The sequence below is a fragment of the Cryptomeria japonica genome, chromosome 11 (assembly GCF_030272615.1).
Source record: "Cryptomeria japonica chromosome 11, Sugi_1.0, whole genome shotgun sequence".
Lineage (NCBI taxonomy): Eukaryota > Viridiplantae > Streptophyta > Pinopsida > Cupressales > Cupressaceae > Cryptomeria > Cryptomeria japonica.
The window spans coordinates 722,653,325-722,797,503 of NC_081415.1; the positions used below are offsets into that span (position 1 = coordinate 722,653,325).

Here is a 144,179-nt window from a genome sequence, read left to right on the forward strand (position 1 = left end):
GATTTTTCAGAAAGGATTTCTTGCATGAATGACATTTAGCAATCCACTTCCATAGACCATTGGTATTTTGAAAGTTTGTGAAAGATGAATTCAAACAATTTTTGGAGTTTAGCTTAGTAAAAATTTACAGTTCCATGTCATGACATTGATGTGCTGTCAATCTCCATGTGAAAGAAGATTGTTTTTGGGTTGTGGGGATCTACTCATATCTATTTGCAAGTATAAAACTACTTATACCTTCATGGGTCATCAACTAATCTCGGTGACATTTTCTATGTAATTTACATTACTTGTCAAACATGAGTATTATAAGAACAATGCTATGGGTAAGGGAGCCATAATTTCAGGTGTTAAGTTTTTAGTTAGACTCGTGTTTTATGTTCAAGGGTGAATCTATTGTTGCAGTTTCATTGTCCAGGCAAGCATATTTGTACTTGTAGATTATCAACATAATTGACGTGGAATCTAAACTTTGTCTTTGCGAACCAACAATTGTGGTAGTATTTTTTCTATACCTATAATTGTGGATATCCCATAATCTGATGATGATGAAATATCATTGACACAAAGCTAAATTCCTTTTCAGACATCTACCTATTCTCTCTCATTCACAACTTTCTGAAAAAATGATCAAAGATCAAATATCTTGTATTTTCTACATTTTAGATCATAAGTTTTTAATTCTTTTCCAATTTTGTACAAGACAATGCACATCCTACAATCATTGCATTCCATGGGATGACATCTCTTTGAGTCATTATGCCAAATAGTTAAAGTGCAAATAGTTACACAATTTGCATACATATCCACTAAGGTAGTTGCATCTATAACGTCTAACAAAAATCCTTCTTGCATTATGCTTTGATAAATTCCACATCGTAATCTAAATTTCATGTGTTGGCACAAACAAGGAGAAAGTAGGCAAAGATTGCAGTAATTGACTTTATGTGTCAATTACATTTTCTTAAAAGATTTTATGAACTTTTCAACAAATCTATTTTGTGCATATTTTGCAATCGTAGCAGGCCATGATACCATGTCTTTGGGGCAATCCTATCAAAAAAATTATACCATGTCTTTGGGGCAATCCTATCAAAAAAATTGATAATGTTGTTTATGAATCTACAATTTCCTTACACGTCTATAAGGGTAATTTTAACAACTACATATCATGAAATATCTCCAGCCTTAATGTTTTGATGGATTTTCAAACCATTTTTGAAAGCTCCTTTTCCGGAACTCTCTCCCTCCATTTACACTTGTATATATATTCCCCTATATCTACTCTCATGGCCATTGCTTTATTAAGAGTTTCTTTAATATGATATATGTAGATTGTGCATATCTTGATCATAATTTTTTTCTAATACATACTTGGGTAATACACTTGTTACTAAAATTTAAATTTAACTTCAACCAAAGAATGCCAATAGATGAAAACTATAACTTCAATGTTAGATTGATAGTTATGGGCAATGTGGAGACCATTTCATTTGCTTTGTTGTCCCCTGTAATGTGTGAGATCCCACATCTGGATGTGAGGCTGAAGAAAAGGAGAAGATGCCCTTTGCAAACAAGATCCCACATCCACCACAAGAAAAAAACTCATAGTTTTAAACTGCCACGACATTAACAATAGTTTTGAATGGATTCTCCATGCAAGTACATCTATAGAGGACAATGAAAAAAAATGGTAGAGAGAAAATAGGTGGAGGTAATTCCATTTGAGGAGCATAAGGCATGGAGTGTTAGGTTGCCCATGGCGTTAGATATAATTCCTTACACACATTCAGAAGGCCATCTTTAGCTTTGCCAATCAATAAGATTTCAATTTCTCTAAGCGAACATCAATTTCGTCAACTTTGTACAATGTAAACAAATTGAGCCACTAGATCCATTCACCATGTTCTACTTTTTAGATTGTAGATATTTTTTTTTTCTTACTATGTTGAAGATAATGCATATCCTAAAATTATTACATACCGTGGGAAAACACCTCTTTGAGGAATTATTTCTAATTTGTTTTTTAAAATTTTTTAGCAAACCCCAATTAACTTTGTGTTGTTCTTTACTTCAAATATTATGCTTTACCGACACAATTTTGGACTTATCAAAGGGTTCCTTGGCATACCTCTTGCACACCAATGTGCGATTGCTAGTATAATTGCTTTCATTCATACTTTCATGGTTCTTACTATTTGAGTTGAAACCAATCCTCAAATAACTTGTGCATGGGAGGGAAGTGTGCATTGATGGGTAACTCTATGACTATCAACTAACTCAAAGATACCCATTTCGAATTTTCCCAAATTGTAGAAAATGTTGAGGGCTTTTGTTATCTCCTTGTCCCCGGTGATGATGAGGATATTACTCATAAACATGGAGGAAATCGTTGAATTCACCTTGTTGCAAGTGGCACCATTAAAAAAAACCTAACTAAAATCTCTTCAATTGCATTCAAAATGTCTTCTTGAAAGAAAACCCTTAACACTAAAATCAAATGCGAATAGAGGATCCATGCTCATTGCGAGGGAGGTCCATGAATGCACGCCAACAAGGGAACAAGTGAACTTGAATGCTCCAAAAATGGGGATTGGGGAGATACATAACAATTAATGTTAGGGAAGGAATGATGTCACTAACCCCACCGCCATATGGGAGTGGTGACAAGAATTAATGTGGAGTGTGGCTTGCGTCACTATCATGGCAACGACTATTCTTCATACAAATGGCACAATTGTACAAACACAAATTTCATAACACAATTTTTTTTCGGTTAATTTTTTGAATTTCTACAGTATTGAGAAGGCAGATTAAGAGGTTTGAACTAGTAGAAGTCCCGTAAAAACTTGTTATGATTTGCAAATTTTGTGTTTTTAATTGGATGTTGTTTTGTATGGAGAATAGTCGTCTCCCACTACCACTACTCCATATGATCTCTAGATTGATGATTATTTCATCTATTTAAACATTGTCACGATTGAAATGGAAGACAACAATTTTATTTCTCTCCTAATAACAGTCAGAAATGGTGTATGAGGGGAAATAGATCCACTATCAAAATTCATTTTCTATGCGCCATTTGAAAAGAGACCCATTTCATTTTCAATAGAATTACAATGACAAAAAGATCTCAGACGATAATATTATTTTATTTTCTTTTTACAATTATTTAAAAATTGTTTTATTTTATTTTATTTTATTTTCTATTTATTTGGAATGTTTTTAATTTTTTTTTTGTTAGTATTTGTCATAGACAATACTATTGCGTTCACTTAACCTTAATTGATTGAATTTTTGCACGAATAAAAAATTATTATTATTTTTGTTTTCAAAATAAAGTTGAGATTTATATTTTTAAATTAAAAATTATTTATCTACAATATGATTGGATGAAAAAAATTTATAAGAGTAAATTTATAGGAATGATAAATTTTATAAGCATTTTTTCAATTTTCTTTATATTTGAAAAAAAGGTCTATTATAAATTAAAAAAATTATTTTTATTGATAATTTTGTAATGAAGCGATTTTTTTGCATATGTAAATTTTAATAATTTATTATTATTATTTTTAAAAATATAAATAATAAAATCGATTAACTATTGTATAGGTATTTAATTCACACCGTTTAGCTAAAATAAAATAAAAATTTAAATAAATTACTAAACTATTTCATTACAGGTATTAAACAACAAATATTTCTATTAAAAAAATAAACCCAAATATGTATTTTTATAATTATAGTTTTGTATATTTTTTGAAATCATTCTATTTTTTATTAATACTTTTTGAAAATCAAAATTTTCTTTTTAATCATTTTAATATATACAAATATAATTTTATACAATTTAATCATAACTTTAAATATTTTTTATTTAGTCATTAAAAATATAGCTATTTTCACTTTCTTGTTTATATTATATAATTATCAATAATTATGATTAAAGTAAGCAGGGATTTTGAAAAGGCCCTGACCCTTGTACAAAAGTAGAGAAGATAATGTCATGTCCCTTTTTCAAAAACAAATTCCAAAAATACTAAGCCCAACCATCCCAAAATAGTAAATAAGGATCATATGATAGTTTGGGAAATATTATTGATTTAATATTTGTTTGTTGTTACAAAATCATATTTCTTACAACAAACAATGTTAAATTAGTACTTCTTATTTTGGGCTTAGATTTTAGAAGCAACTTGTTGGCTTTGGAAAGTTGGCTAATAGTGCATGTTTTCGAAAAGTTTCCTTGGTATCTTTGGGCAATTTGGCAACTAAGGTCTTTGTAATGGATTCTTATGTAAGTTGCCAAAAATGATTATTTCTATTGCATGCAAGTTTCCTCCATTTTGAGAGGTGGTTTTGGGCGCCAAATTTAAGTTTTGAAAGTGGTTTCATATATGCATGGATTTGGCTCCATTTGTGATTTGATTAAGGATCTATGACTGATTGCGTAAAATGCTAACATTACAATGCTTAACAAATTGAAATTATCATGTACATAAATGTTTAATTACAACTAAATTGAAGTGATGAAATAGAAAAATTAGAGAGGAAGAGAAAGGAGACACAAACAACAGGATTTGATTACGGAGTTCGCCACAAGGTGACTACGTCTCCGAGTCTGCCCAACTGGGTGAGATCGATCCAATTTTGCTCCAAAAATGAGTTTACAAAGAGTTACAAAGCTTCATCATGTCTCCTCGGACGATAATGAATTACAAAAGTCCTTCTCCAACAAGTACAACAAGCTTGACTTCAAGCTCCCAATGCACAAAGACGAACAATTCACTATCACAAGCTAACTCTCCAAATTGCTTAGCTCTCCAAAAATTCTCTCTTCAAACTCACCAAATTTCCTCACCATTCACTACTACCTCTAGCTCACAACTTACCCCTCCTTTTATACACAAATTTTACCCAATATGGCTTAAAACCATATGATTTGGAAAATCAACCATATCCCCTATTTACAACATATAAATCTTCTAAAATAAAACTGCCCCTTTAAAAATAATGGCCCTTATAAATCCGAGCTCACAATATAATCTTTATATCCCCATAATACTCGTGCCTTACATTATTAGTTGGGGCTATAAATATGATATGATCGGGTTTTGTTTGTTTGGTTTTAAAATAATATAAATTGGTGGGTGTGTGTGGACTCGGATAAACCTGAGCCCCTATTTCCATGGCTCACACTTAACAAATATTAAACTTGCCATTTTGTATCCTGAGATCCTTGGAGCCAGACTGGTCGAGAGAAAGATGCGAGAAGTGTTTACTATTTTCAGTGAAAATCCACCTGGATCAATCCTCCCCACTGGAGAACTTTTGGACCTCCAAAAGTTGGATCTATTCAGAAATTAAGTGAGGGCATGGCCTCCCCACTTGCCCTGTGTCATTTTTGTATCTTTGTACCTGACTCACAATCAAGATTAAGACTACAAAAATATTGTTGATTATAAACATCATGATATCACTCCCATATGCCTCTACATCAATTGTTGTAGCCACTAACCAATAACCACTGACTAGTATCAAACTGAGCAGCAATGTAGATACAAAAGTGAACAAATCAACAACATAATGGTCTTTCACCACAGGAACATTTTTACCAGAAGGATCCCGATTATTCATGCTTTCATTTTCTATCTCCACAAGTTGTCTTGTCGGCATATCCTGCAACATTTGTTCATTGGTAGCCTTGACCACCTTTGTATCCTGCCTAAAAACACCTGAACTGACAGACATGAGAGTCAAATCCTTACTCGCATTAATCACCCTCTTTAGTTGTCTTGTATTCGCAAAAGATCGACCAGTCTTAAATTTGTGAGAATGCACAATATACTGCAAGCCATCTTTAAACAAATGATAATGATTCTTCTCTCGATAGAAAATAGCCTTTCAATCAAATAGATAAGAGCTTCTGAGCACTATTCCACAAATATTCAATGGAACCACATCGAATTGTACCTCATCCACAAACTTGCTTGTGATCGTGAATTGTAAGGTGCATTGCCTTGTTATTTGGAACTTACCATTCTCACAAATCCAACCTAGTGGATACGGTCTCTTATGCAGTGTTGGTTTCAATCCCAAGTTTTTGACAACACTTTTAGAAATCAAGTTAACTTGAGAACCACTATCTATGAGTGCATCAATTTTCACATTCTTAGCGATAACCCTTACATGAAAAAGTTCATTTCTCTTTGGATCTTTAGGAACACTATCAACTCGAGAAATAGAAGCACAACTATCAGAAGAAACACAAGCAATGGGAGCTTTACCTTTCAAATCCATCGCAGAAATCTTAGATTCATCCTCATAATTTGAACCAAGATCGATGGCAACATTTGTGGTCTTCTCCTTGCCTTTCTTTTTCTGATCCTTTTTCTGAGCCCACGTCGGTCTCAATTCAGGATGTAACTGCCAACAATGTTCTTCGTCATGCCCGTTCCTATCACAATGTGAGTATGTCAAAGTCAATTGAACATCCTTCTTTTTGGTAGTAGTTGTCTTCTTTCCTTTAGATGACTCTGCAACTTTTGACGACTTCTGTACAAAGGTTCCATCACCAAACTTGTTATCAAAAAAACCCTTTCCTCCTGCCTCTAAGTGTGTGGCTTGGACACAAACTTCATCCAAGTTACTAGGACTCAAGACCAAAATGGAATGTCTAAGATATGAGTGCAAACCACCTATGTACTTTAACAAAGTATCCTGTGTATACAAAGGGACATCCAATGCAATAGCCCTCTTCCTGAACTCATCAGTGTACTCTTGGACAGACTGCCCTTTCCCTTGCCTAAAACTTTGCCAGTTCATCATTAATTGTTGCATATGACCCAAGGGGTAAAATTGCTTCCTAAGAGCACCAACAAATTCTGACCAAGTCAAACTAACTCTACCATGTTGTGAGATTTCAGACCGAGTTCTACTCTCCCACCAAGTGAGAGCGATACCTCCCAACCGAAGGGTAGCCAACTGGATTCTAGAGGCATCATCAAGAAGACATTGAACTCTACAATAAACCTCTACTTGTTGAACCCAATCGTCTAACTTCTCAGCATCTAATTCCCCACAATATTTAGGCAATTCAAATTTAACACCCAACTTAATTTTAGGCTTATACACACCCTTTAAAGGATTTGCAAAAGAATGAGAAGAAGAAGGGGAAGAAGGAGGAGAAGGAGATGAAGGAGATGAAGGAGATGAAGGAGGATCTTCACCACCACGTGGTCGTTTATCCTTCTTATCTTCATGATCTTCCTGCTTCGATGAACCTTCTTCACGTGCCTTTCGCTCTTTGTGCTCGTTGAACAAGAAATCCACCTTCGCGCTCAGAGCCATGAAAGCTCTTTGAAATTCCTACTCACTGATCTCCTTGGGTACCTCCATTTTAGACACAGACTTCTTTGGAAATGTCCTTTGTTTCCCGATTTCAGAATTGTAGACTTCAAGCTCACCTTGGCCTTGCAGGAGCTTGGATCTTGTCAGCATTCAAAATCTGCAATACTAGTCAAACTAGCTTTGATACCACTTGATCTAATTAAGGATCTATGACTGATTGCGTAAAATGCTAAAATTACAATGCTTAACAAATTGAAATTATCATGTACATAAATGTTTAATTACAACTAAATTGAAGTGATGAAATAGAAAAATTAGAGAGGAAGAGAAAGGAGACACAAACAACAAGATTTGATTACGGAGTTCGCCACAAGGTGACTACGTCTTCGGGTCTGCCCAACTGGGTGAGACCGATCCAATTTTGCTCCAAAAATGAGTTTACAAAGAGTTACAAAGCTTCATCATGTCTCCTCGGACGATAATGAATTACAAAAGTCCTTCTCCAACAAGTACAACAAGCTTGACTTTAAGCTCCCAATGCATAGAGACGAACAATTCACTATCACAAGCTAACTCTCCAAATTGCTTAGCTCTCCAAAAATTCTCTCTTCAAACTCACCAAATTTCCTCACCATTCACTACTACCTCTAGCTCACAACTTACCCCTCCTTTTATACACAAATTTTACCCAATATGGCTTAAAACCATATGATTTGGAACATCAACCATATCCCCTATTTACAACATATAAATCTTCTAAAATAAACTTGCCCCTTTAAAAATAATGGCCCTTATAAATCCAGGCTCACAATATAATATTTATATCCCCATAATACTCGTGCCTTACAGTATTAGTTGGGGCTATAAATATGATATGATCGGGTTTTGTTTGTTTGGTTTTAAAATAATATAAATTGGTGGGTGTGTGTGGACTCGGATAAACTTGAGCCCCTATTTCCATGGCTCACACTTAACAAATATTAAACTTGCCATTTTGTATCCTTAGATCCTTGGAGCCAGACTGGTCGAGAGAAAGATGCGGGAAGTGTTTACTATTTTCAGTGAAAATCCACCTGGATCAATTTGGAATCATTCATGTTGCAGATTTTATCGGAGCTTATGCTTGTTTCTTCAGTGGCTGATAAAATACTAGAGGAGACTAAAGAATGAGATGTTTGAAGGTTTCCAAGGGATCTAAGGATGGGAGTCAAACAATTACCAAGTGGTCTAAGACGAGAGTCACATATTACCATAGAATAATCTCACTCTGAAATTATCATTGTGCTTAAAAATTCGACAATTTCAACAATTTTAGAGTTTTGGCTTGTAGGCGAGGGTTTGAAGCAGTAGTTTGGGATTTGAGTGCTATATTTGTGATAGATATTTATGTAAGCTTTGTGGATGTGGGTTTATTTATATTTCTTTGTATTCAGTGTTATTTTATCATAATAAACCTTGATGTAGAGTTTGGAGAGTTTCCTTGCAAGTTGGATAAAGTTCAGTGTGTGTTCGGGTTTCATTTTGCTTCCTATTTTGTGAGAAGTTGCAACATATGTAATGTGTTCTTAGCAGCAATTTTATGACAGAAAAACGATGTATTTTCGTGATGTAAATCTGTTATAACAATTATATATCAGTTCCATGAAAGTTTACTAAAGTTCGTGGTGTTTTTTAGAAAAAAAATTTGTATTGATTATAGCCAATAAACTGTGGTACAATATGGATATTACAGATTTATCAGTAGGTCATGACTGTGCAAAATAAGTCAAGAAGACCTTCCTATACATGCTAAGTCAAAAATGTTTCTTTTCACAAAATACATGCCTATCTAATGACTGAGTCATGAACAACGACTGTCTATTTACAAAACTAGAGATGTAGATATAAGGACTATCCATCGAAGGAGGTAAATACAAAAAACATTGTTCATGGTATATGTTTGGACTAAATCCAGGCGATCCATCCTGAAGGTCCTTCCATCCACACTAGTTTGCTATCATCCAACATTCTGGCAGATTGGATCATCTATTCTTGCACTAGATGGCCATTACGTTTGATTTCTTCCATGAGAGCATCTAAGGCGTTGACAAATGGTGTTCTTTCAACATTCGTTCTTCCCCAGGTGTAGTCATGTGAGAACTCGAAGATGAAGACTGTAGTGTGTCTGTTTGATAGAAATCTCTGGAACTTCTCTTTATTTAACCTGAATACCATGGTAACCTACGAGCAAACAAAGTGGAGGGTGAGACTTCGAAAAGATTCAGTAAGAGCCCTTTCTTGCCCTTGAAACTTTTTTAGATTCCTAATTTTCCATAAATACCAAAGGATATCACGAAAAAGCAGATTCCAGAATAGATTAGTGTCTTTCTTAAGGCCTTTAATGTACCCAATAGCAAGATCAAGTATGCAACTATGTAATGGAAGAGTAAAACCAAACATAAGCCAAATTTCCTTATCAATAATACAGTTAAAAAAGATGTGCCTACTGGAATCCTTGACTTTACATATAGAGTACAAATCCTCTTTCATATAATCAGATCTAACAGGCAACTTATCAAGTAGTAGTAGCCATCTGAAGGTTTTCTTCCTAAGAGCCAGCAAAGAGCCCCAGAGTGCCTTAAGAATATTGCTCCATTGAGCATGGGAAAGGTCAGAATACCAAATAGAATTAAGGTGGTTAAGAATATTGTAATTAGAAGAGAGGGTGTTATAAATAGAGATAGGTTTTAAACTCCCAAGCGGGCTACCATCAATCCAAGCAAAGGAGAGAAAACAGTTTTCATTTACATCACAAGTTTTGGGAAGTTGAAGGAGATTAAAGGCATTGTACAAAATGTTATAAGTCCTTTTATTAGATAAAGGAAGCCGATATTTACTGGAGAGATCGTCCCATGGGATGAGATTGTCGTTAGCTAGGATGTCTTTAAGACAACAAATACCTTTGTTGGCCCATTTTTTGGTCGAGCACCCTTGAGTGAGGGCAAGACGCTTACCGTTGTGGGTTAAGTTCCACCAGATTGACCTTTCCCCAAAGACTTGATTATCTCGGCTGATCCAATTATTGCCAATACTAAACCTAATGGCTTCCCATGCTTTCCAGATGGTTTTAAAGATAGCAGAGCCTGCGATAGAGACTGAAGGATCCAGCTAATAGATCACTAACGGGGAGGAATTTCTATGATTTAGCTTTCTTGGGAACCCCCATTCTAACATTATTGCGAATGAGAATTTTCCACAGTTCATTACCTTCAAGTGCATGAAAAATCCATTTGGCAGCCAGGGGAATCCCTTGCATTTTCATATCCTTAAGACCCAGACCTCCAATAGATTTATCCATACAACACTATTCCCACTTGACAGAATGAGTTTTCCTATGGCCTCTACAATCCGACCACAGAAAATCCCGAATGGTTTTATGTATCTCATTGATTTGATAGTTATTAAACATCCATACAGACGCATAGTAGATACTGTAGGAGGATAGGATCTTTTGGCACACTTGCAATCTTCCTGCCAGTGAGAGATAGTGCTTGTTCCATTTGGTAAGTTTGGACTCAATCTTCCCCTTAATCCACACCCACATATCCTTAAGGCAAGGAGAGATAGCAAAGGGGATCCCCAGATATCTGACAATTGTGTTTGGTCCTCCCCATTGATACCCATAGGTAGAGAGCCAATCTAGAGGTCTCTTAGTCCATCCGAGCAAAGTAGATTTGGATTGTGAGATCTTAGCCCCTGAGGCGTCACAGAAAAGAGAGAGCTTGGAGGATAAAGCATTCAAGTTCTCCTTAGATAATTCAAAAAATAGAGCAGTATCATTTGCAAATTGGATGTTAAGCAGCTCTAAATCATCTGGAAGGGAGATTCCTCTAACCTTAGGGGAGAGAGAGTTGTCCCTGAGCAGGTAAAACAGAGCATCCAAGGCTATCACAAAGAGGGCAGGGGCTAGAGGGTATCCCTGTCGAATAGATCTACTGAGCTCGAAGGGCTACGAGATCGGACCATTTATTTCCACCTGGGCATGAGCATCCCTAAGAAGGATCTGAACAAACTGACAAAAGATCTTAGGGAACCCAAAGGCTTGGAGCATAGTGGAGATAAAACCCCATTCAATCCCATCATAGGCCTTTTCAAAGTCCAACAAGAACATGGCCACCTTTTGATCTAAAATTCTAGCCCATTCCATAGCCTCCCAGCTTGTAATAAGATTTTCCAAAATGTATCTCCCCTTAATGATTCCTGTTTGGGTGGAGCAGATAAATTTAGGTAAGATATTTTCAAGCCTTAAAGCAAGCATCTTAGCAAGAATCTTATAAGAGACATTGAGTAGTGTTATAGGGCGGCAATTTTTTATTAGAGCCTTGTCCCCTTCTTTGGGAATAAGCTTAATCAGTCCTCTATTGATGTCAATTCCCAGAGACCTTGTCCTGGTGGCTTCATTATAGACCTCAAGAAGATCATCAACAATCCAAGCGATATTAGCCTTATAGAATTCAATGGTAAGCCCATCCGGCCCTTGGGCTTTGTCATTATGAAGGGAGTTAATGGCTCTAATAATTTCCTCAGTTGAGAAGGGTTTACTAAGATATTTAACTTCATCGGGTGATACAATCTTAGGAATAAGAGTCCCACATTTGTCCCTAGCAATCCTGGATGCCGGAGAGTCCTCAGAGGAGAACAACAGCTTATATAAGTTGAGGAACTCACTCATGATTTCCTCATCAACAGATATTTACTTGTTGTCCATCCAAAGCTTGTCAATCCTTTCCTTACATTGTTTTTGTTTCAGAAGGTTGAGGAAGAACTTAGAGCCTTTATCCCCTTGAGATAGCCAAAGCATCCTAGCTCTGGTTCGGGCTCCTAATGCTCTAACATGTTGACGTTTCCTGAGTTCATCTCTAGCCACAACCACCAGGTGGGTGAGATGAGAGTTGCTCGGATCGTTTTGAATGTCTTGTTTCACATTGTGCAGTCTAGAGGATAGGAAAAGCTCTACTTGCCTGACATCCTTGGCCTTCTTCTTGCCAATGGTGCTAAGAATCTTCTGCCAACTTTTAATCGAGGTATTCTAGTTGTGAATATAAGAACCATTTTTGGAATTCCATTTATTAAATACCCTCACTATATGAATAGCAGCTAAAACATCCTGGTCTTTAAGAAGATTGTTGTTAAGAATGAATTTGCCACCAGTCTTGTTAAGGGGTTTGCTCGAGTTCCTAGTGACAATCTCTGCAAAAATGGGGTGATGGTCAGAGAGGGAGGAGGGTCTAACAGCCACCGAAGAGTCTTGGAGATCTGGGATAAAGGAGAAGAAATCTTTGTTGGTGTAGAATCTATCAAGTCTGGAATAGATCCTGCTACCGGCTTTCTGAAAGTTGCACCAAGTAAACCAAATGCCCTTACGAACATGTTTTAAGCCTTCCAATGGGTCAAAAAGTTTCTTAATGTTTTTCATCCTATCCCAATGAGGCTTTTCCCCTTGTTTCCATTCAATAGCGGCTCCTCTTGATTTGTCTTCCTTATGCTAGACCATATTGAAATCTCCCCCCAGAATCCATGGAATATCGAGAAAAGAGGCAATCCACTACCAGAGATCAGATCTATCCCTATAATCATTGGGGGCGTAGATGGTGCACAGCCCAAAGGAAGAGTCTCCAAGTTGGAAAGTTACCCAAACAACTCTATTGCAAGGGGAGATTCCTGAGCAAAGTATAGAGCTTCACCAATTAGGGTTAACAAGTATGGTAGCTCCTCCTTTGCCTTTCTCATGTTTAGTGTAAAATTTGAGGGAGTCCCTCCAAATAAAGTTTTGATTGACCTCCAATGCAAAGTTAATTGTTTTAACCTCCTGAAGTAGGACAAAGTCCAACTCCTTATGGTTATTAAGCAGTCTTCTCACCACATATTTCCTATCTGGGGATTCTAGCCCCCAGATATTCCAAGATAGGCATTTCATGGAGAACAAGTTTTTATTTATCATTCTTGTCAGCCTTAAAGTTGTTAAAGCACTTAGGGATACTCGCCTTTCGGTTAGATTTTTTATGCATGGGAGAGAGCTTGTTTTTAGAGCCTAACGGTCTCCCTCTTTTCGTTCTGTTGAGTGCTTCAGCTTCAAATGTTTCCTCATTTGGGTTGTCAGCATCCTTCAACTCCTCACCATTAATGGTCGACAAGTTGGATCTCAACTCAGTCTCCACCTCAGACTCATGAATGTCAACCGAGAAGGCATCTTCAGGGGAATCACCCTCAGACATGCATGTCTCAGAAGAGCAAAAGGCTTTAAGATTGTCAATCGTTGGAGCAGCCGAGATAATCTCATAGAGGACATTATCATCATCAATCAAGGATTTTGATTTCAAAGGGGTAGAGGTCAGGGAGGCAATGAGGATAGAATGAGGGGAACAACCCTCATGCCCTGGGGGATCCAAAGTGTCGTTCTGCACTAATGTCGAATTGGATGGGTTATCCCAAGCTTGGGATTGATTAATTGCAGGAACAGATTGAGGATCATAGAGGGCAGAGGGGGTTGCAGCCCTACGATCAATTCCTTCAAAAGTCCTAACAATTGACTTGACATGAGAGTCCGTGTCAGGGCTGGTCATTGCCAGAGCCTCGGGTGGGGGTCTACATCCATCAACCTCTATGCCTGGTTCAGCAGTATGTGCTTTCTGGTGCCCTCTAGCCCTAATTTTTTCCAGAGCAAATTGTTGGGTATTCTTCTTTTTGGATCTCTTATTTTTCCTAGAAACCACCTGCAAGCCAGAGTCTTAGAGTCCATCCATCTAGGAGATGGCAATAGAAACCGCCGAATGGGGGGGGGCTTTGCATTGAAGGAGCCGGAATCGATATTATTTTCAAATTTAGGAGGTTTGACAGGTTGATCCTTTGGGAGACTAGCCACTACACTATTGATGGCCTTACTGAGAGAATCCAATTTATCTCTGACAGACGGTGTTTCTGGAGTCTTGGAGGACGATTTGGGGTAGCAAGGTCATCTTTATTAGTGGCGGCTCCAGGGGGGTTACCATTGAGTTTAGTTCTAGTCGAGAGAATAGGGCAAGATCGTCTGATGTGACCTTCCTGTCTACACAGGAAGCATGAGTTCAGATCACCTAGGGTTTCCAGAATGCAGGTGAAGGATTCATCTTGAAGTTTGATTTCGAGAAATCTAGGGATGTCAATGCCCGAGTTGATAGAAATCAAGACTCTGGCATCCAGGTTGGGGACAAGATTCGTAGAGTGGTCAATTCTAACCACTTTCCCTATCGATTCAAGAACTTGTGGAATGAATTTCCAAAAAATGGGAGGTAAATTTTTAATTAGAAGCCACCGAGGGCAAGAGATAGCCAAAATTTCCTCATTAATCGCATCAAAGGACCATTTGAGGGCCCTGAAGATGGTTTGCCCAATGGCCTAGAACTGTTTATGTAGAACCTCTGCCTGAGATTTATTGTCTTCAAAGAAAATAACAAATAAACCCTTCTGAATCATTCTACAAAAGGAAAAATTGAACCCTAACTTTCTATCCCACACATTTTTCATCCAGTCATCAAGAAATTTCCTAGCCGGACACTTATCCAAATTAGTTACTGCAAAGAAAATGGCTATGTCTTGGAGTCTTTTATTTTCTAGTTCAAGGGCTTCGGTCATAGAATCGTTAGGAGAGATAGAGAAAGTACAAGGACCCAAGGCAGGATCCTTACCTCGTCCTTCGTCTCCGCCATTGAAGCCTGCAGACGAAGCACTTACCAGAGAAAATTTGGCCTCTCGCGAGATCCACACGGCGTCACCAACGATGGCGTCTCGGAATGAGTTGCCAAGAAGATCTTCCTCCACGAATTTTGAAGAGGGCAAATGGGTCACGTCTGACCCATTTAATTCCACCTCCATCGAGCATTAAATGCTCCTGCCTCCACTCGCACCTACAATTACTACAACCGCCGCACACAGAGAGCCTAAGCGAAAAGTTAGTTAAAAGGAAAGAAACACGGGGGTAGAGGTTTACCACCGTGGAGGAGGTCTTTCCACCTCCTCCACACGTAGGAGCGAGAAGCCCGATGCCAGGCACACGATGGGTCCACGTCAAACCCTAGTTGCAGACCCAGCCCTCTATAATGTATTTTTCCTATTAATCAATTGTCGTGTTTTTAAGAATTCATTTCTATCCCAAGTTTGTAAAATTTCTATTGTTTGGAAATTTTAATAAAGGAGTTTCAAAAGGGTTCTTGGATCTAATCATTATTCTCCAAGGTACAATACAGATAAGCATTAAGCACAATAAGACAACATGGAACACATGAAAGACAAAGACAGACTGAAAGTACTACAAAACCTTACAACCAACCATTCCGAAGTCATGGTAGTTTGAAGCCAAAATAAGCCAATGATTTTTGCTTCATCCTAGAACAAGGATCGAACAATTCAATACATCTTTTTTGGGAATGATCACTCGCAACAACTTTAGCCAATCTAGGGATTGTTAAAGAAGGGTCCATAGTTGTATCTTCTATAGGAGCTTTTCCCTTGTTATCATTCTTTTGCATAACTTCAATTGAAGTGGAACATTCCTCAACAACAATAGGCAAAACCAAACTTTTTCTCCAAACAGAGTGATATTTTTTAACACTTAGGCAGTTGGATGTGGCATGGCACACTTTACAATATTGTTGATAAATGATAGAAGAGTCTTCAAAATCCATTTGTTGAACCCAAACAACTAATTTGGAAGATAAAGTGATCCAAGAAGGGAGAACTTTATCATTTTCCACAAGCACACAAAAACGAGCAGATAATAAACGTTTTTTGACTTTCAACAACAAAGTATTATCCAAATGTATTGGCAATAAGCACGAAAACCTCTTTGTCCCAAAACTCCAAAGGCAAACTTGACAAACAAACCCAGATGGGGAACTTGAAGGAGGCATCACTTAAAGGGTTGAAACCCAAAGACTAAGTTTTAAGAGAAAGGGCATTAGATCACATTAACCAAGGACCATCCTGAAGAACCCTAAAGCAATCTCAAAAGAGGAAAAGGAAAACAAGAAAAAAATATTCAACATAGAGAAAACCTCTACCTGGCCCTTAGGTTTCCAAATCTAAAACACCCATCTTCGAACAAAATCAATGTTGGATCGAAAACTGCAAAATCTGCCAACCAATGAGTTTTGAAACTATGCAGTCATCTTAACCAATAGAGAATCAAGGACAAACAATCTCTCTTCCACCATGGCATGAACAGGGGAAGCACTTCCATGTCCAAGAAGACCCTTGAACCTTTCACCGAACTATCAAACACATCAAATGCAGAATCCCCAAGGGCTGAAACAAGAGCAACAACAAGGGATGGGGCCTCCACACAAGGCACAAAGGGACTACTAGGTGTTGGATGTAAAGATGCATCAAACTCATTCTACTAAGAAGTCTTGGGCACACTAACCGCAGTAGTAACCTTAGGACAAGAACCCACAAGAAGGGAATCAACTACAGACCCATCTAAACCAACACCTTGCTCTTTCAAGCATGCCTTCACTAGGATAACAAGGAGAAGCCCGTCTTCCTCCTCACCATCAATCGAGCCACCACCATCACCAAAACAATCATGGCCCCAAATGTCCATGGCATCATCAGGACTAGCTCCTACACCAACCACAATAGTCACAACACCATCTTCAACAATATTGCAAGATGAGAGAGATGAACCAAGGTTTTTGGACTGCAGTGCCCCCAAATTCGCACCAAAAGCCCTAGATGCAACATCATGGGGTGAGGACATAGCAAGGAGCAAAACCCCTTTCTAAGGGCGTGAGAAAAGCCATCTAGCCTAGAGCCAGAAGCCACCGAGGAAGAACGTGCCAAGTAAACGACTCTATGTGCTTCCGCCCACATGTCCAGGAGATAAACCTCTTCCTCATACGAACACCAAAGGGTTGAGCCATCCTTCTTGTCCAAATCATCGCCCCAAACTGTATCCCCTATAGAAACCCTTTCGCCATTCATGTTCCCACTCCTACTCCACTCCATTAATTAGGCTTCGTAGTGTTATATAATTATTAATAGTTATTTTATTAAGATCAATTATCATTAACATTACATAAATATAATTAAAATAATATATAATCTTGAACTAATAATTAATAATTAAATTTAAAAATAATTTTATTATTATATTATAATTATATAGATTTTATAATCAAATTAAGTTTATATTCTTAAAGAAAATGTATGTTTTCACTATACTATTTATATTATATTATAATAATTAATATTATTTTATTGAAGTGAGAGTTTAGTTAATATTATAAAAAATATAATTAAAATAACAATAATTCAACATTATAATAATTAAAAATTACAACAAATATTTTTATTACTATATTATCACACTTGTTTAAGAGAAATTTAATATTATTTATTTAATAATTATTTTATTAAAAAAATAATCTCTGTCATCTCTAAAATATCTCGAATAAATTAAATAACTTGATGTCTATACTAGTTTACTCTTACTTGAATTAGTCTATTTATTTGAACTGGATTTATGCGAAGGGATTTTATTCCTTTCAATATTCTTTTACACTTTATTATAACGCAATTTTGTAGAGTTGAAATTTGGTATACAGAGCATTCAAAAGCAACTTAAGTTCTTTTTTGAAGGATATCCGATGGTAAATATGTTTAGCTGGCCTCTAATTATAATATAGAATATAGTCTTCGTTGTCTCTTTGATGCAACTTTTCCTGAAGTGTTTTGGTATCTTTGATAAGAAATACATTTTTATACTGACGGGTTTGCCTTTGTCAAAATCGCCTACAAAGATATTAGCACACGATTTAGGAAAAATGAATCGAATTTGTTGTAAGGTGAAAATCTCCATTAAAAGTGTGTATATAATAAATTGAACCCAAATTAAAACATGTAGAAGGCAAACTAAAACACGTAGTCACCCTCAAATTTCTATTTTACAGGCAGGGGTGGCTATCAAATTCTAGCCCTGTATGATTGTCTGCTGTATTTAGTAGACTATAATAACAAATAATTTTCTACGTTAACAAAGTTGAAACCATGTATTTGACTGATCTATTCATCTTTTGTTAATAAGTCGGTAAAAGCTCTTGCTTTCATCTTTTCTACTTGTATGAGATAGCAGAGTGATGATGCTGGCGAATCACAAACCTACACAAATTTAGCCTGCTTTTGTATAGAATTCATATAAATATCCAAGACATGTTACAGAAAGATTGCATGTTTAAATTCTCAAATTTTGGTCATGTAGCCTTTGAGCAAATTCTTTCCATTTAAATCCCTGTGATTTGCACCATGTGCCAGAACTTTGTTTCATTCTAACTTCAAATAAATTTACAGCAGCCGAACTTAAATTAATTTACAGCAGTTGAACTTCAAATTAATCATGCACAGGAGTTCTCTCATAATATACAAAAGAAGATAGGATCATTAAAGCACCATAACAAGAAAAGCATACCAGCATTTTGCCCCTTGGGCCTTTGGCACATCTTTACAGTTGCTATACTGATGTTTATTCAGAATCTTTATCTTGTGAATCGTCCTGAGTATCATCATCTTCATTCTTATCATCCTCTTCCTCAGTATCATCTTCTTCACTGTCAGGTGCATTCCCATTGCTGCTTCTTATCCCATGCCTGTGCTTGAAATCAGGATCAACAATATTGATCATCTCAGTCAAGGCTTGATGTTCAAGGCTTTGTCGAGAGCCTAAGCTGGGAACTGGATAATTCTGGCTTCCTGCAGTTGGTGTTATCTCAGGCTGCATGTCTTGATCCCTCATCGAGCTGTTCAGTTGGATATCCTGCCTTGACCTAACATATTCTGAAGCTCCAATTTGGCTAGCATCAAAATCTTGATGAAGAGCTTCATCATTGGTCCTTCCAATTCCTGGCTTTCTCTCGTCACTCCGAAGGGACTCATTATCACAGTGAAATGACCCAGGAGTGCTTACTGCCCAACTACCAGGAACCTCTGATGTCAATAGATCATTTGTTGTTATGGTATTCCTGTCTTCCCTTATCTTGGAATCCATCTCATCCACCTTCTGCCAATTGCCAGGACACGATCTCTGCCCATCTTGATTCACTGTATTTCTGATAGAATGGTATGTTGTGGCAGGGCACTCACTACTCTTAGCCATATTGGGCATCTTTTCTGATTCAGCACCAATCCTAGTATTCAATGTTGTCCTTTGGTTTTCAGCAGCAATTTCTTTTCCTTCCCAACACATTTGAGCATGCTCTTCATCCTCAACTTGCACTTTTTCTCCTCCCAGATCCCCTTCACAATCTTGTATCTCATCATCGTCCAGTATCCTCCCTCTTAATGTCTTCCTTGAACTGGCTGGCTCATTTCCTGTAGCATATGCATGACATTCTGGCCTTTTACCTCCACCTGAGATTTCAAGCAACTGAGTTGCCTCTGCTTCAGTTGCAAGCACCTGTTCAGTGCCAATCTGTTCATCATCTTGATATAGCATGGTATCCATAACCTCTGTGTCATGTCTTGAATTCTTTTGTGTGATCTGAATTGTATCTGCACAGTCTTCTTGTGTGTCACCATTTTCCCAGTCCTCTAGTGTATTTCCAATTGCCCTTTTATTTATATTGCACTTTTCAACACTGCTAGAATCACTTGTGCATTCTGTTTCTCCATCTTTTTTTGGCGTTTCTGCTTCATCAGAAGTTGCTCCATCTCCTATAATTCCATCACTTCCAACATTACCTGCCCTGATTTCTTCTCTTACTCTACTTACCGCTCCACAAAGATTTTCAGTTCTCGTCTCAAATTCATCATCTATATTTGGCAGTTCACAGTTTTCACCATCCTCCAGAGTTCTTAACATTCCATTTAATTGTTCTTGCTGCTTTTGTTGCAAAGCTGCAATTTCTTCAGCTGTGACATGGAATGCTCGCAGTTGAGTCTCTCTGTAAAATGCAACTGAAAAACTATCAGGGCAATTTACAGCACAATATACATTAAAGGAGCATACTGAAAGATAATTCTCATCCCACAAGAAGAATTCATCTAGAATATAGAAAAATCAGTAACATGCCTTTAAGAGGCTTAAGAAGTTGAGAATAAATATATATGCAGTCTTCAAGACTGCTGCAGAAAGAAAATATGGGGCTGTTATACTGACCGAAGAACAATACGCTCTCGGGCACCTTGTAACCGTTGCTTTTCAAGTCCGAGGTCTCGAATAGCAGCAGCTATTTCCAACTCCAGTACAGAAACCTTGGCCCATGCATCTTCTCGTGCTGCCTGCTAACGTTAGAATAAAGGGTACTCTCAGTTAATCTGTATCATGGTACACACTGACTGATTACTTTGTCAAATATATGCCAATCACGTCAATAGATAATTCATAATCTACTTCATGCATCTTTGAAATGGATTCTTGAAGAGGGGTCCTTAGATAATATATTAAAGGAGCCTTAAAGTCTAAAATCATTGACACTATATGAAAACATATTCAAGTTCTAAGAAGTATGGAATTGAGAAGTATACACATAATGGTGAGATTAACATGAAAATTTATTTAGTCCGCACAACTTCTAAGAATGAATATTCTTAACCAGTGCCCAACAAGAGAAAAGCCCATCTCTTGGCATCAAAGAATAATTGCTGACAAAAAGAACTAGTAGTAGTAAATTACTATTCACATGAACATTTTTGTAAAAATTGCTTCAGAAATCCTGTTGCAAGGATAAGCATCCTACCACAGATAAGAGCATTTATCTTTTTTTCTGTTTTCATAAAAGATAATATATTGATATAAAGATAGTATACAAAAGCAGCCAACTTATGTTACAGCAAAATCATTAGATTGGCTGAGAGTCACAAGAAGATGCAAACAGATAACATAGTGATAGCCATATGCTCCAACCCTTGTCAAGGAGATTGGAAGTGTGCTACGAGTCTGACATTTGTCTTAGCTGTCCATTACATTTATCACCCTTAGCACTCATAATATAAATATGTTGAGATACTCTGCAAGCATGCCGCAATTGACTTCATTCTTAGATATCACTAAAAACACCTAGAAATCCTTTAGCTCTAATTCTGATCCAAAACCTGAAAACTAAAAAAGCTCAGCCTCTCAGGCAGAGGGGAGTGCATCAAAAGATTAAGTCTATTCTAAACTTCTAAGCATCCAACTATTAGCCTCAGTACCAACTTTTTATGTGGAAGGAAGATACTCAAAGGAGAGGACACATCTCTCATCTTAACCTCAAACCTATTCATCAACTCAAATTTTATTAATAATAAAATTTCCACTTGCCAATCCCCCACCTTAGAAAAAAAAGCGAACATGAGCTGATGTTTCATTTCCTCCATAGTCAGTGTCAAACATTCAATAAAGGCCATTGTTAGCACAATGAGCAACAGAAACCAACAATTAAAAACATTGAATATAACTGATGGCATTGGAAAATTTTAATTACATATGTATTCACATAACAATTTAATTTCTGATCTCATAGAAAAAGTAGCATCTATATAGGTGTGGTTTCTTCTTTGGGGTATTAAAGCTAGAAGCCTTATAAGGTTCTTCAGTTAAGAGATTTTCTTTTTGAAATGACGTCAATAACCTTATCAATGGCTCAAACCGCAATTAACAGTCCAATCAGATGCCACTTTGGAAAATAACAAACCTTTTGTTTATGGTTTGACTGATGAAGATTGTTTTAAGCATAAGAACTCATTTATTTCAAAGAATGTTCCAAGAGAATAGAATAAGCATAAGAACTCATTTATTTCAAAGAAAGTTCAAAGAGAATAGAACTAATCAGATTGGAATTCCTTCAAAGAACACTGTTCTCACCTTTTCTTTTTCCAGTTCCATTTTGATCCGTTGTAGTTCACGCTCCTTTTCAGCGACTTTCTGTTTAGTTCCATGGAAGAAAACTTAAACATTCATTATTATCTGCCTAATGTCACAAAGGCAATTGCTCAGAGAAAAAGAGGTTGGAAGATTTTATATTTGGTTACAGAACATACTTTTCTTGCAGATGCTGAACTGGACTCCTCTTCACGAAGTTGAACTTCAAGTTCGCGGGCCCTTTTCTCTGATTTCATAAGACTTTCCCTTACATCCTCCTGATGAAAAAAGGATAAAGAGAAATGTTCCAGACTATATAATTCCATATTAAAAAAAATTTAAATAGTAGTAACTCCAGGAATCTTCCACACAATGAACACTAAATGAAATGTTTAAGTTAACAGTAGAAACATACCAACTTGGACCTCAACGCTTCCATTAATACACGATTTTCTTTGTCTGACTCCTGCACAGTGAATAGGACTTCTTATCAGATAATTCATAAAAATTAAAAGAGGCAACTTGTTAATACATAAAATCAATGATAATGGAATCCAATGAATGCCACACTAGCAGATCTAATCCAGAACCAATCTATATTTACAATTCTGGAAAGCTGAAACCCATTTTTTTGTGCAAGAAAACCATAAATATTGAAATACCTGTAGCTTAGTTATAACATCAATCTGCTCCTTGTGTTGTCGTGCAGCAGCCTCTGATTGACGCTTCAGTTCTTCTAGAGATTCCAAACGAATCCTTTCTACAGCAGCCTTCAGGTCTGCTTCAGCCTTTCCTCTTTCATCCCTCCGCTGGCTTCTTTCCTCTTCCAACTGTTGTTCAAGTTCTACAATTGTTGTCTTTTGACTGCACAATTCATATGCATTGATTACTTCATGTGCTACAAGAAGCATGTTTTGATACAAGTGACATAAAATGAATACAATATTTAGTTTATAATCAATCAAAAAATCTACCACAAACAAGAAAAAAGATTTTTTCTGCAAAAGCTCTACAAGGGCACTGATTGCACTCTTAAGTTTTCCCAATGCTACGGTATATTTTGGGTTAGAGCTTTTCCTTGGGAGGACCCTGACCTAGACACTGCAACAGACAAATTCATACCCACTGTTGTCAGTATATTTGGGTCCCTTAAGGTTCAGCAATAGAGTGCTCTGAAATGGTAAATTGATATTATACAAGGAGATTAAAGACTCCTTAAATAGAGATTTACATACAAAGTTTCTAAAACAGAAACTCACTATGAAAAAGAAATTACCTAAACTAATGAACTAACTAAATGACATCATAGAAATATGACAATATTACTTTAATATGCTCCAAATCCAATATGACCAAACAACCAAAAAATACAATTTGCCAAAGATCATGGAGCATGTATCACAGTTTGCCTCAATGCCATCAAACCTATGATACAAGTAAAATCAAATTAGAAATTTTGCTTTTGTTCAGTGATGTACTTGTTTTCGGTTGCACAACGGGGTAGGCATATCCCATACTAAAGAGAAAGAATTCTGATCTATACTCAGACCTATAACATAGGCGAGTTATTAACTAGAGGAAAAAACATTGAATTTACATAAGAGTCCCCAGGTAACAACTTCTAGCTGATGAATCAACTCTGACCTACAGTTCTAATGCAATCTGTTGAACAAACACACCAGAACATAAAACAAGTCAGTTTCTTCTCCATGCGACAGGTCAGCTTTTTCCTACTATGATCTCCAAGGACCTGCCCTCTATCTCTTTGTTGAGAAATGACAGGTTTTCTTAAACCTTCAAATTGCAGTGGGTCTTCCTATCTAAAAATCACAGAATTTCTCTATGAATTTGCACGAAAAGGGTCTGCAAAATCACCGTTTTCCATACAATCTGGGTGTTCATTTTCTGTGAGATTTGTTTTTTTTTTGGACGGGTTTCTTTGTTTCCTTAGATGGGTGGCTTTTCTGGGAGTTCCTACACATGACCTAGGGTTAGTCTGTAGTTTTTTATTATTTTTCAAAAAATCGTGGGTGTTTGAGCTAGGGTTTCTAGGTGCTTCTTTTCTCAATTGATCTAGGGTTTCTACCAAACATTTTGCAAACCTAGGGGTTTGTGCTAGTAGAGTCTATCTAATTTTTGACAGAAAAATCAATTTTGTCGATTTTTTCAAATCGTAGTCCATTGCTGAAGTTGACCTTGTTTTTCGTGCCTTTAGAAAATGGGAGGAATGACATCTTTGATTAGCATTATGTTGGAAGGTAATCAACACTTCGACAGTAAAAATTACAAAACCTAGAAAAAACGCTTGCTCGCCATTTTTGAGTACCAGTGCCTTGACCAGATTGTCCTTGGTACATACACGCGTCCCACTGTTGCAGGCAAAGACCAGGACAAGTTTGTTGAGTGTAACCGTGAAACAGTATGTTACTAAAATTATCTGTCACCTATGAGATGCTTCCAAAAATACCTTCTGGCAAGACACCTACACAAATCTAGCCTCATCTAAAGGATCTGCATGAGAGGTCAAACAAGGGCAAAGCATTCTTCCTTAAAAATATGTTGTTCTTGATTATGATGGACAACAAGATGTCTTTGCAAGATCATCTCATGAAGATCAAAAACATCTGGGATCAGCTGGAGGCCATTGGTCACAAGATTGGAAAAAGAGGATATGGTGGTTATCATGCTAAAAAACTTACCACGATCCTATGAGCACTTCATTGGAACTCTCGACATTGCGTCCACCAATGTTGACGTGAAGTTTGATGAAATGTGCAACAAGCTCTTGCAGCAGGATAGGTGGAAGTAGCAGTAGCAAGACAACCACTATGGAACAAGTATTTACTGCCAAAGACAAAGGCAAAGGCAAGTCCTCTTAGCAAAAAGGACGGCAAATCTGAGGAGAGTCCCAAGAAGAATATCACATGTCAATATTGTGGTAGGCTTGGTCATATGGCAAAACACTGCAAGAAGCGGTTGGCTGATCAAAAATCCAACCAGGGAGGGTCAGCATAAGGCCCATGTTGTAGAGCATACTAAGCAAAAGGAGTTTGCCTTTTAATGCAATAAATGAAATAAGCTTCTTAACAAATTTATAAACAAACAAATAAATAATACATCCACCCATATGGCATACCAATTACTTTCCAAATATTATAGATGGCTGCACTTTTTCTGAGTTAATCTCCAAAATCAGAATTCTCATTCAATGCCCTTCTTGGATGAAATGTTCTTCCTTTTATATATCCCATTCGGAGGGAGTCATACCTCTTCATGGTGACCATCACCTTTGAAAGGACGCCTCCTTTCATTATTAATGTGTTGCCTTTTATATGTTTTGGGTGGCAGATGACTAAGCCAGTCAGCCTACTTAAGATGAAAGGTTGCTACTTCTTAAGTAGTAGTTGACATCCTTAATCTGGTCGGCCCTTCATTGTTGCTATTTGTTATTTTCATTCCTTTATTTTTGGTCAGGCCTGTTTATTCAGCCGCCGAGAAATTAATACTTATTAAGGCTGATTGTGATCTGTGTGGGGCATGACACATAGATCTCATGTAATCAAGAGACACATTTTGCCACTAATTTTTTCATCTTGCAAAGTATATCAGCTTCAATGCCCAACTTTAAGCAAATGATTTTGAATGAAAGGCAGTTAGAGAGTCCTAATTGTAGGAAAGCTAAAGAAAAGAAGGTTCGGAAGACCATTTTTATGATAGATTTGTCAAAGTCATGGAGGATATCATCAATGTAAGTTTTCAAACTCCAATTTCTAATTTTTTTCTAATGTTAAAATTCGCTGATTTTAAAAAAAATTAATATTTAGGTGTCAAAATCACTGGTTAGGGTTCTATGATTGATAAATGAGGATCAAAACCCCATGGTGTATCCATACATGGCCATTGATAAGGCCAAAGAGGTAATTCAGCATTTATATGGGTTAAATAAGACCAAATATGAACCCATACGGTACATAATTGATTGGAGGTGGAACCAACTCCACCAACATATTAATGATTGATGTCTACTATTTGAACCCTAGGTTTTTTTCTTCCCTTCTTTCAAAGCAAATGCAATGGTTATGCTTGGCCTCAACATATGTATTGAGAGATTGGTTGCTGATGAGAACCTTCCAAACTTCATACTTGATGAGTTATAAGAAATTGGATACTTGATGAGTTACAAGAAATTGGAAGGGGGAGATGAGTTATAAGAAATTGGAAGGGGGATTATTTTCTTCAAATTTTTGCATTTGTAGGAGCACCACACTACAACCAACTATAAAACATGTATGTTTAAATTTAATTTTAACTTTTAAGTTTACTAAAATTCTTACAAAGTTATATATATTATCCTTGTAAATTTGTGGTGGGAAGATTAAGGTGCCACAACACCTAATCTTTGAAAGGTTGTGTTGATGTGTGTTTTGTGACACCTTACAACATAGAATAAATTACCGAGTACTCTATCCTTTGTTGAACAATATCAACTCAAATGTTAATCTTCGTGATCAAACGTGGCAACTCCAAGGTTCCGATTGTCAGGTCTTGACATTATTCATGGATAGACTTAGTGTCCTTGATGTGATGTTGCTGGAATCACAAGGGGACTTACGTTTTACTTGAACTTTGTTGGAATGTGGAAACTAATTGACTTGGAAAAAAAGGGCAAAAGGATAACGGGTAGAAAAGACTATCCTTAATGATATTAAGTTTCCACAATCCATAGAATTATTGCAGATGCTTTTGAATTAGATTGTGTAGAGTTTTTTGCATCAATTGAAATATCCCAGACCAATTTTTTTCAATTTTTCAATTACAAAAAGTAATGCAACACACATCCATTAGGGTTAGCACTTAAACCAAAACGATGCGGAATACAACTCTAACCAAGAATGTACACCAGGATCCCGGGTTGGGCAAGGCGTGAGCATATGGTCAAAGGGTCTTAAAGCATTCTGAAAGTAACTCTAACCAAGAATGTGTCCAAAATGGACTAAAATATGGTCAGAGGATCTTAGTGCATACTGAAAGCAACTCTAACCAAGAATGTGCCCAAGATGCTAACATATGGTCAGAGGATCTTTACAATTACAACTGCTGGAAGGAAAACTCGACACCAAGCATGTGCTCTCAAACCCAGGGTGGGAATGGAGCTACCATATGGCGGAGATGCTAAGAACTTAGAAATGGAATTAAAAGTAAATAACAAGCGTGAAATGAAGATGAGAAGAAATGCTGCCAGTACTACTGCTCAACTTACAATATGATAGTGAATGCTTGCCAAAATCATAAGATTAAGACTATACAATGCTGCAACAATATAGAAGACTCTCCCGGGCTTAACAAAAATGAGATGTCCAAGAAATTCTACTAGAGGATCAATCTTAATATTCTGATTTACAACAGACCTGCACTGGAAATGCTTAATCAGCAACACATGGAATCACTAAAATGCTCATTACTCTCTCAATACTAGTCCGAATGACCCAAAACCAAAAACAATGGCTTCCTATGAAGGAGGCGAACAAACCAATACTAAGAAATCAGACATTAACCCAACAGATTATTTAACACGAACCCCAAGGCAATTCCCAACAATGACGCCAGGCAAGAATGGCGATTCTTCTCTACAAATTAAAACACTTCATATTAGAATCTGCAAATTTGCACAAAGGAGTGCCCAGCCAAAACAAGAGGAAATATGCAATACCCAGAATGAATATGTTTTTATTTTGAATTATATGAGTGAAACTACGAATCTGCCCTGCTAACCGCGACTCCCGAAAATGAAATGAAATGCAAATAACTGAACTTCTAGCACACATCAAGCTACAATGCAATCCTCACTACAAACTCTCACAACTACACTAAATCACCACTAGTTGCTATCTTTCAAGCAAGAAGCAATGCCAAGGCTAGGAGGCATTCATTCCTCGAAGCAACCCCAATACCATTATGGCAGAGTAACACTTCAATAGACATCATCCCCTATAAATGAAGGGAAGAGGCCTCCATTTATAAGCTTAACAAGGAATATCTAGAGGCTTCTAGAAAGTGCGCCCTAATTTCACATTTGAATTTTCCTCCAAGAGAGGGCGCCACTTTTAAAAGCTTTAATTAACCTTTATTTTAATTCACTTCTCTTCATAAAGTTGGCACCCCTTTTCATAAGCAAGATTTTAGACCTTAGGAAATATTAAATCCCTTCCATGATGCGTCCACCCTTGAAGACAACCTTTTAAAACAACTTGAAGTGATGAAGCTAGGCCAAGGGGTCAACTTTAAAATATAACATTAAAACATAACATTATTTAAATGAAATGAACTTCTCTCCAAAAACATCCCAAGGCCAAAAGTGACGAAGCCAATTGAACCAACTGAAGAAGAGAACTAACTGTGCCGAAATAATCAGGACCACTGCCAGAAATAAAATTTACTAAAAATAGTAAATTCCAAAAAGTGCTCGGAACGCAAAGCCGGACATACCACTGCGAAGCCCTCTGAAAACCCAGAAAGAATCCGTGATCCAAACTCTAATTCACGAGCAACAACAACCTCCAAAACTGGAAACCCTAATTTTACCCATTGAGTAGCCTACGGGTCTCCGAAATAGGCCATCGGTCAACTGAAACATCACGCCTGAGAAGGGGACATTACAGTCCGCCCTCCCCAAGATTGCTTGTCTTCAAGCAATCGCAAGTTTGGATGCTGCAAAATCTCCTCATTCTCCCAAGTTGCATCCTCCAAGGGCAAATTCTTCCACCTCACCAAGTATTCCTTTATTGTTCTTCTTCTCAAAGAAAGCTCTCTGGAATCAATAATCTCTTCCGGAATCAAAATCAACTGCCCTTCTTCGTCCAAAGGTGGTAATTGTGAAGAAGCAATAACATTATGTCCAAGTGCCTTCTTGAGGTGAGACACGTGGAAGACATTGTGCACTTTACTACTCGAAGGTAGCTCCAACTCATAAGCTACTGCTCCAACCTTTCTGATGACTTGGAATGGCCCATAGAAACGAGGCTTGAGCTTCTCAGCTCCACTCTTCTTGAGAGTAGACTGTCTGTATGGCTGTAGTCGAAGATAAACCATATCTCCAACCTCAAAAGAGCGCTCCACGCGTCGTTGATCAGCGTACATCTTCTGCTGATTCTGAGCAATCTCCAAGTTGTTCTTCAAGGATTTCAGGATGTCTTGACTTTGCTGCAACAAATCCTTGGCTTGAGGGGCTTTGCTATCACCAAACACCAAATCAGCAAAGCTAGGAGCCTCATAACCATAGAGAGCCATGAAGGGAGACATCCTTATTGACATGTGAAAGGAAGAATTGTAACAATACTTGCCTATGTGGAGCCATTTCACCCATGCTCTTTGCTGCCCCGAAACATAGTTTCTCAGATAGCCTTCCAACCACTTGTTCACTATCTCTGTTTGTCCATTGGTTTGGGGGTGATAACTAGTGCTTGGAGTAAGCACCGTACCACTCATCCTGAAGACTTCTTGCCAAAAGGTGCTTAGGAACTTGCTGTCCCTATCACTCACAATGTTTTTTGGCAACCCATGCAATCTAAACACCTCATGAAAAAACAAATCTGCAACTTGAGCTGCTGAAAAAGAACTCGTGATGGCAAAGAAGTGAGCAAACTTTGTCAATCTGTCCACTACAACATAGATACAATCTTTGCCTTGGGCCTTTGGCAATCCAGTGATGAAGTCCATTGATATGCTTTCCTATTTTTGGTTGGGAATGGGAAGAGGTTGCAGCAGACCAGCAGGTAGAGTGTGCTCATTCTTGTTCATCTGACAAGTAGGACATTCCTGGATGTAGCGTTGAACTTCCCCTTTCAGCCCTTTCCAAGCAAATCTTTCCCGAATCTGCCTATATGTCTTGAAGAAACCCTGATAAACAGCAAGTGGAATGTCATGGAATGTCATCAAAATCTTTTTTCTAAGCTTAGAATCAGCCACCACAAAGATTCTACCCTTGTAGTGTATCAGCCCGTCAACCACCTTGTACCTTTCGTCATGAAAAGTACCTTCAATGATGCTGATTGCCAACTGATTTTTGGCATTAATCAGCGAGCAACATGTCCTTCCAATCAGCAGTGAGCTCACACAATGAACTCAGATGAGGTCTCCTAGATAGAGCATCAGCCACAATATTGTTTTTCCCTTTGACATACTCAATGTCAAAATCGTAAGCTTGAAGCTTACTCACCCACTTTTGTTGTCTCTCGTTCAAATCCTTCCGATGCATGAAGTGCTTGAGACTATTGTGATAAGTCTTGACCACAAATTTGCTCCCCACCAAATACTATCTGAACTTAGCTAATACATGCATGATTGCAAGCATTTCCTTGTCATAGATGGAGTAGGTCCTTTCAACACCTCTTAATTTTCTACTCTCAAACACAATGGGATGCTTGTCTTGCATCAAAACAGCCCCAACACCTTCTCCAGATGCATCACACTATAGCTCGAAGGGCTTGGAGAAATCTAGAATTGCCAAAACCGGACAAGAGCTCATGATCTTCTTAAACTTATCAAAAGTAGTTTGAGTCTTTTCTGTCCAACAAAAAGCTCCCTTTTTCGTGAGGTCAGTAAGAGGAGCAGAGTTTTGTGAATAGCCCTTCACAAATCTTCTGTAAAAACCACAAAGACCCAAGAACCCTTTCAAATGAGTCAAGTTCTCTGGGGGTGGCCAATCAATTGTTGCCTTCATCTTTTCGAGATCAACCTTCACTCCATCAGCACTGATTATGTGACCAAGGTAAAGTAGCTCCTTCATTCCAAATTAACATTTGGATTCTTTGGCAAACAGACTTTCTGATTCAAGGATGCTAAGCACTTCCTCTAAGTGCTTGAGGTGTTCTTCCCATGTCCTGTTGTAGATCAGAATGTCATCAAAAAAGATTAACACGAAGTTCCTCAACTGCTTCTGAAAGACTCTGTTCATACAAGACTGGAAGGTAGCAGGAGCATTAGTCAACCCAAATGGCATGACTAAAAACTCGAAGTGACCATAGTGACATCTAAATGCTGTCTTCTCAACATCAGACCCTCTCATCCGAATTTGGTAGTAGCCCGACCTCAGATCAATCTTTGAGAAGAACTTGGCTCCATGTAGCTCATCTATGAGCTCATCTATCCTTGGAATGGGGTATCGATTTTTGATGGTGCTTTGATTCAAAGCACGATAATCCACACACATGCGAATGGTACCATCCTTCTTCTTCACAAGGACGACTGCTGAAGCGAAAGGACTCTTACTTGGACGAATGAAGCCCATCTCCAAGAGTTCCTTAATGTTTTTCTCAATCTCATCCTTTTGCTTCTTAGGGTACCGATATGGAGTTGTGATAACTGGTTTAGCCCCTTCCTTGAGCTCTATGACATGCTCTGAGCCTCATTCGGGAGGTGGCCCAGGAGGTAAATCAGCAAACACTTTACTCTTCTTGGTGAGTAAGGACTGGATATCAGAAGGGTAGTCCCTCTTTGTTTCAACCGGACTAGCTGGGAGAATCATACATTCCGCAGCCCACTCAACTTGGTCATGCCGAATCAACTTTGCCATTCGCTTGAATGACACAATCCGAGGTCCACCGTTAGACATTCCTCTTAACACCACCTTCTTCCCATCGGATTGAAACTTGAGCTCCATGGTTTGCAGATTTAGGGAGATCTCTCCAAGTGAACGCAGCCATTGAATGCCTAGGACATCATCTGTATCTCCAATGCTGACTACATAGAAGTCATCCTTGACTTCGTAGTTGCCTAATTGCATAGACATATTTGGGATCTTCTTGGTGCAAGACTGTGAAACCCATCAGCAACCATAACCTTGAAGCCTTCAAAATCTTCTGTTTGCAGCCCTTTCTTTGCCACCACCACTTCATCAATGAAGTTATGCGTTGCTCCAGTATCAATCAAAGCAACTATTCACTGCCCCTTAATCATCCCTCGAACCTTGAAGGATTCATTTTTTTGAAAGCTCGAAAGTTGAGCCAAGGTACCCCCACTTCCTTTTTCACCTTCAGATTCTTCGGGAACTCTTTCCACTTCGCTGTCATCACAATCTGATTGCTGGTCTGAAGAATTAGAATCGCCTTCTCCAGCTGAATAGTATTCAATTTGATGAATTTTGACTCCCTTTGGGCAAATATGATCTTGGGACCATTTTTCTCTACACCAGAAACATAACCTCTTTCTTCGGAGTTCGTTAAGTGTCTCTGGATCCAGCCTTGTGACATGAGTGTTATGTTGTTTGAACTCCTTATGGTGAGGTCCCTTTCCTTTATCCTTTTTGTGAAATAATGGCTTGGATTGAATTTTTGCCTTAGGAGCAGCCCACTCCATATTTCTTGCTTTTTTCATTGCCTCTTGAAAGGAGGGTGGATCGAAAGCTTTAATCCAACCCTTGAGTGGTTCCATAAGCCCTTCACTGAATAGGATCACCAACCGTCTCTCAGTGATTCCCGTGACCATTACTGAAAGCCTCTGAAATTCAGCTATGTAAGCATCGACTGTGCCATGTTGTCTAAGTTGTGCCAATTCTTTGAAATGCACTTCTAGATCCTTTTTCTCGAATCTCTCTGTGAGCCTATTGGTGAACTCATCATAGGTAGTGATCGACCGATGCCCCAGGGTGACTAGACCATGGTACCACCATTCGTGTGCTACCCCATCTAAATGAAGCGTAGCAAACTTGATTGCCTCCTCTTCTGTCATGGGTCTAAGAGCTAGATAGTTGTCTAACTTTTGTATCCAAGCTCTAGCTGAACTACTGTCACTCCCGTCAAAATGTGGAAGCATAACCTTGTTGATTGCTTGATGCAAATCCCTCTGTACTATTGCTTCCCTATGTTCACGATGTCTCCCATGTCCTTTATTCTTCCTTTTATGGTCCACGAAATCATTGTAAGGCATGTCTAACTTGATTTCATCAAGAAGAGACTCATACTCAACACGATCAAGTCTCAATTGTTCCACAAATGATGCATTCTCTCCCGGATCAGGTTGAGGGTTTACTAGTGCCAAGAAGGTGGGTTTAAAAGGCCTGGAAGAAATGTTTGTTCTATTTGAGGTATGCGGAGCAGCATGTTCATTATGCTGGTTGGAGCCGCTGCGTTCTCCTATGTGCCCTTGATTGTTCTGTGAATTAGAACTCTGACCCATTTTCCCCATCATGAGAGATACCATATCCATTAATGCATCCATCTTCCTCTCGAACCTCCTTCCCGGACTTGGTGTTCTTTCCCTTCCTTTTCCACTTTCATCCCGACTGCTTGTAAACCTCTCAGTACCACCCACTGGCCTCTCACTGTCCCCCATTTCTGTTTCCGGAGAAGACTCCCAATGAGCCCTCAAAACCTCCGATGATGTCTGACCTTCAGGAACCTGATACCACTGAAACTGAAACTGACTTGCAGCCTTCTTATCTTCCCTTGCTAAGTATCTTCTTTCTCTGTCACTCATAGAAGGTTTGTTTCACAGGATGGCAGGATGTGAAGCTCTGATACCACTGAAATATCCCAGACCAATTTTTTCAATTTTTCAATTACAAAAAGTAATGCAACACACATCCATTAGGGTTAGCACTTAAACCAAAACGATGCGAAATACAACTCTAACCAAGAATGTACACCAGGATCCCGGGTTGGGCAAGGCGTGAGCATATGGTCAAAGAGTCTTAAAGCATTATGAAAGTAACTTTAACCAAGAATGTGCCCAAAATGGACTAACATATGGTCAGAGGATCTTAGTGCATACTAAAAGCAACTCTAACCAAGAATGTGCCCAAGATGGACTAACATATGGTCAAAGGATATTTACAATTACAACTGCTGGAAGGAAAACTCGACACCAAGCATGTGCTTTCAAACCCAGGGTGGGAATGGAGCTACCATATGGCGAAGATGCTAAGAACTTAGAAATGGAATTAAATGTAAATAACAAGCGTGAAATGAAGATGAGAAGAAATGCTGCCAGTACTACTATTCAACTTACAATATGATAGTGAATGCTTGCCAAGATCATAAGATTAAGACTATACAATGCTGCAACAATATAGAAGACTCTCCCGGGCTTAACAAAAATGACTAGTCCAAGAAATTCTACTCAAGGATCAATCTTAATATTCTGATTTACGATAGACCTGCACTGGAAATGCTTAGTCAGCAACACATGGAATCACTAAAATGCTCATTACTCTCTCAATACTAGTCTGAATGACCCAAAACCAAAAGCAATGGCTTCCTACGAAGGAGGCGAACAAACCAATACCAAGAAATTAGACATTAACCCAACAAATTATTTAACACAAACCCCAAGGCAATTCCCAGCAGTGACGCCAGGCAAGAATGGCAATTCTTCTCTATAAAATAAAACACTTCGTATTAGAATCTGCAAATTTGCACAAAGGAGCGCCCAACCAAAACAAGAGGAAATATGCAATACCCAAAATGAATATGTTTTTATTTTGAATTATATGAGTGAAACTACGAATCTGCCCTGCTAACCGCGACTCCCGAAAATGAAATGAAATGCAAATAACTGAACTTCCAGCACACATCAAGCTACAATGCAATCCTCACTACAAACTCTCACGACTACACTAAATCACCACTAGTTGCTATCTTTCAAGCAAGAAGCAATGCCAAGGCTAGGAGGCATTCATTCCTCTAAGCAACCCCAATACCATTCCGGCAGAGTAACACTTCGATAGACATCAGCCCCTATAAATGAAGGGAAGAGGCCTCCATTTATAAGCTTAACAGGGAATCTCTAGAGGCTTCTAGAGAGTGCGTCCTAATTTTACATTTGAATTTTCCTCCAAGAGATGGTGCCACTTTTAAAAGCTTTAATTAACCTTTATTTTAATTCACTTCTCTTCATAAAGTTGGTACCCCTTTTCATAAGCAAGATTTTAGACCTTAGGAAATATTAAATCCCTTCCATGATGCGTCCACCCTTGAAGACCACCTTTTAAAACAACTTGAAGTGATGAAGCTAGGCCAAGGGGTCAACTTTAAAATATAACATTAAAACATAACATTATTTAAATGAAATGAACTTATCTCTCCAAAAACATCCCAAGGCCAAAAGTGACGAAGCCAACTGAACAAACTGAAGAAGAGAACCAACTGTGCCGAAATAATCAGGATCACTGCCAGAAATAGAATTTACTAAAAATAGTAAATTCCAAAAAGTGCTCGAAACGCAAAGCCGGACATACCACTGCGAAGCCCTCTGAAAACCCAGAAAGAATCCGCGATCCAAACTCTAATTCACGAGCAACAACAACCTCCAAAACTGGAAACCCTAATTTCACCCATTGAGTAGACTACAGGTCTCTGAAATAGGCCATCGGTCAACTAAAACATCAAAGCCTGAGAAGGGGACATTACATCAATGTTTCGGATCACACTCTTTGATCCATCATCAGGATGATAAAGAGTGTTGAAGGAGAAAAATGATAGATGCAAACTAAAGAACAATCTAAAAAGGAAGGGGAGGGAGGAAAGGAGGGGTGGAGAAAGGTTACACAGAAAACAAGGCAACCAAAGAAAACAAGGACAAGGCCAAAGAGCAAACAAGGGGGCAAAAAAGATGAATAACCAAAACAATTAAAGAGAAATAAAGAGGAATGAGAATTAGAAAGTTAGAAAGGACCAAAAAAGGGGAGAAACAAATAAACATAAACAAAGAAATTAATAATAAGAAATAACAAAGAATTAATAAAGAAGAAATATATATATATAAGAAACAAGGAAAAAATAAAACAAATTAACAGAAACAAAGAAATTAATAACAAATAAATAAAAGAAAAAAGAAAAAAGCAATAAAGAAGATAAATATATATATATATACAAGTATATATGTATATACAAATATATACACACAGATATATATAAAATGTGAGTATGTGTGTATGAGAATATATATGTATATATATGCATATGTATAAATATACATGTATATATATAAAACAAATGTTTGCAAGTTCATATGTGTGTGTGTATGTGTGCGTGTGTGTGTGTGTGTGTGTGTGTGTGAGAGAGAGAGAGAGAGAGAGAGAGAGATAAAAGGCAAACCAATGAAAGAACTGAGAGAGACCAAAAAACAAGAGAAACAAGGAGAAAGGAGAGGCCACAATGACTAGCTCCTACAACTAGGGAAAACCAAGGCACAAGTAAGAAAAGACCAAAGGAGGGGGGGGGTGGGGGGGGAGGGGCTGACAAGAAACTAGGGGACAACCTAAGGAAAACACGAGGCCAAGGAGCCCAAGAAAAAATGACCGATGAGCTAAGAGCTAAGAAGGGTAATGGAGCGACCAAAAGCAAGAAAGCAAGGGAGACCAAGAACTACTCAAACTCCACCCATCATCACGATTGAGGTTTAAGGGGTGGTTATTAATTTCAGTGGCTTTTTAAGTTTTCTCTTGAAGAAGTTATCTTCTTTGAAAACGATTTGGGTGTTTTCCAAACAAATATGGTGTTTGGTTGAGGAGGAATGGTCCGTTAGGGCTGACTTAAGCACCTGCTCATGGTTGATGTTGGCACAATGCTCTTTAATTCTAGTGTTAAAAGAGTGCCTAGTTTCACCTATATAAGGCTTGCCACACGAGCATACAACTTTGTATACTCCAACACCTTGGAAAATGTCCTTGGAGTCTTGCTTATTTAACATGGAGAGGGGCCTGAAAGCACAACGAAGGCCATTTTTAAGATGGATTTTGGAGATCTTCTCTAATATGCCTTCTATATAAGGAAGTCAAGCAAAAGGGCGGTCAGATCTCTACCCTTGCCAAAAATCGAAGATCCTTAAAACCTTGATCTGTAGAGCCCTTCGCATTTGCAATGAGGAAAACATAGAGCAAGAGCTTTCCCATCTCCGCCTAGTATTCAAATTGAATGGGTACTCTAGTAAGCAAATCTCTAAGGCTTTCAACCAAGCTAAGCCTCGATTCTTTCCTGGCACTAGGGATGCCCTTCCATCTGACCCCCATTTTGCTTCACTTCCTTATATAGAATCTCCAAAATCCTTCTTAAAAAAGGCATTCGTTGTGTTTTCAGGCCCCTCTCCACATTAAATAAGCGCATCCCCTTACTCAAAGACTCCAAGGACGTTTTCCAAGATGTTGGATTAGACAAAGTTGTATGCTCGTGCGGCTTGGCCAATATAGGTGAAACCCGATGCTCTTTTAACACTAGAATCAAAGAGCATTGTGCCGAGCGCTTAAGTCAACCCTAACGGACCATTCGTCCTCAACCAAACACCATATTTGTTTGAAAAACACCCAAATCCCATTCAAAGAAGATAACTTCATGAAGAGAAAACTTAAAGAAGCCATTGAAATCAATAACCACCCCTTAAACCTCAATCGTGATGATGGTTGGAGTTTGAGTAGTTCTTGGTTTCCCTCGCTTTCCTCCTTTAGGTCGCTCCATCACCCTTCTTAGCGCTTAGCTCGTTGGTCATTTTTTCTTGGGCTCCTTGGCCTTGTGTTTTGCTTAGGTTGTCCCCTAGTTTATTGCCAACCCCCCCCCCTTGGTCTTTTCTTCCTTGTGCCTTGGTTTTCCCTGGTTGTAGGAGCTAGTCCTTGTGGCCTCTCCTTTCTCCTTGTTTCTCTCGTTTTCTAGTGTCTCTCAGTTCTTTCATTGGTTTGCCTTTTATTTCTTCCTCTCTCTCTCTCTCTCTCTCACACACACACATTATGTGTGTGTGTGTGTGTGTGCATATATACTTGTATGTATTTATGTGTATATATATATTTCTTCTTTTTTTAATTTTTTGTTATTTCTTATTTTTGTTTTATTTTTAATTTATTTCTTTGTTTATGTTTATTTGTTTCTCCTGTTTTGAGCTTTCTAGGTTTCTAATTCTCACTCCTCTTTATTTTTGTTTAATTGTTTTGGTTATTCTTCTTTTTTGTCCCCTTGTTTTCTCTTTGGCCTTGTCCTTGATTTCTTTGGTTGCATTGTTTTCCGTGTAACCTTTCTCCCCCCTCTGTTTTCCTCCCTCCCCTCCCTTTTTAGATTGTTCTTTGGTCTACATCTATCATTTTCTCCTTCAACACTCTTTATCATCCTGATGATGGATCACAGAGTGTGATCCAAAACATTGATGCAAAAAATTCTACACTACTCTAGAAGCATCTGTAATAAAAACTACGCTATTTCTAAGATCAATGATGACGATGAGTGTTACTTAGATAGACAAACTCCCTCAAATCAAGCCCTGCTTAGCCATGATGACAACAACTACACAAGATTGATGCAATCGTCTAAGGAAATGGAAGATTTTCACACTACGAATACATCACCTAAATACCCAATGTTGGTGCAAATTGAACAAATATCCACAATAGAACTTAGTATAATAATAAGGTTCAAGCTAACTTTGCATTGTGACTTACAATCAGCAAACCACAAAAAGTATGAACCGAGGAATTCAACATAATATCTTCATAAGGTCCACCATGATCAATGAACTCTATCTAATTTGAGGATATAACAAGAAACCATGCAATATGTAGAAGAAACACCAGCATCCACCATAAATTCAATGAAAAGTATGTTTATTTACATGCCTTGGCAACAATTTCTGCCTTCTCCTCCTACTCTATCTTTAGCTACTTGCTATCTAATATCTATTGATCAAATATTCTCTATTAACCCTTACAAATGAGGAGAGCAAGCCTTATATAGACTTCTCTTTACAAATGAATAGCCGAGATCAAATCCAAATCAATGGCCATGATTACAAGATAAAACCCAAATTAGGGTTAGTTATAACTAACTTTGCATTACATTTAATACTTGACCAGTGATTTGATTATATATTTTGGACACATGTCCAACATTGAATTCTAACCAATAGGAATCGAGGTTAGGTAAGATAAACAATATTTGATGAAGTGATATGTGTCACTTGCTCCACTCTTGGATGCATCAAGTTCAATGTATCTAGATGTGTTGACTTTGATTGATGAATGAAGGTGTGTTGTCACCACCTCAGCTTGCTCATCTCTTTGATCATCACAAGTGTTTGTGGTTGAGCAATATCTCTTGATACTAAACATTTTTGATTGCTCCATGATGAATGAGATGATGGTGGGAGATATTCCCAGATTGCATCATCTTATTTGACTTGATCACTTTCACCTATCCTTCATCATACTTGGGAATTCCATCCACCCTATGATATGTTTCACCTTTCAACCTTGGAATGTATACCTAGTCTTGGAATTTCCTTGACTGACTGTGATCTTGGATTTCTGGAATTGGATTTCTGGAGGAAATTCAAGATTGTTATAACATTTCCTTCATCATCATTGTGATGTCTTCGAATATCTTAGCTCTTGATCCTGTATGCTCATTGCTGTCTTCTTAATCTTTCATTCCTTGACATCCTTGAAGGTGTTGATCATTCATCCTTGAAACACAATTCTTTCACTTGTGTTTGCCCTTCTTTACCTTGAACGCATTGTTCTTATTCTTCCCTTGCAATGTTGATGAATGTTGGACTGTTCTTCATGTGGAGCAATCCGCTTCCTTGCTTAGCTTGATCTCTCCCATCGTGAAGTCCTCTCTCTTGCATCGTACAATCCTCCTCACCTTGCTAAAGTGTTGTGCAAAGCTTTCCTTCTTTGTTGCAATGTTTCCTTGAAATGCTTGCAGCCTGCTCCTTCACCCTCTTCCATAGTCACCTGCAAAACAAACAAGGATAGCATCAAACACATATGATAGGATAGCATCAAACACATATGATATAGATAGATTTGACCAACCCCTAATCTAATATGCATCCTAAATGATGGTAAAAAGGTAACTTGATCACTGATTTCAACACCTGATTTTGTAATGTTTAAAGGTATGAGGCCTGATTTGAGTTTCTGATTTTTCATGTTTTAGGTCTGATCTGCCAAAGTCGTGGATTTTCTTTGGGTGTGGATTCTTGCTGGTCAAGGACAAATGTTGCTCTCCACCTTCAAGTCCTGGATTTAGCAAGGTTGTGGATTTTACCTGGGTGTGGATTTTGGCAAGTCATGAATTTAGCAAGGTCTTGGATTTTATCTAGGCGTGGATTTTGGCAAGTCATGGATTCACCACTTGCGCTTAAATCTTATCTCCACATGAAGCTGATTTCATCCTAGGTGAGGGTTTCATCCTTGAATTTCCAGGAAAACAACTTTACTCTTTTTCATACATCCCTCATCTTCACTCATTATCTTCTTGAAGTCCATTCTCTATTCACTTAGACTTGATTGATCCTTGTCTCCTCATCCTAACCCTAGAGTGCCCTACTTGCTTGACTATTCTTCTATCTTGAGACCCATACCTCTACTCAACTTAGAAGCTACATTGTGAAGCTTCACTTGATGAATATCTTGGCACTGACCTATCAACCGAGCACTTACAGCTGCAATGACTCCAAATCAATCCAAAGGGAGACCTGTTTGCTACTAGACTGCCTAACTTGATCACATCCTGACAACAAGGCATTGCATCCCCTCACAAGAAAGAGGTTAAAGACACCAAAATTATTGCCAAGCTAGACAACCAAGCTAAAACAACTACGCTATCAAGCAAAAAGTGGGGGTACTCATTTGCAATGGGGTGATGTGTGAAAACATCACAACAAGTTGCCATCCGCATTTTATCCCAACCTTATAGTGCTCCTGGTCGTGAATGCAACTGAAGTGTTTTTGAGGTTATTCACACAAAGAAGTGCAATAGATTGACTCAAAATGCGCTTGAATGATCTTGTCTATCTACAATACAATCTTCAATTGCATGAAAAGAAGATATAAGGGAAAAATACACATCAAACACTTGACCTTGATGACGTTGATTGTTTAGTCCTAAATGTATAGTTGGTGAATGATTAGATAACGCAGCATTCCCTGCAAGTACCAAGTATTCATGGGACAAAACAATCATAACATAAATGACAAATGATAATAAGTAGACCAGAAAGTTATATCTTTATTCCCATGTCCAAAATTGTCCATACATAATCTCCCCCTGCCGAGGTTCCAACCAAACAATATATAGACCCGACGGTTGGCCAAGTTGCCAACCGTCACCAACTCCCAACTACCCGACGGGAACCTCTCGGAAACAGCAAAACATAACCACACATAACACACTTATAATTATTATTCATACTAACATACGTTTTTAACACTAACATTAGCCCCCCCCAAAGAGGTAGTCGTCTTCCAGACGACTCAGACAAGAGAAACTGAATTATATAAAACATAGCTAAGACCGAGAAGAGGGAGGAGGCGTCCCTATAGTGGGCTCAGGAGGAGGTTGTTGTCCGGCCTGAAGTTTAGGTTCTTTTCCGCCAGTAGCTATCGTTCCCGTGCTTTCTTTACCATGTGAGTAGCTTCCCGTAGCTTTTTATCTTTCTGTTCCAACTGTAAGGTGAGCTCTGCCACTTGGGCTGCTAATGCCTCCCAATCACCCGTACCAGTTTTTGCTGGTACCATACCAGTTTTTGCCTCCAAGTCACACGTACTAGTTTTTGTTGGTACCGTACCAGTTTCTGCTGGTACCGTACCGGGTTTTGCTTGTGTCGGACCAGTTCCTGTTGGCACAATACCAGTTCCTACTGGCACCGTACCAGTTCTTGTTGGCACCATACCAATTCCCGTCGTACCCGTATATGTTGGCACCGTACCAATTCTTGTTGGCGCCGTACTAGTTTCTGTCGTACCAATACATGTCAGCACTGTACCAGTACTTGTTGGCACCGTATCAATTTCTGCTGCCGTCATACCAGTTTATGATGTCGTCGTACCAGTTTATGTCGACATCGTACCAATTTTTGTTGTCGTCGTACCAGTTTTTGCCGACGTCGTACCAGTTTTTGTCGACACCGGACCAGTTTCTGCCGACACCATACCGGTTTCTGGCGTCGTCGTACCAGTTTCTATTGTCGCAGTACCAGCTTATGCCGCTGTCGTACCAATTTCTGCCGACACCGTACTAGTTTCTGTCGACACCGTACCAGTTTCTGTTGTCGTCATACCAGTTTTTTGTTGTTGTCGTACCATTTTTTTGTTGTCGTCGTACCAATTTTTGCTGCCACCATACCAGTTTCTATTCCTGCTGCAAGTACGACCAAACTGATCTGTGGCAACGATACCCGTCGCTATGCCGGCGGTTCCCCCTCTCCAATCTTTTGGAACAGCACCCCCACTGGTCATACATCTCCCACTGGATTAGCTACTGCAAGCGCCTCCTGAGGTACCAGGTGTGCCAAGGCTAGTTTCGAGGGTGTAAATTTCACCCTTGTACTCTTCCATTGCTCCCGCAATCCTCCTTGTTGCTCCTCCTCTTCATCTTCTTCCTGCTGCCATGACTTTGTTTCCTCTTCATCCTCTACAACAGTGTCCTAACCAGAGAAACGGGACTCGCCCGGAATCGCCCAGACTCGGCGAGTCCGAGTCTGAGTCAGGCCGGCCAAGTCCCAGGGGCTCGGACTCGGACTCACCGAGTTGGCGAGTTTGGCCCAAACTCGCCAAACTCGGCGAGTCCCGAGCCTTGGACTCGGCCGGCATTGGCATAAGTTAAAACGCAAAAAAAAATTAGTTTGGAAAGTTTTTTTAAATCCGTTTTTTAATGTTAATTGTCTTCTAGCCCTAAAAGTGACTTTCATTTCATTCACTTGCAAAAAAAGGAAGAGTAAAGTGAGTTGGGAAGAAAAACAAGGGTGCATAGAAGAAAAACCAGCAAGGAGGAAGCTCAAGTTTTCTTCAATTTGTCACATTGGAGCTGCATTGTGTTTCGATTTGGTGCATCAAGAGTTGGATAGGAAGAGTTTGCAGCTCATTTCAAGCTTGTTGTAAGAGGTAAGATTGTTTTTTTGAACATTATTTTGTTTCTTGTATATGCAAAAATTCCATTTTCTATTCATTTATTTTCAAAGTTTTACATTTTCTTGTATGCAAGATCTTTTGTATGTTTGTAATTTGTATGTAGCATGTAGTATGTAGTTGTACTATGTAGGGTTGTATGTAGGGTTTGTAAATTTTATTTTTTTTAAATTGTAGGGTTTGTCTCTTTTGTATGTTTGTAATTTGTATGTAGCATGTAGTATGTAGTTGTACTATGTAGGGTTGTATGTAGGGTTTGTTAATTTTATTTTTTTAAAATTGTAGGGTTTGTCAAACCCTACAATTTAAAAAAAATAAAATTTACAAACCCTACTTTAGTTTTTTTGAATGTATGTATTAATTTTATTTTGTATTTGTAATGTTTTATTGCAGCAAACTTCACTTTATTATTTGCCAAAACTTCAAGTTTCACAAAACTATCCTAAAATGTCTACTTCGGCTTCTAGACCCCCAATGAGAAAGGACCCTGCTTGGAAATATCATGAGGATTTTCCAGGGCAAGGAAAGGGGCAAACAAAATGTATGTTTTGCAAAACAATATTCCATGGAGGTATATATAGGCTGAAATACCATATTGCTGGTGTGCGTGGACATGATGCCGAACCATGCCTAAAAGTAGTCTCTGAGGCCGTACGTGATTGTTGTGTAATGGTTGAGGAGATTGAAAGAAAAAAGAAACAAAAGGAAGATCGAGCGGCCATTGGGAGAGAGACAGTTTTAGGAAGAGGGACACAGTTAGGTTGTGTTGGAGGCCCTTCTTCCTTACCTCCATATCGTCCCACTCAGTTTGCTACTGCTGGTGCTTCCGTTTCTGCTTCTGCTTCTAGAAGTGGCAGTGCCACCGCCACTTCTCATGCTCCTACCACTAGTAGTTGCAGTGGGAATGTTACCATTGGACCTAGGATTCGTAAATCTAGGTTGGATTCCTTCTTTGTGCCTCGCACTACTCCTGGGTCCCAATCATCGCTTGAGGGCATGGGTTGGAACAAGGAGGTCCATGATGCTGCTAAAATGGCAATTGGCAAGTTTTGGAGCTACAGCTGTATTCCATTCTTTGTAGCCAGGTGAATGTTTTACTAACTTTTATGTTTGATAACTTGGATTGTTTTAATTTTTATACTTAACTTATCTCATTGAGTTTCTTTGCGACAGGTCTCCTTATTGGCAACAAATGGTTGATGCCATTACCATATGCAGGGAGGGGTTCAAAGCCCCTAGTGAGAGTGATTTGAGGGGACCCATTTTGTCTCAAATGGTGGATGATGTGAAAAAAGATTTAGATGAACAGTGCCACACATGGAGCACTAAAGGTTGCACCATCATGACTGATGGTTGGACGGATAGGAGAAATAGAACTCTCCTTAATTTTCTTGTTTCTTCTGCAGGTGATTGATTAATTTTAGTTTCATATAGTCTTTAATTTTTTATTTTTTATCTAATGGTTTATTGAATGATCATTGACCTAGCTTTATTTTTTCATTTCAGGGGGCACCGTTTTCATCAAGTCCATTGATGCCTCCGCCCATTGCAAGAATGCCACCTACCTATGTGAGCAGATAGAGGAGGTGATTGAAGATGTGGGTGAGGAGAACGTGGTACAGGTGGTGACCGACAATGCAGCAAATTATGTTGTTGCGGGTAAACTTTTGATTACAAACTAATTTTGTTTGCAAATTAATTACTATCTTGTAGTTTGTACCTCCATTAATTACAATTTACAATGCAACAAATTATGTTGCTGTAGGTAGACTATTGATGGAGAGGCACCCATCTATAGTTTGGACTCCATGTGCTGCTCATTGCATTGACCTCATGTTGGAGGATATTGGAAAAATCCCATGGGTCAAGAGATGTGTAGAAAGGGCAAGAAATGTCTGCAAATTTGTATATAATCATTCATGGGTGTTGGCTCTTATGAGACAATACACAGAGCAGAAGGAGTTGCATCGTCCAAGAATCACAAGATTTGCCACAAACTTCCTCACATTGCAGTCCATGCTTAGGTCTAAGTCTGCCTTGAGACGTATGATTGTTGGTGACGAGTGGTCTTCCTCATCCTATGCTACCACCCTTGCAGGGATAGAGATGGCAGACTACATTTTTGATGAGCAAGGCTTTTGGGTCCCTTGTGATGAGATAGTGAAGGTAATTTTTTTATAAATTCTACAATTTAACTTCATGTTTTATAACTTATTATATGTATTCTCTTATTTGCTCATTTTTCTAAATTACACAATATTTTCAATTTTGCAGTTTGTTAAGCCCTTGGTGGTTTTGTTGCGAGTTGCGGATGGAGATAAGCCCGCAATGGGCTATATATATGAGGGCATGGATAGGGCGAAGGAGGCCATCAAATTCGTCTATGGAGCAGATGAGAGCAAGTATGGTCCCATTTGGGAGATCATTGATAGGAGATGGCATCATCAGCTTCATAGGCCCATCCATGCAGCAGCCTATTATCTGAATCCGGCATTCCGTTTTATCCCTTCTTTCAAGGTTGATGCGGAGGTCCTTAATGGGCTATATGCAATCATGGAGAAGATGGGACCTGCTGGTACTTCTCAGATAGACCTTTTTCGAGAGCTACAGATGTTCTCAGATGCACAAGGGGAGACCTTCTCTCGTCCTGTCGCCAAAGACAGTAGGACAACTATGATGCCAGGTAAAATAAATTGTTAGGCTTAATTTTAGTTTTATTCAATACTATATTGTAACTTGTTAAATGAGTTCATGAGTGAGACTGATTTTATTTATTTTTCTCATTTCAAACTCAGATCATTGGTGGAACTTTTTTGGCCAAGAGACACCAAATGTTCAGAAGTTGGCCATTCGTATCTTGAGCCAACCATGCAGCGCATCAGGTTGTGAGCGCAATTGGAGTATGTTTGAGCACATACACTCCAAGAGGCGCAATAGATTATCTGTGGGGAAGATGAATGATCTCGTCTTTGTTCACTACAACCTCTGCCTGAGAATGAGAAAGAATGCAACAGTTGACATGTCTCCTATCATTCTAGATTAGGTTGATCTTGAAGCAGAGTGGGCCAATGAGAATCAGACAGCTCCTGGGACTCCTATAGCTGTATTTAGTGATGATGACATTGATTGGATCGACCAGGTAGATATAGAGGCTGAGGCTGTAGCCATAGCAGAGGAGGAGCAGAGAGCACGAGCAGAGACAGGAAATACTGAGACTCAGAGTGACAGTTGTTCCTGATGTTGGTGAGCATGACACAGTCGTTCCTGATGTTGGTGAGCACGGCATGGTGTCACAGGGAGCGACTATGGCTGCTGAATCATCCAGGACCTACTTTAAACGCCTTCGCAGGGGGCCAGGGCGAGAGGGTGCACAGCCCTCTGAGCCATAGGCTTGTACACTTGTAGTTGTATTTAGTACTTACTATTTACCTTTGGTATTTGTATGAAACATTTGATGATGATCATATGATGACATGGATTTTTTATTCCATGAGTTTTGTAATATTGTATACATTTGACAATATTTATATATCTATGTTTGTTATTTTCTTCAGCTACAATTTGCGTTTATGCTTATATGATTGATGTATACTTGTGTATGTAATCAAATGAGCCGAGTTTAATGATGTTTTTGTGTCTTTAAGGTGTATTCAATAAAGGGTGTCTGAAAAAAGTTTTAAATCTTTAAAAATCTCTAAATTTCTTGAGTTTTTCACTTTCCCGAGTCCCGAGTCCGAGTCTGACGCCGAGTCCCGAGTCCGAGTCCGAGTCGGCCTTGCCAAGTCCGAGCCAAGTCCGAGTCCCGTTTCTTTGGTCCTGACAGGTGGAACCCTTCATCCCCACTTTCCTGTTCTTTTGTTTCTTCCACCTCCTCCGAATCCTCTGTGCTGCTAACCTCTTCAATTTCTATAGATGCGTCTAGTTTCCTCCTCTTCCGTGTGGGCTGCACTGTGTCGCCAAGGATGTCCAGGTGAATGTAGTAGTTCATGGTGGGTTTATTTGGTTCAACCCGTCCGCGAGGTTCAAAGGTTCCCCACATTTCTAGTGGCACTTGCACGCGTATGGCATCCAGGAATAGGCTAATAGCATGATGGCACATGTATAATGTCTTGTATTCCAGCTTGAAAAAAACATGAATTCGTTCTGCCAGAAGTTGTCCTTCCGACCTGGTACTAGTGATCGTCATACCAGTACCTGAACCTGTCGTACTAGCACCTGGCGTACCAATACATGCTAGTACCGTACCAGTTCTTGCTAGAAGCGTACTAGTTCCTACTGGAACCGTACCAATACCTGCTGGTACTGTACTAGTGCTCGTTGTACTAGTACCAATTACCTGTACGGCGACCTCTTTTTTCCCTAATGCGGCCTCCTCTACCATTGTCTGGTTTGCCATACTGGTACGGACCATTGGACCGACTGCTGCCTCTACACCGTACGGATTAACTCGTGCACTTTCGCTCCCTGGTCGTACGGCCTCTTCAACCTGTGCCAACTCTTCACTCAACTTCACATGGATGGCCCAAATCTCTACACAGATACCCTCAAACTTTTCATACAACCGCTCCCTGCGTGTACAAACACCGCGAAGGAGGGGATTGTACGAATCCTGCACGTAAGGTATGTCTGTTTTCTGAGCGTATGGTCTTTCTCCTTTATCCGTTGCTAGTCGTACAAGATCGTATGACTTAGTTTCCTGTGGGTGCAATGTTCTGCCGTACGGTATTCCTCCTCTTGCAAGGTCGTACACCGTACGGGCTATGCCAGTCTCCCTTCTTTGTTGGTCATACGTCATACAGATAACTCAAACACTGCCACTCTCCCTTCTTTGTCGACCATACGATGTACAAATAAACACTCCCTCGACTGGCGTACGTCGTACGAGTGATCTAGTATGGGGTTCCAGTCATCCCCTACGAGTATCACCTGCGGGTCCTCGTCCTTGCCTAGATTGATTTTTTTCACGTCCCTTTCCTCGTACTTGATGGGTTTATCCCGTTCAAACTAGTGGGTTGGCGTGCCGTCCATTCGTGCCATTCCCTCTTGGTATCTACCGCACTCTGGGGAAAAGGATTGTTCTTCCATCCCGCCGCTTGATTCTCCTATCTCACATATTTGAAGCATGTGACACTCTGGGTGGAAGACCTCATAGTCCTCCATTTGCCAATGAAAAAGTCCCACCAGTGAACTGGTTCCATCCTCGGAACATTCATCCAGTTCCAACACTCCTTCCTCATCGGGTTCTTTCCCTCCTCTGTCTCCTGCAAAACCCCACTCCCATCTATTTGAATCTTCTGAGTCGGAGTCCGATGACGCGAGCTCTTCGCTAACGGACTGGTTCCTTAGATCAATTACATACTTATGACTGTCACTCTCGATTGAAAGCGTATTCCTTTTCCAGTTGTGGTTAGCTTTGGCTATGATCAACCACCCCCTTCCTAGAAGAGCGTCGTACGCTTTCCTTTCCAGAGGGATGACTACAAAATCTAGAAGGAAGTGCTGCGTCCCAATTACCACCTTTTGTGCCATGAGGGTGCCAAGGGGTTTGATGTCGTGCTGATCCGCACCGACTAGGTGGCCATAGAGTCGGCTTGCCGAGGTTTCGCCAAGTTTCCTCCAGCACTACTTTGACTCCGGACCCACCATCAACAATGGTGTTTGTCAGCTTTTGTCCCAATATATCCATCTCTACCACTACGGGTTTCCGTCCGACGCCCACCACTAGTAGCATAGGGTTCATGGCATCCGTACCGGATCCCTTCACCGGGTCCATACCAGACTTTGTCATTGTTTGGTGTTCCTGACCGATGGTAGTGTCCCCGGTTACATTTGTCAAAGCCATCCTTAACTATGGCATGGTCTGTAGAAGGTCCGACACCCATACGAGTATTATGGTTTGTAACATCTGCTTGATGATATTCTTCTCTGGTTCCGATCGGACTAGTGTATCAGCAGCCAAGTGCGAGGCCCTCCGCTCTCCAGCCATCGCCCGCTCGATATCCGCCCTTGCCTCCTGGAGTCTTTCTTTTTTTGTGCGAGGGTCCGAGTACATGGCTTTCTTGTTCTGCAACCTTGTGATTGCCAGTACGTCTTCTCTTGATCCCTCCACATCGAGCATGTTCACCCCTTTTTGTTTTGGACAATCTATGTCCTCGTGATTTCCTGGACCGCACCATCTGCACAACAAACTTCCTACATCACCTCCGTTTTGGCATTCTCGGGCAAAGTGACCCCATTCGTTGCACTTCCTGCACTGAATCATGGGTCGCCCCTTCCCGTCGTACTGAATTATGTTCCTCAGTGTGTTATTATTGGATCTGTTGTTACCCCGCCGATTGTTTTTGTACCCTCCAGTTGAGGCGTCAGAGTTTGTTGTTGGCTTTGGCGGTGTCGCCGGCGATGTGGCTTGGTCGGGTTGGGCGTAGAGCACTTGTGTGCTCCATGCTTTCAAGTTGTACGAGCATTCCTTAGTGGAATGTCCCATTACTTGGCAGATGTCACATAAAACTTTACAGGGACAACTTCCTTTAGTGTGTCCTTCAGTCTTGCAGTCAGTACACCATAGTTCTTTTCCTTCCCTACCACTTTCTTTGTCACCTTTTAACTCCTCCATCATCCTCATCATATCCTTCCGGAGTGCTTGCACAGTTTTTGGATCCCCCATCACTGTCTTCGTCCGTGCTGTCACCATCACTGGTCCGTCACGTCCCCCGAGATTTCTTGTTTTCACTTTCAATATCCATGGCGCGGTTGTATGCTTCATCGTACGATGGCAGAGGGACTACTTTCATCGTCCTTCTCAGGGATGGTACCAATCCTTCCACGAACCACCGCTTCTTGAGGCCATCTGCCGACTGGTTCTCCATTTTGTTAAGCAATTCCCTCAGCCTTCTGTTATATGCGCGCACACTTTCGTTTTTTCCTAGTTTGGTGTTGTAAATTTCCGCCACAATCTCGTTGTCATCCCATAGGAGTTTGAATTCTTCCCCGAAGGCCTTCTTCAGATTGTTCCAGGATGTTTTATGCTGAGCATCAAGGTCTGTGTACCAATCAATAGCTATTCCTCGCAGAGTGGCCGAAAATGCCTTCACCCAGTAGTCCCGGTCATCCCAGCAATTTGCTTCCCAAATGGTGACTTGTGTCTTGCAATGCCGTATGGGGTCCTCTGACCCGTCGCCCATGAAATTTGGAAGTTTTTGTTTCTCCAGGTGCGTGCCATCGTTCTTTTCTGTGCAGTTTTATGCAGTGCCTGGAAATGGCTATATGTCGGGAAGGTACTATGTGTCCAAAGGGTACCGTACGCTCCTGGTCTGGTTGGGCCCCTGCCAACCGAGCTTTGGTCACCTTCACTTCTATAGTCCCTCCTTCCCAGGGTTTCCGGATCCGATCTTCCTATTTCAATGGCCTCCAACAAGGACAAGTTTTTAATGTCGGACAACGTTGCTTCGAAAATAGTGGCGATTTCCTCGTGCAAGTCTTGTACCGCCTCCTCTCCTTGTTCGGAAAATTCCGATTGGGTGCTTTGTGAGTCGGTTCTGGAGTCTTCTTCACTTGAGGTCGAGTGTGGGGCCTGGTCGGCGAGATCTTCCTCCGCTACGTCTGGAAGTGGCAAGTTCCTGGCGACCTCGGCCAACTCCTTCCACGTACACGATTTTTGCCTCTCCCGACTACGACTCCGACCCACACTCCGACTTCTGTTGTGTTTCTCCGGACTCCTCAAGTCGACAACCTCTCTTAATCGCCATCTCCTGTCGGCCTGTTCTTTTATGCGGAGAGATCGTCGTACAATTCCCTCGTTTACTCCTTTGGTAGCAGTGGTACGTCTGTCTTTGTTCGGTCGTAGGGGCATCAAGTGCCAAAGGTACGACACTGACTGGCCTCCCTCTCCTCTTCCCCCTTACGACTTTGTTCCTCGTACCGTCAAAGAACTTGTTGCCGCCGAAGTTCCTTTGCCGTTTCCTCCCTTTGGTCTTGGTGTGCAATCAAATTCCTGGCGAGTAACCTTGGAATACTTCTGAGTAGGTCAAAGACGGGGGTGCTGACGATGAGTTCACCACGTACCGTACCTTCCGAGACGGCTCTCTCCTGAGCCTCTCGCCGTACGTACTGCGTGACCAACACGTCCCACAACTCCACCAAGTCTGTCGTCAACTGATCCTCTCGTTCCTCTTCCACGGTACTCTCTTCTTGCGTGTCGCTGTCCACGACAATTAATTGTTGGTTAAATGGTCGACCCATTAATTGTTTCCGCCTGTCGCCATGGTTATCTCCAGGTTCATTCAAGCAACGGCGCCAAAATGTTTAGTCGTAAATGTATAGTTGGTGAATGATAAGATAACACAGTATTCCCTGCAAGTACCAAGTATTCATGGGACAAAACAATCATAACATAAATGACAAATGATAATAAGTAGACCATAAAGTTATATCTTTATTCCCATGTCCACAATTGTCCATACATAATCTCCCCTTGCCGAGGTTCCAACCTAACAATATATAGATCCGACGGTTGGCCAAGTTGCCAACCGTCACCAACTCCCAACTACCCGACGGGAACCTCTCGGCAACAACAAAACATAACCACACATAACACACTTATAATTATTATTCATACTAACATACGTTTTTACCCCTAACATTGATCCATATTTATATAGGAGTATTGAGCTTGACGATGTTGATGTGAATCCATTGTTAATTGATGTGATAAGTTAGTTAATTTGGAGAGGGAGACAACCGAATGAGAAGCAAATGTGGCATTATATGAGGAGGCAAAAGACAAAATTGGTAAGCCCTCAAGGGTGGGTTCCTTGCACATATAGCTTGATCCTATCACTATGGATGAAGAACTTGTTGAGACTCCCTTGAGGATATTGCCGCTATACCATCCATGTCCACAACACCCTCAATGTGACAGCAAATTTTTTGAGCATTATGAAAGTAATTTATGATTTATATTTTTTATTAATATTGAAACTTTAAGTTCATATGTATTCAAAGATTGAACTCGTTTCAACTCTAATTTTGATTTATATATAATGAAAATCAATAATATGTTCTACAAATTTAGTATTGTGTTTTTTAAAGAATATTTTTTAAAATTTATGTATTTTCAAGAATTCCATAAATTTGCCAAGTTATTGCTAAAGTTTCTGCAAGTTCTTGCTGCCTCAAAGTTTTACAACTATGACTAGTAATACCCAGGATCTAAGTATTAATACCAATCATCTAACAAATTAGTTATCAATCCATTCAAACAGTGAAATAGCCAAATATTAGACAAGTCATATAAATTTCAATCTGATCATATTTCTACCCTAAAACATATATCACAAAATTTCTAGGATTACATTCTAAAGCTTTTCTAAAACATGAAAACACTCATTTGATACAAGTACTTATTGTTGGCCTAAGGTTTGTCGTTGCACCAAACGATAGACCTATTAATGCTTGACACAAACACCATAGATCATAGTTACAAGCCTCGGACTCGCCTCGGACTCGGCAAGCTGATTTTTGACTCGGACTCGGACTCGGCCAAGACTCGGCAATTGAAAAACCCAAGAAATTCAAAGATTTTTAACAATTTTAAACTTCTTTCATGCATTTTTTAATAAATAAACTGAGTTACCAGGTTCGGCCCCCTAGACGCCTGGTACTGGTCCAGTCTAGTCCTAGTTCGGGGTTCGGGTCCGATTCACCTGTGGTTCAGACAAGGTTCGTGATTCACAGGCCTGGTTCGAACTAGGGCGAACCCAAGAGGACCCAGGTCAAACCCAGGGGTCTGACAGCCCAAAAATGGATTTTTTTTTGCAAAATTTAATTTTTTTTAAATTCCACCACATAAAAAATTAAAATGACCCTAAAAGTGAGTTTTAAAACATTAACTTGGCTCATTTCACACAAGCAACATGACTACAAGCAAGGGGAAACGAAGATGTGGGATATGGAGCCAAAACACACTGATTTGGATGATTTCATTTCTCAACTTGTTGCATTTGATGACTCAGATAGCGAGCAAACTTCAAGTGCAAGTGCAAGTGCAAGTGGCATTGGCATTGGCATTGATTCATCTAATGTCAATGTCAATGATGAGGAGGAGGAGAATGAAGATGACGAATTAGAGAATCCATTTGATGATCAAACTTTAAATTGTTGAAAGTTGAAACAATGATACTTGAATATTTTATCATTTTGATATTAAACTTGATGTATAAGATGCTGTTATGGTATGATCATGATGCTATGATTACAAATTTATGTTGGTTTTGTTGTTTATATGATGCTATGTGACATGCTAATCTTAATCCATGCTTATAGGCTGCATATATATATATATATATATATATATATAATTTACATGTTTTTGTACTAACGAACCCAAACCCCTTTTCAAAATTTTGCCGTACCGGTTCTTCGAACCTGAACCGGTGCCCGAACTCGAACCGGCAACCTAGTTAATAAACATTAAAGACACAATAATCTCATCAAATAGAAGCACATACACAAGTTTACATTGATCACATAAGTATGAATGCAAATTTTAGGCTTGCGCTGAAGTAAATAAGCTAAACTAAATAACACATTAGAAATATAGATAGTGTCAAATGTCTACAAATTTCATGGAATATGATATCCATGTCATCAAAAGTTCAAAACATATATCAAGTTCAACATAACAGCTAGAGCCTAGAAGTCTAAGGCTCAGAGGAGCCAATATCAGTCAACCCTGCAAATGTCCTACGTGTGCGCCTAAGATAGGTCCTCGAACGTTTTGTAGCCATGATCTCTACCTATGTCTGAGGCTCAAGCTCACACTCAGTGACATCCATATCCTCATCCACATCATCCTCGAGGTCCTCCAATGGGTCTCCTCATGCTCTAGACCTTTTTTTCATTTAAAACTAATATTTTATTTTTTTTAACTTATTATTTTCTGCCTGCGCGGTAGAGTCTGACCCATGGGACTCATTGAGTCTGCCGAGTTTGACAAACTCGACGAGTCTACCAAAACTCGGCCAAACTTGTTCGAGTCCGAGTCCAGAGGCCATGGGCCTCGGCAAGGGCGACTCGCCTCTGGACTCTGCGAGTCTTGCCAAAACTCATAGAGTCTTGTAACACTGCCATAGATAAACAAACCATGGGAGGCAGTTAAGCCATGTCACAAATCCCCAAGGACGGTACTGAACAACCAAGAGGATGAAGGCACCAACCTTCCAACAATCCCCCCCCAACGCGACCAAGGGATCCAAACCCGTCACCCGAGCTCTGATACCACTTGTTGGCCCAAGGTTTGTCGTTGCACCAAAAGATCGACCTATTAATGCCCGATACAAACACCAAAGATAAACAAACCACGGGAAGTGGTTAAGCCATGTCGTGAATCCCTGAGGGTGACGATGAACAACCAAGAGGATGAAGGCACCAACCTTCCAACACTTATTAGAATCATTCAAGCTAATGGTTCAAGTTATGCGAAAGCTTAGCTATAATATTACTACTGAATCAAACAATCATAGCACTACTTTGCAGCTCAGAGAGTTAAAGATCTTTAGTGCCTTCTATAGAAGAGCTCAAGTTTACCTAGCTTAAGATTGGGCTTCAATATCATACCCAATCAATGGGTCATGGTCCAAGCCCTATATCCTCTTTGAAAAAATCTCACCAATCTATTATTAATTTATTACAGAAATCAGAAAAAACAGTACACAATCCTCTGATCCCCCACAGTGGCAAGAAATCTTTTTTGGAGTTTTACTAAGTGACTAATTATATATTGCCTGGTAACAAGTCACAATAAGATAATTTTACACATTCAGGTTATCAAAAATGATAACATACTTGAGATATCCATATAATCATATCGAATATTCATATGAAAATACACATGTCCTGCACAGATAAATTTCATTCTGCAACTTATTCAATTTTCCAGTAACTCTAATATGGGTATAATGTTATCTAAAATACCTTTGAATTATTTCTTCTGCGTCTGTTCGGGACTGAGATGCTGCAGAAAGGCGCTGATTGAGATCCTCTATGCAGCTCTTTCTCTGTGTGGAAAGAGCAGTAATCTCTTCCACATCCTTCTCTTTGGTTGCCAGTTCCTGGCGGAATTCCTTAATTTGTTCCAAAAATGAAGCTGAGACTGACTCCCGAAGATCTTTCAGTTCCTTGAACAATTATAACAAATAACATAAATCAAATTAAATAGGAAAGGAGTGATAGACTAAGGAAAACTATAAACCAAAAACCTTATATAAACTTTCAAGCACTTTCCAGCTTATTTGAGAGAAAGGAAAGAAAATAAGTAAAATCTATGGCTAACACATAATTTCAGTCTGCAAACTTAAATTCAGCTGCTGGATACACCATAATTGCTAAGATAAATTCTAACTGATTATGTTGTCTTATTGCAAAAACAAGTAAAGAATTTTGTCAATCTAATAACCAAGTCAACTAGATTTTCTGCATAAACCAAGCTTGCAATGGGTACTATCAAACTTAGGAGAGAGACTCTTAGACAGCCATAAATAAGAGAATTTCTCTTTGATTTATTTATTATCAATTGGATAAAATAGCTTCATTTGGAACTGTGCCATAGAAAAGTATAACCACTGATTGAAGCAAGGATCAAATATAGGTGATTATGATTCAGGGCCCAAGTGAGAACCTGGTGGACAGCCCAATTAAAGAGCTTCAATTAGATTATGTGTGGAACTAATTTATGTTTATGACAAGAGGTTTCAATAATGCAGAGTGCAAAAGTTCAGAGAGTGAAATTGAAAATATGAATAGGACTGAATAGCAAAGTTGTATTATTCTAATTTTGTACATTATAAATAAGAACAGATGTGATCCCTATATCTCTATGCAAACCCTTGGAATGTCTCATACAACAAAAAATAGCAGTGTAATTATCATACAAAGAGGGAGGACAATGAAGTGTCCGTTTGACCATGATGTTACATGTCCCGCTTCAACAGTCATAACTACTCACAACCATTGAGGATGACTTAGGTCCTCCAGTACCACTAAAGTCAAAGTAGGACTTGCATTCAGAATACAAGAGACAACCAATACAATCTTTTCACATATTTAACAGATGGATGAGGTGTGATGGATGCCTCGCCCATAGGGTGAGAGAGCATCCATGTCTACATAGTTGACCTCAGCTCTACAACAATCCATCAGAAAACTAGAAAATGGAAGGGCATTGCTGTTGTCCGGTTCCCCCACCACTTTATAGGGAGTTTATTTCACTGGGTCAGGCTCGCCCCTCCACCTATAAATATAGTTGGTTATTGAACATAACATGGAATGTGTTTCCGTGTTGTAAGAACACAAAGGCCCATCCCCTATCTATAGATTTGCGATGGAATTCTAGTGGCACAATTCCTCTTAGATGCCCCTCCATGAAGAGAAACGGTCGCAATTGCATGCAATTGTGGCAAAAAGTGTGTTGGTTGAAAATTTTATACACCTGGTAAGATGTGCAAAATTGTGATTTCAGCCACAATGTGAGAGTATAAAACTCTCCTAATTTAGGGAAGGCTCCCCCTTTACTACTAATACTAACTAAATACTTATTCTAAATTGGGAAGGATAGCAACCTTTCCTCTTTTTTCATAAAAGACTATATTCTTTCCTCTTCACGGGAAAGAAACAACAATTTTAAAAGAAATAATAACAGCAACTTAAAACAAAACCAAGAGAGGAAATGAAGTTTCCTGAAAGCACAAAGACTTCCATCACCTCCTCTGGGGTGGGAAAACAGCAACTGAGCGCAAAGTCCCGACTGCAAGTGATATTGCTTGAAAGTGACTTGGAGGAGACTTGATTAGAGACTTGCGTGAGAAGAGTTGAAAACCCGTGTGCATTCATATACGCATAAAGCAAGACAAAATCTCACTTGTAATCGGGTCTCTAAGACCCGATTACAAGTGGATCACAATGAACTTGTAATCGGGTCTGCAAGACCCGACTACAAGTTAGCTACAACTTGAAAGCAAAACGTGTGGGAAAAACACTCGGAAATAACTTGCATGCATCCCCTCAAAACCTGATTGCCAGATGCAGAAGATTTGAGACACGCAAATGGAAGAATAGAACCTTGGAAAGAGGAGACACATCTCTTACTTGCAGTAGGAACTCAAAGGCCCGATTGCAAGTAGATGTTACATACAAAACCGCGAACTTGACTTCGAGCACCACAAACCTGAAATGCATCTTTAAAGACAAAGAAAACTCTTTTTATCACTTACATTAGGGTCTATGATGACCGATTGCAAGTAAATAAAATGAATTCTATGAAATGCGTTCCAACAAAAGGCGAAAACCGACTGAAGAGGAGAAAGGATCAGGAGAACATTGGCACACAAAACGCGAAAACTGAAATGCCAAAACCCTTATATCAAAACAACAAAATAACAAAACAAAAGGACATATCTGAAGAGGAGAAATCTGCCTAACCAAAAATGCGACTAGGAATAAGCAATGAATCTTGGGAATGAACCTCTCAAAGACTCTTATATTCGATTTGGAAAGGAAGACTCCTTCTAGAATGCAATCTCCTCATACATAAATGCAACCTCTTTGCCAAGAAAAACGGACTAAGAAAGAAAAGGGAAAGGCGTAATAACTCTTTGAGCTTCCCAAGCAAGAACTTGTAGTTGGGTCTTGAACCTCCAATTACAAGTTAAATAGAGATTACTTTTACTTGCAAGAAAGACTTGCTATCAGGTTTAAAACATCCAACTTCAAGTTAGACTATCACTAAAATATAAAGTTAAAATGAATCGGTTTTCTAACCTAGGATGACAAGTAAATAAAGTTAATATTTAAAAACAAAGAATCCACTTGCAATCGGGTCTTAGAGACCCAATTACAAGTTAGAGTCTATCTTGTAATTGCAATAACAAGACCCCTCTCTTACTTGCAATCTATGCCTTCAAACCCGAAATGCACTAAAGAAGACAAAACACACAAACAACAAACAACTGAAAAACGAAAAAGAAAGCCAAAACTCTGCACAAATGACTAAGCATGAGAAAAGGCCAAAATTTTACATTGGAATGCATGCATTTAGAGAAGCAATAATATGAATTTTTGAGGAAATATTCGTAAGGGTTAAATTGGCAACTTGCAACTCTATAATCATTTTCCTTGGGAGGGAACTTATGTCATTCCCACCTACATTTTCAAGAGCCAAATACGTGCTCAACATTATTGGTGACTTGTCACAACGAATATGTATGCTTTCTCAAGTACAAGAGTGAGGTTCCCACTAATAACAAGACCTTACAAGTGTTTGTGGAGAAGCAATTTGATCCTTCTATTAGTTAGTTACACACAAATAAAGGGGGATATGTGAACCAAGTATTTCAGGATTTCTATAGTGTGCATGGTATTCAGCGTCAACACACAATTTCTTACACTCAGCAATGTAATAGTATGGCTAAGAGATAGAACACAACCTAAGGCCAATTGTATAATTCAATCCAAGCATATGGCACCCATTTTTTGAGCTAGCGCAATCAATTATGCTAAGTACATTTGGAAATGAACTATATGCCCCACAAGGTAATGCAAAATATGGCTCTTAAGGAGGCTTAGAGCCATGTCAAGCCTAACGTATCTTTTTTCAAAGTATTTGGTAGTGAGGCTTGGGCATTCATTCTAGATGGTCAGCATAAGACTATGCAGAATAGTCAAACTTTGATTTTTATTAGCTATTGTGATGATGTGAAGTTTTTTAAACCTGTCACTCGAGATGTCTTCTTTGAACAAGATGATTAGTTTGATGTACACTTCACACAAATGGATACTCCATTGCCTACTTCTCTCTTACTTCCTACTCCATTTCTTGAGGGCTCTTTGCTTCTTAAAGAAGAGGAAGATGATAGTTTTGATCCACCACCTCTTGGTACACAATTTTTGCTCCTTTGGGCCAACACTACTCTTAAGGAGGTTGGACCTTTGGGTTATAATCCTACAAATTCTAGCCAAAATCTTTCACAAATAGCAAGTGTCAATCTTTTCATTCATGCTCTTTCAAATGATCCTCAAATCTTTTTAGATGCCACAAGTATTCATGAGTCAGACAATGGAATGGCAAAGGAGTATTCATACATGGGATCTTGTGACTCTTCCCAAGGGAAGAAAGTTTGATTCCATGTAAGTGGATCTACAAAACCAAATATGCAGCAAATGGGTCCATTGACAAGTACAAAACATGTCTTGTGGCTAAGTAGTTCTCATGGGTTGAGGACATTGATTATTTTGAAAAATTTCCTCATGTTGCCAAAATAGATTCTATTCATCTTGCACTTTCTCTTGTTGCATCACACGAATGATTAATTTATCAAATGAATGTAAAGAGTTCCTTCTTGCATGGTAACCTTCATGACAGTATCTATATGGAGCAACCTCCATCCATGCTTTGTGTAGGATTCTTCACTTGTTTGCAAGCTTCGCAATTCAATTTGATCTCACACAATCCTCTGAGGCTTCATATGAGAAGATGGATAGATTCTTGCTTGCTTCTTGTTTCTTGCACTACCATTCTAATCCAACTTTTTACACTCAAAGGCATGGAGAGGATCATTTGATACATGTTTTGTATGTGGATAACTTGATTCTCACAGATATGATTCAAGGTGTTTGATGTGCATTGATATGGTGGTTGGATATAATTGATCTCAAGCTTCTGCATTTCTTTCTTTGTCTTCGAGTTCTTCAATATGCCAAGGGGATTTATAATTTTTCAAAAGCATGCTCTTGATTTGCTATAACGATTTAGCATTGCTGATTGCAAGCCTATCCCCACTCCATTTCATTAATGTCACACCATCTACCAATTGCACTACACCCATAGTTGATGCCGCATTGTATCAACAGTTGGTTGGCAATCTTTTATACTTGACAGTTGACACATAGTCATCCTAATATTTCCCTTGTGTTCGTCTTATTGCTTTATTAGAATGGTACGATACAACTACAAATATTATAATCACAATCATAGTTCACAGACTCTAACACAGAGAGTACTTGGCAAGCCCAAAAAATTTGACTCGGCAAAAACTCAGCAAATACTCAACAAAAACTCAACAACTTAGAAAGAACTAAAAGTTAAAATTTCTTAACAAAATACATTTTTTGCAAAATTCAATTACAAAATGTATTAAATTAAAAAATAATATCTCAAAAGAGAAATTGCATGGATTTATAGCCTAAAAAACATGTGAAAGATGCATTTTAACCAGCGTTTTACCCATGTTGGTGTTTTTACCCATGTTTTTCGTATGTCTATAAAAACTCGCGAGTTAAACTTGTAAGAACTCACGGAGCAAAAAAAACAGAGAGTGCTCGGCAACTCGAAGCGTACTCACAAAGTTTGCAAAGCATGCTCAATATTATCTTGTGCTTATATTAATATTGTTCAATAATACATAATACATATTGAAAGGGCTTGCATCTCTTATATTGTAGGAGAGCTCCTATAACCACTTCTTTACATAGATATTCAAGAGAAATAATTTCAAACAAACCATACCAAATACTCATAAGTACTAACAAACTAACAAATGACTTTTGTATGCATCCTAAAAGATAACAAACTGAGCTGCAGGAAAATGAATGATGTAATAATCCTCACACACACCCCTTCATTACATCGTTCTCCAAATGGGGATAGGTGGACTAACAACACTTGATCAACACATTTAGTAGTCCATCAAACAACACAAGGTAAGAGTAGGGACATAAACATCTAATTGTGACAAGTAATAGTGGAACTCGCCTCACTATGCTTCGTTAGTAGGACTAACCATATTGGACATTTATCCAAGGATAAGGACAAACACTTCCATCCAAAGTCATACAACAAATTGGGATAGGAACAAACATTTCCATCCAATCACCAATTATGGGCAAGGGCACATACTTTTGTTCACAATAATTATCGTAAAGGACAAACACATCAAACATAATCACTCAACATATGTAATTGGGGACAAACACGTCCAATCAGAAACAACCAACAATTGTGATTAGGAACAAACACATCCAACCACTACATAAAATTTATGAGGACTAAGTCCACATTGTCGCGTATGCAACCATTGCTATAGATCACAAACAATATAAGACAATTTAACTTTGCCACCTAAGAACCAATCTTTGCGCTACTCATTTTGGAACAAATAGTTTCACCACTAATACAATTTTGCAATCTCATCATTAATGACTAACAAGATCGTTAGAGTCGCCGATGGACACAATCCTCCGAGATCACTTGCAAAGCCAAAAGATGCATTCCACAAGAGAGCAGCAAGAGCAAAATATTGCTTGATTATAGGCACAATGGATTACATTGATGTTGGACTTCAAAATGGACATATGATGCCTTGCTTATATAGGCAAGATTGACTAATCATTTTGGAACAATATAATTTTGCCACTAATACAATTTTGCAACCTCATCATTAATGACTAACAAGAGTGTTAGAGTCGCCAATGGACTCAATCCTCCAAGATCACTTGCAAAACCAAAAGACGCATTCCACAAGAGAGCAGCAATAGAAAAATATTGCCTGATTATAGGCACAATGGATTACATTGATGTTGGACTTCAAAATGGACATATGATGCCTTGCTTATATAGGCAAGGTTGAGAGATAGGCAAGATTGTAATAGGTGTCTTAATCCTATATAATGAGACAACTAAAATGACATGTTAAATGACCTATGACAAAAGAAGTAAATGAGATAAGATCCCATGACAACTAAGACTTCTAGATTGATTCCTAGGTCCCTAAGTAAATTGAACATGTGAGAAAGGGGCCTCAACGCATGAACATGTGTGAAAAGGGCCTCACTAATGTCCAGTTAAATAATGTACCTTATTCACACTACAAAGGGTTAAATCAAAAAAGGAAAAACACTTGTTCACATCAACAAAAAAGACATCGTTTGTCCTCCAATGCCTTCATCCTCCAATAGGTTTGCTACTTAGTAAATATGGATTTCAGCCTTAATTTTAGAATGCCACCCCCTTAAGATGGATGTTGTCTACAAGTGAAGTGTATCCAATTACAATTTGAGCTTTTTTTTCTTTTTTTATGAGACTTCTATATTTTAACAAACATGATTTTGATGACACAACAATTAATGACTCGTGCATTGAAGAAGGAAAAATAGACCCTATTCTAAACAAAATGATACAACTTGACTTTGACTTTCTTTGAAAACATATAATATTTTTATTGGACCTTAGACTATGAGATAAAATATTTATACAAGAACTATTAAGACATTTTTTAGACACTAAATTGGCGATAGCTAGACAATAACAACCTACCACTATTAAAACTTAACTTCAATCTAAAAGCATTAGACACTCAATATACAAACATAAACTTCACAGCTAATTTAAATGACTTGATTCAATGCTATTCAACTTTAATTTCTAATATAGCTATAAGTTATAATTAGAAATTATATCAACTAAAACACAAATTGACACGTGTTGAAGATGGACAAGCACGGTTTTGATGGCATGCAACAATTCTGTAAGCGTGGAGGTGATGGTTGGAGACAGCACTAGCAGTAGAAGCTAATAGGGATGCTTTCATTTTGAGTCCCGCTTGATAGGTGTGTCCATAAAAGAATGAGATAGTATCTCACAGAAAACGGTTACTATAGTGTATAGAAGACATGGATGTCCTTACAAGCCAGTTGCACTATTTCACCATATGCAACAAAAAAGTCTCCAACCCAATCAATTTATATTTACTAGTGTACTCCTAGTTTGTACACCATGATTTAAAGGCTTATCATCAATAGGTACTACTTTGCAGCTGGAGGTGTTGAGAAAACTCAAACTCTTATTCAAGTTAATTAAACAAAATGACACTTCTATTGCAACACAGCTTGGCAAGTAGGATCCTCAACCCTAAGCTTATCTGTTCTTGAAATCATGAGGATTCATGGTCTTTTCCTCTATCTGTTATTCGAGTGCCAGCAGTAGCAAACAAGAAACAAGAAGTTGTGGCTTGGCCTTCCCCTATCTGTGTTATGTGTCAAGTGCCTAAGGGCCTGATAAAATATGAAATGTGAAACAAATGTTGATTTTCCTTTGCCTTTGGCAATAGGAGGCATCAATTTAGTCGTATGGTGACATTAGGATATCCTACCCGCTAAAGAGTTCTCCTGCAATAGGGACATATCTCAAACAAGTCTGCATGTCTCCAATAAAGTAACCATTTCTGACAAAAGTATACTACCCCTAGGTATATTTCTTTCTGTGTTACTTGTGCTATAAAGAATATTAGAATAGATGACACATTGGTTTACCAACATCAAAGGAAAGGGAGATTTAACATAGATAGCATCTTGCAGCTTTTCCGCAATCTTTGGTATTCGTTGTTCAATTAAAATTTCTGATTATTACATGAAAGACTAATTTGAGGGCAGACAAATAAATCAGTTAAAAGGTGACCAATCAGGTTGCCTGTCTGAACAAAACTAACACATACCACTAATAAGACAGGCATGTTCATAATCATTTATGATGGGTGCTATTTACCTCTGTTCAATGATCTTTCAAGAACAGAAACAATATCAGAAAGAGATGACCTCATGTCAGGCTTCTTAAAACACATTGTCAAAGTTTGAGAACTATCTTACATCTATTTCATGCACGGGATTGTTCTTCAAAACTTGTTAAGCACAAAAAGGAAAACTGCTGATTGATAATATTAACTCTGTCCAGTAATTGGCAACTGGCAATGAAGTTCTATCTTACATTTATTTCATTCATGGGATATTATTCTTCAAACTTGTTAAGCAAGAAAATGAGAAATGCTGCTTGACAATATTAACTGTGTCAAGTAATTGGTAACCGGTACTGGAGTTCTATCCAGGTATTGCTTAACACAGTTTAAGTCGGCATTATTTACAAAATATAGAATTAAATATCAACAAATAAAATGTTCCAAATGACAGTAGTTTAGAAACCTCTTATCAGTACTATATATAAGTAAAATATGTAAACTATTTTTGCTTTCACATTATTCAACCATATGAAAAAGGATAAAGACGAATTCTTCCATGATAGCTTCTAGACACAAGAACTATGTTACTGAGAATTGGCAGAAACCAGGCCAATTCAGGGTATGAAACATCCAAGAATTGGATGCTAAAATGATGCAACTGTGGGTTCAGGTAGGGTTTGCATTTTCCCCATTGGAATCATTTCAACTCAATAACTGAAACACCCTGAAGATTTGATCATTGACATGCGGTTTTCACAACAATTCCAGATTAGACAAAGTGTTTTTGTGGCAATCACAACAAAAGGCAAAAATTTGACGCATTTCATTTGCTTAAAACCCTAAACACTGGTCAATTTTTTTATGAGTTATGGCATTACAAATTCAAACCTTTACAAACTCCTCCTACATGTCATGTAATTAGTCATGGATCTGCCTGCCTTTTTGTAATTAATAGGGGAACCACCAAAAAAACTCTTTCACAACAGGAAATTCAAGACAATAATCATTCTCACTATTGTGACCCACTTAAGGCATGAAATTATCTTGTTTGGCATCTTTTAAGAATTTTAGAAAATACCTGCTATCACGTGATAAGTATTGCATTATGAGTCAAATTAGGCTTCCGCCCAGTTAGACAGACCAACACAAGACCAAAGAACAACATTCCATCTCATTGTAAGACAATCTTTGGAAATGGGTGTAATGTCCCCTCTTTTAATAGGATTTCATTATAAATAATAATAATAAAATTAAAATACAAAAGAATAAAAAATTAAAAATAAGATTAAAATTAAAATTTAATTAAGTTTAATAAATGGTCAAAAGGCATGAAATGAAAAGTTGCGACTCCCTCAAACATGAGATATAAAAGGGAGAAGAGAACCTCATTTGAAAGGAGGATGGGGGAGGAAGAAGAAAGAAGGGAGCATGTGAAGCAAGGCAGGATTAATGGAAGTAGAAAGGAATGGGCAGAAATGGAGTGTTGTAACTTTTTCAAAGGGTGATAATTATTAAAGGTTGTGACCCTTGCAAAGGGCAGATATGATGAAGAGGTATGACTCTCCCTCACACAGGAAGATATAAAGGGGAGAAGATTTCATTTGAAGAATACATCCAAGGGAGATCAACTTGGGGAATAGAACATAAGCATTGTAATGAATAATCAGAAGTGCAGATCTAATTTGAATAATAAGACACCAATGAGGAGACAAGACCCGTTTGAATGGATATCTCTTTCCAAAGATATGTGTATCCTCACTGAGATATGAAGGTATAAAAAGAGTAAGCAATTAATGAAAGAAAAACACACAAGCACAATCACACCAAAGAAGACATTCAGCAGATCGAAAAAGAAATAATTCTGATAAAGGAAATGGAGGAATTTTAGATCGAACCTCTAGTCATCCAACAGCAAATACATCAAAGGAATTAATCTTCAGACCAGGCATAAAAAAGCAGTCTGATATTATTTTCAGATCTGCCCTTCTCAGTGCTCTATACTCTCACAACCACTTGTGGTATATATATACATGTTGCTTATGCATAATAGATAATGATTAAGTGTATGATTATATAATAGAATATAAGATATGCTTGAATATCTGAAATCCCTCTTGTGGGATAAGGCCTGAGGAGTAAGATGTAGGTGGCGAACGGGCTCGTAAGGAGGCCGTCCTAGTAGGACCATTGCGGCCTACAACCAAGAGGGCACTTACAAAGTCAAGTAATCCCCTTACAACCTCCCCCCAATCCTACAAGAGGGCATGTATCTTCAAGAAGATAAGACATAAATGGGGAAAGCAGGTACAAGCTGCCAAGCAAGCAAGAGGGTTGTGGTAGACATCCCTTCGTGCTTGGTGTAGAAATGGCTTCAGGCAGACCCTTCATGTCTCTTCCTCCAAACTTTAATGTGCTTAGTAGTATTATTAGTAATCTATGATTATGATTGATTTGACTAATCCTAACGATTAAGCATATATATGTGTATATTTGCATATGTTGTCATGTTGTGATTGCAAATTTCTAATCCAAGATCGCATTATTTAAAGAGATATTTACTTGGAAAGAAGTAACCCTAACCCTAATTTGTTGCATTTGTGATCCTAGGGCAAATTCTATGGCGAATTAGGAAGGGGACATTACAATGGGACATGCAATGAAAATGTTAAATTTACAAGTTCAAAACATAACTTCACAAAGGTTAGGGCATTATGATATTCTTTTAATTTATTTACATCATAAAATGTTAATAATGATGGTGATGTTAATATTGAACAAGACACATTATTAATTGTATTGTTTTTACATTGAACAATTAAAATTTATCATGACATTTGAGTTTGACGAATTGATATGGAATTAGTGTAGTGTAATTTAAAATTTGTAACATTTATAATAGCTTTGTTTAGCATATATATGATATGTGATATTTTGAACTCTATTCCTGTTTTTTGGCTGTAAATATGTATATATTTATGACTTTTAAATGTTTTTGCTATTGACATACTCAGCCCCCAAAAATATTGGTTTACCTACATGCCTGTGCCTGATTTTGATTCAGTCAGTACAAGAACAAGGACTTCACAAAAAAATTCTTTCAAAGAACTTGATTTGAAAAAGTAATGATTATTTGCTTAGTATTCTTTAGTTGTTCTTCCTAGGCTACAATCTAAAGTAAAACATAATATTTTGGATTTTAAGAAATGCCAAGATATTTGACTAAAATTCAAGAATGTGAACCTATGTTCCACCAAGTACATTTAAAGGAACGAAGTAGGCATTGGAACGCAAAAAGGATGCCTAAAAACGTACCCAAGATTGTATGGATGATCTTTGAATGGGAAATAGAAAGAGCCAGAGGCATAAGAGAGAGAGGGGGGGACAGATCGACATGGAACGTGATTATGTAATTAGTTCCAAAAAATCCAAATCCATTGTATTTATTTTGTTGTTGAAACAAGTTTCAATAAACTGATAAATCCAAACACAGCATTCTTAATCTCTCTTACAGTAGAAATGAATATAAAAAGGACAAGAAATACTTGTTCCTTTTGTCTTATGGTGCAACTGTGAATGTCTCCAAATAGTATAATAACTTGAACAGTTGTTAACAACTCATAAAACAGATCAAGACATGTAACTAACAATATCATGTTGAGCAGCAGCAGCCCGTGCTTCATTGCGATGCTTCTCAATACTAAGAACATGTGCTTCCAACTGCTGCCGTAATTCCTGCACATCAATTACAAAAAGTAAATTTTAAATATTATGACAATAAAGGGCACTGGATTCAAAATCTGATGACATTACTAATGCAAGATTACACTTGGGCAATCAAGTTCGAGAGACAAACAAGAAAAAGGAATATCACCTCATTTGATCTCTGCAATCTTCTGACGTCATCTAGTGAAACAGGACCCTCAGGACCCCCAATGCCAAGGCCCTTTATTCTCTTTCCATCACCAACAATATCTTCTCCAAATATATCTGCATATAAAGAATCAAAAATTCACTACAGACTAACTCATTGTTGGTAAAACTCAAACCAGCATCATGGTTGGCACGCAATTAAAACCATAGTTGAAAAACTCCGCGAGTACTTGCAGGACTTGCAAGTACTCGCGGGTCATTTGCTCAGCCTAGTCACTCGCAGAAAGACTCGCAGACATAAAAACCCAACGTATTTAAATGTAAAATTAATACTATAAGACATGAATTTTTAATACTATGATGTTAAATTAATACTATTATGACTTAAATAGTTTTCTATTAATATATGTTTATTCTAATATAATTAAAAAATTAAATTTATATAAATGTGTGTTTTTGAAGAATATTTAAAAAAATATACTTTCAAATGTTCGATAAAGTTGCCAAGTTTTTGCAAGTCCCGAGTTTTTTAAATATTTTGTGCTTGCTGAGTCATTGCCGAGCCCGAGTTTTTCAACTATGATTAAAACCATTGACTTCTATGATAGGTATAGGCTATGACTTAATTTAATTATTCGGGTACCATCTTGTGAATGTCGTCATCTCCTATTATCCCTCAGGCTTCTATCAAAATGCCACACAACTCGACAGACCTATCAAAGAGTATCTACTTGTTTGAAAACTTGTTCTATGGTTATCCAGTTTTAAAATAAATTCTCCTTCAATCAATTTTTTTGTACCTCTTTAAAAATCATGGCTCTTGCTTTACTAATTCATTTTATTTCAACTTCATATTTTCTCTTCCAATATTGGTTTTTCATTATTTAATATTTCCCTTGTATAATTATGACTGTGCAGGCATAATTTTCTCCATTGAACTATTAACTATATATTTAAAACTCTCTGAAGTTGCAATCCATAAAAGTAGAAAATTACCAGACATTTACAAACAACTACTGACACCCACTTCAGGTACACAAAAGTCTCCACTATTCTGCATGAGTTGAATGTCATTAATATAAAAGGCAATAAATGTCTGCAATTCTACATTTCATATAAGAAGAATGCATGTAGCAACCAAAAAATCAAAATATCAATTTACTTTTTGGAACTTTTGGGAACCTAATCACAAATCAACTACCGCATTCATCTTTTTTTTTTTTTTGAAAAAGGTAAAATATTATATATTGATATGAGAGGAAAGGATTACATCAAAAGAATGCCTTGTAAATAAACATGGGCTCTCAATACCAGATCAAAGGACAAATACAAATTATGATTTTCCAGGAGGTGTTTAAAAGTTAAAACAGAACATGTAGGAGCCTTTCTTTGAAATTTAAAAATTTTGAACCTTGTTGCCATGAAACCTACACAGAAATTTCCTTTACCCAATTTCAGGTGTTAGCTTCTTTGGATTTTACAATGTCGCTCCTCTCTCGTCTTCTTTCAGCTAAGTTAGACTTTCAATCATCATCCTCTATGTTAGACAGACCCCTTGTTCCTAGTCATTGCCCTATTAATGTTTTCGTTCTATCGGATCCTTTTTGTCTTGTCCATATTTTTTAGTATTTTACCCTTTCTTTTTTACTCTCCTCCTAACTTACTTTGTTTTGCCTCCAAGTGTTTGTTCCTCTGGTGATTATCAGATTATTCACACCTATCTAGAAACAACCATTTCTATATAAATAATAATTTAATAGTTATCAGATTATTAACTGTTGAAATGGTATATGCTTTATAAAAAATATAATAAGCATAAGGTTTATAACCTTATATTAGAACAATATATATATGTTATAAGGGTATGACCCCTCATAACATTATGTTCTATTTCTCCTCTAAGCATGTCTCCGTTGGACATCTATAAAGTTGGATTAGGTCAATGCCATTGATAAATGGAAGTCTATGCCCACTTGGGTTGCCTCAGTTGTCACTCAAACAAGAATTTACACGTCTACAAAGCAAGGATCAAGACAATTTTGCCAATGCTAAAGCTAGGGATGGGGATGGTTGTCAATGCTTAAATTTCGTCTACTCAAATCAGGGGCCACTGTACTTACTAAGTATACACTCTCCTTAACCATTTTCAAAAAACATACTATGCACATTTCTAGCCTGAATCTTTTTATATATTTTTATTAATATATACTGTCATCCCCGAAAATGGCCCATGGACTGTCATTCCCATCCCAGAAAAGTCATTGAACATAGTGTTAAACATATGAGAAAAGCTACTGAACAATAGAATGCTCTAGAAGATATCCACACCATCCTCCTCTTTGAAAATACTAGATAACAGACTGCTGATATGATTCAAAGATGTGTTGATATGCCTCTTGTATCAAAGAGGGCCACCAATGCAAGATTTTCCCCTAAGGTTTAGCATCCCATAAAAATTGCTTTTATTAATGCACTCACAGTTCCAAAGTAATTTGGACTAGTATCATAGCCTATTGATAGTATAACGGCCGTAACAAACTGTGACCAGCGAAGTTCAAAGTTCATTGGCTCGGACCCTATAAGATCAGGGAGGTCGGGAAGAATGGAGCAGTAAAGCTATCTGCCTTGGACGACAACCCAATCAGAGACCCGGTGAATGGTTTGAAACTGAAAGTTTATTGAGAACGAAACAAACCTGTGATAGCGATCAACATGTTGTGATATGCCACAAGAGGAGATTGGACCATCGGGCAGAGTAGGGAAGTGGAAGAAGACCCGAAGGTGAAAGCAGAGCCCTATCGTCAGGATGAAGATTGGGCCAAACCGCTCACATTCATGGAAGAACGACTTGTGTCGAAGTGGGTGGAAGGTGTTGCGGTTCCAAGGATCCATAAACCCCTGGCAAATGCGTACTTTGGGGACTCGGCTATGTGGGTATGGATTTCAGGTCATTGGAGGAAGAGGGCTCCATATGAAGGCCTTTGAGAGGGGTATGTAGCATATGATATCGATGAAGAAGCCAATAATGCAAATGAGGAAGGGGAACCTGCAAACCTGGAGGAAGAAATTGACCTAGAGGAATACAAGGCAACACTAGGTCCCTGTTTGAAGATGGTGTTGAAAACCAAAGACTTGTTCATCATAGCCTCCCATGCAAAAGAACTGGAGGCTGGACCAAATTCACTGTACCGGGTGATACCTAACCCCGCAGGACCCCCGGAGGTGAACGGGGAAAGGGTAACGTGGTACCAACAATACAAAGGCCAGTACGTCGACGGGCGGTACAAGGGAGTGGGACCCGCTCCTTTGGTGGATAAGATATGGGATTTGGAGTACGTGGGGACGTGTTGTGCAGAAGAATGCTACAGGAGGTTGCCGCACATATGTATGTGGCTGCATGATTCAGAGATTAAGTTAAGGTCTCAAGACGATCCTTCAGGAGTGAAAAGGAACACAGAGGACGAGGATGCCAACAAAGGACCAAATAAAAGATGGAAGGAAATCAGAATGAATGACAAGGGAAAAGCGAAGAAAAAATCAAGTATCCATATGTCGAAGAGGAAGCCAAGGGAGCAAAATTGTTGTGTACAAGTGTTAGAAGAGGAGATGAGCTATTCTGAAGTTCAAAAAGGGAGAGCAGAATGACAAAAACGGGCCCTTGGATACCATAGTAAGTTGAAGGTACAAGAAATTGAATTCAAAAAACATTGTCGAGGGAAGATTTTTAAAAATTATCCAAGGGGATATTAAAAATTGAAAAAGAAAAGCATATGGAAAAATAAAAGGGACAGGGTTAGCAAATATTAGAAAATTAAAAGATAAGGCAAAAATGATGGAAGTAAATAAAGGAAAGATACATTTAATAAAAAGGAGATTATTTATAAAAAATTAATAAAGTACTTATGCCTAACCCTAACCATGGAAAGTGCAAATGATTATAAAAATCCCCAAAGAGCCCATTTTTACACATTACACAGGAGGAATCGAATTTGTAGAAGCAGAATTTGCAAAGGAAGAAAATCGAGTGAAGGTAGAAGTCGAAGTACAAGATCGTATGGATCTATACATTGTAAAGCAACCTGAGCAAAGATTGTACAATCAGCAGACTCATTAGTATGAACCAATTTGGAGCTCGTACGGATAGGGTAGGAGAAGTGGTACCCAAAGTGCATCAATTTAATCCGTACGGTGTACGACCAGCAAACCAGGGAGTCTGTACACCGCACACGTACGAACTCGTGGGGGTCGTACCGTACGAAAAAATATGTCAGACACGACATGGAGCAAAGCGATCTGTATGATAGCGTACGGATACTAGCAAGAGAACAAGAAAGACCGTACGGCCAACAGAAGGGGGCGTGTACCTCGTATGGTCAACAGTCGTACAATCAATTCAGTGTTGGCATTCGTACACACAGGGAGCAGTTGCAGAAAAGAATCAAAGGAATCTATGCATGAATTAGAGCCATCCGTACGAAGCTGTGGGCAGATTTCGTACAAGTTGAAGAAGTCATACGGTCTGGAAATATCACGTGCAGGCATTACAGCAGGCTTGGCAGGGAATTTGGTACGATGGTCCGTACTTGCTGGGAGGATCCTAGGCGCGCAACAAATTCGAACAGTTATAATAACGGCCAGGGAACAAAAAGTGACAAAGGGAAAAATCAGCGTGGAGGGCGAGGCAACCATAGCACCACCATGACAGCTATGGAGCCTAGCAGCAGCAGCAAGAAGGTGAAGATCAGGCCAAAAATACAGGACCCGAAAGGAATCACTGCAGAAAGTGTGGCTTTTGCCAGTGTGACCGGCAGTGAATGTCGTACTTGGTGGGACGAAAACCCTTCAGACCATGTGATAAAAGATTGTCTCTGGAAAGCACAGGTGGACCACGCAATCTAGATGCTAACGTTTAATATTAAGGATTTTAAACCTGTGCTTCGTACTATGGTGTCCGGATACAACCACCACGACAGAGCCTCCATTATTCAGTTCCAGGGCTGCACAATAAGGATTTCTTTCAAAGTTGAGGACTTCAAAAGGGTATTTAGTATACCCAATTAGGGAGCATCTGCAGCGAAACCAGCAAAGAAGCTCAGTAGGGAGAAAAAGAAATGGTTGCTGGAGTTGGTGTGCAAAGATGATTTGACGGAAGAATAGTGGAAGAGTGTTTGGTCTGCAAATAATAGTAGAGGACTAAAGCATGCTTTCATTGCACTCGGGGAGTGGAGGATGTTGATGGATTTGGTGAAAAGCAAACTCATAGGGGCCACCCGAGCATCTGACATAGCCATCTGGATGATAGGAATGATGAACGACATCAAATGTGGTAAGGTCTATAATTGGGCGCAACTCTCATCAGAGAGGGTTCATGATTTCCTCAACCTAGAGCATAAAACATTCTATATGTGCCACCATGCCATTAGTTTGTTTCTGCATGCAGTACATACACAGGTACCCTCAGAGATGTGGGGTACTTTTGAGCCATGCGGTAGGGTGGAACCCAACAAACCTTCCATGTACTATTATGTTCACCTAGACACCCTTGGAGATGCCATGCAACCAGCGAAGAGGAGGAAGTTGGATGTAGTAGTAGAGGTGGAAGAAGATAGCGGCATGGAAGACTCGGATGAGGAAGCAGAGGAAACAAAGGAAACAGAGGAACAAGAGAGCGGGGATGAGGGATTCTACATGGCACCGCACAATGCCGGAGGAGGGGAAGAAGAAGAAGTTGAGTCACAGCAACAAGAAGGGGAGGAAGGAGAGCAGTCGGAGCATGGAGGGTTGCGAGTACGGTGGAGAAGCACTCGGGTGAAATTTACACCCCCCAAATTGCCTCCTTCCGCGCACCTGGCACCCAAGGAAGCACTCACAGTGGCTAGCCCCGTAGGCGACGTGAGACCAGTAGGAGTGTTGTTTAGGAAAGTTGACGAAGGGGCGCCTCCAGCACAAAGGCGAGTGTCGCTGCCACATGTAAGCTTGGTCGTACTAGAACCACAAGTCGTACCAACAGCAGACCGTAATTGTCGACCAGCAGACCGTACGAGTGGAGACTTAGGCGGCACAGTAGTGGTGGATCGTACGGTGGCAGGGATGGATGTGCAAAATGCCAAGGAAGCTGACACCGTGCGGAATGATGAGAGCCAGGAGGTAGCCGTACGAAAGGTAGTCGTACTAGAGGTAGGTACTAGTACATGTACTAGTACGGAGGAGGTGATCGTAGCAGTTGAGGGCAGTACGACACCCCCCGGAGGGAATGAGTCTGTGGACGTACTGATGGCAGACACGGAAGGAGGGGATGGCCAGGAGGAGTTGGCGGTGTTGGGTGCACTAGTTGACGATGATATAGATGCATCCTTGGACGGGTGGCTCGGGCAATTTGCACTTGCACCTCACCTTCCCACTTCACTTCACCACACGACATTGCAGTTGGCCAAGGTGAGACACAACACAGGGCTGCTCCTATCATAGATCAGGTTCAGGATGAGATGATGTCCGCAGAGGAGCAGGACATGGAGACTGGGGGAAGTAGATATGACCAGAAAATCATTGATGTAGAGGATAGCGGGTCCGGAGGACCACTTGCAGGTCTACACATCACACCGCCAGACCCTAGAAATCCAACAAGCTCCCTCCAGCGGTTCCTTGGGGAGTTACAGGGGATATTAAACATAGCCCGAGGTATGGCACAATTGGCTAGACAAGTGGATGTCGGCAACTCAGCTAACGCTGAGAAGCTCTTGCACTTCATGGCTTCAGGGTGTGAGGAGGAGTTTGCACGCCACTTCTAGCAGCGAGGGTGGCCCGATAGTGGTATGCCAGAGATGGCACAGGAATGGAAGCACATGCGGCTGGTGGAGGGAGTTGGCACGTTGGGAGCCACCTTGCACAATATGGAGGGGTTGTTCTGAGATGTCTACTTGCATATGAGACGAAGTAAGATGAAGCAACAAGAACAACAGCTGTATGTCGAGAGATTGGAGAAGGAGGTGGAATAGCGTGTGCAGTTCGCCACGGTGGAGAAGAACTTGAGGGTTGAGTTGGAGGAGAAGGTGGCCACTTATGATGCCCATTGCAGTAGGCAGGAGGCAGAGTCGAAGGCACTTGCAGCGAAGGTGGCTGACTTGACTCTGCAAGTGAAGCAAAAGGACAAGAAATTATTGGAGGTTGCACACATGGTCAAGAAGGCACGCAAGCAACTACTGACTGCTGAGAAGAATCTCCGGCTCCACACGGGACAGTATTGACGTGTCTAAAATCGCATTGCTACGACTCCATCCGGCCAACACAGAATAGAATGTACTCGCTGAGTGTCCTATCCTCTCTTGAGATAAGGAAATCCCTAATGCTGGTTTTGTTGATCAAAGGGGACGACCTCAAGGTTTTGATTGTCAGGTCTTGACTGCGGGATTGCTCAGTGGTTTGATGTGTTTTGCTGGGAACACAAAGGGGATTTACGATGATATGGATAATTGCTGGATGAGTCCCTAAAATTTTGACAGTCTCGTTATCAGTTGGTTTCAGTTGGATGATACTATTTCAACAGGAATGCGGATTCTTCTTGGTAAAAAAGGGAAAAAGAGGGATAGGGAAAGAGAGGTACAAAAAGTCTAAATTATTCAACTAAGATAGCATATCAAGAAAACAGACAGACACCTCCAAATAACTAAATTAAACATTACCAGCCATTTAAGCACAATATGTGTATGAATCTAGTGCGATCTTCAAGGGAAAAATGGGTTTTCATGCTATTAAACACAACATCAGAACTTTAACATTCATTCAATAAGTATTCAATAACCGAACTAAGCATGTGAAAGGTTCAGATTAACCATGCAGAAGGACAGACAATTAGTCATTCCTTAATGGTATGAACAGCGAGGATTCTATCAAATGTTTATCTAGAAAATACTATATAAATGAAAGAAACATAACTGAAAATTTCAAAAATGAAAGAGACCATGCACTCACAAGGAAACTTGAAACAGTCTGAACTTTGCACTAAATCCTATAAATTTCGCCAAAGCTTCAGCAACAATCCATGAACTTCTTACAAAATGAGGGAAAACCAGTCCCCTTAGATAGGCTTCAAAAATGGATGAATGGCCAAGATCTAATCTAAACAAGTGGCCCAGATTCATCCTTACAAAAGGGTACCCATACCCATAAATGGAGGGTAAATATCAGCAACTACCCCAAAGGGAGCAATAATTACCAAAAACGTAATTTAAACTTATCCAAAATAAATCAAAAAGGTGCACACACACAAAGTTTACATTTACAATAGACATGGAAGTCAAATATGACCCTTTGGCCAAAAAGTGCACTTTTCAAAATTCAAAAGAAAAAAGCACTTTAGGAAAGCACTTTCTCTTTTCCAGCTCTAGATTCCTCGATGATGAACTCGACTTCGTCGTGCAGATACTCTCCCCAAATATCCCGATCAGCTGCACATTCTACCCGAACGTAGTCCTGAAATCTTAGGCATAACTTGAACAATTCGGTCATCAGTGGCATTGGTGGGTTGAACATTTTGGTGGGACTACGTTCTACCCGAACGTAGTCCTGAAATCTTAGGCATAACTTGAACAATTCAGTCATCAGTGGCATTGGTGGGTTGAACATTTTGTAATGGATACCTTGTAGGAGGCTATCCAAATTCTCCAACTCCTCTCTCCAGTATGACTTGTGATCTTCAAAACATGATATGTCTGCTTGAAGCTCAAAAGCAAAATCTAGATCCTCTATGGAGTATGCGACCTTGGGATTGAGCCGGTCCTCCCACTGCGGTTGCACCTCACTATCCTCCATACCATTTTTCCAACCAGGAACCATGGATTTGAGGATCCTCTCACCAAGATCCTTCACATTTGATAAAGTGTCATCGCACTTATCATGCATTTTATTGATATTATCCCTCATGTCGTCCTTCATGCTGATATTATCCTCTATGGAGTATGCGACCTTGGGATTGAGCCGGTCCTCCCACTGCGGTTGCACCTCACTATCGTCCATACCATTTTTCCAACCAGGAAACATGGATTTGAGGATCCTCTCACCAAGATCCTTCACATTTGATAAAGTGTCATCGCACTTATCATGCATTTTATTGATATTATCCCTCATGTCGTCCTTCATGCTGAGGGTCCAATACCAATCTTTGAAGGTACTGACACTATAAGAATTTAGGATAGTATCAGCAGCAAGGATCTAAGAACAAGTCCAAAATAGAGCCCTAATGAGGGGCAATGTCTTAGCCATCGCCTCATGAGTGTTATAGCATTCTTTCTTCAGCTTACACATTTTGATAATAATGGCTTCCCTACGGAGGACCATTTCGCACAGATCCTTGAAGATTTGCTCTCCTCTTTCTTTAATGCCCTGCATCCATTCCTTGATGGCCCTTGCAGTATCCCGTACTCCTTCAAATTTTGTCGTGGTTCTCTGTGCCAATGCTGTCGGGGGAATGTGGGATTCGGAAGCATTGTGCAATAGTCTCAGGAGTTGATCAATGTACCCCTCGACCTGCTCAGCACGAGCTTGATACATGTTCTTTTCAGTTGTTGTTTCTTCAAGTTGCCTGAGTATGTTCTGTACTAAATCCTTGAATTCCTCCTTTTCCTGTTCCTTAGTGGCTCGTTCGATGGGGACCGTCGTGATGCTATAATCAGCCAGTGTAATCTGATCTGTTGGCTTGTCTACAAGCGGGGTGGCAATGTGAAGAGTACGGTTCCTTTGCTCATCTTTGGTTATTCTGGAATATGCCTTGGGCTTTTTCTTCCCCTTGGCCTTAGCATGGTCTATGCGTGAGAAGATGTCCTCCAAATCGATGGGTGGCTTGGTGGCGGCCTTGTGCTGAGCTCGGGCAATTAACCATTCTTGAGGTACAGTTTGGGCTGATGCTATGGTTAAATTGGCACCCTGTTCTTTGATGTTTTCAGCCGGCTTATTGCATATTTGCAGCTGTTCTGTTACAGAAGGAGTAGAGGAAGTGTCAAGTTCCTTGCTCGCAGCCGAATTCTCTCCCACTTTACTGAACAATTTTTTGGTACCTTCGTGTGATGGTTGTTCTTCAGTCTTTTCAGGCTCACGGGTCTCATCTGTCCTTTGCTCTCCTTCAACAATGGAGTCATCCTTGGTAGTATTATGGAGCAGCAATTCATGGCGGCTCTATTGGGTGGGTTCATGCAATTCAATCCCCTAGGTGGATGGAATCTTTCCTTCCTCAATTTGGTTATCCGGTTCGACTGATTCAATGGCTCTTAGCTCGGCATCCAGCATGTTGGGTGCAGGTGGATCATCAACTCCAAATGCGTCAATATCACTCTGGGAAGGCGACGCAGGTATATGATCCAGTTCAATTACATCATCGAACGAACTAAGGTCTTTTGATGATGAAGTGACCTCTGGTCTCCTAATGGGGATCTTTTCCCTTCTTGTTCTTTTGGATGTCCGAGTTCCTCTGCTGGTCTTAGCCTTCTTCCTTTTCTCAAGCTTTTCAATCTCTTCCTTAGGTGCACTGGAAGTTCCCTCATCTTCGGAGGACTGAGAATCAAGGTTACCCATCAAGTGGTAGGTGAATTGGACTCCCTCGTGTATTAGTCGCTCAATCTGCTGGTGCAACCATTGGTCAGTATATCTTCCTGGGGCTACCATAACCACCTCAAAATCAATGATCGGGTCTTGTGACCAATCAATGCCTGGCAAAAGATGTCTTACTGCCTCAAATTCCCGGACTTGCAAGCAATTTCCTGAATCTGTGAGTTGATCTGGGACCCGGCGACTCAGCCTCGAATATTCGCGCCTTCAAACCTCATAATCATCAGAGCAGTTCTTCCAATAATCTTCAACTGATTCTTTTGCTCTGTATCGCCTGCCATAGGCCCTCTTTGCCAGATTGTTGTGACCAAAGCATTTCCTTGGAAAATGCTCTTGTAGGCCATAGGAGGCTAGTTCTACAAAGGATTCCTCTGCCTGGGATGGGTTCTTTAGATGGACATCCTGGTTGCCTATAATCATAGGGAAAGCGAATCCAGATTGCTTCCTGTCCCTGAGTAAGCCGCATGTCGGATGTGACTGTCTTGCGACTTCCAGGAGAACTATCTTGTCGGTTGGGTACCACGGAAGTCGGAAAGGAGTACCCTTAAAGCCAGCTATCCGGATATAGGAGAACCTTGGGAACTAGATGAACCAGGCACCATACCTCTGAACTAGAATAGTAGCTTGCTCTGAGAGCCATATGTGTAGTCCTCCCTGCATCAGCCTGACCAGGCGCATTGTGAAGGCGTCATTGACGCGCTCATATTGACCAACTGCATAGGTCGGGCTGTTCTTTTCTCTTTGAGCTATGTCTTGATAGTGTAGCTGTGGGTAACAATCATACACCTTCACCTGATCAGGCCCATTCCCGATTTCACCCTTCATGATCAAACCTGGCAGTGGTTGGTTCCTGGCGAACATGTAGACCAAATAGGAGGTCATAGTGAAGTACTTCTTCCTCTCAAGTTCGATCGGCTGAGTGTGGATGTTGTCGCTTATGATCTAGGCCCAGTCAAACTTGGATTTCCCAGTGAAGACCTGTTCTGTGAAGTAAAACATCCATTCTTCAAAGTAATTGGATTGGGGAAGTCCCATAATCCTGTTGAGCAATGTGACCATGTCCCCATGCTCGTTGTGAAAGTCGCTTCTAGGGGTCTTTTTCCCAATCCTGACTCTTGGAGGTCTTCTCTCCTTATACCACTCCTCATTTATCAATGTTCTGCATTTGGCAGGGTTTATATCATACGCTGCTTGCGCTTCATCCATAGTTGTTGCTATAGGGTTGTTCGAGAAGGGGATGTCAAATGCATCGCCAATGGCCTCAAGAGTGAAGTTAGCGAGGACCATGTTCTCGAGGAGCACCAATCCAGAGCTTGGTTGGTAATGTCGGGCAGCCTCCACTACTAGCTCATAGTTTTGCACTGCCGGGGGAAATCCTGCTGCCTGGGCAATGCCACATTCCATCATTTGCCTAGGCCTTCCATAGGCATTAGGGTAGAAGACTCGGTTTCTGAAATCTTGAATATCAATATGGCCCAAGTCAGTATCACCGACATTCTCCCAGACACTCTGAACTTTTGACTCCCTCAGTCCCCCTCTCTGATACTGATACTTCATCCTTTTGACTCTGCGAGGGATATCTGACTTGGATGCTCGTGATGTCTCGATTGTAGCAAGTGTCTTTGATGATTCTACCGCCGATTTAGGCATTTATCCTGCACAGCCGGACACGGATCACAAGGCAATTTATAAAGGAAGTAAAGTGGGTTAGATAAAGGATATGCCAGCATACAAGGATCAATTCAAAAACCGAATTTAAAGAACAGCATGACACCTTAGCTAAAAGCTTGATTGATTTAGACATGAATATTTATGAAGCTTTTTCGATTGCGAATTTATACTCAGGCATTTTAGGATCGAATTTCAAAATGGACGATGCTTTAAAATTTTCCTAAGTCTGAAAATGCGTTTTCTAGCTGATTCTTAGGAGCAGACTCTGATTTAATTGCCCCTAACGTCTTATAAACGGAAAAAGATGCGGTTTTAGGTTTAATCAGTTTAATTCATTTTGCACATTCATCTATCCGATTTTGCATATATTTTGAATGATTTCGAGAGAGGCGAAGCACACTTACCTGGCGAAAATGAATGGCGTGAATTCGCACAACTTGCCTTGCAAGAATGAATTCCAAACTTTGAATGGGAGAGTCTGCAATTTGAATTTTAACGGTTAACTTCCTATTCAAAAATTTCGCGCCTTGGGTTTGAAAAGAACCTGCAGTTTTACACTCAGACTTAGCAATTTTATTACCTTGGTGATTTTGGCGATTTACTTCAGCGTGATTTTGGATAATGGAGGGAGGTTAATGGCGATTTAGCACTTACAAAGAAATGAAACCCCGCGATCCCGTTTTCAGCTTTGGCATTTTGCTCTTTATAATAAATCGCGTTGTTTGCCCATACTTCGGGACTTTAGATGCTTTTGCAAACCTTTATAGCTTTCGCGATTTCCTTAGGGATGTCGAACTTCGGCGAATGAGGGAGAGTCTGCAAATTTTACCTTCAAAGCTACTTCGCGATTCTCTCACAGGTTGCGAACTTCGGCGTCTTTGGCATTTTGAAAATCCATTATACCATTCCACAATTTACGCCTTAGTCGCAGACTTCGGCAATTAGAGGCTCCTTGAAAAGTTTAAAACTCTGCGATTTACCCGTCATGCGAATTTTGGGGTTTTTGTGGAGTTTGCGAGCTTTTAAAACTTTTAACTTTTGCCCTTTATGTTTACCCTATAATGCGATTTCGGCATTTGGGTGGGGTTTGAAAACTTCGGCGTTTTTGATGCACTTTTCAACCTTTTAAATCTTTTGCGACTTACCTTGATAATGCAAAGTTCGGCGATTTGGGGTGGATTGTCAACTTCGGCATTTGGGTGAGTTTGAAAACTTCAGCACTTTCACTTACTTTGCGAACTTCGGCGATTTAGGTGTGTTCGCAAACTTCGGCACTTTTAGTCTTTTTGCCAATTTCAGCGATTTGGTGGCTTTTGCCAACCTTTAGACCTTTTCGCGTTTTTACTTAAAAGTGCGAACTTCGGCACTTATGGGGCTTTTGCCAACTTTAACTTTCCATGCATTTTTCCTTGTATGGCGAATTTCGGACCTCTAAAGGAGTTTGTAAAGTGCGGCACTTTAAGTATGTTTTCAAACTTTGGCACTTTTAGTCTTTTTGCCAATTTTGGCGATTTGGTGGCTTTTGCCAACTTCGGCACTTTTAGTGCACTTTTAAACTTCTAACTTTCACAATTGCCCTCCAAATCGCGATTTTTGGGGATGTGGAGCCTTTTGAAAATCCTTTTAACGTTTCGCATTTTGGCTCAAAAGTGCGAACTTCGAGCGTTTTGGGGCTTTTTGCCAGCTTTACACTTAGTGGCGTTTTGCAAACTCTTCTCTACCTTTTATGCTCACCTTCCAAAATGCGAATTTTGGCACTCTGGAGCGGTTTTTTGCCAACTTCGGCACTTTGAGGCACTTTGCAAGGTTTTTGCTCCTTTACCTTCCAGCTAGCGAAAATCGCCATTCTCATCAATCCTGCAAACTCTCAAAACATCATGCAATTCTTCCTTTGTGCGAATTTCAGGATTCGGAGTAGGTTTTGAAGATTTACACTTTTGCATCCTCTTATCTCTCCTATATCCACTTACGAAAAATCGGCGTCTTTGGGTCCTCATGCGACCTTTAAATGCTTTATCCCTTTTACCTGGCAGACTTCGCCAGTTTCTATCATCCTATGCCCATCTTAGGCGATTTTACAAGCTTAGACGATCTCTTGGAATTCATGCCCGAAGGGTCAACTCACCATACGGATTCACAAGCTCCTCCGTTCAACACAATCATCTCATGGATTGATTACGGGCTCGCTCAAAAGGACGCGAGACACTCTATGCGGAACTCAATAGGGCGAAGACGAAAAGGCCCAAAAAAAGGAAAGGGGACCTTGTCGGCGACAGGGAGCGTGTGCAACGCACAACAGACGACAGCCTTCTTCTTCGTCCACGACAGAGACACCTCCTCCCCTCATAAGTCTTAGTGTCTTTTATTTAGTAGTTCCAGCTCCTGTTTGTTCTAGTCGTCGAGAAGACGACTACTTTTGGGGGGGCCTGATGTTAGGGGCTAATAACACTTGTTAGTTTATAGTTGTTTGGGGTGTTTATGTTTTGTTATGAATGGGTTCCCATGGGGTAGTTGGTAGTTGATAGGTTGTGACGGTTGGCAGCCTGGCCAACCGTCGGGTCTATATAGTGTATGGATGGAACCTTGGCAAGCTAGCATTGTACTGGCATATTTGGAATGAAATAAAGATACCATAATTTTGCCATATCTATGTTTCCTGTAATTGTTATTTATGCTTTAATATACATGAATGATCCTGTTACATATGTTGTTGGTACATGTTGAATACTTTTGTTTACCAACCTCACTGTAGGAACTAAACAAATATGATACCCTGTTTTTTGTGTTTGAAATAAAGTTAAATTTGAAAGAACAAAAAATACATATTTCTCTATTACAAGCCTTCATTTATTCTTTCACTCTCAACATTCTTTCAAACACAAAAAAGAGGGTAGTCACTACTTGCCTGGCAACAACACACCCTTTGGTTTCCTATTTCTACACACCCAAAATCAAAACTTCTATAGAATCTCTTATACAAAATTTCACCAGTCACTATGTTTTTAACTCAATATCCCCCTTCCTCCACAATTTACAACTACAATATTGGGTTCTTTTGTTTTGCCCCAAAATCCGGTCCTATTGCGGTTCAAGTTCTGGTAAGGTCTAGGTTCGCACTTGGGTTCATCCCAGGTGCGGCCAAAGCGCTCGGGTCGCACCCAAGTGCGAACCTAGATTGTACCGGAACTTGAATCGCATCAGGACCGGATTTTGGAGCAAAACAGAAGAACCCAATATTGTAGTTGTAAATTGTGGAGGAAGGGCTCGAGCCGCACCTGAACCCAAGTGCGAACCCGAACATACCTAGGCATTTCCATGGTTGTCACACTTTGTCCCAAAACTCTATCATGGAAATAGAATTGCGAATTGCTTATTTTCTCCTTTCTATCTTTCAACTTGGTTGCCGCCTCTGTCGCTTGCAAAACAAAGATGAGAATTGTGACGGCCACTACAAATGCCCCAAATTGTGGATGAATCCCATTATCTCCCAAATGCAATGGGGAAGAAAGATCGGGTACCCTTTTAACAAGTATTGGGCCCTACTCCCTTTACTAGAAATGTGGAAGCAGCAAATGCATTGAATGAAGGCACACCGCCTTATGGGTGGGTTCCTATTTCAAGTACACACTCATTACCTAGTTTCAAACGGTCAATGTAATTTTTTTTCTCCCTTTTTGTTTCTCTTTTTCAAACACAGTTTTGTTGGTGTGTTTTTATGCATGCGCAACTCAAAATAAAATACCTAGAGATATGCTATTCTCTCTTGATCAAAATCGCTAAACAGATTGATTGTGTGATCACAAAGACGACTCCAAGGTTCCAGATTCAATGAGGATAGTCTCAGTCGGTTCGTTGTGATATGTCGGTAATCTCAAGGGGGACTTACGTAATTGTTCAAGGAGTGAATCAATCAAAGGATTCTGCTAGCTGCTAACACTTGTAACTTTCTCTTTTTTGGAATGATTTTCAATTAGCTCTTTTCAATCCTACTTCGATCCAGACTTGAAAAAAACGAGAAAAGGATGAGGATTTAGGAAGCTACTTCTAATCTTAATCTAATCCTATGAATTCCAAAGACGGAATTGCACAAGTGGAATTAAAAACCAATCCTTGCTTCGCCAAATTCAACAGCTACACAAGAACGCGTTGTGAGCTATTCACACATCGCCCCATTGCAAATGGGGACCGCCACTTTTTGGTTTCTAGGGTTAGCTCTTTTAGTTTTGTTGTTAGTCGTTTTAGTGTCTTAGCCTTTGCATTGAAGGGATTGAGTTTCTCAAAGGTCATCAAGCCAGGTGGATCTCCTCAAGGTGGAGTGCAGGAGGTCAAGTCAGTTGAGTGATTAGGGGTTATTTAGATCATTCCTAGGATTTTTGTATACTATCCGATCACGATTCAAGTTGCTAAATCAAACCTTGGTTGAATGCATAGTGTCCTCCAAAGTCGCGTCCCTTACATCAGGGTCAGAGCGAACTCGCCTTAGAAGGTCATCAAGCTAGGTGGATCTCCTCAAGGTGGAGTGCAGGAGGTCAGGTCAGTTGAGTGATTAGGGGTTATTTAGATCATTCCTAGGATTTTTGTATACTATCCGATCACGATTCAAGTTGCTAAATCAAACCTTGGTTGAATGCATAGTGTCCTCCTACGTCCCGTCCCTTACATCAAGGTCAGAGCGAACTCACCTTAGAAGTCTAAAATGTCATCCTGATCCTGAAATGTCCTGAAATTTGACTAAGTCTGGAAATTTGAAGGACCTCCAAAAACTAGATTTTGCATTATAACTCCTGGAGGTCCGAAACCACTCTCAAACATCCTGACAATATATATGGAATATAACTTAAAGTATGAGAAAGAGAAAATATTTTCTCTTTCTTATACTTAAATATTATATTCCATATATGAATCCTGGCGGAGAGACTAACTTGTCAAACAACTTCATGTTGAAGGAGAGGTGAGAGAACTTCATGTTGAAGGAGAGGTGAGCGAACTTCATGTTGAAGGAGAGGTGAGAGAACTTCATGTTGAAGGAGAGGTGAGAGAACTTCATGTTGAAGGAGAGGTGAGCGAACTTCATGTTGAAGAAGAGGTGAGCGAGCTTCACCTTGGAGATGAGATGAGTGAACTTCATGTTGAAGGAGAGGTGAGCGAACTTCATGTTGAAGGAGAGATGAGCGAACTTCACCTTGGAGATGAGATGAGCGAATTTCACCTTGGAGATGAGATGAGCGAACTTCATGTTGGAGAAGAGATGAGCGAACTTCATGTTGGAGATGAGATGAGCGAACTTCATGTTAAAGTAGAGATGAGTGAACTTCATGTTGGAGATGATAGGAGCGAACTTCATGTTTCACCACTTTAGAGCAAAGTTTCTTCTTCATGAGTTTGCATTTTGAAGTAAAATTGACAACTTCATGCTTGAGCACTTTGGAGCGGAATTCATGATCTAGCAAAATGAAGCGATCTTGAGAGTGAAGTTGGATATAAATAGGTGAAAAAAATCAACTTCGGTACTTAAAGGAGATGAGTGAAGTTTTTTTTTTTTACTTTGTGCATTGAAGAAAGTGAGCGAAATTCCCAACTTCATGAATTGAAGGAGGTGAGCAAAGTAGATAACTTCATGCATTGGGGAAAGAGAGCGAATTTCATGCTTTCACCGAGAGCGAATTTCATAAGCATGAGCGAAATTGAATAAAAGAAGGATAATCACCTAGAGAGGACTCAATGCCAAATGAACTTCATGATCTCACCAAGAGGAGCGAAGTAGAGTGATTTTACAACTTCAACTTCAAGCAACTAGGAGTGAAATTCATACTTCATGTATCAAAAGAAGATGAGCGAAGTTTCTTACTTCATGAATTGGTGTTTTGAGGCGAAGTTGATAGCTTCATGAGTTTGAGTTTATGAGCGAAGTTGATAACTTCAGCAGCTGCAAGCTTCAAGCGAAATTCTTTACTTCATGTTTGACCAAACAGGAGCGAAATCCTCCACTTCATGAATTGCTAAGGAGAAGCGAAATTGTTACTTCATCCTAGAAGGTTTTAAAACGAAATCATTGCTTCATGAGTTGCGCTTCTCAAGCGAACTTCACAAGTTGATGGATAAGAGTGAGATTCAACATCTTCATGACTTGAGCCTTTGGAGCGAAGTTATACTTCATACATTGGGAAATAGGAGCAAAGTCAGCAACTTCATGAGTTGAGAGATAGAAGCGAAGTTTGAACATCATGAATTACCTCCTTGACGCGAAATGTGCAACTTCATGTTTAAGGGATTAAGAGCGAACTTCATGTCTAGAGGGAATGGAGCGGATTTCACACAAGAACAATGAACTTCACGAGTTTGAGATCATGAGCGAATTTCATAATTTGGAGAGGAAGAACAAATTTGATGAGCAAGATAAGAGAAACAAACTTCAAGTGCACCCCCTTTTGAGCAGATTTTGCAACTTCATGTGCTGCTGGTTTGAAGAGATTTTACTCCTTCATGAGTTGTAGGATGAGAGCGAACTTCATAAGTTCAAGGTTTGGGGCGAATTTTCTACAATGGTAAACTTCATGACTTAGAAGATTGGAGTGAATTTCATGAATAAGCAAGGTGATTGAAACAAGTCGCAAGTACTCCATCTAAAGCAATCTTCATCTTCAAGCCTACACAAACAAATCTTGACTTCATGAACTTCACAAGTTCAACATGCAAGAGTAAACTTCATGATCTAACCTACATGAGCAAACTTCACAATTTAAAGGGTATGAGCAAAGTTCAAGAAAATGAAGAAGATCAAGGCGAGGGAAACTTAATGAACATCAAGGATGGAATACACTTCAAGAACTCCTCTTCGCGAACAAAAAAAAAGCAACTTCAAGTGTCCCTTCATGAGGGCAAATTCTCTTTATATGCTCTTTTTAAGCTTACATATTAAGTGTATTTGATACTTGCTTGTTTGTTTTGCAGGAAATGAAGAACGAAATAAGGGGACCAAACAAGAAGCATTCACTTGCGCGAAGACATGATCTACAACATCAACAACATAAAAGAAGTCACAAGAGAAGGAATTCTAAAGGAGACATGCAAAGATGACATCAAAAGTTCATTCTAAGACATTCAAGAGCAGATAGTTTCAGAAGAGTTAATCAAAGTTAAAAGATCATCGTCATTATCGCTGAAGCTAGATAATGTTGAGTATCAAGAGATATTCCTTCATGATGAATCAAATCAAGTCTACAAAGGGCTAGTTGGAGGTCGTGTCCCAATCATCATCCCAGACACTATCTCTACCAATCAAGGAACGTCTATCTCAGCATGTCTTGATTTAGTGAACCAAGCTCACCCAGTGATGGCGCAAACTCCGAGGCACCTAACCCCTAATATCTATTGGACAACACTTTCTGAATGTAATTTTCTCATTGGCTAAGGAGAGTTTGTTGTAACAAACCCTAATTAGGGTTTTCATTGTAAAATCCTGGCCATTCGTTGTAAATGAGCTCTCTATAAAAGCTCAGGCTCTTCATTTGTAAAGGCTAATAGTTAATAGCTAATAGTTAGGAGAGTATAGAATAACAATTAGAGTTAGAGTAGATTAAGAGAAGGAAGAATTGTTGGTATGACTTGTAAATGAGATACTCTTTTCATTCAAATTATGGTGAAATTTGTTATTTCAACAAGCCTCATGGTTCTACTTCTCAATTTATTTTCATGTTGATTAGATTGAATGGAAGAAGTTGTTGAATGTATTCATATGGAATCCCCTTAGTCCATACCACTAGCCTCTTACTGATCATGAGCGTGCCTTGTGTGGTCAACTGGAATGATATGAGCTTAACCTCGAGTCATCCTACATTCATTGCTTATGCATTAACTTAAATGGTGATCAATGTTTGATGGTATTGATCCGAACATCCTTGAAATGTCCTTAGAAGATTGCATTGAGCTTGTGTCAAATTGTTTAGTTTGATGGTGAGACCTTGCTTAGTAGGATTCCACCTTGTCATTCATCTATCTTCTTACATTCTAGGGCCTAGCGTAGATTTCTCAAACCCTATCTCTTTTGCTCTTTTTTTATCTTCCAATTGAGTAGATAGGACCTACGTTCCAACAAATCAAGCATTCAGACATTCGAATGTAAGTCCCCTTGTGATTCCAGCATAATCACGTCAAATCAATGAGCTTATCCACACGTAGTGACCCTACATTCATGAACCTTGGAGTCGTCTCAAATGATCCTTAAGCTAATCTTCAGCATCTGAGAGATTTTGTTCAAGAGAGGATAAGATACTTTGGTATTTTATTCTGTGTTCGCATGGGCGTAAAAAACACATCAACAGAACGGTGCAATCTTCTAAGGAAATCAAAAGATTTTCATATCACTCATATCTACCAACATCTTGAACAATGAATAAAGCGATAGAAAATAAGCTTTTGTTTCTGGTTCAAGCTAACTTTGCACGATAACTGAAAATCATCCAATTATCAAAAGTATGAACACATTATTCCACATAGAGCAATTCTATCAAATCCTTCATTCAATCTAACAACTTGAAATGAAATCTATTCTATGGAGAGCCAAGAAACCATGCTAACTTGCAGAAGTAGACAAGATTCACCAATAATTGAACAATGAACATGTCTTAGCACTTAAGAAGTATCACTACAACAATTTCTCAGAAATCTCTCTCTTTACAAATGAGAGGAGGGGGGTTTATATAGGCACCCCATTACAGAGCAACGACCTGGATTGATTTAAGATCAATGGCCAAGATTAACAGATAAAACCCTAATTAGGGTTATTTGCGAAAAAACTCTTTTTGGCCAATGAGAAAATTACAACACTTTGGATAACCAATGAGAAAATAGGAGCCACTTGTTGGGTTTGGTTCATTGCACCTGGACATGTCTGATTTGGAATCCTTGGATTGGTCGATTGATGACTGGGATGCCACCTCAACTTGCCTTGTAGATTTGATTACTCATCATGAAGAAGTGTCGATGCCTTAAGTAGTATCTTTTGGATGATCGAGTTGTTCCAATTGCATCATCTTGGATAATCCAGTTTCTAACTTTGATTAATTCTTCTGAAACTATCCCCCTTTCTTGATTCTAGAATTCCTTGCCTTGGACTTGGATTCTTGGGTGGAGTTCTTTTGATTTTGGATTTCCAAAAGAAATCCAAGGTCGATGTAGGACCTTTCATCCTTGTATGACTTCATCTTTTCGAATGTCTTGATGAAGTGCAGGTCCTTCTCTGTTGCATTCATTCTTGGATTCCATCCTTGAAGTGTGAATGTTGTCCTTCCATGCGTTGTTGAATCATCTTTCCAACTAGTTCCTTGTTTCATCAGCACCTTTCTGAAAATCCCTCCTTGTGCTGACATCTACTATCTGCAATATAGAGAAATTCACAAGTTAGGAGTGATAAATTTGATGTCAACTTGAGATGTTTCAAACAATAACTCTGATTTTTCCAATTAAACTTTAAAAATCAGACTCAAAATCAAACTAGTATGGTCTGAGAAATAAAAATCAGAGTTGGATTGTCTGAGAATCGATGAAATTCAAGTTTGATTTTGAACTTAAAGTTGGAAGTCTGACCTAGGAATATGTTGTGACCATTTTACACATCGCCCCATTAAAATGGGGACCCCCTCTTTTTGCTCGTTTGTGCTCGCCTTTCTCTCTGCTTTTTAGGGTTTTGGTTTAGTATGTCAGTCGTCTGGACTAGAGTCAAGCCTTAGGGTTCCCGTTTTAATGTTTTCAGGCCAGAATCCAGTCAATCTTGAGAGCTTTTTGAGCTTCCTCCCGTAGGATGCAATTTTGAATAAGGTGAATTCGTCAGGTGGTCAAGTGAGTTGGTCTAGGTTCAGTCGGAATTTTGATGCAGAGTCCAATTTTTGCCTAAGTGTTGATGATGAGTTATGGAATCTTGTATGATTGAATGATTTTGACCAAATTTTAGAATTTTGATGATTGATCCCGGGTATTGAAAATGACCTAACTTTGCCTTGTGAAGTGATTAAACCCTTGAAATCGTGATATTTTGGCCTATGGAAGACAAATCGCTCCTGTCCCTCACTGAAGGACCGGAGCTTGTTTCTCAAAATTTTATTGTCCTTGCAGGATCAAGATGATTTTCGGATTGGAAGAGATAAAGGGAGGCATGTTCTTTCCGTTGAATATAATTTGAAGAATTTCGCGAACATGGAAATGTGCCAGGAGCAAAAATCGCTCCTGTCCCTCACTGAAGGACCGGAGCTTAAAATCCAACATTGCCTTGTCCTTGCAAGATTTCAACAATTTCGCGATTTGAGGAGAACCAAGGAAGTACATCCTGTCAGTTGAATATAACTTGGAAATGTCATCATAAGGAAAATTAGACTTAGAAGCAAAATCGCTCCTGTCCCTCAGCCAGGGACCAGGGCGAAATTTGATGATAGCTCCCGTCCCTCTCCCAAGGACCAGAGCGAAATTCCTTATAGGGCAAAATTTGGGCAAAGATCAAGTGAAGATTAGGTTTGAGGAAAACAAAGAAGGTGTAACGGACCCATTGAAGACAAATTGAAGATTGCAAGACACCGAAGCGAGGCCCATATTTGCCTAGGCGCTCCTGTCCCTCAGTCAGGGACCAGAGCGATTTCTTCCTTAGATCAAATTCGCAACAAGATAAAACAAATGCCATGCCAAGGATAAGTGAAAGGGGGCACAACGAGTCCGTTGAAGATAAATTTGGAAGTTAGAAAAGCACGATTGAGCCTACAAGTGTAAGTTCGCTCCTGTCCCTCAGCCAGGGACCAGGGCGAAATATTGGTTATATTGCCTTCCTTACAAATATAAAGTCACTCCAAGTCAAAGTACAAGGTGGCAATGACGTTTGAGGTGTCTCCACGAAGAATGAAGTATCAAAGACTGCAAAGGTGATGGAAATGCCCAAGTTCGCTCCTGTCCCTCTCCAAGGGACCAGAGCGAAATGTTCAAATGTGTCCAAATTTAGGTTGCCACTCACATTTCAAGTGTTCGAAAGGGAGTAAAGAACATCATTTTGCGCCTCAAAGACAATTGCAAGTCAATATGATGAAGGATTTGCACTATATGCCCAAGTTCGCTCCTGTCCCTCAGTCAAGGACCAAGGCGAAATCTCTAGGTGTGCTTAAGTTTTGAATGTCAATCTCATTTCAAATGTTCAAGAAGGATCAAAGGACATTGTTTTACATTGTGAAGGCAATTAAGAGTTGATAGGAACAAGGATGAGCCCAAGACATCGAAAATCGCTCCTGTCCTTCAGGCAAGGACCAGGGCGATATTCACTACACTAGCCAGTTCTTTCAAAAATCGCGTCAAGGCAAGGACGTACAAGGTTGTACAAGGGCAAAAGTGTTCTTGAGAAGGTGATATGGGAGAAATCAAACGTCAAAAAGTGATCAACTTGAGCAAGGAGACAATATCGCCCCTGTCCTTCAGTCAAGGACCAGGGCGATATTAATTAAATCAATCATTCGTCCCACAAGATCATGTCAAGCAAGGGTACACAAGGTCGAATATGTCATTTGAAAGGTCATGAACGAGAAGTTAAGGTTAAGAGATGACGAGTTTTGGCTAGAACACAAGGATCGCTCCTGTCCCTCACCAAGGGACCAGGGCGAAAATCATTCAAACATCAAATGTGCCTTGTAAAAGACAAGTAAATTATGCGTGCTATGAAGGGATAACGTTGTTACTTGCCTCGTGATGAAGACTGGTGATCGAAGAAACAAGGATCAAGGAGAAACACGAAGTTCGCTCCTGTCCCTCACCAAGGGACCAGGGCAATATTGACCTTAAAAGGCATTTATCCACAAAGTTGAGTCGATCAAGCTCGAGGTACCCAACGAAGATGCCAGTTTCCACGTGGAGAAGGTTGTTTTGAACGTAAAAGGCGAGAGAATCAAGGCTAAAATGCTAATTCGCTCCTGTCCCTCTCCCAGGGACCAGAGCGATATGGTTTGTATTTTTCATCTCCCAAATTTTGGCGCTAATGACATTTTTCAAATTATATTAAATGCTAAGATCGATGAAAATTGAAATATTTAATTAAAATTGGCATTTAAAATTGTGCATGAACATTTATTAATTATTTGTTGCCTTTAAAAAATCCAATTAATTAAAAACGGAGGCATTAAATGAATTAATTATTATTTTAAATAAAAATTGGGGCGCTTGGGTTTTATTTGCTTTATTTTATAAAGTCGGCCCTTGATTTTATTTAAAATTTGTTTTTAATTACCTTATTTTACCAAGTCGGCCTAGAGGTGAATGAGAGGGTGAGCGCCTATAAAGGGGAGGTGAATTATTTCATTTTCAAGTCATCATTTGAACATTCCTTTGCATGCGATTTGGAGAGTACTAGGAGAAGTGCGAATTTCATAAAGGAGGTGCGAAACATCATCAAAGGGGAGTGCGAACTTAGTTTCAAGTGAAGCGAGCTTGCCATCAAGACATCGAAGACCCCAAAGGTGGCGAAGTTGCTAAGGAGGACGTTCGTTTGAAGGGAATCACGTTCAAATCTTCCAAACTCCGATTTTTGCCTAGGCGAATTTCTTAATTTCGCATTTTAGAGTTAGCTCTCAAGTAAGGTATGGCGATGTGATCCCTTGCCTTAATTTTGAATTTTGATCGTCATAGCCTTAAATTTTGAATTTTGAAATTTTGAATTTCAGTAGCTCGATCATATTTAGGAAATGATAACTCAAAGACTTATCATGAAGTTTCCTAAATTTAATCTCTAATCTATGTTTTACATTGCAAAATCTATTACTTATTATGAAATGTTGTGTAGGTGTTACGATGGCGACCCCGAAGGCGGGAGCATCCACCAGTCGTCCAGCTCTTATGAAAGAAGATCAAAAGAACGAAGAACTGGAGACCAAGATCGTGTCTAAGTGGAGCAACATTGGAGATACCAACTTGGGCAACTTCAGTACGAAGAAGTTTCGAGAGGTCCCTTATATTGGCAAGCCATCACCTGTCGCCAGGAGGATAATTGAAAGTGGCATCATTAAGGCGGTCGGCTTCCCTCCAGCAGTCCAGTGCCATGAGTTGATGATCGAGTGTGCTCGCCATTATGATCCTCAGTCCAGAACGATCGTGTCCAAGGAAGGAGATACTTTTGCTTATCTTTTAGAGGAGGCTATAAGTGAAGCTTTTCACTTACCAGAACATAAAGATATGATTTATAAAAGCTTAGAAGGAGCCAAGTCCATGTACGAAGATGATCCAGATGCTTGCCTAAGCATCATCAACAAGAATTGGTTACTTTAGAGTCGTCCTCGCCTGAGCAAGATCCCGAACACACCACATAGGATCGATTTCCAGGAGGAGTACAGAGATTTGATAACAATGCTCAACCGAGTCACAGGAGCCCCTCAAGCCTTCTATTTCGAGAAGTGGATGTTCTACTTCATCCAAGTGATAGTTCAGGGAAAAGGAACAATTCATTGGGCTAGAATGATTAGCCATTGCTTGGACGTACAGTTAAGGAGACTGAAGGCTACCAAGTCTTTCCACATGAGTTCATACGTCATATATGCCTTAATCAGGAGCTTTGAATATGCAGGACTACCTCACAGAGGAGTGATTGGAAGAGGACCCGGTGAGGTCAGAGTTTGTGATTCCTATGTCCACTTGCATCATCCACCAGGAAGTAACTACAAGTTAGTTAATGATACCTTCACGATGAACATCACCAGGACGTTGCAAGGCGGGATTCACAATAGGCTATCACAGGATGCACAAGAGCTAGTAAAGAGGTACGGTGCTTGGTTTATCCAATTTCCGAAATTTACTTATATTAGAGTTCATGGATGTCCTTCACCTCCATACATGTTGCCGAGATATCCGACAGACAGAATAGTGTTACTTGAAGTAACTAGACAGTTGGCAGCTTATGCGAAGGCATTCAGACACAGACATGGAAATGGAGTTCCTGTACCTATCATATTAGGAAATTCAGTTGAGGTATGTCCTAATGCTCTAGCCATGGATGACGCAGAGAAGGAGTTAGCTTTGTATTCATTTTCATTCTTTGCTTTGAGAGAGAGCTTTGATCCACATGGATATATAGAAGAGACAGTCGGTAGGAAATATAAGCATGAGTTTCAAATAGAAGATTTTATGATGAATCTCTTAGATGATCTTGAAGTGAAAAGGAAAATGCATTCCAGATTACCTTTGGACTTCATCAAGAAATGCAAAATTTACAGAGTGGCCGACCAAGCTCAGGAAAGTGGCAGACATCTTCAATCATCTTATGATCGAGAAAGCAAATCAGTGAAGCTAGATTGGAATGAACCCGAGGTTGTGGATCTAGATGCCTTGATGGCTCCAGTCTTGTCTTGTACTCGCAAATGGGTTGATGTGCAGCATCAAAAGTTGAGAGAACAGGGCATAGCTATGACTTTCACTTTGGAGGAGAGACTAGTTGAAGGTGGGGCAAGTGTAAGCGAAGGTAATCCTAATCCCAGAAATACAAGTGAAGGCAACCTTCAAAGCGCAAGTGAAGGCAATCTCCATCCTAGAGGCTTGAAGAGGAAAGAAAGACCTGAGAAAAGGGAATCCTCCAAGAAGAAGCAAGAGGCCAACCGAGATCGTTCATCCGGCACATCTTCTCAACAGGAGAAGAGGACATTTGAGATAGAGGAATCCATGGAATCAATGGTGCAGAATGATAAAGAAGGACAGGCATCTCAAAGGTCACCAGGAGGATCTCTCCAAGATAATGAGTTGCATGAAGATAGGGAAAATAACGAAGTGACATCTCCTCCCAGAAAAGAAGAATTGCTTAAGGAGATTCAGGTTAAAGAAACAAGATCTGCCATCCCGGATTGGTTAAAGGAAAGATTAACGAAGGTAATTGTGGTCGAGGATGAGGACAATGTGATTGATTTGGAGAGTCTCGTTGGACATTCCCAGGAAGTGACAGAGAAGAGGAAGGCTACTAAGATGTCCAAGATGATTAGAGATGAGACTGGATCCAGAATATTGCAGATAGCTACACCGGCCGTGGACAAGTATGAAGGTGAGATCCTTGCAGAAGAATATGATGTAGAGACATTTGAGCTTGGTCCACTCACAGCCGAGCAGACACTAGATGATGCCACCGATTCATTTGAGGCATTGAAAGATAAGCTTAGGGAAGAAATGGAGAAAAATAGAAAGCTTGAGAGAGAGGTTGGTGCATGGAGAACATACTTCAGCCATCTCAATCAACCTTTGGGACGTCAGGATCCAGCAAGATCACCCGTACAGGCACTTCCCCTTCAATCAATTGGTGAGGCAAAGAGAGTCAGGAGTTTAGTCCACCTTATGAGCTCATGGATTGACAAATCTCATACGGTCGCCATGGAATTTGCAACAAGGATGATGCAGACCATTCACCGAGCTATTCAGGTTCTTGAGGTCATCCACAACTTGATGATAACTGTAGCTGCTTTTGCTCATACTAAAGATGTTATCATTCCTGTCTTGCAAGTAATCAGACAAACATCAAGGAAGGTCCTGGCACAGGAAAAGATAATGGATGGAGGACCTCATAGTTTGCTTCAGTGGTCAACTTTACTCCAGATGAAGGAAGTTCTCTTCGAGGACATCAGTACTAGGTGCAATCATGTTGAGGAGGTTATCCACCCGATCCAGGACAGAGTATTTGAGGTACTGCGTACCATTCTTGGCAGGAAGATCGAAGTTGAGACAGATGTGGATTTGCAGGAATTGGAGGATAAAGTCAAAATCATCTTTTGCAAGGATGCTAATGTTATCACAGATGAGCAACGGGACCGGATGTTTGCTACCATGCTCTTGATTGAGAAGACTAAGGAACTTGAACTTGGTTGGGACGCTGCTCTTCTCTAGGCATTTGATCAGGTCATCCACTTGGAAGAGAGAATGAAGAATCTTCCCGAGATTCCAATTGCTTAGATCGAAGGAATCGTGTCTAGATTCATTGCATATGCTAAAAAGGAGCATTGGAAAGGGAATAAGATTCTAGATGAGAGGTTATTATAGATGACATGGCACCTTAATTGTCATTGGTTTATGTCTCCTAGATTTTCGTGCCAAATTTAATAATTGGCTATGCATTTAATGTTGTGCAATAAAAGGGGAACTTTTGTAATAAAACCCTAATTAGGGTTAGGTGTCATAATCTTGGCCATTGATCTTCTTTCGATCTGGACCGTTCATTGTAATTGAGGATGCTATATATACCCTCATTTCTTTTCATTTTAGAGCTAGAAAACTAGAACTAAGAAAATCAGAGAGAAGTAAGAAAACTAGAACTAAGAAAAATCAGAGAGAGTTAGAAATTATTGATGTATTAGAGAATTAGAGAGTTTAGAAGTAATTTACTTTTGTAGCAAGATTGAGCTTTGAGAAAGGAATTCAAACAATTGTTGTACATGATGGCTTTGAAATCAATGAAATATTGAAGTTATGGTGTTTTGTTGCAATTATCTTGGTTATCTTCATGGTTGTTCATTTTTCTTGAATCATTCTCAATCAAAGTAGTGTGTTAATTCGAAGGACAAAGTGTTGGACTTGATCTTTGGTAGGATTCGCTTTCCAAACCACTAGCTTCTTGCTGATTGTAGGAACGCCTTGCGTGGTCGACTGGAGATACTTGAATCGCTTAAACCTTCAATCGTTGTTGTATCTTGGATATGTACCTTCGTGGTAGTGTCCTTGATCTTTGATGTATTGAAAAATCATTTATTACCTTAGAAGATCACATCAATTTCAATTGAGTTGTTAATTTATGGCAATATTGAAGTTGGTAGAATCTCACCAAGCCTTGTCCACACTAAGTCATTCTTAGGGTTAGATTAGATTAGACCTCTCGCAAACCCTACTCTTTTGGCATTTTTTGAAAGTTTGTTTAGTTTAGGAAAAATCTTCGGCGACGTAAGGCCCCTTGATGACACAGCAATCACAACGACCACTGGTGCTTATCCACACGTAGAGACCCTACTTACAAGAACATTGGAGTCATCCTAACTGATCCTTCTTGCGATATCTTCAGCAGTTAGCGACTTTATTCAAGAGAGGATAAGATGCCTTTGGGTATTTTATTCTGTGTATGATTGTGTACAAAATACACGTCAACAGAATACTTCTGCAAATTAAAATCAGACTCAGAATATTATGAAAATTTTGAACCTCTGTCTGTTTTGAATGAAATCAGACCCTAAGCTCATTCTTTAAACACAAAATTAAACTCAGAAATTTTCCAGAATTCGAAATCAGACTTAAAAAAACTTTAAACACCATGGAATTAGGACCTCGTGGAGTGAAAATCAGATTGGAAAGGATTCTGAAAATCAGAATCAGACCTTATGCAAACCCTGGATATCAACTTTTTCAAAATTATCCTCTGGATTCAAAATTTATTTCATACTTGGTGCATTCTGGATGAATTCTTTTGACTTGACACTTTTCCTGAACCTGAAACAATCCAAGACCTCAAAAAAGAAAAAAAAGAACTTTCCAAAAAAAAAACTTTCTATTTTTAGAAAAAAAGTAGGTTTCCGGATTGGCCCCAAAATGCTAAAAACAAAACTTTCTAAATTTAGATAAAAGCAAAAAAACAAATTTCCTAAAAAATAGGAAGTTGTCAAAATTGACCCCGGGAAATTGTGATTTTACTCCTTCGGCCTAACTAAGACCATCCGTAGCATTAAAACATTCTTTCAACCGTTCCTTCACTTTTTGACTCTGATGACTCCTCCAAATTTCATAAAACTTGACTCAATTGCAGATGTGAAAGATTGAAGACAAAACCCTAAACTAAAAGCAAAACAAAAAAAGAGGGGGTCTCCTTCGGCCTATCTGAGACCACCATCCATAGCATTAAAACATTCTTTTGACCGCTCCTTCACTTTTTGACTCTGATGACTCCTCCAAATTTCATAAAACTTGACTCAATTGCAGATGTGAGAGATTGAAGACAAAACCCTAAACTAAAAGCAAAACAAAAAAGAGCGGGTTTTGTGTGATTACATCACAAGTTCATGTTCCCATCATAAAATTGTGGCTCTCTAGTTAATTTTAAAAGTTTCAATTCAAAATCACATTTTGTATTTTAAAATGTTAATTTTACTACTAGACATTTTGTGAATTTTGAACTTATATTATTATTTATTTAAAATTATAACAAGTTATTGTAATAGAATTATAAAAAGAATGTATCTCTCTCTTTCACTCTCAAATACATAATTTGAAATACTTTACTACTAGATAATTTGTTGCATATTTTATAATTTTGATGTTTGAACATACATACATACATACATATATATATGGACATACTCATACCCGTACCCAAAGAAAAAAAAATTGTTGTACCCGCAAATCCACACCCATACCCGTACCCAAAGAAAAAAAAATAGATTTACAATTTTATTTTCATTGACAATGTACCTTGCACTTGAAACTCTCCAAATTTCAATTTCCAATCAAATTTTCCAATTTACACCTCATTTGCAACTCTTTGTTCACTTAAATAATATATCCATTGTCCTCCATGTTAAAATATCCGATGTTATTAAACAATAGAGTGAGAGCTCTATATAAAGAATTTACAAGAGAAGATGTTTCTAAAAGAAACAATCCTAAACAAAAGCTGAAAAATAGAAACTAACTAAAGAGGACTAAGATGACTAAAATGACCATTAAAGAAACATTACAATATTCTAATACTCCGAAACCTGCATTGTGTTGAGCGGAGGCAGAGTTTAAAATTTTAAAAAACTAATTTCGCAAGTGTTTCAAGTTTGATTCCATTTTCGAGACATTCCGTACCCTAACTCAATAGGTAAGTATGCCAATTTGGCAACTTAAATTTAGGGAAATAACAAATTTTAGCTTTGGAATTTGACACATCACAAAAAAATCATATGCATACAACAAATAGCAACAGGTGTAAAGAATGGCTTCATTGAAATTGTTTGTATTGTTCCCAGCAGACTTGTACTTTTGTATCAGCCCTTGAACTGTCTTTCAATAACCTGATGTATTCGGCAGGCGTACACAACATTGTACACCTCTTCTTTATTGATATACAATAATCTTTCCTTTTTTCAAAATAATCAAAAAATAATATCATACTCTTATTGTGCCTACTAGGTGTGTAATTAAAACCTCCAAAAGAATTCATCAACAATATAAACCAGTGTTACCCGGAAACGCATTTCCAACCTAAAGGCACACGTTCCGAAAACGGAAACCGTTTCGGGGACTTGGGGAGGGCCGGAAACGTTTCCAAGCCGTCTCCAATCCCCAAAAAATTTTGGAAACCGTCCCAAAAACTTGTAAACGGTCAACCTTTTTTCAGGGACCGTTGACCATCCCCGGGACGACACCTAAGTTGTCCCCTGACCGTCTTGGGGATGGATGGCCATTTCCGGCGGTAGGGACAATTAAAAAAAAAATTATAAAAATTATTAACGAAAGCAATTAAATTTTTTTTTAATGAAAATCACTAATAGAAAGTGATTAATTTTTTTTATTTTTAATAATTATTACTATCAAAAGAAATTGAGCAATTACATTTTTTTTATTTTTACTTAGCTATCGATACCATATTATCGATATCGATATAATATTATATCAATATCATATGATATCGATAAAAGTCATACTTAGTTGTAAAGAAAATAAAAAAATCTTGGCAGAACTAGTGAAGACGTGAAGTGTGAAAGGCGAAAGGGTTTTTAAATTTTCGTTTTGATTTTGGTCTAAGCAAGGAAAAAGAGGGAAAAAGAAGAATATGAAGTGTCTGATTCAATGATTTTAGAATTAGAATCTAGATTCTAATTTATAAATGTTATTATGTTGCTATGATGAATGTTTGCTGTGTTACAATGTTATATAAATTTCAGATTTCCATGTATATATATATATATAGCCTTACCCTGCAGTCCCCTGTTCCAGGGAAAAAAAAATTTCCTGGAAACCCATTTCCCTGTCCCCCCGTCCTAGAAACTCAGGGTAACATAGATATAAACAGAATAACTCTGTAAATTTTTCATAAAATGTACCTTTGTCTTAAATATTTGAGCATGGTAGATTATATTTAATCAGTATTTATGCCATTAAAATAGCATTTAACTTCAGTGTATGAGTTTTTAGCTATTCTAATGGTGTGTAAAAGCGAAAAAGGGAAAAGAATTAGTTTGACAAAAATTATGCATGTGAACGATGACCTTTCATAAGGTTAAATAAAATTCTATGAAAAACTTAATGATATCACCATGGTAATTGTTCTACAAATCCAATTATGCCATTCATGCTTAAAATATAACTCTTTGACAATATTTCTGAGAATAAGAAGTAAAGAAATAAACCTGCAACAGAAGCTTTCCTTTTTGCTGGTGTATTGAGCTTTGAATTTTGGAGATGAGATGATAATTCTTGCCTGATTTCTCGGAACACAAAAGCAAAGGCATTTTCTGAAAAGAAAAAAAGAAAAAAATATAAGCCTCTTATTATTTTAACCATTGACCAAGACATACCCAACAAAGATCAAGAACTTTTGAGCCCTAGAAGAAACCAAGATATCAAAGGAAGAAGAAAATAGCCATTTGTGCCCCTGCTACACATATAGGTCAAATCATTTAATATAACTACCCATTGAGTACAATACACCACACAAAAGTAAACAACAAAACTGAGTATATTTTAAAACAAGTGCAGCTGTCCATAGAACAAGTGAAAAAGAGGATGAAAGTTCTCTGTAAGATATTCTTTCAGCATAAACAAATCAATCCATATTAGAGACTTTGACATGCAAGCATTTTTCTATAGGGGGTTGTGACCTCGCAATAAGAAGAAGCAATTGTCACAATGCTCACCCTATTTCCAAAATCCAGATCGTGTGTTATTCATGTTAATCCGTCCCCATGTTAATGTGTATAAGAGGATATGGCCGAGAAGTTGGCTTTCTACAAAACTATCATCCAAGGGCATCAAGAAGAGATGGATGAGTTCTTAATTGAGGTAGAATAATATAATTGGTCAAAGACTGTCAAATGTAATCAGAGAGCAGCCAATCATAGATAACTAAAAAACCAACTTATCAACATATAAAATGCAGCCCATATTGTCTATTTTACAGAAAAGCTATAGAAAAAAACAAAATGATCAGCGATCATCTACAAATATCAATGCATGCAGACTGGAACTGACCAACTAGCAACAAATTTAATGGTTTTAAATGATAAAAATAATTTGTAGGATAAACACTCTAAAATGAATCAAGTATATCCCTGCGGTTATTCAAATTGAGTATGGCAAAACTAGAAAATAATCAAAATATTGGTTTCAGAAAAGAAGATTTGTTTAGCTGGAAAAAATCATACAGATCAACAAACGTGGATGCCATTGTCGTACAATTCTAGCCTCTAAATACAATCACACCTCAAAGCGAAAAAAAAAAACATTAAAGCATCACTGCACTATTTACATAATACTACAAGAAACAAATCTAGATTCTATAAATGTTTACCAAGTTCGAAAACCAATGCCATAATGTAAGGATAGTAAAAATAAAAATAAAATAGAAGCATAAACATAAACTAAATCCAATATTTCTTGGACATAGAGACCCAAAAACTGAGGAACGTGTTCTGGCAACATCTGAGAAAGCTTCCAAATTCCAGGGATGACACAGCAGACACAGTCCTAACAGCATTTCACAAGTATTATTCTTTAATTAGAAAAAATGTTTTTTCAAACTTCTGATATATAATGCATTCATGATAAACAAGCTTAAATAAATTAAGAAATCAAAATGCATTATCTCACTTATCATTTATGATGAATAAAGCTATTGAATCTAAATTTGATTAGTTTCTAGATCAAATTTCAAACTTATTCAAAACGGGCATTTCTCACATGCAATAAATCAGAAATGTTTCAGCTCCATATTTATGGATATATTTTCTCTACAACTCTGATTTCAACTTTATAACAAAAACAGCTTATGCCAATGAAAAGAGCAGTGACAATACTATTTAGTCCTGAATATGCCATTCATGTAAGAGTTTATGCATAAGCTATCCATACAAGTCAAAACATACAGTTAAAAGATGGATTACTTAGCATAGTCTGTACTTCACTTTAAACTAAAAGGACAAATGCGACAATCATTTCAAGATTTAAAATATTTCATAATTAAATAAACCATGAAAATAAGCTTTAGATCAATCTTACCATGTTCTGGTGGATTAACCAAAGATATAATATCTCCATGTTGAATTTGTGCTTCAGGAGAATCCTTTTTCAGTTTTTCCCAGTTAAGATAAGTTCCATTTGAGCTACACATTCACTCAGACATTTAGAGATCAAATAGAACAGATATTGATTGAATGGTTGGCAGTTCAAGAACTAGATGCATTTATACCTGGAATCTTTTAGAAAGACAGAATAGCACATGCCATCTGATTGGTCAGTATTTTCAAGAACCACCTTTTTCCTGTAAACTTTACAGTGCCTGCCACTGACATTTTGGGATTCAAACTGGCAGCTTGCCTCCTTCACTGTGCGGCCAAGAAAATGTTCATTGCCATGCAAAAAAATATGCATACCCTGAAGTCCAAAAACCTCATTCAGCAGAAGATGTTCATTACTACTTAAAAGAAAACATGCAATAAAATAGAAGCATCAACCCATTAGAGGCTATAACAAGATCTTAAGAACTTTTCAATACTGATGATACTTCTGTCAATAAATAAAAACATGTCCTTTCCATAACCCATGTATCAAGAGCCCCAAAGTCCAAACACAACAGTTGTACAAATCTCCACCATCTCCAGCAAGACCTGAGTCAAAGCTTGCTAGTGACATTTGTGCTATAGCCCAGCCTTAATGGATGTAGGTCCATATCATAAAACCAAAAACTATCTAACAAATATCAAAATCAATGAAGCAGAAATTGCCAAAAAAGTGATGATAAATTGACACTTGGAGGATATGCTGATCTGGGTCGGCTCGGTTCACCAATTTTTTATGAACTTGGATGCATTTTTTGAGACATGATAAATTCATGATTTAATCATGAACTTGACATGCCCAAAACTTATAATTTGTGCTTTTTTCTGATTTCTTTTGCATTTCGACCTTCATTTTTACCCACGATTATTTTTTTTCAGAGCAGTTTCGGGGGTAGAATGAGAGGTTGACAAAGCAAGATCATATTGGATTGAACCCAATCAATTAGGATATTCAATGGCTTTGTAATTTGCATCTGCTGATCTAGGTAAGGCCCTCTATGTGGTTTATTTTGCCAATTTATCCTTTAACCTTTCTGACATTGGAGACAAATTCAATACAACGTCTTTAATTATAAAACATATATAGCTACAAAAGAATAGTAAGAATGTTAAAAAATTAAAAGTAATTACTTCTGAAACTTTGATTGCAAGAAGTTGGAGGTAAATCGAACCTTCCTCGTGGAGGTACCATCATGTCTGAGCGTCTCTGTCATTGTCTCAGAGAGTTCTAAGATTGTAATTCTATGAGCTAATGAAGCTACCAAACTCACACACAATAACCTCAAAATTTGGATCTAGGACGGTTCTTCAGAATGTAGCCTTGTATATCTCAGCAACTTCTACATCTTTATATAGTGCCACTCTCTACAATGTCCCAAACTAGACATTTTAAGCACTCGACAACTTCTCAATATAAAGGCATAAAATCTAGCACTCTGTGATCACCGAGCTAATGGAAAGGGTAGAGTGAGAGTATACAGTGTCTAGAATATTAAATTATTTTAGCATGCTTGCAACAAACTGCACAACCAAAGATGCAAGCAATTACAAATTTTGAAACTAAAGATATATCCAAATGGAACTTAATCTTCAACACAAAACATAATCTAGAAACAAACCAAACAACTAAAACTGGGAAAACTTGCGAACTTTTAGCACTACTCTGATCTCAGGGTGAAATCGCCATCAAAGATTGGAGAGTTTTCATCCTCAGTCAAGAAGATAAACAAACATCCAATCTCACGGAAAGGGATTTTAATTTCATCAAATGGATAATTTCTTCTATGCCCAGCCTCACCTTTTATAAACCTCTTTTTAGTTTAAAAATTATTCCCCACATTATTCTATAAGTGACTAAAAAATGTCTTTTCTAAACTTACATTACATTGGCCACCTTTTCTAGAAGCACCTTTTAATGTTGGACCCTCTTTAATAATAAAACATAAGTTATCTCTTTAATATTTTATAAATATAATATAAAGTTACTAGCACAACTTAAGTTATATTATTATATTATTTCCCTAACCTTACCCCTTTAGCCTACAAGAAATAAAATAATATGCTAGTGGACTGTAATGTCCCCTACTAGGTTTGGGCTTGTTTTAACCATAATTGAGCTAGATCAATATACTTATGACTTAAACTAAGTTGATTAGGAGACAAATCTATCTTAACATGAATCGAATAGGTGATATTCCATAGTTCAATCAATCAATTTGCTACTAAGTAAATTGTTCATCTACCACAATAGATAATTAACTCTATCATACTAGATGAATAATTTTATCATTCATAATTCCAAATGTCAACCTTTGTTACTACTTCAGTTTTAAGGAAGAGGAGGATGTGTATGTTACCAAAGCGCTTAGAGACCAAAATACCATAGGTTCCCTCAAAGTTTATAGATCCAAGCCCTTACCTTTCTATACCCTCAAGGTTTATGGGTTGCTGATCCCCACCCTCTGTTGGGAATCAACTGGAATATGAATTGAACTTAACTTCAATTAGTGCTCGTCCATTGGTATGCATTGCCTTGATGGTATTGATGTTCATGGTAGTAATTTGAACATCTGTAACTTTACCTTAGAAAATTGCACTAGCTTTGTGGAGTTGTTCATTGATGTAAAAGCAAAGTCTAGTAGAGTCTCACCAAGTCATTCACTACATCCTACATTCCTAAGGATTAGATTAGACTCTCTAAACCCTTTCCTTTTGATCTTTCTTTGTTAGATGAGTTAGTCCCGAGTTTCAACAATGTCCAAGTATTCAAGCATTCATGTACAACGTAAGTCCTTTGTGATTCTAGCAATATCACATCAACCATTGAGCTTATCCACGAGTCAAGACCTGACATTTCGAAACCTTGGAGTCTTCCAATTGATCACATAGTTTAGCATTCGGGAAGATTTTGTTCAAGAGAGGATAAGATACCTTGGTATTTTATTCTGTGTTTGATGTGCATGAAAAACACATCAACATGTTCCTAACCCTAGTAGGATTTTAGGACAAAAAACTAGGGCATTTAAAAAGGGACATTACAGTAGTACAGTACTATGCATTGTTTTTGGCAAGACGGTAATCTCAATGAATGAACAAAATCCATAATTCATAGGGTATACTCATTTTGTTTCATTTGTCTCTATGATCTTTATTTGGCATGAAATTAAAAAAAGGGCAATTTTTTTCGGCTTGCAGAAAACCTTTGCACGAAAAAAACACCAGATAAAATGCCTACGATTTTTTATAACAAAATCATGTGAAAAACGATTAAAAAAAATACCACGATCAGAACTAGGTCAAAAACAACCATGAATTTTATTCTATAAAAAATTCCGCCAAAAAAAAAAACCATAATTTTTGTTTTAAAAAAACCAATCAAAAAATTTACAGAAATTTCCTCAAAATTTCATGGTAAACAGACCACAAATTTTTTTATTAAAAAATTTGCCAAAAAAAGAACCTATGCTCTGATAAGTGATAACATGAAATGATAATTGATTGTTCTATAAACAAAGAAGAGGAATACTCCTTATATGAGCAATTACATAAGATTTTTCCATAATGGAAACAATCGAGAACAGAAGACATGATAGAAAGATTCTAAATACTAACTGACTGACTTAGAAAATAAGAAGTTACTAAAAACTAACTACACGACTTAAATGACCATTATAAGCTAATACAATATTACTTTAATATAATTCTTAGGGTACACTCGTTTTGTTTCATTTCTGTCTCTATGATCTTTATTTGGCATATAATTAAAAAAACGGCAATTTTTTCTCTATTTGTCTGTATTTTTTTATTTGACAATTGTTTCCCAATAGATTGAAGAACTCTCATATAATTTTATTTGCCAAGTTATTCCAAAGAAATATTTTTGCTACTGGGGCATATACCAATAATAGTATATCTTTCCAAATAAACAATCTCCTTCCTAGGTAACAAGTTTAGGATATCCATTTGCAATAAACCATGGTGTCCTAGAAATGATATTTTTGGTTACCGCCCAATGGCAAAAATGATCAGAAATTTACATTACCGAAGCAAGTTTGTATCCTCGTGTTAACAAATTTACAGGCAAGATTAGAATTAGTAGCCTCAGATGCAAAAGAGATTTAAGTGTAATAGCCACGGGATACACTCTGAGATGTGGTAAAGATGGAGAATTACGACAATGATGACCTGCATACAAATTCCCCCAAAACCGCTGGTCACGCTCTTGTAAGTGCATTAATACTTCCTATTTGGACATTGCCCAACATTGGTGTTCCAATAGCTCATTTTTCTGCAACCCTCGATTTACCAATTTGAAACAAAAAAAGGAACGCTCTCTGAAAGAGGGACACTCCACAAGGATCGTAGAGAATAATAAGGACAATACGAGCTTGGTTGACTACCAATCACCCATCCAAACAAGCCAGCACATAACTTCATCAGACACTTGCAACGTTGCGAAATTTATTATGGCTCAAGTTCACGCATATAGCTATATTTACTAATCTTTAAAATGCATCCCAAGCTTGCACCACACCCAGTAATAGGCTTCCCTTAATCCCATCCAAAATAAAATTATACAAGAAAATTGATAGCCTTAATTTTGCACTGGGTGCTTAAAGAATTGGGGATTTCACATACCTGGGAGCGTTTGCGCGCTTTTTCGGAGATTGCGGTGAGAACTCCCCAGACGCCTGCCCTAGAAATCTGCGCCTGCTGCGCTGCAATCTTATGAGCAACTGTTCGTATCTCCTCCTTGGTGGATGAACTGGCGGGGGCCGAGCTCGAACTCTTGCCCACGTCCTCCCCATTGTCTATCATTGTTTATTTTACAAATCAATACTTGCTCTGACAATTTTAATGTTACATGAATATTAGAACGAATTAGGGAAAAGCCAACAGAGATCGAGTGAAGTAATTGCATGGCCGCTTGGGAAGGGCAGCTTTCTTTTCTCAGGCCTCCGAATTTTGGGCCGCATTTGTTTATTTATTCCCGGGGAAAGATCAGACCTCAGAAATCAATCCGTTGGGGTTTTTTCATCGAAGGTTTAAGGTCAACCATGATTTAAGTTAAATTATTTAAATTATTTTTTTAAGTTATTTTCAATAAAATATTAAAGGTAAATTATTTTACTTTAAAAAATTAAATGCTGACATAACAGTTTTGCTCTTTGGAGAGTAAAGAATAACAGTTCTGCTCTTTGGAAAGAAGAGAATATGAGAATCAAAATTATTGATATATTACTTAAATAGATGAAGACAACTTTAAAAATATGTATTTAGTTGTGAGTGTTTGTAGTGCATTTGGTTAGTATGAAGAGTTCTTGGTGGGCTAGGAATTTGAAAATTTTGATTTGACTATAAAAACCATATAATACTATGTCATTTGTTTATTTTGCATGTGAATTGTATATTTGATACAATTATGTTTTTTAAATGTTTCAAAATGATGCGTTCAAATAGACAATAATATTCATAAGAAGAAGATAGGTGATAGGAATACTAAGGAAATATGTAATTCAATGCGTCATGAGAGATCTAAAGCAAAAAATTATAATTGTGGTAAGAGAAATCACTCTCAATTTGCACATGTATGAACATAAGGGGGAACAAAAGAGGGAAATCACACTCAATTGTTTTAAAAAAAGTTACACAATCAAATCCAGAAGAAAACATGTGAACATGTAATATCCAAGAGCAAAAGAGGGAATTGTATCTCATTTAGTAATATCCCAAACTTTTTAGATACAAAAGCTTTGTCATTGATAATATGCGACAAAAATTTGAATTAATAAATTTAGATATAATTTAAATTCACAAATCAATAGAATGCCATCATCTATGTGAATATAATTAACAAGTATCTCACAACCCGAATTTTATAAACTTAATTATTACTAAATAATTTGGGCATGGATAATTACTTAGAATAAAACTTGAAATGATATCTTGGATTAATTCAAATGTTTAACTGGAATGCATTATAAGTTTTGTGTTTTAAATTAAACTATGATGGGGATGCTTAAATTATCATGTATTTTTCTTTTTTCTTTTTTGAAATGCAAAATGAATGATAAATATTTTGTATCAAATTAAAAATTGCAAATAATGTTATGATGCAATCGCATTAATAATGACCCATTTTTTTTTAATGAGGATTGACCTATTGATGTTTCTTTTGAGTTATGAGTTCTACAGGGTGCCAAAGATGAACATGTGTTCAGACAGGGGTTATCTTGGGGGCACACACCTAGATTGATTTCAATGCATGATTATAATGATTTGTCTCACTCTATTAGACTAAATAATATTTTGATTATGCATGTATAGCAGAATATATTAATCTATGTTACTACTTTGGAAATGAAAGGGAAGAAAACAAAGAAATTGTGAAGTGTCCTTCCTTCCACTCTTTTGCTAAGTTAATTTAAATTAAAATCCATTAATGAAAAATAAGGAAATGAACATGCATGTGTTATGGTACGCTTTTATGACTCGTCTTCATATAGGAGACGTATGGGAGAATTCTAAGGACATGTTCCCATGCGGTATTTTTAGGAATTATTTGTGGAGCAGTTGGCCCCATGAATATTTATCTTTGCTGCTTATTTTTAAACAAAACATTTTAACTTCATATTAATAGTATTAATACTAATTTGTGCACTTAAAATTTGAAAAACAAAATGGAAATAAAATCTAAAAAAAAGAGGGAGAGCAAATTGTGGAGCCATGTGACACTTTTGTTAATAAGCAGTGAGTGCTTATTTCCAGCCCCCTTTTCTTCCATGGCTTATTTTTAATTCTTACACAAAAACTGCTCCATCAAATTAGGGAAAGATTCTAAATTATCCCTTTTTTCACAATTTTAAAGTTGCATGGGAACACTTAACTGTTTAAATTTAAGCAGAAAATAGAATTAACCAGCACCATAGAAACATAAGGTAATTGTATCATATGCAAAATTCATAACTTAGTGGAGACAAAAAATTTGCAATGACTAATATGCAGTGGGAGTTGAAATCAACGAGATAATTATGAGTTTAATAAGAAAAAACAGCCACCTACTGTCAGTATGCGCACCATTTAGGGAAACGAAACTGGCACATAGTAAAAAATGGAACATGTGTTGAATTTGGAAGGAAAAATATAGGAGGGACTTGATGTCCGTGGGAGAGGAGGAGACAAAAGTTGTTCTTTGTGAAAATCAATCTGCAAAAAGGGAGAACTGCTCAAGAAGGAGACAACGTTAGCCATTGGGCCACAGGTCTCAGCGAACATCCAGGTTTCGCCCACATCCTTGTATGATTGATATATTTGAGGTGTTATTCTGTAGAAATTGAGGTTGTTAGTGTTAGAAGTTTTGTTCAAAAGACATATTGAAGAATCTTTATCATAGGTTTCCATTCAATTTCGCTACATTTGTAAGAAAACCATTCCATTGATAGAATGCGTTTTCAGTATGTCTTCCTTCACTCCATGCCACACTAATAGATTGTTAAGGCGCCATTCCTGATTTTATTTTCTTACAACGTCTTGAGAGTGTTTGGTTTTACAGAGAATGATGTTGTACCGGCCTTATCCAAATCACACTCTGTCATACCAGGCGCATGTCATTGAGTCTCCTTACAGTAACAAAATATAAAAAAAAATACTCATTATACATATCAAGATTATCCAACCCGAGCTTGTACAGTCGCAGGAGTGGTGGATGGTGAATATTTTATACACGGTTGCTATGCCAGGCTATGATCAAGCAAGAAACAACCTTTGAGTCTTTATCTGGGTATGACCTGTAACATATTTCTAAGATATTTCAAAATTCGGACTTGAAAATCATTCTTTTTATATTGTGTTTAAACTTGTAGTTGTTGTTTTAATATAGACTTAAATTTTGAGAATGTTACAGGCTGCTTAACAAGTAGTCGATTATTAGTGAGTTCTTGAGAGACCACTAGACGAGAAATTGGTTTGATCATGCCAAACTTACTTTGATCATTCATTCATATTTGTATTTGTATTTGTATTTGTATTTATATTTGTATTTGTATTTGTATTTATATTTATATTTATCAGTCATCTAGTATCTTCCTTTGCCTACTATGCGTAGCTATAGATTCTTACTTAATCATGCTAAAGTATGCAACTAACCTTGGTTTCACTAGGAACATTTTGTCTAAACACCTCGAGCTACTACTACAAACCATAGGAGACTATCACGGGGTTCAAGTTCACATTCTTATTTACCAAAACATTTGTTTGACATATTTCTTGTGAAACTCACATGGTCTTAATTAATTACAAGTGCTAGACTGAATCGATTCTCTGCATGCTTAATTTGTGATAAAAGACATTATATCCTTGGTCTGTACCTTGTTCTTAGAATGCAAAAATTTGTATATGCTTCCTCTAGATTTTGGGGAAAACTAAAACAAATCCCTAGATTGATTTAGGATTGACAGTCAAACCTGCACAACACATAATATTGTGTGTGTCGAGTTTGCAAAAAATCATAATGTCTATTTACAATCACTAGGATTAGATTTATTTGATTCTTTTTCTTTTGTTTAGGTAACAGTAGCTCAAATTATAGTAACAACCAAAATCCAATAATTTACTTCAAAAATAATCAAGTTATAAAAATAACATGGTGGATGTATAGAAAGTTGTCATTACCTTTCTATATATTAAGTATTTTATGACAATATAAAAACATGGTTATTATTCTTGTAATGTGAATTTCATTGCTTACATAGTATATAGTTGAGTGAGCTAAGTAGATGGAAATAAGAAAGACATTGTATTACTTATTGAGTCCCCTACAAGAAGTAAAGTTAAGAATAATTATTGAAACAATATGTGATAAATGATAATTAAAGGAAGGAAACATATATGAAATAGTTCTTTTTTGGAGGTATGAAATTTTAATTTAGTAGAAGAATAGTATCAAAGTTTGTCTTGATTGATATTTGTCTTACATAAACAAATGTTTGAGTGTAAAAGTCATATATGTTGAATTTTAGTCAAATAGTAAGTGCTTGAAAATTTTGTGAAAATTTCAAAAGCAACCACAAGATCTTAGGGAAGATGACTTTTCTTTTAATGAACACTATAAAAAGTAGTTATTTATTAATTAAGTGATTACTAGGAGGGGTGGTTTTCTGTTCTTAGTGTGGAATTAAGTATGTTATGGACAAGTGTTGAATATGGGAAACGGGGAAGGGTAAATCTTGACAATTGATTTCCTTGCTGGTAGTCGGCATAAAAATTTAACTAAAGTACTATTGAAATCAATATGATACTAGTTGATTTGCATTTATTACTCCCTGTTATATCATGAAAATTAGGTATGCATGAATATGTGATATGTTAGTTTTAATATTTTCATGTTGCACTAAGGTTTCATCTCGCCTGATGGTTCTAGTTTGTTGGGAGCCTCATGCAAGTGTTGAGAGCTCTTTGTAATCTAAGAGCATCGGGGAAGCATTTGTTTCTTGGCTAGGTGGAAAAGCACCTAGACCATATGTTTGTCTCACAGGAGCAGATGGAGAGGAGTCTACGATGACTGGAGACCAAATTTTATAGTATCATTATATTTGTAATTCATGTATTATCGACCTAATGGTCATCTCATATGTGATGTAATATTAACCTTAAGGGTCACTTGTACGTGAAATCAACCAGAATGGTCTCACAATTGTAAAAAAACTTGGATAGAGAAATTATCATATCTTTAACTCTAATGTATTATCTTGGAATTATTAAATTTTATATTTATTTATGAAAACTATGAAGAATTTCTGTAAATATTATTTATGAAAATTTGAGTCTTTACAGAGTAATAAATATTTCACATGTAAGAATGAATCACTAAAAGATAGTTTAGTTAGGGTTAATATTCATATAATAATTATATATTAATAACAATAACATATATAATCCATGTTAATGGGCATAGGAAGGTTGATCTTCCTCATAATCATGGGAGCATGTGGTTTGGAGGGAGCCAAAGGAAGGATGGGTAAAATTTAATTGTGATGGTGCATCGAGAGGTAACTCTAGAAGGCCCTTTTATTGCAGAATTTTGAGTGACCCTTTTAGGCCTAAAACATGGACTAGAAGTCAAGGTAACCCGACTGCACTGGGAAGGTGACACTTTAATAACACTATATGTGATCCAATAGAATTCGATTCCTAACTGGAAATTGGGGAGATGGATTATACCATTTCATGAGATAATAAGGAAATTCAATGAATTTAAAATCACACACATTTATCATGAGGGCAACCGGGTGACAAATGAGTTACCAAAGAGGGCAATTGGATGAGTCGTGAATGTCATGTCAACTTCTAGAAGTAGGGAAGCTTATATTTCTATTTGGTTGAGTTAGTGGTGATCAAACAGAGTAGTAATAATGATCCATTGCTACTCTGATGTGTGATATATGGGAGTATACCCTGAGGGACTATTTGGATGATGTGCAGTACCCCCACAATAAATTTGTTTGGTAAATCTATCCTCTGATCAATCGGGTTAAATCATGATGCAATTGGATCGATAAAGAGATGGTGATGTGTTGGTCATTAAATTGGCCAACACATAGGCATTGATAATCTTAATTAGTTGGAATTCATGTGGCATTGCTTAATAAACATCGTGAGAGTTATTATCGCAAAAAAATTATGTGGGTGATGGGATGGGTGGCACAGTGCAAGATTATGAGATAGTGTCTCTCGAAAAATGATCCTAAAGAAGATGTGATAGTTTGGAGTTGGCTATTTAGGAAGATTACAAATGGGTTTGAGTCATTTGTCTCTAATTTTTTTAGAGGATTCGGGCAACTTAAAATGGACATGCCATTAAGGTTGATTTGTCGGATAGACAAATGTCTATCTTTAGCGAAATCTTTAAGAAGTAATTATTAAAGTGTTCCTTAATCTCACCTCTTAATCTCTTCCCTCCATCTTTACCTACCCTCAAATTTTATTAATTTTCTTGCATCTATGTGATCTCAATCATTCATCTTTTAATATCTTAATCTAAACCTTCCATTCTTAGGATGACCTTGATAAAAGAGGCTTCATCCCTTCATTCCAAAATAACATCTACAAGCAATCACACCATGGCCATAAAAGGAAAAGCTATTACAAATCAACTCACAAATGTACCTATGATCGATGATCACACATTGACTTGTGACTTTCTAGATGAATCTATCCTAGTCATCACAACTTCAAGATTGTGGCAGCTATAATTTGATGGATCATTTGCACAACATGGAGCAGAAGACAAAATTCTTTTTTTCACATGCCACAAGGGGATTGCATTCCAAAATCTTATAGGTTGACATTTCCTTGCACAAACAATTATAGCAGAATATGAGGCACTTACTATAGTAATGAGAATTATATTTCAATGGAGAATTCAGGAGCTTCAAGTTTTTGGTGATTCCCAATTGGTCATCTGACAAACAAAATGATTATTAGACAAAAGATGGCAAGTTTTTGCCTTATAATCATATGGTTGATGACTTCAAGAAATATTTTACAGAGATTGAATAGATTCCAAGAGATAACAACAAAGTTGCCCATGTTACGGCCATCATTGCTTCTCTTGTAGATATGCCACAAAATGTGACCCACTGTGTGTTCTTGGTATCGTATATTGGTCCTTGTATATGACATCCCTTCATTTGAGCTTGTATGTATTGTTGGTCCTAAATCCCCTTGGTATGAGAACATCTACACCTACCTTCAGAACAATATCCTTCCCCCCAACCTTTCTAATAGTCAACGTCATACCTTTATCTGTCAAACTTCACATTACATAATCATTGTTGACACCCTTTACTATAGAGGTCTCAATGGTGCTCTCCTAAGATGTCTAGAGCGTGACGAAGTCCAAACTACATTGTGTGAGGTATGTGAAGGTATATGTGGGGCTCACTTTAGTGGTCCAACCCTAGCTATTAAGAATTTGATGAGGATTGGCTACTATTGGCCCACCATGGGTATGAGATTGCACCTAGAAGAGCCTCAAACTCCTATCCTTAGCCTTCTTGGAAACCTTCAAACTCTCGTTATTTAGTCTCCTTCTCCAAAATTTTGACAACCTCTGAAGAACAACAAAACAATGAGGAAAATATTAAGTCAGTAACTGAGAAATTTTACCAAAACCCTCTTTATAATGTTCATACTCAAAAATCATGACCAAGAGGGAAGATTATTTTCATTTCCAAGAATGTAACTTCCCCTCCGCTTGTCTTCCACCTGCTAACTTTCCTGGTGATAACTTGCCACTTGCCCATGTTGTCAAAAATTGCCAATTCCCACTTAACATTCTAAAATGTACTTTCCAACTTCTCACTCCATAATTTGCCTTAAAAGACTTTGAATTTCATTTATTAATTCAACACTAAATCTGGTTTGATGATTTAACTATAAAGGACAATGTTTCTTGATTTATTTGCAAATTCTGATTTACTATTTTTGGATAGCCAAACTTACTATAAATAGTAAGTACTATTTTAAGAAAGGGGACATGGCATTTTTTTTGCAAAATAAAATATAAAAGACCATTAAAGAGCTAAAAAGACACAATAAATGAATCAAAAGGTTCAAAATTTGCAAAGACTAGAGAATAAAACAACAGGAAAAATGCAAAAGAGAAAAAGCATTGAGAACTAGGGTGAAAGTGCTAAAGGATAAAGTAAAAAATGCTAAACAAAAAAGTGAAAGTGACATTCTAGAAAAATGTGCTAAAACATAGTTAGAAGCATTATTTTGGAACCTAGGCCTAAACCCACAAAAACTTAATAAAAAATTCTTAGTAATAAGGACACGGGGCCCACTCGACGTGGGAAAATAAAAATAAGAAAATGAAATAAGGTAATAAACAAATAAAAATAATTTTTTATCTCAAAACACCTTTCTCCTCATCTCCACTCGATCTACTCTTTGAAATGCTTGTTTGAATGTTATTAAATGGATTGTGTCCATTGCTCTTCAAACTAGCATGATCTTGGTACTATTAGAGGATTTTGAAAGAAAAATGTTAGCATGAACTTACTAGAAATGTGTTATTGCTAATGAATGGTGAAGCCCTCTATTTATAGACTCTTGGTATGAGGAATGGAGGGCTAAGATGCAACTCAAATATCAAGAGACTATAAATGCTTGAGCTCTCAAGCAAGGAGGACTGGACAAGTTTCAAGAGGAGGTTTATTGGAAAGGGTGGCTAATGATGGGAATTGGACAAAGGGGAGATCTTAGTAGGATTTTCAAAAGAGGTGAGATTTATCTTTTTACTTACTCCAAGAGAGGTGGGGAATATAGAATTGGGCTTGATTAGAAAGAGGAAGATTGTCCCATGCTTAGTCAATCGTTAAATTATCATTTATCTCAAGTGGATTTATGAGGAATAAGGTGGAGAATAATTGGATGATTGTGCATGCTCTCAAATGTGAAGAGAGAGGGCACATGTTACACAATATCAAGTTTGAGGATTGAAAGAAAATTAAACTAGAAAAAAAAAAAGAAAAGGATTTAAGGGGATTAGTTAATTAATTAATCTATTAACAATGGGTTAATTAATTAATTTTGATTAGAAGAATTATTGATGGGAGGTTATGTTTAAGTTAATTAAATTGATCAACCTTAGAAGAAATAAGGTAAATGTTATTAATCATATAAAATTTAATTATGAAGATGAAGAATAATCAATTAAATAATAAAATATTTGATTAACTATGAGGATACAAAAATAAAGTGAAGTATGGAGAACAATTAATTAAATATTTATTTTATTAATTAATGGAAAGTTGATTTTGGGGTGTCTATAAACATCATTGCATAAGATGACGACAAATGTGACAGATCATATCAACTAATTAGTGTTGTAAGGCTTTTCATCGCCATTCAATAGGACAAAAAGAATTTTGCCTATTAGAAACGTATTTCAAAATTATTGATGAGATGATAAATTAACCTATCTTTCAAGGTTGGTCATCGACACCAACGATAGAGAAGGCTTACAAAGTAACCAATGGTTTGGTTGAGTGAGTAGTCTAGGTACATAATGGATTCACAAAGTTCAAGGATTCTCATATGAAGGGTTATTCAAGTTGGATGTAGATACTCTCTATCCAACATGTTCGAAATCCCTTCTAAGATTGAGTGAAATTAAATTAAGACTATCTATATATTCTATAAGGTAATTACTTCACATTTTAGTATATTTTTATTTGAAGTTTTGATATAAGGTGAACTTGTGTCTAATGGATGTATTGGGCTCTTCTCTTTTTAGCCAAAAACTTTCTATCAGTTGATAAGGACTATAGTGAGAAATCACTATAAATTTCTTTAAGAATTTGTCTTAGTCCTATCAGTGGTAAGGTTTTTTACACTTTTTTGGCACAAGTAGAATGTTTGTTTCGTCGAAGTGGCAATTTATGTACATCGTTGAACTCATTGATGAAAAGACTCATGAAGAATTTTTGTAATACAATGCTTTTGGGTTTCTATAAAATGTTCGTTATGATGTAACAATTATTGGGTTTCATATAGGGGAGATTATTTTTTAACTTTGGTGATCTCCATTAGTCCATTTTATCCAATAGTAGGGCCCTCTCCAAAGTTTTTGGTTGTAGTCTGTAGTCACGAGCAACACTAACCAATGTGGCATTTTGATTTATTTGTAGGAGATAAGGAAAATTAAAGGAAGAAGGTGCTAGGATTTCCCACCAACCATCTAATAGAGTGTGATCAATGGCCCAAGATCTCTCAGAGGTGGTTACTTACCCACAAACAAGCCAAAGTGGATTTTTTTACTTTGCACAACAATTTGAAGCACTCCTAGGAGTACAAACCAAAAAAAGTTAAATGTGGTGGGTGATTGAGATTAGTTTCTAATGACCAAATCTCTCCTAAGACATTTGAGGCCTACCCACTCTTCTTTAATATTTAAGACAATTTGGGAGGGAATTAGAAATTATAAATATCAATTTTTTGACAACACATTGAAGGACTCAATTACTTATCAAACATAATTAGTACATGTGACCCTTCTCACGATTTTAATACATTCGACCATATCTTTAATTTTTTGAAGAAGTTCAAGCAATTGTATTTGCACAACAAGGAACAATTTAAGGAATTTATAAACTTCAACCTCTAATACTCTTTGATTTATGGGAGGAAATTCTGACACACAAACAAAAAATTTAATTTTGACATCCCTCCTTGCTTCCCCTTCTTTATTTCCCTCTCTTCCCTATGTATAAACATAAGCTACTTTCTAAAGGGTTGGGATGGAATTCAACTCATTCATGCTTGGATTAAGCCTTATTTATAATAATCTCTCTCTCTCTCTCTCTCTCTCTCTCTCTCTCTCTCTCTCTCTCTCTCTCTCTCTCTCTCTCTCTCTCTCTCTCTCTCTCTCTCTCTCTCTCTCTCTCTCTCTCTCTCTCTCTCTCTCTCTCTCTCTCTCTCTCTCTCTCTCTCTCTCTCTCTCTCTCTCTCTCTTCTATTTGTGAAGTCTAGAATCTAGATTTTGTCTGATGTTTCTAGGTCTTTCAAGCCTTTTCTTATATGCAAATTATATCTTTTCATGAACATCAATATGAGAAGTTGTGACTACTCTATTTTAGTTTGACTCTTGTGCTATGTGAATGAATGTGTGGTATGTGCAGCTAAAAATATGTTTATCTTGGTCATCTATTGGCTATTGATTCACGTGTCTAATTTTACATTCTAATGATAGATAGAGTGAGCTTCATTTTTCTTAGTGTGTCACCCGTTTACATTAGGGTACTCCTATGCATTATTCCCTTCTCCTTTTCCCTTTGCAAATGAATTATTAAGAGCTCAGTGTGTATCATATAAGGAGTCAACAATTTTAACCTTTGAGATTATTTTATAGGTCAAGACTTGTATCTATAAGATTTCTCATTATTGCACTATATACACAACTTAAGGTGCATCTAGCTTTTGTATAAAGTGGTTGTAATATATAAGTTCCAACAATAACCATCATACTTAGACAGAAAAAAGAAGCTATATACTTTTTACATACGAGAAAAGAATCCTAAATATAAAATTATGTATATATAGTAAGCCAACATTACGAACCCAAAAGTGTAAAAATGAATGAAATTAATATTTCCCTCAAGAATGTCTTGTGTCCCTAAATGAACAAGAAACCTTAATTTAATAGACCAAACAAGCCTCAAAAATTCATGTCATCCAAGTGTTTCAACAAAGAAAGAGCCCAATAGTTTTTTCTGAAAATGTAAATCCCAAAAGAATTATATATAGATCACATGATTTGTAATGCATAAATATTTATCAAGTATATTGACTTAAAGCTTTCAAAAAACATATTAAATATCAAATTAGAGGAAATTAGTTTACATGTATAAAGGTTGGATAATGGAAAATATGGTCAAAGTTCACATAACAATAGCTAAGTTATGAGATCTTTCCTCTAGTGGAGCTTAAATGTTACTACCCAACTCTTGTAGGCTAGTAAAGTAGGTCTTCTAGTTTGTGAGAGTTGCAACGAGTCATGCCTAGAAGTCCACCATCTAGTTCTTAAAGGTTTTGACACCCATGCTAGCAATATTTGTCAAAATTTGATTGAGATAATTTAGGGAATGTTGTAACTCCATACAATATTCTAACAAAATTTATTTTCTACACAACTTCTTACCTCTAGGGCTACATTTAAAGCTACAACATGGGCCTATTGAACTTGAACCATTGCCATATTCATGATAATATAAGAATAGTTTTTGACATTTTCTCATTCATTCTTAAGATATGACAATAGAGTAGAAAAACAAAGTGTTAAGTGTAATATTTTATTGCACGTTGAATCAATGACCTTGGAACTCGATACCTAGACATACACTTATAAATGCCATGTATGCATAATGTTTCTAAAATCTTACATGTATGTCTTATATATGTAAAGTAGCATTTTAGTTGGAATATCGTTAAAAACCATTTAATTTTTTTATTGTGTGATTTATGATTGGAATAGGTGTTTTCCTTTGGTTTTTTCAAAACATAAACTTAAAAAACATTCAAAGAAAAAATACTCAAACCAATTGAAAAGTCAAAATCTCTCATTTAAAAAAGAAATATTAAATATTTACCATATCTATCAATTTTTATATCGACACAATGTAAAATTCCCTCTTTTTTTTTTGAAATTTTTCCACAATTACATTCAACACAACACTTGTTATGGTTAGGAAATGAAAACCAAATGCTACTGAAAGGTAACCCTTCCACTTTCTGATCACCAAGAGCCCAATGTGGGAAGGTGAGAGCATACGGTGACAAGGGGTTCGTTAGCTTTCTAATCCGCTGGAAATTACAATGCAATTACAAAAGTGGGCGGCAAGCCAACCCCTTCCACTTTTTAGCAGGATGAAGAACACAAACTTGGCGGTAAATCAGCCAAGGCAACAAAGCATAATAGAACCAAATCACTCTACCGCTTATGCAACGGGAGGACTTTTAAATGAAACTATCACTCAATCGCATATCTCAGCGGGAGGACAATATCACTCAACCACTTGCTCAGTGGGAGGACAAAACTGAATTACAAACATACAGGCGGCTAAGCCATCCTCTTCCACTTGTTCAACGGGAAATACAACATAGAATGAATTGGTCAGTACTACTGAAGCAATTCTTACAATGATAGAAATGTGAAAGGAGATAGAGTGAAGTACATATCTTATGAATTCACTAACACATTCTAACCAATAATACTACTTGTTGTTCTGAAATCAAATACAAGGAAAACGCAAAACCAACCATCCTAAAACCCACTAAATTGCTTGTAACTCACTCAAAACCCCATAGAATCATGCCAAATCAAAATCAAATGAAGCATATGGCATAAGCAAACAAAAAAATACCTCGAAACTGCAAATGAAGAGCACCAACAGTAAGGCATGCATCCCAATGCAATTCTGGAAATGGCGTTTTTGCTGAAAAGTTTGATGTGCAACTAAAAATTAGAGAGTTCTCCAAATGCCATGCCAATATAGGATACTTATCGTCTCTCCGGTACACTTCCAACGAGCCCTCACCCAAAATGATGCATTCAACACACAGGTAGCTACAAGCAAAATACACTTTCAGCCGACACACACCAGCAATACCAAAAAAACCAGCAGCATACACAAATCTTTACCAACACACCCAAAAATCACCAAGAAGCTCACAACTACGCACCACAGCTAGGAGTGATGTCTCACACTCGAAACCGAAAGGAAGGATCTAGGAGGTATTCACCCTCGAAGAATGTTTGGAGTCATTCCGACAGCATAACGATATATTTTCTCTAGATACCAAATGAGGAGCCCAACCTCTGTTTATATAGCTTTTCCAATCTGAAATTCAAATGAAACTGCCTCCCAATTTCACCTCATTCCAATTGCATTTCATTTCATGGTGGACCCAAAGTGGCGCCCACTTTCCCAAGTCAAAATCACGCCAAGGAGAGGGGCCACGATTTTTGACATTATAATTTCTTTAAAATATAAAGAATGAAGTCTCCCTTTAATTCTCCAAATAAATCGCCCAGACATGACTTAGGAAAAATATTATATTTTGCACAATTTCTCATAACATCAATAAGTGATAAAATAATTAAATAATAACCTTAGGATAAGGAATAATATTTAATTAAATTACTTATAGTTCCAGTATTGATTATTAACGGAATCCAGATGAGGCTGAACAATGAGGATCATTAAATTGTGTTGGGATAGGACCAAATCCAGGACTGCCAAAAATAGAGTACCCCAAACTGCTACTTACTAAAAATAGTAAGTCATGAAATAATGCTCCAAAAATCATTATCTTCGCAACCAGAGAAAAAGCTTGGCGAGCTTAGCAACTTACTAAAAATAGTAAGTTCACATTCCACCCCTGACAAGTATGGTTGGAACTCCAAGGAACATGGGAACCCTTAATTCATTTTTCCACATAGCCTACGAGTCTCCGGAATAGGCCAATGGACCACTGAATGCAACATCACAAGGAAGGGGACATTACACACAATTTACAAAACAAGGAAATACCAAAACATGATCATATCAAGTATTCCTATTCATGTTAACATAATCAAATAAGGATTAACATTAGGTTTGAATCATGTCTTGGATGATTTTGATGAAATGAATACCCTGAATCAAAAATTATACTCTTTGTCAAATAACTAAATGATTATAAAATCCACCGATAGAAAAAGCCATATTCCACTTCTATCAATATCACTTGTCAACATGTGGAATCTAAACCAGAAATATTTTATACTTGAAATTTTCAAGATACATAGGAAGTGAGGTTTCCTGTTTTTACCATAAGCGTACAACGCATCTGTGCTTAAAGCATCCTACAAACATAGGAGGGTGCATTATAATAGTAAATATTCTACTCCTTACTCGCAGACCTCAGAACTTTGGCTATAAAACCTTCAATCCCAGCTAAATATTCAGGTCCTTTAATTCAATTACTGAATGGTCAGATCCTTTGGATGAGTCACTGGACCAGACACCTTTGCTTTTAGTCTCTCTCTTTTCACATTGTACAATATTCATCACCATTGTGAATCTGAAACCCATCTGCCCTGTTATGATCTTTAATCCTATACCTTTGCTTTTGTTGAATTCAGCTTGGCAGGCACACCATCTGTCACCATTCAAATCTCCAATCAACAGAAACTCTCATATTTTATAATTTCAAAATGTGGGAGGAGAATTTTTTGATTCCAATGCATGTGATGAACGAATATAATGGTGGCCCACACAGGCCTATCAAACTTTATTCTCCCGCAAGGCATTTGAAAGTCCCACTTTAACCCATCTTTCTTTGTGTTATAATGGAATACCAGTCATACAATGGCTCCTGTAATGCAAAATCTTGCATTTGCCTTTGTTACAATTGTATGACACTAATCCAGAATTAGTGCCCAAAATCTTATTAGCCCATTCATTACTTAACCAAAGCTGAGTCTCAGATCTGTTTTATACATTTAAAAAACCAGATAAACCATAGATTGTCCTGTTTTAGACAGTTTAAGATGGCTTTGTGAATAGTTTTTGGTAATAGTTGTGTGAGTTTATTTTTTAGAAGTTTTGGATCAAACTACATGATTCGTCATCAGGAAGAGAGAGCAAGACAAGAAAACAAAATAGTCTAAGGTGGTTTTATGAATAGTTTCTGATAAACTATATGATCTATCATCAGAAAGAAGAGAACGAGACAAAAAAACAGAATAGTCTAAAGTGGTTTTGAGAATAGTTTTTGATAATAGCTTACTCCACATTTTAGATCAAATTACATGATCCGTCATCATAAAAAAGAGAGCTGAGAGAAGAGAACAGAATAATCTAAGGTGGTGTTAATTAAGAGAGCTGAGAGAAGAGAACAGAATAATCTAAGGTGGTGTTAATTGTTGGTACTGTGGGCATGTCAATGTCAAATCCAACTGATTCAGGAGGTCCTTCTCCCAGCCAACCTTTGATGCTGCTGGCATTCACATTTTTCTTTATATTTTCCCCTTGGTATTTCTCGGGCCATGGTGAGAATGATGTAGAAGCTGAAGGATTCTCTTTTGGAAGTCCTGCTGTTTGGCTGCCTATTGTACTGGTGTTATTAATACTAGCCATCTATATATCATGGTGTGTGGAACAGAGCTCCAGCTCCAGAGTTACAGTGCCAGAAATAGCAGATGGGTCATCAATTCATAGAATTGGAGGGTCTCCATGGGGCATAGGGGCTCTGCTTCTTATGCTTATGTTTATCCGCTGGTGGCAGTCCATGATGCAGGAGTGAACGGAGCAGAGTTTGCTTCTATTGCAGCAGATCAAGAAGTGCTTTTATCAATGCTCATTTCTTGGAGTGCAGCAGAATATTTGCAGAAGAGCCAATGGGTATGGAAATTCTTCCCTTGCGTATATATTCAACATGAACAGGGAATAAATCATGCAGTTACAGAGAAAGGTGTGGGAAGTTATATATAGCTTTGTTTTGTTTGAAAGAAATTTTTGAGACATGGCAGAATTTGGTGCAGTAAATCAAAGAATGCTAAATTCTCTCGGCTTGAATAGCTTCACATTGGAATGCAATGATGTGAGAGCGCAGTCCATCTTTACCAGAAAGATCAATTTAAAAAAGAGAAAAGAAAAATCATCTGATCTTAATAAGAAGTTACTGCACTCTTGCTTACAAAGATGAATGTCTGTCTGACTTTGTTATTGTTTAGCAGAGGACATTTCAATGTGCTTTGTAATAGTTAATAGTACTATTATAATTTAAAACTTTTAAAAGGTTGTGGTTCAAGATTACTTTAAAAATTCTATTCTAACATCATAAATATTAAAAAAATATATATCATAATTTTTTAATCCAAAATATATAGTCTATCTTTTAATGATGCTGTGTGGATAAAAAAATCTTATGTGGATGAAAAAATTGTTAATTTTGTTTCACAAGAAAACACTAAAAGTTTAAAGATTAAAAAGGAGGGGCTCTCATTTCAGGAAATACTCCAATTTATTCTATAGAGCCTCCTCATAAGTATATAGTTTATGATGTTCAATGAATATTCATAAATATTGATATTCGTTGTTTGCAAGAAATCAATTTTCTTTATTTTCTAATTTATATCTTTTAGTGCATTATTTGGCTGGATAAACTTTTTTTAACTAATGATCACAAATCAAGACATAGAGGAGTTGTTACATTTATTTCTTCCAAGTATTAGCTACATTTCATCCGTCGTGGATGAGACTTGTTAAAAAATGACACTATGGATTCTCTTCAATCCAAAAGACCACTCTTTTGGCATAGTTAATACTTAGGCCTCAAATAATGTTTTGGAGCATCCCCAAATTTAACAATGGGTTGTTGATTCATTCCTAAATTTTAATATACTTGAGGTGCATCTAATAAGTTGTCTCATCTTACCATGCACTAGACAACTAGTGAAAGAGAAGGGTGTTTCTATGTGCATAATAAATTGGGCACTTTTCACTAGATTATTGACCATAAAAAAAAGATATTATGTGGATAAAAATTAACCTTTATCACTAGAAAGGAAAAAATATTTTCAAAAATTTATCCAAAATCTACAATCTATCTTTTAATGATGTTGTGGATAAAAATTCGTATGTTGGTGGGTAAAATTGTCAATGTGTCCAACAAGAAACAACTCAAAATTTAAGGGCTAAAAAGTAGAGGCTCCTCCTATTTCAAGGAGAAGACTACAATTTATTTCATAAAGGTTCTTCATGAGTATATATTTATGATGTTCAAGGAATATTCATAAACATTAACATTCTTTTCTTGCAAGAAATCATTGTTTTTGCATTTTTATTTCTACCTTCTAGTGTATTATTTGGCTAGATAAGTTTTTTTAACTAGTGATCACGAGTCAAGGTATGGAGGATTTGTTACATTTATTTCTCCAAATTGTTAGCTATGTTTCATCTCTCATTAATGACTCTTCCAAAATGGCATTATGGATTCTCTTTAATCCAAAGATCACTCTTTTGGCATAGTTAATATTTAGGCCTCAAATAGTTTTGTGCACCATTCCAAATTTGGGTACTCGCTTGTTGATTCATTACTAAATTTTTAGATACTTGAGGTGGCATCTAATAAGGTGGATCATCTTTCCATGCATTGGACAACTAGTGAAAGAGAGAAGTGGTTCTACATGCATAATATATTGGATCTTTATCACTCCAATATTGGCCATCAAAAAGAGGTCTTGAGTCAGTTCACTTGGACCAACCCTTGTAGTGGATCAAATAATGTCCTTAAGAGAATCTTGTTAAATCAACATTTTTTTCCTTTGCCTATTCTTTTTCTCTATTCTAGTGGAGCCTCCACAAAATATTGTTCTTTCCATACCTTCTTCATTTTAGATATTAGATTGGGTGTGTTGTACACCTTGCGAGATTTGTAATATTTTAATGTGTTATAATTTTGGCCCCTCATCAAATGAGGTGCCATCTTTGGAGGAACCTATGATATTCTTGTACGACCTAAAATTCCACTTGAAAGTTTTGTTAGGGAAATGGTGTCTCAACCTTACATATACACAAGGATACTATTTTTTAGTGAATTTTCATTTGAGCATAGATTGGACCAAAATTCTCCCCAAATATTTGAATTGGCTAAATAAGCACGCCAGTAAGTTTTTGTGACGACATCATCTCTACTTTTGAAGATATAAAAATTTCAGTTTTTGATAGTGTTGTACGAAAGAATAAAAAATAACATTGAAGGCCTTAGAGGCTCCAAATGAGCCCAAAATTGGTTGTAAAAAATTTACTACATTTTGGTTTGATAGAGCACTTCAAAAACTTTTTGAAACTTCAAATAGTTCATCAATCAGACACCCAATTCAAAAGTTATGGCCTCTCGAAGTTGGGTCTACCAAAATAGGAAATGTAAAAAGCATGTTGGACACATGAATGAGTTGTAAAAGGGAGGTTGTGTGTAAGAGTCTTTTAGCTATTGAGTTACCTCTGGGTTTTTGGTTGGTGATACTCTTATGAGAATCTTGCTCTACAAGTATATTGTAATTTATTATTGATTTATGAATAATATATTGGGCAACTTTTGGAGGGTGGGGTTTTTCTCTTGAAAGGGTTTTCCCCACGTAAATCACTGTGTTATGGTATGAATGCCATTGTGTTATTTATGTTTACTTTCTATTTAACTATTGTAAAGATCTGAAAAGTTTTTGCATTACCCTCCTCTCAAGATTAGTGTAGGAAGTTGTTCTATGACCTTAACTTCCTTACAAGTGGTATCAGGGTCTGATCACTTTTGGTTTCGGTTGTGGGTTGTTGAGTTTTTTGAACTAATCCATATTCAAGTGGGAGATTGTGCAAAAGATACTTTTTGATCTTATTGTAGGAATTTTTAGATGGCAAGTTTCTTAGGGAGAATTGAGGTGGAGAAATATTATAGAAGTAATTTTGAGACATGTGGAAGCTGAAGATGGAGGATCTGCCAATAGATTGAGATTTGTGGGATTTTGTTGATGTGAATGTCTCAAGACCTATAGATCCTACTTTTACTGTAGGATTTTATTTTTCTTTATATAAGGGGTATTATTTTTTTTTACACATTATTTAAGCTTGCTTAGGTTATTAGGAGTGGTTAATATGAGGACATGCGGCGAAATACTTCAGCTATATGTGTAACTCTCTCCCTCACTTGGGTAGTTGAGTTACACACCCTCTTTGGCTTGTTGTGCCACCTCACATAGCCACTATTTTGTCATTTCCTAAGTGGGTTATGGGGTAGCTAGGTTTCTCACCTTCTTTTGGCTTTATGTGCCAACTTTTACAACTCCTTTCATGTCTCCATGTAAGGAGGTTATGCTACATGTTTTGGCATTTCACTAAGTAGGTAAAACATCTTAGTTTTTTTGTGGGAGTACGAGTTAATGCACCCCTTGGATGTATATGCTACTTTTTTTCTACATAATTATCACTCTACTCTCACCTTCACTAGTTCAGAGATACCTCAATGAGAGTATTGAGAGTCTTCTCAAAATTCTCTTTCGTTGTCTCTATTTTTCTCTCATTTTATATTTCTCTTCAACTAGTTACTTTGATCTTCGAATAACTATTGTTTGGAGTTGCATACGATAAATGACTATCATCGGATCTTGGTTTGGTTTTTTCTTTTTGCAGAATCTAACATGGCATCAGAGTTGTGTTGTTTGGTATAGCTCACTGTTTTTCTAATTTTTAGAGAGATTTCAAACTATTAGATAGCTAATACTTTCCTTCAAAACCAAGTATTCTCTTCTCCTGTATTCTCATCTGACTTGGAGAATCAAAACAATTTAAATAAAATTACGCTTCTAGTTAATTTGGTTTAAATATACATGTGTTCTTGTGAGATTTAGATAATTGTAGTTTTTTGGTAATATTAGAGGCTTTTTCAGCATTTCCAGATGTTCAAAAGGCTTGAGAAAGTCGAAAGTAACTATTATTTCACCAAAATCAGAGTTTGGAGGACATAGTAAAAATCAGAGTGAAAAATTCAAATTTTCACTAGAGCTATTTTCATTTTAGCTTCAAAAATCCAACTTCTACTCATTTGTAGGAAAATCGATTTCTAGGTTTGGTTCCCAACATCAAAAAACCATGTGTATTGCATAACTTTCACCTTAGGAGTCGGATTTTTGCAAACAAGTACTTGATGGAAAGATGGAAATGAACACTTTCCATTCAAGTGGTTTTCATTATTTTTTTTTCATTTTTCATTAGATATTGCAAGTTGATTCAGTTGCATCTTTTTCTCTTCAACGAGTCATATATATCGCCTCAAAACTTCATTTTTCAAAAATGAATAGGCGTTGGAAAGTTATTGAAGACTATTACATAGCTATAAGGCTACTTTTTTTGAATCTTCCATCAAATTTATTTTGGCCATTAAAGGCTTATAAAGCATTGTAATTTGATAAAAGGCCTTGTAAATGAACTAATTATAAAGTGTCAATCTTGTAATATTTTAAGGAGTGGGGGGAGGGGGAGGTGTGTTTTTGAGACTAGTGGAAAGAGGGTGTCTTGTGCGTCTTCCTTCTTGCACTTTTCCTCATTCTTTGCAATCTTCTTTTCTAAGTTATCATAGACGCATCTACAATTCTTATTTTAACATGATATAAGATTTTGAATGGAAATCTAAGATGATAATATATCTAAAAGGACATGGATATCATTGTGTTACAATAGAACAAGAAATTGAACCCAATGATGATGCAAACAAGATAAAATTATTTAACAAATGTGATGAATCCTTGGGTACTCTGCGCATGTTAGTCTCCTTTAACCTTCTTTTTCACATTGAATCTGCCATTGCACCAAATGAAGTGTGGATCACTTTGGAAAACCTCTTTGGTGAGTAGGATGATTTAAGGGTCATTAATTGGAGAATGAACTCATAGGATTGAGTCCACTAGATTTTGACACTATACAAGACTTCTTCACAAAACTCAAATCTGTAAGATTGCAGTTGGAATAGTATGTAACTAAGAAGGATGGTAAGTAATAGATCTTGAGCATTCTTTCTAAGTTTGGTCCTAATTGTTCAGTGTTTGTTTCTACATTCTATGCTACAAAATGTGCCCTAGGTTCTACATTCAAAATTCCTTCCCTAAATCATTTGACTATAGAACTCAGTAGGGAGCAAGACAAGTTGCTTCAAATGGGTACAATCAAACCCTCTAAGTCACATGCCTCGGCTGTAAATCAAGGCACAAAAGAACATAAAGTGTCTAGTAAGAAAGATAAGAAACAAAAGAACCAAGGAGAGAAGAAGAATGAACAGAAGTTTGCTACTTCAAAAGAAGATAACCAAATCTTTTTATTAAAAGGTGAACAACCTAAGAAGGAGAAGGTCAAGCGTTCTTACTGTAAGAGGCCTAGTCGTAATGAACATGTGTTTAAAGAAACAAATTGACCACCTTTCACATCGTTTGGATAAGAATAATATCAAGGTGCTTGATTCAATGAGACACAATTCATTAGAAGGATCTTCTAAGGATATAGATAAGAGTAAGGGAAAAGGAAAGGGTAAGGCCCTAGTTGTTGTTACTTCATAGCCAAATTCTTGGATAATTGACTCAGGTGCTTTGCACCACATTTCTTCTTCAGAAGGTGATTTTACCTCTTTAGAGCTATGTTCTATGCCTACCATACTAATGGGTGATGAAACTCTTGTTGAAGTGCATGGGAGAGGGTCTATTAGTGTGGATTAATGAACATTTGAGGGTATCCTTTGTCTTACATCTTTATCAACTAATCTCTTATCCGTTTATCAAATCACTCACACTGGTTCTAGCAAGTGAGTTGAGTTCACACCAAATACAATGGTAATCACTAAAATGCATAATGGGTCTATTGTTGCCATGGGAAAAGAAGATCATCAATCCAAATTATATCAATTTTCTCATTTTATTCTCGACCCTCCTTTGATAGTCATACTCACTCATGTAACTGAGGTGAGTTGTTTATGACATCAACAGTTTGGCCACTTGAACTATTGTTACTTGCAACAAGTTATTCAATAGGACATGGTTTCAAGGTTGCCTTCTATTTGATTTTTTGATGGAGTTTACCAAGTATAAATTCTTGGCTAGCATTATAAGGAGAAGTATGATAAATAAAAACATGGAGAGATACACAACTATTGGAGTTAGTGCATGGTGACTTGGTAGGACCATTTCCACAACCATCCTTCAGCAAGCCTAGATATATATTAAAATTTATTGATGATTTTTCAAGATACACATGGGTTTACTTTCTCAAACAAAAGTCACAGATCTTTGAGAATTTTCTGGATTTCAAAGCTTTTGCAAAGAAATGATTTGGGAATTTCATCAAGATTATGTGTACATATAATGGGGGTCAATATGTTAACAATAAATTTTAATTGTTTTGTGCATCAAAAGGTATCAACATGCAACACATAGTTCCATATAGGCCTCAACATAATGGTGTCGTAGAATGCAAGAATAGGTCATTGAAGTAGATGACCAATTGTATGATTCACTCTAAGTCTTTGGCACCTTAGTATTGGGCAGAGGCCATTAACTATGTGTGTTACATCCATAATCGAGTTCCTCACAAAGATATAAAGGATGCATCTTATTTTCAAGCTTGGACTGATTGAAAACCCACAGTTAAGCACTTCAGATTGTTTGGATCTCTTGCATGGGCCCATATTCCAATAGAGAAACACAAGGCTATTTATTTGTAAAGCAGGCCTTGCATATTTGTTGGGTGTCCAAATGATGTCAAAGGGTATAGTCTTTTTTCATCCCACCACTCATGCATTGTTTATCGAGATGAGTATTTATTTTGAGGAGAGTTCTTTGAGTCCTTCTCATACCACTTCTCCATCCACCATAAAATTGGAGACATTATATCATGATGATAGTTCTTCAAAGGATCACGATCCTCATAATCTTGTTGAGGAGTCTTCTTCCTCAACTTCATATGGTGATAGTGATGATAAGGATTCACATTCCTCTCCTAGTCATAATTTAGAGATTGATTATTCTCACCCATACTCTCCAACCTCGTTAACCCTTTAGGCTCAACAAACATTTTATTCAATAGGTAATTTGCTTGGTCATCCATCAGATACTGGAAGAACAAGGTCACAATTTCAGCAGGTTCCACATATCTTCATTGTTTCAACTTTTGATCCACAATCTTTTTGAGAAGCTTCAAGTATTCTTGAGTGGGATATAAATTATGGGATTTAATCACACATGGAATGCAAGATGATATAATAAACATTCTGCAATAGATATCATCAACATAGATTGCCATAGTCCTTTTGGAATGATATTCCAGTGATAGTTGTGCTATAAATCACATGCGTATTAAACTTTGACTCCATAGTGAGCTCGTTTGAACCCAATAGAATTCCTCTAACATTATTGACAAAACATTGCATTCTTCTATATACTTAGCACAATTGTGGATACTACACACCAATCTGGGTACCCTAACATCAATGACAAAACTAACCAATACCTTTCACATTATTGAAAACCTTTGTCCAACAATATATCCTCTCTCTTCTCATACCTTTATTGTATCCATTATATCCTCTTTAGTACCAGTTGTCGTGTGTGTGAAGTAGGGTACCTACAGCTGCAACACAAACACTCAATAGATCATTACAAGCATGGTTACCAAATTGAAATTAAACAAAAGATAAACCATGACAAAGCGACCTATCACCTCCTAAGAGATGCGAGTGTGGATTTGCTCTAAGATTTGGATAAGCAATCCCAATGACTTGACTACACCTAGACGAAGGATTTAAAAATGATGATGATATGCAATCTAGATGAGATTAATTATGCTAGATTGATCCAAGAGTCTAATTAATCTAATGATATGCATGATTAAGCTATGATGATGATGATGCAATTAAGCTAGAATAGAGATTGATTAAGCTACATGATTCAACAATTATGCTAGAAAATGATCAAATTAAGCTAGATCTAAGATGCAATTGCCTTTAATAACAATGCTTAAATGATATGCTAAAATGGATATGCCTATAGTAACAATGCATGAAATGTTTATGAGATGGGATCCTTTGTGCTCCAAAATGGGGGATATTTATAGGATTTCCAAGGCCAGGGGTAAGGTGGCAGGAATCAACGGTCAAGATTGAGTCTGAAGATATCGAGGGTGAAATTGGAGGAGGTTGGAGAAGAGGTTGGAGGGAGGGACACTTGTCATCTCTGTAGTGACAAGTGTCAAGGAGCCTTGCTCATAAGAGGGTAAGTGTCCAAGGGAGGAGACAAGTGGCATAAGTGCCATGTGTCTCAAGGGGAGGATATCCAACCCATAAGAGGTTAGGATGTGCAATATAGGATAGGGTTAGTTAAACCTAGGATTAGGTGGAATGGGTTAGGTTAGGGGGTGGTTAGGTTAGGTGGTTAGAAGTTAGGAGGCATGCGGGAAAATTGACTTTAAAAATTCAAATAATAGGAAAAGGCTAATTAACTTTCAACAAACTCGTAAATTGATTTGTTTTAATTAATTAGGGGATTAGAAGAAATGAACTTAATGGGGGGGGATTAATCAATTTAGATTAATTAATCAAAGGGGACTATTGAAATGAACCTATTTAATAAATCCTTAGATCTATTAATATAAGTAGATGAATGGGAGAATTTAATCAAATTGCTAATGAATTCAATTAAATTGGGAAGGGGGATTAATTAAATAATTACTTATTTAATTAATTATCTTCAGACCATTTTGAGGTGTATACATTGGTTGATGCATCTTTCAACATATCTACAGCTACAAGATGAGACATCACTTGTACACAGTTCTCCTAGCCTATATGCTATGTTCGAATTCTCGTATTTCATGGCCTTAATACAGTGAGATGCGGCATGAGTTCCAGAATTCCGTCAACTAAGAGGGAAGAAAATTTAGGAGCTGCTATCATGGAGGCGAATTTTACAGTCACAACCAAAAAACAACAAAAAGGCTTCAAAGGGGCCGTTAGCAGAGATAGAATGTCAGGGCTTCTCCATTTCAAGGAGGAGGAAATGATTAGCACTATTTTGAAGGTGGTTGGTCCATATTTTATGGAGAATGTGTCTCAATGGAAGGTCAATTTAGACATCATCTCAATGGTGATAGCTTGGGGTTTAGAAATTAGAGAAGATATTGACACGGTGAAGTGGGCAACAACGTCAATTTTTTATGAAGCAATACTGGAAGGACTCGATTCCATTTTGGAATGGGCTGTGCCAAGGGTCGGGTTCGATTATTTAGAAGGATTTGCTGATGCTAAGGATGCAGATGAATTCGGACTGGTCTCCTTTGTTCGGTGGATAGAGAAAGTAGACAAAGATGCATATGCGCTAGAAAGGGTAGGAGCATGGGAAAATCTTAAGAGACTGATTCAGCAGCACGAGATGGAAGTGAACGACCTGGTTAAAGCATGGCCGAAGGAATACCCCAAAGGTAGGCGTAGATGGATGAGGAAGCGTCAGATATTCCAAGCCAATTGACAACAGCAGTAAGAACCCTTCGAGTTTCCGTTTAGAGGTGGTGCAGACGCAAATGTGGGGTTGGGGCTATTTTTTGTTAGTAATGTCAAGCCCTTTTTTTGGAAATTCAAATAGGTTTTTTATGTTTTTAGTTGTCTATGTAAGCCCAATATGGGTCTGAATAGTATAGATAAGGTTAAACAATAATAAGTTTATAGATCATTCTGTGGGATTTGAGGGAGCTAGAATGGTGGGTGAGCTTTGTTTTTTGTTGGTGGTTTGGACACTAATGCCTGGAGTATGAGGCAATTGTAGTTTTGAAAGCTCTATGACCAGGCTAACTAGATGTATGAAAGCCCGAATTTTGAAGATGTAAAAACCATATTTTATAATGAAATAAAAATATTATTACCGATCAAAAAAAAAAAATCTTAATCTTACAATTTGTTTGATTTTTAAATAAGGCTTTAAATTATTGAAATTTGGTGAAATCTTCATATTTATGTCTCATAAAGTATAATTAGTTGTATCTTGAAACATCATCAATGAAAGAGCCAAAATATCTAGAATTTCTAATTTATTCAATATCCATAGGACCAAAAATATCTAAGTGAATAATTTCCAATTTATTCTTAGATTTATTACTACTTGAAGGAACACATTTTGAGTTTTGCTTTCCAAACACACAATATTCACATAAGTTAAAACTCTTATCAAAATAAAAAAAAACTATCTAGCAAAATTTTATTCAAATTGATTTTTGAACCAGTCTCACTAATTTGGCTCAATCTATGGTGCCACAACATATAGGCATTTTTGGATTCAATTATATTTGCAAAGTTAACAATAATAGTGGCTTCAAGCCTAAACAAAGCCCCCTTCCCTGTCCCTCTTGCTATCACCACCTTTTCTCTTTCTAATTTGTAATCATGCTTGTCAAATGTTACATACAATTTCAAATCATTTAACTTAGAAATCGAAATCAAATTCCTTACTAAACTTAGAATATGTAAAGCATCAGAGAGGGTTTTTAACCTCCCATCATTGAAACACAACTAAATATTACCCCTTCCCACAATAAGATATGAAGAATTATATCTAAGGTAGAATTCTCCTCTATCATATTTTTTGTATGTTGAGAACCACTCCTTGTGAGGAGTCATATAATATGAGCATCTTGAATCAATTAATCAATGTTCATTAGACATAGTATGAATAGAAGAAACCAAAGCTTCATCACATAAATTGGAGGATTTATTTATGGAGGAGTCATTTTCTTTCTTCGTATTTCTACATTCCTTCTTCACATGTCCTCTTTTTCCATAATTCCAACATTTTGCTATCTTCTTTTGACCAAGAGTTTTATATATGCCCTTAGAATTATCCTTAGGCCAATTTTTATCTCTTTTTGACCCTCTCTCCTTAGGCCTTCCCCTGACATTCAGAGCATCACTTGAACTATCCATAACCTTTCTCCTCATTTCCTATGCCAACAAAGTTACAAAAAGGACACCCATCTTTGGATCTTCAAGGTTAGCAATGATAGCTAGAATGAAATTTTACCATGACTCAGATAAAAAGAACAAAGAACTATAATGCATTTATCCTCTTCTTCAATTGTTTCATCTAGAGAGGCTAATTAACTTAAAAAAAAATTAAATGAATTTAAATGCTTGACTATTGTTTCACTTTCCTTCATCTTAATATAAAACAAATTTCATTTCAAGTTGCATTTATTTACCAAATTTTTTTCTTGGTAGATCTCACCTATCCAATTCCATAAAGCACATACATTATTTTTCTTTGACACATTCAAGAGGACATAATCTAAAAGATACAATCTAATTGTACCTCGTGCCTTTTTGTCCATCTTCTCTCAATCTTCATCACCTGTTTTTGGGGTTTTTTTTCTTCTTTATATTCATTACAGCCCCCCATTGACCTCTTTTTTCAAGGAGATCCTCCATTTTAAGCTTCCACAATTCAAATCCTATCCCATTAATCTTTTTATGTATAGATAAGAATAAATTGTAGCCATGGTAGCAACACAAATATATAAAAAATAGATCAACTAAAACTCCCAATATGCTTAAAAACTTCATTCTATCACCCAAGACATAGAACTATTGAGGCTCTAATACCAATTTTTAGTTAAAAAAAGGTGAATAACAATTTTGGAAGCTAAAATCAATTGTTAATCAGATCTAATTATGTTTAACAAGTGGAGATTTTAATTCAATAATAACAATTAAATCATAGAAATGAAAAATAAACACAAAATAGTGTTTAACATGGAGAAACCCTTTCAAGAAAAACCTCCACAAATGAAGAGATTAATATATTGTATTACTACCAAAATGTGATTTAGTCCTCATTCTTCAATATAATAGCATAACCCTTGCAAAGAAAACTTGATACAACTCCACTTCCAAGGACTTGTAAAATAGAAAAATAATGCAAGCACTTGATAAACCTCATAGGATAACCATAAAAAACTTAGCATAACAATCAATTCCTTGATGTTCTAGGCATTTAAAGAGGACTTGTTGTTGCAGTGACCAATATTGATAGGAAAAGGAATGCCTTTTTTCTTCTTATCCTTCCATCTCTTGTTAATCTAACCAATTGTTCCACATAATTCAATGAAATCAAGATTGTCACCCACATATCTTGGTGATATAAAAGACTATCCATTGAAGCTGCTAATTCAAATATACATGAACCTAAAAAACTGGCTAAAATACCTTCCATATCATTGGGTAAGAATTGCTACCTTTAGAGATATCTTGAGTTTAGTATTCCCTTGTAGCTCTCTCATTGTTAACATGGTAAAAACATTATTTACTCTTGCGAAAATTCTTATGACTCTGTTCCAACTAAAACTGTGGGTAAAAATAATAAATTTTAGTTGTATTATAAAAAAATACTACAATTGTTGGCCTTGGTCAAGTTTTCATGTTTGTGATGGTGTACAAGAGGTAACCAACATTTTCATTTATCCATTTCTGTTATATTATTGCATATTTAGCCATTGTGAACTAAGCAATATGATCCTTGATGGAAGCCATTTATAGCAACTATGCATTAAATTAATGGTCAGTGAATGTAGGCACAACCCTGGATCCATTATGTAGAGTTTAATCTGAGGTTGGGAATAGCACACATCTATTGGGAGTTTGTCAACAGTCTAAGGAAGGCTTCTATAGTCCAAAGTGTATGTGTAGATATCACTTTGGGAAGGAGCAAAGGTTCCTTTATCAAAGTTCGATCTAATGTTAAATAACATTGATGGGATAGAAATTGGAGTTGCGTGGACATTAAGCACAATTTTTATAAGGGCTAGGTAATGGAGAATGGACTACAAGACAATAAATAAGTGAAAATAAACTTAAATTAACCTTTTAAATTTTTTAACCAATTTACTATATTCCATATATATTAAATGTGATTGATATGCACAAGCCCTAAATAATTGGATTTTCTTTGGCTTAAAAATTTTCTCTACACATTGCTCAGCCAATCTAACTTTAACCTTGTTATTTTTTTTTGGGTCGGTACTCGCTTTCGACTGGAGCTATGAACTAGTGGGGTCACAATGGGACCCTATCCCTATGATAATATTTGATATTACTGAGGCATTAATACTTCCTAGATCTGTCTCTTGTTGATATCTACAATCCTTTCCTTATCTCTTTGTGAAATCCCTTATTACTCTAATCTTCCCCTCTCTCTAAGGTCAATCAAGGTGTCTCCTTATCATTCCTTAATTCCTTACCCCTCCATGGCTACTTATCTCTCCATTTATCATATCATCATGACCCCTTATCTCTCTATTTTGAACCCCTTGTCACTCCATCTCCATCCATCACACCGTATCTCTCCATGTCCCCATTCACTCCTTATCACTTTGTGCCACACCCTATCCCTCCACCCACTTTTGACATCTCTTCGACACCCTACTCCTTTGCATCATTTCTTGCCACCTTAGTGTCGTTGTCTGTCTTCGTCTTTGCCAGATTTTTCTTTTTGTTTCATTTGTACTACCTCCATCTAGCCTCTGACTTCTTGTGTCCTTGAATCTTGCCCATGTTCTGTGTACCACCCAAGCCACCACCTTTCACACGTTGCCTTTGCAAGTTGACCAAACAGAGAGGGTTCAAAACAACATATCAACATGCTGAGTTTCAAACATAAGACCTTCCTTAAAGCAAGGCTCATAATTTCTATTGCATTTTGGGGTCATCCTTGTTGGAGTATCGTAAACACTTAGAGGGGGGGTGAATCAATGTTTAAGGCTAAATTTCCTTTTTAAAACAAAACTGGTATAACAACTGAAAAATGCAATAGGTGTGAAATAGGCATGCAATAGAGACCTTTAAAGAAATTCACAAAACAACATTAACACCATGATTTTCCTGAGTGGAAAACCCTCCCGCAGAATAAAAACCTCTCGTAAAATGCCTCACTAGCTTATAATCAAAGTTTTGTTACAAAAGTTTCAATGCCTCACTGGTAGAGATAAACTCAAGTCTCACTGACATTCACAAAAAAACAATTACTCTGTCTAACTGACATAACCTTTATCAATATATCAATTTGAGAAACCAATACAAAGGGATACTTTGTTCCACTGAAGCACACCTCAGTTTTGCATAAACATGCTCAATATCTCATGAGCTTCACTTATCAGAAGCACACCAAATATAAAACATATTCATAGTGAAACTAATTATCTACAGTATATCGTTTTTGTATATATGAATCATTATAGTTACAATGAATGTTGCACACAAAATGTTTCAAATGAAGCTTGCAATTGTCAATATAATGACAAGAAGATAATGTCTCATGTAGCTTCTCTTGGTCATATAAAATTGTCAATAAAGAGAACCTCACGAGTTTTGCAATAAAGAACACCTACCATAGAAAACCAAAAACCCTTTTCTATTTTTCCCTTATTTTCATCGAACCCTTTGTAGAGAAACACAAAATCCCTTTTAAAGACATTTCAAATTTGCTTTTGTGAAAAATAAATGTGAAATCACTAACCAATTTCTCTCTATAAATGAACTAGAAAACCACTACACTGTAACTGCTAAGGAATGTGCAAAGATTCGAACAAAATGATTACCAAAAACAACTTTCTTAACCGAAGAAACCACCTCTCCTTTTTTTATTGCTAACAACAATATGTAATTGATTTTTAATTCGACAAATTGGAACAAAGTTACCGAATTCAGAAGTCTCCCCAAATTGTCATGTTTCACAAGTTGTCCATAGTGCACAGTCAACTCGAGCATCTCATGGCGGTTGTGCCCTAGCCCGCTAGTAGCCAAGGTTTTATTTGGAACCCAAGAAGAAAACTTTCAAATGCCTATGAGAAGATATTAGGGCAAACAAAAACTTTTAATATGCCATCAATAACAAAAGAATGTGAATTTACAGAGATGCTGCCAAGTTTCCCAAAGATGTTGTCATCACAAAACTTGTAAGTGCTCTTTTATATGATAGTGTATTTTCCACAAAGTAAATTTTGTCCAAACATCGACCAAGGAAAGAGTGTGTCGATCACAATGATGCCAACAAATTTTCAAACAAAAATAAGACCTTAGACATCATACCGACCAAAATAATCACCAATGTTTAAACAAGTCTCCTCATTACATTGTACCAAGTTGTGTATAAAAATGTTATGAGTTTTCAAACTCATACATGATATTAAAAATATGACCACCTTTAAAATGATATCACATGTGTCATGTTCATAGAGGAAAAACTTGAGCTTTGCCACTTAGAAGGTTATTGACAAAATTTCTTGAAGTGGATACAAAACATCTTCAAGGTCTCATCATTTTGCCATCAATATACCTCACATGCATTAGATTATTAATGACTTATTTTCTTGCATTAACAAACCATCAATATCTTATTATTAACCAATGGCAAGGTATAAATCTCTTGTTAAATACAAAAACATGATACATCAATAACTAATACAAAATAAGATACATAAGGATCAAACAACAAGACTCCATGAAACCTATCAATGGCAGTTTCATCTGTTAATGCTCACTGTCTTAAATCAAACATTATTTCTTATCATGAAATCAATGCCAATCTCAATGTCAAAGGGGTCAACAATCCCCAATTTAACCTTGTTATTATAAACATATGTGTCTAGTCAAAAGATAAGTAACCCCCAAACTTGGTTGTGAATCTTGTGATAGATAAAGACCATACATGGATAACATTTTAACGATTGTTATATATTAGGTGATAATTATATTTAGATAGGATGGAGTCCAAGTTTAAAATCCAATGCCCCCATCTTGAAATCATTACCTGCATGCCAATAATAACTACTTACAAATCCTCTTAGAACTGCCATTAGTCATAATTCATGCATGGGTGCCTAGGGACCAAGATAGCAATATTTTGTCATAGATGATATTATAAAATCTTATTACAATTGTCATATATGCCATAAATCCTCTTACAACATATTAACTGTGTTACCAAAACTTAAATTGGTTGATTCTCGAGGTGGATGCCAAGAGTGGCAAACTTATCCCATTCACTATTACCACGATGCTTGATTAATAAAAGTAACTCAGTAACTTCCTATTAGAAAATAGATAATTATTGAGGCCAATATATATTTTTACTATAAGAATAAAAAAATAATTATCACTGTCGACGAATCCCTCCATTTGTTATGAGTGACTTACAAACAATATTAGGAGTAATTAATTACATGGATTCACAAGGTTGATGGTGTGTAAATCCCAACACAAAGGTTGTAGGTGGGAGGTTAAAGGGTCTTAGAGGATTCCACTACATACATAACCTAACCTCTAATGTTAAATTATCTACATTTAGGAGTTGGTCAATAATCTAGAGAGAACACCCTATGTTAGGGTTAGGTGATAAACTTACAAGGCACTAAGAGTGGGGGGGGGTGTGAATCAATGCAAGCAAAAACCACAACACAAATCTGATCACCACTTTAAATAACTTAAAGCTTATCAAATATAAAAGAAAGATCACCACATAATCTAACACCCAATATATCAAGCTCCACATAACACAAAGATTTATACATGGAAACCCAAAAGCGAAAAACCACGGCGGGAGTTAATACCCATAAGATTCACTATCTGTAGAATAGAAATATTTGACCAGTTAAGGTCTTACAAATATGCTCGGTTAGGAGTAGGCCCTGTTAGAAGTCACCTGGTTAAGAGATTTACCTCAGCCCTATTAAAAGCTTTGCCTAGTTAGGAGAAACCTCGCAAGAGGATTTAGACTCAAGTTAATGAGCTACCCTATTAGGGGATTTACAGTTTCAAGCCTGTTAGGACCTACCTGATTAGGGGATTTGACTGTTGCAACTGTTAGGAAAACAACAATAAAATGATTTGCATGTAGCACCTCTGTGCTTGATAAGATTCGCTTCAGTTTCAACAACACATCAATACAGAGCTTCTCATATTACCTTACAATCAAACTCTCAATATTCGCTTTCGATCTCATACTTTATCTCATAACTCATCACACTTTTTATAGACATCAACTTAGTCGACTAACAACCTTGGAACCATTTCCTAGGTTCAATGAATCTAGTCAATCTTGCACTACATGCTTTACTTATGTCAGCCACTGACATAACAACTTAAAAAAAAAAACATAATCATTACCGAATTACCGATTTAAGTCATTCTGCTTCCACCAGTTAACTGTTCTTCATGATTGATTTCTCTGTGGATCATAACTCGCTCATCCTGTTGAATCTGCCACTACAGTGTGAAACACATCTACAAGTACCTGTCTCCAACATTCCTACAAAACCACATCACCTAACTCTTCATTGATCGCTCATACCGGTTGCTTGAATACAACTTTGTTCCTGTTTATCGGTTGAAGTCCTATTGCCGGTGTACTGGTAAACTATCTCCTCTACCGGTTATGCTTTACCGGTTGGCCTAAAATACTTGGATGCCTATCAAAACATAGTTGCCATCAATGGCAATATAACACAAGTCATCAATCAACCTATTACATCAAAACATCATCATCAAGCGAACAATCTCCCCCTTTGGCATTTATGGCAATAGTTAGCAAATTTTTTATCTAAGTGTGCAATACAAAAATTGACTCAACTCATGACACATAATCTCCCTTAGCAATTGCATGCTATTACAAAATTTACAAACATATATTCTACTATTCCCCATTACAATTCAAAATTTTGACTTCACTACTACTCCCCCTTTAGCATCAATGGCAAAGGTAAGAAAATATATGAAAGATAAATGCAATATACATCAAAATTTTCATTACCACATATAGATATAGAAGTTCAATTTTTTTAACAATGCCATCTTAGAAAATGCATCTCCAAAATGAGACTTTAACTGCTTCAAATCATTGTGCCAAGTTTCCAAAAGAGTGTCGGTTATCTCAACATGTGTTCTTATCTGGCAAGACAGCTCCTCCATGGAATCAATTGTACTCATGTTAGGTGTAGCTAGAATAGCTTCAACTTCCTTGTAATCTCTCTGCAAAATTTCAACCTTAGAGATCAAAAGTGTTTGTAGCTCTTATAGTGACTTAGTCCTTTTGACCCATTTATCCTCATAAGCTTTTAGCTTATGTTGAAGTTTGTAGCGTCCTAAAATTGTGACACTTGCAATTTCGACTGCATTTGGGTCTTCACGATGGCGATGCAACACGGAACCTGAATGGAGACCCCGAAACTTGTTCATAACATCAAAAACTGCATTTCTCAGCACCCTGGCCTGATCCTCCTTGCACCCTGCTGTCCCTGGAGGTGGGACCATGGCGCCCAACGCCCTGGTCCCTGGCCCTATTTTTGGGCCCAGTCTCTTTTGGGTCTCGGGTCTTTATGTTTGCAAATTGGAAAATAACATTTCCTGGTCAGCCTAAGGTCGGGAAAATCAGTCTATCAGCCCTAATTGACAAGTATATAAACTACATTTCCTCTCCCATTTTGGTAAGATGAAAAAAAAGGCGGAAACGATATTCAAACATTCAAGCATTCAAGCATTCCTTCAAGCAATTGATCATTCTAAGTCTCCATTCAAGGCTAAGTGTTGCATTCAAGACAAGGATTCAACCATTGAAGAGGAGATCACATACAACATACAACATACTACATACATTACACCTTCGCATGTAAGAATACAAACATTCTTACAACAAGGTATCAGTACTTGTTTACATTACAAACATTTACATTTACAGCATTCTCATTTCTTGGTTAATTCCAAAACCAGGGTTTGACCTAAAGGCAAACCCCTCATCCCTAACCCCCCAATCGTCCTCTCTTTTATGTGTGTAGGTTGCAGGTACGCGGCTGTAATTGAAGATCTGGAATCCTTGTGCAGAGACGAACAGATCCACCTTCGTTTCGCGGATTTTTCGGAGGACCGTGTGCACGCCGGGCGCCATCGTCCCGTCAACTTTTGCTCAAATTTGCAGAACAACACCGTCTCGACATTTTACTGCTAATTCCAGGTCCGCAGCTTCATACCATATCCCTATCTCTGTTTATAAGCGAATATTTCCCACTTTACATGCATTCCTAGTTCAATCTTTCTATCTACATTTCTTTACAAAAGAGGGTATCCTTGATGTCTTAACCCTTGAAACTCATCTAGAATCCAATCTTGCATTGCGTGGGATTGGATCTTGTGGGTTTCAACCCCTCTTTTGAATGTAAAGTCTCTCCTAAGTGAAAACCATCAACCCTAGTGACTCTCCCTTCTCTCTCCTTGGAGTTGGGGAGGGGAGACCGACTAGGGTTCGATTTTTCCGCTTTACAAAGTTTAACAATCGATCTTCCATAAGTTATAGCATAATCATTTAGGGGGATAAATGATTCACTTAGAACTTCAAGTTCCTTTACAGCTTCCTGATTCCTTTTCATTAGATCATCACAAAATAATGAAAACTTGCAATGGTGGATAGGATTTTACCTCTGATTTCAATTGCATCTTTAATATGATCTTTATTAACCATCAGAGAAACTTTGTCTTTATCAATATCATTCATCAACCGCTCTACTCTCTTCTTCTTGTATTCCTTTTCCACATTCAAAAATGATGCATCTTCAAAACTTTTCATTTCTTCTCCGGCATTAGCAACCAATTGACCTAACTTATCAATCGGTGTAGACAATCTATTTGTGTCTATCTCCGGTAACAAACTAGACAAAATATCAATTGCTTATTGTATAGTTTGAGCTTCCTTTTGTTGTTATTTCATTCTTTTCTTCTTAGCTCTAGATTTCATGGCAGTTGCAATCTCCATTAGTTCTGTAGAACTTAATGCATCCATATTGATGGGTCCTTGAATACTTAATGCATCATCATCCTCATAATCATCAATTTTCTTCTTAGAAGTAAATGATAGGGGTGTCACTTTAGCTTTTATTTTCAATTATTCCTCTTCTTTCTTCTCTTCTATCTTCTCCTCTTCCATTACCTGTGGTGTCTGAGTATCATCAGTTTCAGTGATCACTGGTGGCTCTTTCTCAGTCTGCTTTTCTTCTCCTCTCTTCGATTCCTATTCCTATTGTTCAGTCATTTGAACACCTTCATCCTGTATATCCTCAGTGTGATCTTTCTTTTCCTCCTCAGTACTAGTATCATAATCTAGAATTATAACTATTTCAGTTTGTATATTAACTGGTTTGTCATCTTCTGGTTGATTTTCCATAACAAACTCATCAGGTTTAAAATCATTGATATCAATATTGTCTGGAATATCTTTTGCCTCAAACTTCTTTGGTTTCTCTTCCTCTTCATCGGGTATCAAACCTAGTAATTTCTTCAATATCTGGTTAGTTTCCATATGAATTGATTGGGTCTCACCAATTAACAATTTTGTCAACCTTTTCTTAGATCTAAAAGATGGTTTAGCCTTTTCAAGAATTTCATCTATCTCCTCCTTTGTGGCTTCAGGTTGCAAGTTTTTAAGAATAAATTCAGTAAGTTCTCTATCTTGTTTTATGGTTGCCTGCCATCTAGCATCAAGCTTATCATACAAAGAATTTGAAATCTTCCCTTGCAACTCAATTAGGGCTTTACTATATTTATTCATCATAAAAACAATTGCATCCTCTACCTGCCTTTGTTCATCCTCACTAAACTTATCATAAAGTTTGTCCAAACTCTTAAGAACATCATAATTCATAATACTATTTAACAACTTTTCAAAAGATGTAAGTTTGGTTACCAGTTTCTTGACTAATTTGACAGTGGATGCTCCTACAACCTTTGACTTTTTTCCACTAGCTCTCAGAACTTTCTTCTCACCTTCTGATTCAATTTTTTCTTCATCATTAGTTGTCAGTCTCTTTGCTTGCTCATTTTTCCTCTTCATGTAAACTTCTTTCACCTTGGGTGCTTTAGGTGCAGGGGGCTCAATGACTTTACCTTTTCTCTTGAATTGTATCTTGGAAGGATTCTCCTTCTTTGCCTCCACAAGTGTCTCCTTAACCCCTGTACTCCTTGTT

General features: G+C 37.6%; 2 protein-coding genes across 4 annotated transcripts; one reads left to right on the forward strand and one right to left on the reverse strand.

The window, feature by feature from the left end:
- Window positions 1-9,104: 9,104 nt before the first annotated feature.
- On the reverse strand, window positions 9,105-107,088 carry LOC131061262 (uncharacterized). Of its 3 annotated transcripts, XR_009110520.2 has the most exons (14): window positions 106,699-107,088; window positions 102,192-102,376; window positions 102,002-102,105; window positions 100,135-100,239; window positions 67,509-67,624; window positions 67,283-67,369; window positions 55,053-55,255; window positions 22,861-23,062; window positions 22,614-22,664; window positions 22,378-22,476; window positions 22,202-22,261; window positions 20,516-20,640; window positions 18,830-20,300; window positions 9,105-9,570 (listed from the first exon to the last, which is right to left on the reverse strand). XR_009110520.2 is itself a non-coding variant. In XM_057994833.2 (13 exons), the coding sequence occupies exons 1-13, from the start codon at window positions 106,876-106,878 to the stop codon at window positions 18,884-18,886; spliced, it is 2,931 nt and encodes a 976-aa protein (XP_057850816.1). In that variant the 5' UTR covers window positions 106,879-107,088; the 3' UTR covers window positions 18,524-18,883. The 3 variants fall into 3 exon arrangements, 2 of the variants coding, with proteins under 2 accessions (XP_057850816.1, XP_057850815.1); XM_057994833.2 differs by lacking the exon at window positions 9,105-9,570 and having other exon boundaries at window positions 18,524-20,300; window positions 20,516-20,637; XM_057994832.2 differs by lacking the exon at window positions 9,105-9,570 and having other exon boundaries at window positions 18,524-20,300.
- Window positions 44,351-45,125, forward strand: LOC131859757 (uncharacterized). The gene is made up of 2 exons (XM_059213791.1): window positions 44,351-44,488; window positions 44,589-45,125. Exons 1-2 carry the CDS (start codon window positions 44,356-44,358, stop codon window positions 44,762-44,764), a joined length of 309 nt encoding a protein of 102 aa, XP_059069774.1. The 5' UTR covers window positions 44,351-44,355; the 3' UTR covers window positions 44,765-45,125.
- Window positions 107,089-144,179: the final 37,091 nt, after the last annotated feature.

Coding starts and splice junctions, on each gene's coding strand:
- LOC131859757 (XM_059213791.1), top strand. CDS start 44,356: ATGGTGGATGATGTGAAAAAAGATTTAGATGAACAGTGCCACACATGG. Junction 44,489..44,588: donor TTTTCTTGTTTCTTCTGCAG/GTGATTGATTAA, acceptor TTTTCATTTCAG/GGGGCACCGTTTTCATCAAG.
- LOC131061262 (XM_057994832.2), bottom strand. CDS start 106,878: ATGATAGACAATGGGGAGGACGTGGGCAAGAGTTCGAGCTCGGCCCCC. Junction 102,106..102,191: donor GTCTTTCTAAAAGATTCCAG/GTATAAATGCAT, acceptor GTGAATGTGTAG/CTCAAATGGAACTTATCTTA. Junction 67,625..100,134: donor AAGGAAAGCTTCTGTTGCAG/GTTTATTTCTTT, acceptor CTTTATATGCAG/ATATATTTGGAGAAGATATT.